Source organism: Phascolarctos cinereus, unplaced genomic scaffold (genome assembly GCF_003287225.1).
Source record: "Phascolarctos cinereus isolate Bilbo 61053 unplaced genomic scaffold, phaCin_HiC Scaffold_1;HRSCAF=81, whole genome shotgun sequence".
Classification (NCBI taxonomy): domain Eukaryota; kingdom Metazoa; phylum Chordata; class Mammalia; order Diprotodontia; family Phascolarctidae; genus Phascolarctos; species Phascolarctos cinereus.
The window spans coordinates 237,527,847-237,649,742 of record NW_027555514.1 but is presented as its reverse complement, the minus strand read 5'-3'; the positions used below and the strand labels follow the sequence as shown (position 1 = coordinate 237,649,742).

General features: G+C 37.6%; 1 protein-coding gene, 1 long non-coding RNA gene and 2 pseudogenes across 4 annotated transcripts in view; 3 read left to right on the top strand and 1 right to left on the bottom strand.

Annotated features, from left to right (window-relative positions):
* Nucleotides 1-430: 430 nt before the first annotated feature.
* Nucleotides 431-78,781, bottom strand: TBC1D15 (TBC1 domain family member 15). Of its 3 annotated transcripts, XM_020968894.2 has the most exons (18): nucleotides 78,678-78,781; nucleotides 60,883-60,981; nucleotides 60,135-60,209; nucleotides 57,333-57,471; nucleotides 49,803-50,013; nucleotides 42,080-42,182; nucleotides 41,149-41,199; nucleotides 40,641-40,838; nucleotides 38,823-38,951; nucleotides 38,261-38,364; nucleotides 36,390-36,484; nucleotides 30,516-30,632; nucleotides 12,011-12,111; nucleotides 8,295-8,394; nucleotides 7,716-7,813; nucleotides 4,917-5,033; nucleotides 2,524-2,610; nucleotides 431-1,803 (listed from the first exon to the last, which is right to left on the bottom strand). In XM_020968894.2, the coding sequence occupies exons 1-18, from the start codon at nucleotides 78,711-78,713 to the stop codon at nucleotides 1,582-1,584; spliced, it is 2,082 nt and encodes a 693-aa protein (XP_020824553.1). In that variant the 5' UTR covers nucleotides 78,714-78,781; the 3' UTR covers nucleotides 431-1,581. The 3 variants fall into 3 exon arrangements, with proteins under 3 accessions (XP_020824553.1, XP_020824554.1, XP_020824555.1); XM_020968895.2 differs by lacking the exon at nucleotides 41,149-41,199; XM_020968896.2 differs by lacking the exons at nucleotides 60,135-60,209; nucleotides 60,883-60,981; nucleotides 78,678-78,781 and adding an exon at nucleotides 57,827-57,915.
* Nucleotides 19,424-20,464, top strand: LOC110195936 (ubiquitin-conjugating enzyme E2 Z pseudogene; annotated as a pseudogene).
* Nucleotides 78,782-105,171: 26,390 nt separating the features above from the next.
* On the top strand, nucleotides 105,172-111,998 carry LOC144454415 (small ubiquitin-related modifier 2 pseudogene; annotated as a pseudogene).
* Nucleotides 111,999-121,623: 9,625 nt separating this feature from the next.
* Nucleotides 121,624-121,896, top strand: part of LOC144454414 (uncharacterized) — a 4,778-nt gene continuing 4,505 nt past the window's right edge. The window contains exon 1 of the long non-coding RNA XR_013482755.1: nucleotides 121,624-121,896. This exon is cut by the window's right edge and continues 230 nt beyond it. This is a non-coding gene — a long non-coding RNA (uncharacterized LOC144454414).

Genomic DNA, 121,896 nt, shown 5'->3' with positions numbered 1-121,896 from the left:
AGATAACACACATGTAATATTAAAAGCTAAAATATAACGGTTCCACTGTGATGATTTTCAACATCTATTCAACTAGAGAAGAAAGTTTACTCAGCTTCCCCAACTTCCTGAAATAATCTATCTTCTGGCTCATTTTAGTATTGCGTCAAAAACTTTCTTCTTTTACACTGTGAACATCAGGTCCAATAAGATGCCTTGAAGGGCCAGATAATAATCTCCTTCATAGTCAACTCCACTGCCTGTTCTGAACCTGGTGATCAAGAAATTTTTATGTTTTGACATGACAAATTTCTTTCTCATTTTCACAATTCATTCAAAAGATCATTTCAAGCATACAAAAGCTAAGATATTCTGAAGTCCAGCTTGGAGCCTTTTTTTCATACTAACATGAGACTTTCCCCTTAAGTGTGATTTAATTGAAAACACTAAATCAACTTCAGGTTTATTTCATAATATGTACAGTAGTTAACAAATTACAATACAGTGAATCACTTATGTTAATTCCACATAACTTTAAAAAGTCATGCAGTACATAGTGTGGTATAAACAAACAGCCTTTGTCATATACAAAAAAAATGCATCATTATGAGAAATGTGATTACTATCTTTGAAGTTTTATACATATTTTAAGGGTTCCCCCCCAGGAGTCCTTCATAAAAATTTGAAGAGTTTACTAATCAGTTAATGCATTATTAGGAAAGAATAAACATTATTAGTAAAGTTAGATTACTAGCAATTAATTTTAAAATTACACCAGGAACAGGATTGAGTGTATTTTCATGAAATAAATCTTTAGTTAAGAAAATAGTTTTGAAAAAAGAGCTCATACTGAAGGTATGGATTAATTTTGTCAAATTAGTTTGTACAAATCAACAGTCAAATTTATTACACTGAATAATGAAAATATGCCTATCCTTTTAATACTCATAAATAAGTGCCCATATATGTAATATTTATATGCACAAGTGAAGAGATGTTAACATGTAAAAATATACTGTTCCTCCACTTATGGGAAAAACATAGATCAACATGTGGTCATTAAATTGAATTTTAAAATGTCCAATTCAAATCTACATTCAATCAGCACAAATACTTAAGCAGAGTATTTTTTGTAAACAGTTAAGAAACAAATACTTTTTTTTTTTGCTTTTTTTTTTTTAGTCAAATCATCTCTACTGGGAACTTTTCAACTTGGCCGCAGGCTTCAATTTTAATTCCATCAAATCCAAAAACCACCAAGACTTCTGGGTAAACAAAGTGAATGCTTTTAAAAGTGCATAATTTCCAACTCATCCACTTTAAATATTATGCAATTCCAGTTCATCAACAAGAAAAGAAAATGCACTTGGCTATAAAAATATTAAGGAATGTTATTGAAAAGAAAAGGCTATTTGGTAGAAGTAACTACAAAAATAATTAGTTTAAATCTTTGTAAAGCTTTAATGCAAGAACATCACAGTACACTTTCTTTCCAAAAACCTTAAAGCATAATCAACTCCAAATTATAAATATCCACCTTTCAAGTACTTGAAAAAGAATTGCAGCAAAGTGTCTCTTAAAAAATTAAGTAAAGAGGACTGATCATGCAGGTGTTAATCTGCTGACACTTTGTGACATCCCTAACTGCCTCGTGTTGTCATCTCTGGTTCCATTGGTAGTAATTAAAGGCAAGGAGCTGTTCTGAAATGCAGGTGTAGAACAACTAATCACACCAATATTTTCATCTTCCCCAGTGTCTGAATCTGGTGTTGTGACTTCACTATTCTGGAGTCCCAAAATCTCACAGACTGCTTGAGGCAATTCCTAGGTAGGAAAAAAAAAATGAAAGTTAATAGCCATATGGAGAGGAAGAAAATCGTAACAGTAATCTTTTGTAATGTTTAAAAAAGCATATTTCATTCAAAGCTACTTTAGCAGGTTGTTTTATTTACCTATTAAAATTGATATTTATTTAGATCCTTGAGGAAATAAAAGTATGCCAAAACAAGAATTCTTATAAGAAATACTCTAGACAAAATTACAACACAGAATAATGATTTGGTTTAACTCAACCTTCTAAGCATTAATTTTGCCTTTTAAGGAAAAAAAGTAATTTTACTTTGTAAAATGGATTAAAAATCCAATTAGTAAACTTAAAAGAAGAACCAAAATACTATTCATTTAATTATTTCTGATTATCATCTCTATTTCTCACTACTGCAAACTTAATAGAATGTCTTATGCTGCATTTACTAATTCAATTGGATAATTCATCAAGGCTTAGTTAAATTTTTTTTGTCGCCTCTCAAGTCCCTTTAAATGTTTTCAGTAATGTTTTGCTACATTGTCTTAGTATGTGTTATTTCTTAGCTGGCAAACGTTTTCAATTAAGGGAGATAATCCATAATAGTAGCCAAAAAGCTGGCAAGAGCTTTCTTTGGCATTCCTAAAACTATTATTTATTTATTTTGCCTCAAGGAATAACTCCTCTAGCTATACATCTCAAATTCCTCCAATTCTTAAAATTGCTATGGCATGGCATACCTTGCATTTGGCCATCTGCATAGAAATTGCTTCTGCCTTGCATAGTACATCTTCCACATCAATTTTCATGGACAACTCATTGATATGCTAAAATGCATCCATAAAATAAAATTACAATCAGAAATCAGACATGTCATAATATACCATCATAAAATGTTATCAGTTCTATTTCAATGGTGATAAAATTTTTACCACCAAGTATTCAATTTAAACAAATATTCTTTCTACAAAAATGCTTAAACTTTTTATCCTAAAGAATAGCATTTAAGTTTATGGACTAAGTTCAGCAACTGTACAAACAATGCACAACCTATAAGAAAAGGAAGCTGCTCTTTCATTTAGATAAATTTTGTAATATGTTCTTTGTTAAACATAATTTTCTCTTTGATTATCCAAGAAGAAAAGTGATTAGTACATATTTGTTGCATTCTCTCACCTGAAGTCTAGAATTTCTGCACTGATTCAAATACAGGTTAAATTCTTAAAATGAAATCTTTTTGAAATGAAAAAAGCACATAAGTAAACACTAAAAAGTAATTACTTCTCATCACTATCCTGCTTTGCATTTGGATTCCATGGAGTCCAAAACTTCCAAACAGGCTGAGAATGGGCCAGTTTCTTTATATCAACCTTTCCTTTAAATCAACCAAGCCTTCTTTATATCAACCATTATTAAAGCACCTCCTTTGTTCAAGGCAATCCTTTAGGCTCTAGAAATTCCACTTCAAAAACCACAATGGTCAAGGAGTTTATATGCTCTACATTCCACTGGAGGGATACAACATGCACAGAGAAATACAAACACAAAAAGTGAGGAGCTAGAGGGCAATAACAAATAAGAAAAGATTTCATGGAGGAGCTGACAGCTAAGCTAAGCCTCCAAGGATTCTGAAAAGTAAAACTGCAGAATTGGAGTCTGGGGAAGACTTAGGTAGAGTTTATTTGAAAAGCACAAAGGTAGGAAGGAGTATGTCAAAAAATGTTAATTCAACAGTCCAGTCTGGTGAGGTGCACAGCATAGGTGAAGGAGAACAGCATGAAATGTTTTATACACAGACAAGGTGTCTTGCTTTGACTTTGCTTGACTATGCATATTTGTTACAAAGGTCTTTTTTTTCTTTTTTTTTTTTCTTTTCTATGGGAATAAGGGCAGGAGATAAAATAAATACCTGTTAATTGGGGAAAAAAGGGAATAGTATGAAATGAGGCTTGTTTAAGATTGATTCTAAAGAATCTTAATGTCAGGCTGTGGAAATTCTATACAGGGTGCTTCAAAAATCTTAGTGTAATTTTAAGCTATTAAAGTTTAAGCTGCAATGCTCCACATCATCCTCAAGCCAATAAAGAACTACAAAAGGTTTCTGAGCAGGTGAGTGACATTGTTAGGGCTATTCTTTAAAAGCAAAGTTTCAGCTGTTACCACTCCTGTGAATGACTGAGAAAAAATGAAAGTGTAGGTCACGGGAGTTGGGGCTACTGAAGTAGGAAGCCAGAGTGCTGGAGAAGATACCAATGTGAATATTAAAACCCCATAAAAATGAAGATAGGGACTGAAAGATTCCTTGAAAAAGGAGGAAGACAAGCCTGGTAGAAAACAACAACAATGTTGAAGAGGGTAACACAGCAGCTTCCTGCAAAGCTTGAAAGCCCCACCACCCCAAGGGCTCCACCACAGCAGCTTCCTTGCTCTGCCTACTTCTCTGCTCTAATACAGAGGTGTAGGAAGTCACCTCTACAGGTGTAAGAAGCTGCTCCAAGATCATCTAGCTATAAGGGATCTCAAAGTTCCTTTACAACTCTAAAATCCAATCATCTAAATGAGAAGTGAGCCATAGGACAAAGCCATAAACTCCTTGGGGTGAAGGTTTCTTGAGGACTCCCTATGACCACTCATACCTGGCAATCATCTATAGCTTTGAGGAAGGAAAGAAGGGTTGAAGACTTTGTGAGTTTTGCAGTTAGATCCCTATTGCTAATGATCTCTGGGTACGGGTATATGTAGACAGTTTATATGCATATGGAAGTGATATGTCTTCCTTTCTTTGTAGCACCAGAAGCAAAGGCATCCAAGCCAGGCTCTTCCAAGAGGTGGTACCATGGAGGAGGTGGAGAAAAACTCTGTCTTCTGTTTCTGCTGGGGAGACCAGTGAGGCTCTCCTGATGATGAGATCACAATTATCAGCTCCATTCAGGTTTTGTATAAGACATATTTGGAGAAATGAATGGGGCCTAAATTGGGGCCAATGGATATATGATATGACTATAACTTGAAGCCATTCAAGAAATTTATTTATACTCCATTGCAAAAATATTTTGTGTGTCAAAATGAAACAAAGAAGTCTACTAAATACTAAAAGTCAAGAATGTATTGATCTTAATAAACTATCACATACCTTAAGTATTTCATTAAAACCATAATGTTTTTCTATAATTTGCTGCTTTTCAGATTCTAGAATAGCACAGCAAAGAAGAAGATGGAAATTCTGACAAGGTAATTCAGTCCACATTACCTATAAAAATAATAAAAAGGTTTAAATTATTCAGAAAGTTTCTAAGATACATTTCTAAAATTTTGATTCTTAGACAATGCTATGCTTTACATTAATCACGATGCTAAACACAAGAAGATCCTCTCTGAGTAGCCCTGATATTAGCAGCAAAGTATAGAAAGAGCCTCTTCTTTGTAATCAAGTAAATGAACTAAAGAAAATAAGAATAATTCAGAAAATATCAAGCTTTGGTATTCTGAATAGAGACAGCATCCTCAAGTCATGACACACAGCCAAGTTTGACCAACTCATTTTGCCCAACCTATAAAACTGACATTCTTTTTTTTTTTGGGGGGGGGAATTGGGGTTAAGCAACTTACCCAAGGTCATACAGCTAGTAAGTGTCAAGTGTTTGGTCTGAGGCCAGATTTGAACTCAGGTCCTCCTGACTTCAGGGACGGTGCTCTGTCCACTGCGCTACCTAGCTGCCCCTTAAAACTGGCATTCTTTAAAAAGTTCAAAAGACCTATGGGTGTGGCCAAGCCAAAGCTTTAAGGCTACTTTTACAAGATTTCTTCTGACTCCTCAAATTCTTGATTTTAATTATTTCTCCTATAAGAGACAGGCTTGGGAATGTGAATTTCATTATCACAGCTTTATAGAGGAGAAAGACTATATAGGTATGGCTGTATCTTGCAGAGTGGTCTGTCCAGTTCAGTACCTTGCTTCTAATGGTGAAGAGAAATTTAAAAATCCACCCCATGCAATGAAACCAGAGGCAGCATGATGAGTGGACAGTTCAGACTCTGAGGTCAAGGACAAACAATGACTGTGAAGTCACTGGCAAGTCACCAAACCTCTTGGTACTCCAGGAAGCTCTCTAAAAGCATAAATTACAAAAAGAGTGAATAATCTACCCCAGAGTATACTCAGAGGGAGTGGTGATAAAAAGTGAAACATACTTTAAGGGGTATGTTTTAGTGGCGACTCTACTGGAATATGGACAAATAATTCTTAAGTCCAGCTCAATAATATAGCCTTTAAAAAGCTATTTTCTAGAGTCATACAACAACCCCGTATTTTAAATAAATAGGATATTTCTTTTAATCATGCCTAACTATTGCAGCTAGGTGAAACAGCAGATAAGAGTGCTGGGCCTGGAGTCAGGAAAGCCTGAGTTCAAATCTGGCTTTAGACACTTACTGTGTGACCCTGGGAAATTCACAACTTTCATTTGCCTCAGTTTTCTCAATGGTAAAATTAGGATAAGAGCACCCAGGATTGTTGTGAAGATTAAATAATAATTAAAGCGCTCAGCACAATGCCTGGCACTATGTAGGTGCTCTATAAATGCTAGCTGATATTATTAAAATTATTCACATCACTGGCCATTCGTCCTTGCTAAGCCTGGCCCCTCACCTTGTACTCTGACCTCCAGGTTCTCTCATCCTTTGGGGCACAGCCTAGCAATTATTCCTTCTCTCTCATCTTTAAACTCATCCTTTCTCCTGTACTTTGTCCCCCACAAATATGCTCAAGTCTGCCCAACCATAAAAAAGTACACAAAAAAAACCCTTTTAACCCTGCCATCTGCTCAGGCTATCAGCTCCCTCCTACCTTCACTAGTTTTAAACTGAGTAGAGAAACATTCAAAGCAAATTCCATTTTAAAGTTTAATTATAATACAATTAACCTCAAAAATTTCTCTTAAAATATTCTAGTTAGCTAAGGCAGATTTCCAATATGTGGTACTTCCTTTGTATTAATAAGCCTTAATCTTTTTTTAATCAAGTAAAGTTGATAAATCATGAAAAAGAATTGATAAACATGAAAAATAACACCAGTTACTAAAATATATCGATTCTATTTCTGAAATTCATTCTAGAACATAAAACAATCTGAAAACTGTATAAAGCAATAAAAATCTTCTCAATCTGAACATGGCCCTCTCTCCTCATAAGGTACAAGAAAAGAGTACTCATAAAGAATCCCTGGTACAAATAGTTGGCATCATCACCACAGTACAGCGCTATTAAGTTTGTTTTTCTACTCTCACAATGGACTTTTCTGCTGAAGACATCCTCTGTGCCTCTTTTTGGTTTGCTTGTGTACTTAAAGATAACCTGACATTATGCCGTTTGTTCAGTGTAAAAAGATAAATGTAAAAACCTTTAATCCTCTGGATTTTAAAATCTTCTTTAAAATATACATTAATGTAGCATACTAATCATCTGGTGTCTCCTGTGCACAGCTGAACAAGCAGCCATCTTGACTTAGAGTGTCACTACTGTCCCATAAGCTCATCTGTTTCAGAGCCTCCAAAGACTCTGGAGCACAAAGTACTCTGGTCTGTGCCAGATTTGCTAAACTTCTTCTTGGGATGAAGCCCTCCCGAGGCACTTGTTCACAGCTCTAGCAGCTCCTGGTCAGAAGAGATGGTTCAAAGGTATGCCTGACACTACCTTCCCCTCCTCCAGTCTCAGATGGATTGTGATATACTCCCAGGGACTCCAAAACATCTTGGAAGACTCTGAGCCTCACACTTCCATGGGAAGACTAGTGATGTAGAAGGAAAGACTGCAAATGTAAAACCTCAATACATTCAAAAACACCAGTAAATTCCAGTTGTACTTTACAAAACAAAATTTGTTTTTCTGGATAACAAAAGTGAAGATTCAGTAAGTATATAATACAGGTTGTTACCTCCCATAATCGAAGAATATCTAGAAAGCTAAATTCCCTTTTGAATCTAATTAGAAGCCAGCGGAAACAAAAATAAAGGTATCCTGAGTCTTGAGATTCTAAAAAGAAAGGAAAAAAACAAATATTTTAAAAACAAAAAGCATGCTGTTTTGGCATGTGATACTGTAACACATTTCAGAGGTATCTATGAAACTTATGACATATTTAGTCCAGGCCATTAAAAAAGTAGTATGTTTAAATATGCATTAGTAATCATCAAATAATGAAAACTCACAGGTTAAACTGTGAAGGGGAAAAAAATCAGTTGCATACCCATGTACATACATATGAATGCATCTGTGTGTAAATACATACTTATATGTATACAAATACGTACATGCATATAAAATCACATTTCATTCAGTGAACCACTGTATTTTTTCCCGACTACAATTACAAAAAGATGATTCAGTTTCAGTCAATCATTTTCCAAAGAGGTCTGTAAAACTGTTATAGTCTTTTTTTCTTAAGAGCTCCTTAAACGGCTTTTTGTAAACAATCTACCAAAATTAGGAATTAGTTTTGATTCATATAACATACCTAAGTAACTGCAAAATCCACTATCCAGCAAGCGAAGTAAGGTACTTAGCTGTATTAACTGTGTCTTCATGCCTTGCATCTGTTCTTCAAAATTCTGATGCTTTAAAAGGAAAGAATTATTATGACTCCATGGAGGATATAAATACTTTATACCACCCAGATAATCACATATTACAAAAGTGCCATTTATAAATTCAAACATGGACTTATCATTGTTCTGTTGATATCTGGGATAAACACTTAATTCTAAAATAGAACCTACAAAGATGGACAAAATTTGGTTTGGTTGTCTTGGCAAGGAAAATTTTTTCTTTTATTCTCTTCTAAAACAAAATGCAGAGACATCATCTCTGAAGTGAATACTTCATTTACTTTTCCATCAAGAACAAGAAATTTAATGGTAAAGTGTCATGCAACTATACATAGGAACATTAAGGAAAACAAACAGTTGCCAAATTATTTCCTTTCATTCTATATCTCAAATTATAAAATGAAATCAACTTTTTTTTTGGTTGGGTTTCTTTTTTTAAATCCACTTCTAACTAAGTACTTCTCCACATTAAACTGATACAAATGACCAGTTGCTTTGGTGCATTTCTTAGCTTTTAACAATTCCTTAGATCCTTTGGAAAGTATTATAATAAGCTTTCATCATATAAAATTTATGTATATAATAGCAGAATTAAGTGTCACCATATGTTAGCATTTAGAAAAGGAAAAGGTAATCACTACAAGCCGCTGCAGGATCATTAAGAACAATATAAGCCCATTCTCCAAAAAACAAATGGTCAAAAGATATGAACAGTTAGTTTTCGAAAGAAGAAATGCAAGCTAGCAATATCATGTGAAAAAAAGGCTCCAAATCATTAATAATACAAGAAATACAAATTAAAACACTTCTCAAATTACATCTTACATATACATCATATGGCAAAAATGACAAAAGATGAAAAAGGAAACTGTTGCAAGGACTATGGGAGGACAGGCACACTAATGCTCTGTTGGTGGAGCTATGAACTGGTTCAAAAATTCTAGAAAGGAATTCAGACAAAAGGAAAGGTTTCAAAGAAACCTGGAGAAATTTGCATGAACTGAAACTGAGTGAAGTAAAACAGGACTCTGGAGAGCAATTTGTACCATAAATGTCAATACAATATCAAATCAGGATGCCAGGGGACCAATGATGAAACTACATGTGAAGGACTCAAGGTACAGAATGAGACATATATTTTCGTTTTTTGAGACATTTTTTTTTGGACACAGGCAATATGGGTTTGGGTTTTGGGTTTGTTTGTTGGTTTTGGGTTTTTTTTGTTTTTTAGCTTAACTATATGCACATTTGTTACAAGGACTTCCCTTTCCTTTTTTTTTTTTCCAATGGGAAAATTGGGGGGGGGAAGGAGAAAGAAAAGGGCAGGGTAGTGATGAGGCTACTTTAAAAAAAAAGAATGAAACAAAGAAAGAAAAGAGGATCATTGAAGCATTTTTAAAATGCACAGAAGGAAGGTTAGAATCACAGAAGCAGAAAAGCTCTGAAAGTTACATGGCAATTTTTTGGATTCTAAAAGAAACGCAAGCTGTACATAGTGATTTACAGATGTACAATCCTCTTTTTCTGCTCTATTATATACATATGAAAGTGCTCATTTAATTCAATATTGATTAATTAATGAATTTTAAAAATTTCAAAGCAAGCAACACTAGCCTTCAAATAATTTGAAAACATATTATTTCTTGCCCAGGAGAAACAAAAGTTAAATGTACCCAAGTTTAATACTAAAACAGCCATCTTAAAAGTTTAATAAATCATGGATTATGTTTACTTGAAAAGTGGAGACCAGATAAATCAACAGACAGGAAGAGCTAGATGAGAGAAGGAAAGGAAGCAAAGAAATATGAAAAATCAAAAGGAAACAAACTAAGAAAAACTATAGAGAATAGCAGTAGAACAAAAAAGGTGAGAAATGCTGTTGCTTGCTCTAAATATTTCTCACCTCAAAATGAATTTCTTTTTAAAAAATAGTTCAGTAGGCTATTTTCATGTACCACCCAACCCATAACATATGGAACATGATGAAAATTTGAGATTTGTCAAAGAGATCAAAAAAAGAGGCCAGGACCTATTTACATGAAAATATGTATAGCAGCTCTTTTTGTGATGGCAAAGAATTGGAAATTGAGGGGATGCTCGTCAATTGGGGAATGGCTGAACAAGCTGTGGTATGTGACTGTAATGGAGTATCATTGTGCTGTAAGTAATGACTAGCAGGATGGTTTCCGAAAAACCTGGGAAGACTTATGTGAAGTGAGCAGAACCAGGAGACCATTGTACATAGTAACAGCAATACTGTATGATGATTAATAATGACTTGGCTATTCTCAGCAACACAATGATCCAAGACAATTCCAAAGGATTCATGATGAAAAATGCTATCCACCTCCAAAGAAAGAACTGATGCAGTCTTGAATGCAGATCAAAGCATACCATTTTTCACTTTCTTTAATTTTTTGTGGGCTTTTTTTTCCCCTCTGGGTCTGTGTCTTCTTTTACAACATGATTAATATGGTAATATGTTTTGCATGATTGAATATGTATGACCTATAACAAATTGCTTACTGTCTTAGGGAAGAGGGGGGAAGTGAAGGAGGAAGGGATGGAGATAATTTGGAACCTAAAGTTTTACAAAGTTAATGTTAAAAATTGTCTTTACATGTCAATGGGGAAAATATAAAATATTATTAAAAAATGAAGAGAAAAGAAAATTTAAGGGTTGTTTTGAGAAAATAGTTGAAATCTGCCTAGGAGTGCTTCTGGTTCATCAAATACAGGCACAAGAAGAAAAACATGAAAGTAAGAATACATGTGTAATTTTTATGGGACCTAAACCTACCTATATCCCTGCTTCTCACTTCTTACTTTTCTCTATACCATGCCTTCCTTTTCAAAAATCTCCTCTAAGCATCCTCTTCTTCCTCTTTAGTCACGTCACTAGATTTCCAATTCTGTCAATATCTATTTTTGGTTCTCTTGTTACTTATCTGCGCTAAGCTCTCATCTTTTCCCTTAGAATCCACTATTTTTAGATGACTTCTCTCTATTTCCTTGTTAATGCTCTGATTACATTATTCTGGGTACTTACACTGTTTCAAATGGTTTTAAGTTGAAGACAGGCACAATGTCCTATAATGCTAATAATTATACGTTTCTGAGGAAAATATCAATGAATTACAAAGAAAGGGGGGTGGTTAAACAAGGAAAAAATTAGAAAAGTTGAAGAATTATTATAATGACAAAGCCCAAGGCCATATACTACATTCAGGAGTAGTAGAGCTATTACTTAATGTATGATTAAGCCTTGTCTCAAACAGATAAAAAGATCAAGATCAACTATTCTACATGGGAAAAATTCATTTACTTGATCAATATTCTAGAAAGGCCCATGATTCTTCCGCAGATATGAATGCTTTTTTATATTAAATTCTGATCTTTCTGCTATTTACATTCTTAAAAATACTTTTTTCTATTAAAGAAAATAATGTCAACATTCCCAAGTCTTGAGGGACCACTAAAGTGGGAAAAAAAAAACTGGAAAAAATTCATACAAATAATTTCCTCAAGCCATCTAAATCCACAAATTAAAAAGACCTACATAAGGAAAATTTTATCACTAAAGCTACAATTGGTAGGTCCAAAGTAAAGGAAATCTTTTTCTTACCATTTGGTCCATATAAGATACAAAGCACCAAAAAGCATCCACCTCATTTTCCATTACATACAAAAGAGGGGAAAGCAAGTCACTCATTCCTTGGACATATCCTACAAGAAAAAAAGGGGAAGAAGAGATTAATATATTGCAAACTTAAGTTAACACATTACCAAATTTTAATATTGGTAAATATGAATGTACTTTAACAATGGCAAAATTTTAATACCCTTACATGCTCTTAAAGACACATATGAATGTCATTCGTTGTTTCAATGAAAATTAATTGAACATCTGCTATATAAAGGAGGCAGAGAAACAGCACAGCACAGTGAATAGAAGGCTAAACTTGGAATTAGTAAAAGCTAGGTTCCAGGACTTCCCCTAACACATACTAACTGTATGAGCATGAGCAAGTTCTTAAAGCTCTCTCTGTCTCAGGCAACTCTGTAAGACTATGTTATAGACGACTTACTTATCTGTAGTGTGGGAAGACATTTCTACACCAGGAAATCTCTACAATGATCAAATGACAAATACAGACTAAAAGAAAGTATGAGGCACCAACCTAAGAAAACTGCTTGAAAATTCCATTAAATCAGGTTTAGTCATTTAAAATGTGATCCAGCATACGACAATTAATACTCTCTCAAACAGCTGAATTTAAAGGTAGCTTCAGTCAACATTTCAGAAGACCATATGGATACACATTTTATTACCTACAACTTTCTTGGGTAACCAAAAAAAGGTGGTATCTTAGTAAATTTCTGAAAGGTTATATACTTTTCTAGTCTATGCAGTCAACAGTCACAAGGAAATTCTCCAAATCATCAAGAGAGGACCTATAAGCAACTTAAAGAAAAGAATGAATTATTTCTCTCTCATGACTTAGCAAAATGGTATTGCTGTAGCTACCTACACCTACACACACACACACACACACGCATGCATTCACATTATCAAGGAGAAATATAACTAAAAATTATTGTTATGCAATGATGAGAGATTTTTAAAGACAAGTAATGTGCTGAAAAATGTTTATGAAAAATATTTACTATAATAATAGCTCTCTATCTTAGTATCTCATTCCTCTAAGAGACTATATGATCCTTGGGGACCGGACTATCTTATCTAAATACTGTTATCTTCTTTACATTTTAGCTTAGAGCTCAGCCCACAAGAAATGATTAGTTTGTTGTACCGTGATTTTATAAAGAATTCTCCCAAATGCTTCGTTATTCATTGTTGTTGTTAAGTCGTTTAAATGTCCAACTCCTCATGATCCCATTTGGGGTTTTCCTGGCAAAGATATTGGAGTGCTTTGCCATTTCCTTATCCAGCACTTTTACTGATGAGGAAACTGATGCAAAAAGGGTTAAGCGACTTGCCGGGGTCACTCTGCTAGTGAGCGTCTTCTGAGGCCAGATTTCAACTCAGGGAGATGAGTCTTCCTGACTCCAGGCCCCGTGCCACCTACTGTGCCCCTCCCACCCCATGCTAAATATAAATATTTGCATTTTCAAGGAAAGAAAGGAATAAAAACAGCTGAGGATGTAGGGAAATCCCAATAAGGATGTTCCTTCTATCATTTCATAACAATACCTATTCTATAATTAATTGTCCCAAAAGAGTTGCCTGGAATGTTGAAAAGTTAAATGACTTGTCCAGGATCACACAGCCAGTCTGTGACAAAAGCAGGATATGAATGAATCAAGGTCTTCATGACTCCAAGGCTCTATCATGCTGCCTCTCATAAGAAAGACTATTCTTCCAACAGCATGAAGGACAGATGGAGGGTGGAAGAAATGGGGAGAGGTAGTGAAGGCAGGAAGACATATGAAAAGGTAAGGAGGATAATAAAATAAGTCTGAAGGGCTGATAAAAGTTTATACTTAAGTTTGCAATATATTAATCTCTTCTTCCCCTTTTTTTCTTGTAGGATATGTCCAAGGAATGAGTGACTTGCTTTCCCCTCTTTTGTATGTAATGGAAAATGAGGTGGATGCTTTTTGGTGCTTTGTATCTTATATGGACCAAATGGTAAGAAAAAGATTTCTTTCACTTTGGACCTACCAATTGTAGCTTTAGTGATAAAACTTCCTTATGTAGGTCTTTTTAATTTGTGGATTTAGATGGCTTGAGGAAATTATTTGTATGAATTTTTTCCAGTTTTTTTTTCCACTTTAGTGGTCCCTCAAGACTTGGGAATGTTGACATTATTTTCTTTAATAGAAAAAAGTATTTTTAAGAATGTTACATGGAAACAAGACCTAGAAACTGATTAGTTGGGGAATGGGGAAAGAGAAGAATCAAACATAACCCCAATATTTCAAACACAAGAGACTGAGTAAATGATGGTACCAAAGCCAGAAACAATGAAGAAAGAAAGTAAAACATGTTTTTGGGGAAAGAGAATACTCTATTTTTAATGTCAATGGGCCATCCAAGTGAAACGTAAGCAACTGTGGATGCAAATGTTCTGTTTTTCCAGTGCATACCAACACTTTCCCAATTATCTAGGTTTAAAACCTTAGAATCATCTTCAACTCCTACATACCCAATGAACTGCCAAATCCTTAGATTCCACCTCCACAAGAGCTCTCTCATCCAACCCCTTCTCTCTACTCAAATGGCTACCATTCTAGTGCTTGACTTCATCATTTCTCATCTGGCCTACTGCAATAGCCTCCTAACTTATTTTCCCTGGTGCCCCTTCCAATATATCCTCCATAGAGCTGCCAAAATAATATTTTTTTTTTTAATTTAATTTTATTTTTTATAGGCAACTGGGGTTGAGTTGCGCAGGACACATAGCTAGTAAGTGTCAAGTGTTTGGTCTGAGGCTGGATTTGAACTCAGGTCCTCCTGACTTCAAGGCTGGTGCTCTATCCACGTACCACCTAGCTGCCCCTCCAAAATAATATTCATAAAGCATAGATCTAACAATCAACAAACTCCAGTAGTTCCCTATTACATGCAGAGTTATATACAAAATCCTATTTGGCATTTAAAACCCTTTACATCTTGGCTCTAACCTATACCTATTAGGCTTATTATAAATTACTCCCTTTCCTGAACTCTGTGGTCCAGCCACCTGGGCGTTCTTGCTGTTCCTCTAACAACATTCAATACCTTCATCTCCCTGTCCCTCACACCTTAATGCATTATCTCCTAGTTTACTTCAAGGCTTTGTTCAAACACTATCTCCTACAAAAAAATCTTTCCTTATCTCCTACAATGACTACAGTCATGCTCCATGAAGTTACCTTCTATTTTGTATTTACTTATATATGTGCATAGTATATACCTAGATCAAATATAAGTTTCTTGAGGACAGGGACTTTCACTTTTGTCCTTCTTTTGTCTCTTAGAAGGTGCTTAATAACTCCTTGCTGATTGATCAGAATATCCAGCAGAGTTAAGAGTTATCACAACCATACAATGGGTTAAATTTACCTAAAAACTATAAAATAATCTACTGGTAAATATTTTGCTCAGATATTTACTAGAGGGATAAGAACTGGACCTTTCATTTTACTGGTATCAGGAACCTCTGGATGAGGAAACTTCCTCCACCAACAAAGGTTTGTACATTCTGTGCAATTTATAGTACTAGAGATTTGTCTAGAGTACAGAGTTTGAGTCACTTGTCCATGGTCACACTAGAACATTTTAAACATATTTATACACACACACACACACACTCTCTCTCTGTCTCTCTCTCTCTCTCTCTCTCTCTCTCTCTCTCTCTCTCTCTTCAATTCTCAGGAAAAGGGCAAAAAGTAGCCTTATTTATTGGGTAAACAAATAATGGGTGCTCCATTCCATTAATAATTTATCCAATTACTTTTGGAACTTCTAAAGTAATCATATAATTATACTCACTTATCTTTTTTTAAAAAGCCACTGCTCTTTATTATACAAATTACCTTTCCAAAAAGCTAATTTTCACTACATATAGGAGGAACAGCAAAATAGCAGATCTAAAAGTTAATGCATATAAAATTATGTAGTCCTTTTTAAAAAAATCTATTTTTCTTCTCTCAGGAAATTTGTGTTCACCCTTCTTTATCTTCCCTCTCTACATAATCCAGGAAGCATAAGCAACAATATTTCTAATCCAATTTCTCTATTACTGGTTCAATTTACATGTCCTTTCTCCATTTCTCATCCTACCTCACTTTCTCCTCCTGCTACTGAGGCTACTCATGATCCTGTCACAATTCCCACATTTGCTATAAATTCCACACTAGAATAGCATAACTGGTAGGCACTTCAGACAGATTTGTCAACACAAAATAAAGTCACTAGTTCTCAAAAATAAACAAAACCCCAGTCTTAGAATCCTTGTTTTCATCAAGCAATGCCCCCATCTTCCTTTTTAATTTTTTTTTTTAACTTTGAATTCCCTTGAGTTCCTGCAATCAGACTTAAATATTATTAAATAGACACAGTGATCAGGGACTTCTACTAACAGGAATAAAAATTCATACTAAGTTATTTCACTCAAGATATTATTAGTGCCTTTTTTATATTATTGTTTTAATTTTTGCATTTTTATTAATATTAAATAAATTCTTAGAAGGATGAAGTTATGGTCTGAATTGGGATAACAACTAGATTCTTGACCTTGGCCAAATCATATCCTCAATAAGCTTTAACTGTAAAAGAGCGAGTTTGACAACAAGGTCTGAGGTCCCTTCTAGCCTTTAAAAAATTATTAAGTTCTATTCTCCAATTGTTCAAGAAATTATTTCTCATTTAAAGAATTCCAAAGATTTGAAGTTTATCATTCACTCTAATTCCTTTGTGTTTGGAATAGGTAAAGACAAAATACAACAAAATCATTAGTTATTAATGCTAATAGTGACATTCAACCCTCCACCTCACTTTAATAACTTGTTTTTTCTCAATACTTCCAGGACCTAAGTTAAAAGGTGAAGTGAAAATTAATTAACAGCTTAATTGCAATAAGGTAACTAATGACCATGGGGGTGGGCCATGAAGTACAGACACAGAAATACTGGATTTGGACCTTGAATACCTGATTTGATCTAGCTCTTCCACTTCTGTGACCTTGAGCAAGTCACTTAACTCTCCTAAGCTTCAATTTCCTCATTACTGAAATGAGAATGGACTAGTGATCTCTAAGATCCTATACTGTAACCCTATTAATGGGAATGCCCAAGGACATATTTTAATTGTCTTGGGGGGACCAGAAATGAAGTGTCAGATGACTGAGTACTCTCTGCATCACTGTAGCATTAGTTATGCTTCAGGTACAATTAAATCCAGATCCCTAACCCTCAGAATGGTTCTAAGTTAATCTTAGGGCTTGTCTCAAACTATAAAAAGTTTGAAATAAAAGTGACAGGGGATACAGACTAGCACAAGTACTTAGCCATGTAAAGAGCTTATTCCCAAATCTGAAGGACGTAGCTATGATTATTACTGTTATAGACAACAGCATTAATAGCTTTATAATTCTATTAGGAATTGTTAGAACAAAGGGTATGATTTATTATTCCTGTGTGCTCCCAGATTTCTTATAAATATTTTATTGGCCAGGAGGATATAACTTTGGTAAATTTACTGACCAACAGTGATTTTAGCAATAGGTTGTATTCATGCTCTGACCTGCAATATTACCGATAACTTAAATCAGATTTTTTACTATACATGGTTTGATTTGGAAGATAGATGAGAATGTGAAACAAACATGAGATGAAACAGGAGAATCATGGAATCACAAAATAGGAAGATCTATCTAATGCTGTCTAGCTGACAAAAATGATTCTTTTACCACTGAATGACTTACCTATATACTGAGATGTATACCTATATGACTTACCCATACACTTATGTACCCAATATTAAGTTAACTTCATTTACACAAGCAATGAAAAGCTCTTCTAAATATAATCATCTTAGCAAATTTAAGTTAATCCATGTATGCAAGATTAGCAAACTTTCCTAATCACAATGGCTACAATCACTGGGAGTGGGGAAAAAAAGAGAGGGAGAGGGATTGAAGTCCAAATTGACGACTGCCCCTAAGGTCCTTCTTCCACTCAGTTCCTGTGAATCTGCTCATCAACGACAATCAGATTTAACGTAGAGACCCAGAGACCTGGGGTCTGGATCTGAGTATACATCATACTGTATGTCTGAGTCACTGTTCATCTGTGTGCTTGTGGGAATGAGGAGTCACACACTTGCATGCCTAGGAGTACTGCCTGACTTGTAGCACTTATGCTCCTTCTTGGTACCTCATCCACAATCACCTCACATCACCTTAAGGATGAATTCATTTATAAATTCCTGGAAGGAAGTTATGTTTAACTTCTGACTAAGGACCTCTAAAAATAAAGAACTCACTGGCTCCCAAGGCAGCCTAGTGCATTTCTGGATAACTCTTAATTATCAGAAATTTTCCCTAATTTGCAGGAAGCCTGCTTCTCTGTAACTTTAATCAACTGGTCCTACTTTTGTTCTCTTGGGAATAGAAGAACAACTCAAATCCCTTTTCCAAGAGACAACTATTCAGATACTAAAAACAGCTACAATCTTTGCACATCCTTTATCCCAACCAACCCAAAGCAAACTGAAAGAACTTTTTTTTTTCTGATGAGGCCGCTAGTATCAGCTGAAATGCTTATCTGGTCTTCATATTAACTTGATATGCATATTACTCTTGCAACTGAGGTGTGGCTGAACAGAACCAGCTAATATTTTTTAGAAGAGAAAACAATGATTTATCTTGTTACTTGATGGAGCAGAAAGCAGTAGCATAATCAAATTGGTACAGCATTTTCAAATGTGTGAATGGAGGATCTGGGAGGCAGATCACACCCTGATTGCTTGGTCCCCAAGTCTTGCTTTCTTGGTTAGAAAGGTATCTGTTTAGTAGTAGATAAATGTCCAAAGGTTGGAAGATTATTTTAAAGATTCATTCTACTTGCTCCCATATTTTCAAGTCCTTGACTATATCACTGTCAGAAATCCAATAACAAGCATGTATTAAATACTTTATAAGTACAAAGTACTGTGTATTTTACTCTAGAAATAAAGTTACTTCTTTCTAAGAAGTACCTTCATGATGTCACTGATCCAACACATAAACGGATAAGTATGTTCACAATTACTTGATATGGTAAAGAACACCAACAATTAGGATAAGAAAAGTTTTACCATAAAAGTGGCACATGGACTGATCCTTAAAGAAAACCAGAGGCTCTGATTCTTATAACCTAGCCACTGCTTACCCATGTTCAGACTCCTTAACAGTCTGCCCAGTATGACAATGTTCTGATAAACCCTGTCTTTGGCTGAAAAAAAAAAATCCAAAGAGAGGCCGCTCTGGCCGGTGGTCTGGTTGGCATGGAGTCCCAGAAGCAGAAGTGGAGTGAAGTGGCAGCAATGGCAATGGCAAAGAGTCCAATGGTGGAGGCGGCGACTGCCGGGGCCGAGGGTAAGGGGACCATGGGCAGCAACGGCGGAGGATTCGGGCCGCCAGTCCTACCAGATGTGTGGGCGGGCGTGGCAGCAGTGGGTGGCTCCGGTGGGCCGGGAGAGGCCTGGCCCCGCCACCCGGTCTCCCACTCTCGACTGCTGCTGACAGGGCCACGCCGCTCAGTCCCTTGTACTTGTGGCAACCACCATGGAGCTTAGACTCAGACAACGAGCACCCCAAGCCACACTGCCTGCTGCGGATCAAGCGGGACATCATGGCCCTCTATAAGGAGCCGCCCCCTGGCATGTCTGTTGTGTTGGATCCCCTGGACATGACTAAGATCCATGCATTGATCACAGGTCCATTTGACACTCCATATGAAGGGGGTTTCTTCTTGTTCCTGTTTCGCTATCCTCCAGATTATCCTATCCGCTCACCGAGGGTTAAACTGATGACCACAGGCAATAATAGGGTAAGGTTTAACCCCAACTTCTACAGCAGTGGGAAAGTCTGCCTGAGTATTCTGGGTACTTCGGATGGCCCTGCCTGGAGCCCAGCCTAGAGCATCTATTCCGTGCTGATCTCCATCCAGTCACTAATGAATGAAAACCCCTACCACAATGAGCCTGGCTTTGAGGAGGAGACACCCCAGGAGACAGCAAAAAGTACAATGAGTATATCCGGCATGAGACCATTAGAGTGGCAGTCTGTGACATGCTGGAGGGAAAATGTCCCTGCCCTGAGTCCCTGAGGGATGTGATGGAGAAATCCTTTATGGTATATTATGACATCTATGAGGTGGTGTGCAAAGACGGACTACACCTCCAAGACCATGAAATGCAGGAACTTTTGGGGAGAAGCAAGGCTGCTTTGACTATGAGTGTCTCCTGATTCACCTCTGGGCAATCCGTCTGAAGATGCAGGAGAAACGTCAGCAGGACAGTGCTGAAATAGACTCTGATAGCAGTTCATCTAAAACAGAGACAGATACGCAGGGGAGTTCAAGGGCCTAGATGCCCCCCACCCCATCCCTGGGGTGGAGCGGCACCACATCTCCCTCCAGCCTCAAAAGCATCCTGCCTGAGGCAAGAACCAAGGACACTCAGACCCCAGGGTGGGAGTGGGCTGTTGTTTGCAGCCTACTTGGCATCCTGGTACCAAGGACCATTTTCATCCCATGCCTAGGGCCAATCCCAAGGTACTGATATAGGAGAGCCTGGAGCATGGTTCTTGTGAAAACTGATGACATTTCCACTGGGCAGTTTGTTGGGGATAGAAGGCAAAGACTGCAACTCCCAGAGGGGCTTGCTCAGAACAGTCAATGGGGATGGGGGAGGGGGGGTGAGACAGGGTCAAGGGAGTGGGGAGAGAGGGAAACATGGAGGGTGTCACATGACCTGTTCAGGGTCTGGGTGTCTGTCTTTCAGTCTTGAAGCTGGGCCTTCCCCTTGCTTAGCCTAGTCCAGCCTAGTGTAACCTCCTGGACCTCATTTCCTGTCTGCCACCATAATTTTGTTTTCCCTAATATATAGTCACTGTTCTAGACAGACCAAAGAGAAGGAACAGTGGTGGAGTCTGGGCTACTGGTCAGAAAGCTTTACCTAGCACCCAAAAAAAAAAATGAGAGAGATGGAGGAAAAACTAAAACAAAAAATAAGAATAACCCAAGAAAAACAAGAACACTATGAAAGTCAACCAATTAGAAAAGGAGATCCAGAATCTTAAGGAACAAAATGACACCTTGAAAATTAGAATTGGGCAAGGCAAAGACAGCAAAATTATAACAGATCAAGAAATAATTAAACAAAATATGAATAATGAAAAAATAGAAGAGAAAATGAAACATCTATAAGAAAAACAACAGATCTAGAGAATAGATCAAGAAGAGAAAACATGAAAATAAGTGGATTAACTGAAAGCTATGATCAAAAAAGAATCTTGATACAATAACACAAGAAATAATTAAAGAAAATTGTCCTGAAGCATTAGAACGAGGGGAGGAAAGTAGAAATAGAAAAAAATCCATCAATCACCACTTAAAATATACCCTGTGAGGAAAACTCATTGGAATATTATAGTCAAATTTTGAAACCCCAAGCTCAAGCATAAAATATTAAAAACACCAAGAAAAACAATTTAAATATGACGGTGCCACAGTTAGAATCACACAAGACCTAGAAGCAAAGACATTAAAAATACCCCACAGGTCTTAGAACACTATATATCAAAGAGCAAAAGAACTGGGGTTCTAGCTGAAAATATCATACCCAGCAAAGTTCAGCATAATCCTGAATGAAAAAAGGACATTTAATCAACTGTCAGACTTTCAAGATTTTACTAAAAAAAAACAAAAACAAAAAAAAAACCAGACTTGAAGTTTCAACACACAAAAGCCAAGAGAAATATAAGTTACCTACCAAAGACTGATTATGAGGGATTCAATAAGGACAGACTGTTTACTTTTTATATATGTAAAATATAAAACATATGTCTAAGATTCTTATTAATAATTGGGTAGCTCAAGACATCTCCAGAGGTCTTGTGATGGAAAATGCTATCCACATCCAAAGAAAGAACTATGGAAGTTGAATTGCTATTTTTTTCCTCTTCTGTTGAGTTTTGTTTCCTCTTTTTGATGGTTCCTCCTATTGGTTTTAGTTTTTACTTACAACATCACTAATGCGAAAATATGTTTAATAGGAATGTAATTGTATAGCCTATATCAGATTGTGCGCTGTCTTGGGGAGGAAGGGGAAGAAAAATTTTAAACTCAAAAGCATATGGAAGTGATTATTGATAAATAAAAATAAATTTTAAAATATAAAATTTAAAAAAAGGAAAAAGAAAAAGAAAACCAGAGCTTAAAAGAGGTAGAGGTGGAGAGGACTGTTTAGGAAGACCTTACATTTGGTCTAATACCTGCAGTTCACAGATGAGGAAATAGAAAGCATAACTATCCTTCCAACATTGCATGGTTGGATAGTAACAGAATTGGATCTAGAACAATTCTCTGAGTTTTTCAGTACATCATGCTGCCTACCTCAATGTCAAACTTGGACTTGCAGGAATAGTAAAAAATCAAAAGAAAAATATAAGCTCCTTGTAGCAAGACCTTTTCATGTTTGCCTTTGCCTGGCACCTTAGGTAACTGCCTTGCTTAACAGCAAAAACTTATTAAACGTTGGACTAAATTAGGAACGCCAGATGCTTGGCTCAATAGGACACGGTGTCAAGGATCTGTTATTTTAATCCTAACGTTGAGTAGTAACATCTCTGTACAGTGAAACCTAGGCTAGATGGAAGCCTGGAACAAGAGTCACCTTGGCTACCTGGGTCTTCCAAAAAGCTGAGAGTTCATGTCTTTTAAGAGTATTTTCTCTGGCAAAGAATTGGAAATTCAGAGGATACCCATCAACTGGGGAATGGCTGAGCAAGTTGTGGTATATGAATGTGATGGAATACTATTGTGCTATAAGAAATGACGAACAGGCTGACTTCAGAAAAACCTGGAAAGACTTGTATGGTCTGATGCTGAGTGAAGTGAGCAGAACCAAGAGAGTGTTGTACACAATAACAGCCACATTGTGTGATGACTAATATTGATAAACTTAACCCTTCTCAGCAGTACAAGGATCTAAGACATCTCCAGAGGCCTCATGATGGAAAATGCTATGCACATCCAAAGAAAGAACTATGGAAATCGAATTGCTATCTTTTTTTTTTCTCTTCTGTTGTGTTTTGTTTCCTCTTTCTGATGGTTCCTCCTATTGCTTTTAAATTTTACTTGCAATATCACTAATGTGAAAATATGTTTAATAGGAATGTAAAAAAAAAAGAGTATTTTCTCCCTTAACCACTTTAAATGAACAGCTTCATAAAATGTATTACATACTGTCCTGCCTTCCTTAAATAAAGTATGCTGAACACAATTTAACTTTTTCTTGGTTAGGATCATTAGAAATATCAATTTTGTACTATTTGGTAATTCAGTAATGTCCTTGAATTCATATCAAAGTACAGTTCTCACTTTATATAAAGTGAACCATTCTGTAGACTGCTATTATGCAATGCAATGCGAATTTGTTCATGGATGTGAGGAAGAGGGGAAGGTGGGAAGGAGGCAGGGAGGAGGCCGACACATAGTTTAAGGACACACAAGGGCCAGGGGCAAAGAAATAAGAACAAGAGAAGGAACACATGGAGTCCAGGGCCAGCCACATGGGGGCCTGCCACAGACAAGCATGGACAGGTGACAGACGGGGGGCCAGTAACTGAGCTCAGATGGAGAGAAGTCAGACACAGGGGGCCGGACACATGGGTAGGTGGAAAGAACAGGGAAAGGTCTCCTCTCTCAGCAGAGGAGGTCTCAAGCCAAGCCCCTGATCCAGCAGCAGCAACAGTACTAGCAGTAATAGTCTCTCTGTACCTCCATTTTTCTGTTTTCACTTGAAGGGTTTTAGTGGGCGGGATGGGGCCAGAACACCCAGCCAAGCGGCAGTAGCACAGAGAGAGCACAGTACTGTACAGTAAAGTTAACATAGGTGGTTTTTTGGAATGTGGATTTCCTTCAGCATTCTTTATGTAAAGTTAAATTTGTGTAATGCAAATTTACATAAAGTGAGAACTGTCTATATTCTGTTTAGGAAGGGGCTGTTTGCCCCTAGAATAAATGGTTAAGACTGCTGTGCTGCCTTTCTGTGCCCACTTCTATCTCTTCACTTCAAGTTAGTGGTCACTTTTTGCTGTTATCAATATGTCCACCTTCTTCCCTACTGTCTACCAAGTAAAGTTCAAACTACATAACCAAGCAGCTAAACTGGCCCTCTAGCATCACTATACCTTTTTAAGTCTCATTTTAAACTACTCTCCTCCATGTGACCTCTGCTCCAGAGAACCCCTATACATGCCTCATGCTTTCATTCCTTTGTTCACACTGTCTTCCTGGCCTCTAATGTTCTACCTCCTACCCTAAGCCCGAGTTTGATTATCTCAGCTTTCAGCCCTATTACTTCTCTAACTTAACTATTTCTGTTGGTGGGAACAATATTCACACATTTTTCCATGATCATAACTTTGGTGTTGTGCTTACTAAGTTTACAGACACATGTACTATCACTTTTACAATCTCTTTTCTATCTTGTGTGCTTTTCAAAAATTTTACTTTCTTACAATTTTGTGAATACCTGTACCTATCCATGGAAGCTAAGATAAAATTTATATAAAATTATTTTAAATTAAATTAGATCTAAATAACTCTCCCCAGTCCAAAGAGAATCATTTCACTAGAAAAAGCTAAACTTACTTTCCCTACTGCAAAATACTACCATAAAAATGTTTCAACTGCAAATGCAGTATTAAGGTTTGCTAAGTAAAAGATTCACAGACTCCCTCTCAGTTGTGAAAGATATCTTTAAAAGTTATTACAGAATAAAAAATTTCTGAAGATTTAGTTGTAAATATACTTCTAATGCACACTGTGAAGAAAGTAGTACAATTAATCTTGCTTTTCTGATGAGTTTTAATGTATTTTATTTTATACTTGATGTCCTTTGGAAGTATGTCATGGGCTTCAGGGGCAAGAATTAATGTATAAATTCATTTTAATTAAAGAAAGATTAAGGTTGATTAAATTAGTATTCAATAACACTTCAGATTCTAGAGTAGTGCTGACTGATACACATATTAATAAGCATAACTGTAAGGCCCTGAAGTATTTCATCAAAATTGTTTTCGTAGAAAATTAACATGTGGAGTAAAAAGGCCTGGGGCTGGGGGGGAGAAGTGATTTGCAGGAAAGAAGACCCTCAACAAGCCTTATATACTCCTTAAAATTAACAGAATTTTGAAGGACACAACTCATAACAATAACAACAGGAACAGAAGACAGAGCTCTGGGGATTACAAAGCCCTTCCTAAGCACTCTGTTACTCACAACAAGCCTGGGAGGTCAACACAACAGGCGTGAAGACCCTGAACCTCAGGAAGATTCAGGTAGTGGAGTGAAATTAAGAAACATCTTAATTTGGGCATCATCATGGGATGTGTTGTTATAAGGAAATTTTCCAGACAGCTAAAATATCAAAAATTGTTTTCTATTTAACTATCTTATACCTGATACACATTCTCCTGCCTCCTTAAACAGAGGGAACCAACATCATAAGAAGACTCAGTCAGGTTTCAAAAAATATGAAACACATGTAGCTTAGGTTCCTACTAAAAAACAAAAATGAGCAAAAGATCTGATTAACAATAGTTCTCCTTTTTTCCTTCAAGTAAAATTCAGTTACCACAAAAATGGTTACAAGGGCTCCAGAGAAGTATTAAGGACAAAACTTCTTTCCTCCCAAATTATAGGCCTGCTCAGAAAGTAAAACGAGGTAAGGAAAACCTTATCTGTTTGTCAATGAGGCTTCAATATTCTAGGTATATGAGTGAATGTGTTGTAAAATTGGGCAAAGTAAAAAAAAAAAGTATGACAAGAATTATTATTAAACTTTAACCTGCATTTCTCACTTGGTCAGTTGGAAGATCTAAACTCACTTCCCCCAAAAAGCCTTCCCTGACTAATTCTACCCCATTTTCTTCTCTTCTTTATTCTTCACCTCTTGACTTTTGCAGTATTTATATTAGCCATGTAGCATTTAGTGTCAAAAAGTAACTCTGTAAAGGTATTTCATGTACATATGTTTGCCTCCCTAAATAAATTTTATAGTCTTCAACAACAGAGACCTCGGTTTCTATGTCTTTAATGCCTCCCATCCCTAATCCCCACAGCAGATACTAAGGTGGTCAACTAAAAAGCCAAACTAAGTGAGTTATGAGGCAAAAGTCACACACTGTCCTTGCTATGGACTACAGAGAGGATCTTCAAGACCATCAATATCCCTTAATCTCCAAATTTTCCATCAGCACCACCACAGCTGCAGAACTCTATTCCCTCCCTACCCTCCCCACCAAATCATTTTACATATGAGGAAACTGAGACAGAGTGTTAATTGATTTGCCCACAGGTCACATAGCTGGTAAGTATCTGAGACTGGATCTGAACTCACAAAGATGATTTTCCTGACTCTAGGCCCAGCATTCTATTCGCCGCCATCTTTAATGCAAACATACCTAAATACAAGTATAGCTCATAGTGCTTTCATTTATAAAATGCTTTCCTTAGAGCAATTCTCTACAAATACTATTATCCCATCCCTGTTTTAAAGACAAGGAAACGAAGGATCAGAGGTCAAATGACTTGACCATGATCAAAGAGCGAAGCACCACTGCCAGGATTTGAGACCAAGTCTCTTGAAGTTCAATATTCTATACATTAACCATGATGCTGTGAAACCCTACTGTAATATTAGTCTTCATGTATACTGTTCCTATGGAACTTTTAACATCATAAATAACCTATATTCAAGTCACATTACTCGCTCATTTCCAAAGCTATAATGTAATGACAAACTATAGTTACTTAGCAATAACATATTATCTCCTAGCAGCTATTACATCAGGTAGCGACTTCTAGTCCCCATTCTGGTATAAGAGTCTTTAGTAAACTTTAAGCTCTGCCCTAAGAGGTGCCAGTCACTTAAGACTGCATGGCGGGGGGGGGCCAGCTAGGTGGCACAGTGGATAGAGGACCAATCCTGGATTCAGGAGGACCTGAGTTCAAATCTGGCCTCAGACAAATAACACCTACTAGCTGTGTGACCCTGGGAAAGTCACTTAACCCCACTGCCTAGCCAAAATAAGAAAAGTATGTATTAAGTACCATTAAATACCTACTATATACCAAGTACAGGGCTAAGCACTGAAGATATAAACAAAGGGGCAGCTAGGTGGCACAGTGGACAGAGCACTGGCCCTGAAGTCAGGAGGACCTGAGTTCAAATCCGGCCTCAGACCAAACACTTGACACTTTACTAGCTGTGTGACCCTGGGCAAGTCACTTAACCCCAACTGCCTAAAAGGGAAAAAAAAAAAAGACTGCATGGTAGGACACATGCCTATTCTAGGAATAATTGCCACAAGGCCTCTCCAGTTTTTCTAATCTCTTGAGAACTACACAGGAAAATGTCAAAGGAGCTTTAGTTTAGCTCTCATTAAGCAGGGATGGGAAAATAAAATAGCTCTCAGGTAATATTTCTTCAAAAATCTATCTTACTAAAGAAGATAATGATTTTCATATCAAATGTTAGGAAAGGGAAGGGACCTGTGATTTCACTGATATAAAAACTCCCCACTAAGGAAATTCTCATTATCAATGCATACCTTATCTTCAACTGCTAGTCTTAAAAAGTTCCCAAGAGTACTGAGATGTTAAGTGGCTCAAGGTCATACAGTCAATGTGTCACAGGCAGGACTTGAACCCAGGTCTTCCTGGCTTCAAGGCCAGTTCTCTATCCACTATATCATAGTGCCTCTCATCAACTGTTAAGGTACTCTTACTGAAGACATAAGATATAAAATGAAGCTGAGAATATCTGAATTAGAGCTAGAATTACTAAGCCAAATTAAAATTTTTGCTGGGAGGCTAGGTCCAACCCATTTCATTTATTTAAGTATATTGGAATGCATAGTGACCCTACAGTAGTCAAGAGATATAGTTATGGATGCTTTGCCTCAACTGAATGAATCATAACTTTAAGGAAGGACAACACTATGTAGTTACAGCCTGTCTCTTAAAAGGAAGAAACAATCCGCTGAATGTAATATTATGGCTTCTTGAGTTGGAAATCTACCATCTTCTTGAAGGAAACATTGTGGGGAAAGAGGATTTCACTGGCCTTTCTAGCCAAAAGGGCTAGGTGCCACTTAGCAGTTTGAGAAAGCAAGGATCATGAACTGAGGGGTCTGATACAGCATTTTAAATGATCATTACCTTCAAAAAGTGAGAATACTGGGAGGAATAACAGAAAGGTTCTGCCTACCTAGAAGAAGTGGGAATTTTAAGTGGCAACAGGAAACAACTTAATCAATTGGGCTTTGGGATCAAATGATCCAGGCAAAGTGTACAGAGACATTTGGGATATCTGATATATAGAGTTTAATATCACTGAATCTGATTCATCATCTTTCCCATTTCATAGATGAATTTCCCTAATGTCCTCTCTCAGCTAAGAACCTTGACATTTAGCTTACTTAAAAAATTAAGGCTATTCAACATAAGCTCCCTTTTTCCCCATTCTCTTTATCTCAAAAGCCCTTGACATCATCACCTACTCTCTCTTCTTTCCCCAAATCTCAGACAAAAAGATGGCCTTTCTCCAAGGCCAAGCCTTCCACATATGTGCTTAATCCCATCTCCTCCCATCTTCTGTAGCAGACTGTATAGTCAACTATCCTCCCCCTCCTCTCTCAAATCATCAGTCTCTACCTTTCAACTGTTTTCCCCTACTGCCTTCAAACATGCCTAAATTTCCCCCATTATTTTTTTTAAAAATCCACCGTTTCCCCACTTACTGTGAGTATTCCCCAAGGTTCTGCTCTGGGACCCTTTTTTTCTTCTCCCTCTATAGTGTCTTGGTAACTTCATCAATTTCCATGAATTTAAATACTATCTTTATGTATATGACTTCCAGTTCTATAATCCAGCCCTATTCTCTCCCCCAAGATTCAGCCCTAGATCAACAATTTCTTATTATACTTCTCAAGCTGAATGTCCCAGATATATCTTAAACTCATTATGTCTAGAACTGGACTCATTATCATCCCTCTAAAACCCTCCTTTCTCCCCAACTTCTCTATTTCTATTGAAAGTAATATCATCCTTCCAGTGACTCTGATTTGTAATCCTAGCATTGTCTCCAACTCTGCGGTTTCCCTCACCCTACATAATGTTTAGCTGACAAATTTTACCAATTCTAATTTCACAACTATTCTTGCAACTAACCGCTTCTCTCCACTCACACAGGTTACCTACCTTAGTTTACATCCTCTGACCACCTCTTGCCCAAATTATTGCAAGAGCCTCCAAGTCAGTTTCCCTGCCTCAAGTCACTCATCACTGCAATCAACCTATATTATGCAACCAAAGTAACTTTCCTTAAGTGTAAATCTGACCATGTAATGTCCCTTCTCAACCAATTCCTACTTGGCTTCCTACTGCCTTTAGGATAATAAGATAAACTCCTCCATTTAGCTTTTAAAGCACTTTAAAATATGGCACCAACTTATCTTTGCAAACTGGTTAAATATTATATATCCTCATCCAGCACTCTACGATGCAGATAAACTTGCCCTCATCACACTCCACTTCCCATCTCTGTGCTTTTTAACTGATTGTCTCCCATGCTTGGAATGCACTCCCTCTTTACATATACCTCACGGAGGCTCTCTTTTACTTTAAGATGTCACTTAGGTACCATCTTCTGCATAAAGACTTTCTGGCTGCCATAAATTTCTAGTACTTCCCTCTCAAGCTACCTTGCACTTAACTGCTTTGTACATATTTGTATTTGCTAACTTTATATTTATACTGCATATATTTTTATCTGTATTATCTTCCCTGTGAGAATATAACACTGACAGTAGGAATTATTTCATTTTTTGTACCTATATACCTAGGACTTAGAAGAATACCTAGCACAGACAAGGTATTTAATAAATACGTGTTGACTGACTGATTACATGGCAAGCCAGGAAGACTTCAGCTTGCCCTCTTTAAAACCTTAAGAGTCAAACTATCAGGGAGAGATTTTTGAATGGAAGAGAGAAAATTTAAAAATCCCCACATAAGCAATTCTATATTAGCTGGGGCACAGAAACACATACCATTTGGCAAATTATGATTAGGGATGTATGGAATAGGGATAAAATCATTCTTAATATTCTAGAGAAATGTTAATATAGTTGTTACCTAACCTGACAAATAACCTTGCCATTTTCTGGGAAACAACATATAACAGAAAACAGGTGGATAGGACTAAATGTTAAAAATCAAAATCACCCAGGCTCTAAAATACCAAGTATATAAAGGATCAGTAACAACAACAGGCACTAGCAATCAGAAAGAACTCTACATTCTAAGACGTAAAAAATCTTTTTAAAAGGTAATTTAAGAGAACTTACCCAAGTCAAAATCATACATACAATAGGTCATCAAAATGTCATGAAGTAAAATCAATCCTGGATTATCTTTGCCTTCATAAAACTTGTTTGTTCGGTCTGTTCTCTTAACATCTTTTTCTGAAAAGAAAAAAAAGCTTTCAGAGTAATTTAAATGCTTCCCAAAACTAATTTTATTAAGCTTAAATCTTTAAACTGCAACATTTTTCCTTATTATTCATTTTACATTGTTTCCAGGTTTTTAAAGTATAGACAAATGAAGTTATCAATGTCATTTTAAATACTTTGAAGCAGCTGTATAGACAGTAAAATATAATAAGCTTCTTTAAAATGAGATTTACTTGAGAATAGATTTTCCTTTTTTTTCCATTTTCTATATACATCTAGAAACTTTTTGATTAGATGGTAGAAAACATTTTCAATAAATTTAAAGCAACACTGAAAACTACTGCATTTAGTTAGTAATAAAATACATGTGATATTTAAAATAAATAACAAAAAGGCTATTATGCAATCCAGTTTAATCAAAAGGATTTTGTTTCATTCATAATTACTTGGGTTCTTAATTTGTCATAGTCCATAATCGTTTTTTATTTCAAGCAGCTTATTTATTCTCAGGCATCATCATTCAGTCAAAAATTACAAATTTTTATTGTGCTAAAATGAAAAATAAATTATAAGTTCTCTCCAAAAATTATTCTAAGACTATAAAAAGATACTATGATATAGTATAATTGGGTGTCTGTCTTCTGAAGTTATATAACCATTTCCCTATTTTAATTCAATATTAAATCACCAGTGAAAAAGAATTTGTAGAACTTCCAAATTATAAACTTACTACTTTGTAATCAGCTCAATTTGGGTATATCTCTGTCTTCCTACCTCATCCCCTCAAACACATATGTGAGTTGAAAAAAATTTTTGCTAGACTGGGGGAGGGTTGACTTTTTACCAATCATTAACCAAAATAAATTATCAATAAGAAAACATTGGGGGCTGCTAGGTGGTTGCAGTGGATATAGCACCGACCCTGGAGTCAGGAGGACCCGAGTTCAGACACTTGACACTTACTAGCTGTGTGACCCTGGGCAAGTCACTTAATCCTGACTGCCTAACCAAAAATCAATTAATTAATTAATAGAAAAGTAAGATAAAAAAAAATTTTTTAATTTTTTCAAAAAAGCAAAAAGAAAACATTGGTTTAGATGCACTGTGGCTAAGGTTGTTAGGGTTTGTTTTTGTTTTTATTTTTAACAATATTCCCCCTCTACAACATTGTTTCTAATACAGTAATATTCTCAAAGAAGTAAATCTATGCCTCTAAAACAGTAAGAAAACTTTCCGTTATATGTGTGTGTGTATTTTGACCAACAAAAATAATTAGTTACAAACTTAATAGCAGTTTTTTTATCAAAATGTGTCAAAACTGCCCATCTTAAATATATAATTAATTAATAATCCTACACCTAGTGGAAATTTTGGTAGCCAGAAACTACTCTGCCGACTTCCAGTCTCATATACTCCAACTACCTACTGGATGTCCTGTAGACATCTTAAACTCAACATGTCCAAAAGTGAATTTATCTTTTTCCCAAAAACCATCCCCACTTCGAACCTTTTCTATTACTGTCAAAGGTACCCATCTTCCTAGATACCTAGTGTATACATACCTCGGCTCACAAACCTAGGTATCATCCTCAAATACTCTCTCTCACTCCCCATATCAAATCTGTTCTCAAGGCCTATGGATTCTAGCTTCCCACCTTCCCTACCTTCCTTGTATATGCTCCATTCTCTCCTCTAACACTGTCCCCATCCTAGTGCAGGCCTTCATCTCTTCATGCCTGAACTATTGCAATAGCCTGCTGGTTGGTCTTTCTGCCACTCCAAACCATCCTCTACTCAGCCATCAAAATGATCTTCCTAAAGCAAAAATCCAACCATATCACTTCCCCCTACTCGATAAACTCCAGTGGCTCCCTATCACCTCTAGAATCAAATATAAAATCCTCTGGCATTCAAAGCCTTTCATAACCTTCCCACTCATACCTTTCCAATTTCTTACACTTTATACCCCTTAAACTCTTAATGTATTCTTTGATCCAGTGACATTGGTCACTTTGCTATTCCTTCAATAAAACACATCATTCTCCTGATTCCAGGCATTTTCACTGGCTATCCCTCATTCAAAATATGTTCTCCCTTCTTGTCTCTGATACCTCTACCTACCTTCCCTAGTACCTTCAGGTAACAGCAAAAATCCTCCCTTCTAAAGGAAGCCTTTCACAATCTCTTTCAATTCTAGTACCATCTCTCTGCTGCCTGTTTCCTATTTATTCTCAAGAAAACCCCAGGAACTGTCTTTTGTCTTTCTTTATATACCCAATGCTTAGCACACTGCCTGGCACACAGTAGGCTCTTAATATATGTTTAATGACTAATAGTGGATTTGTAATATTATCCATTAGAGGTAAGGAATTGCATACCTGCCTATCCAGTCCATAATTTTATCCATATATTCCCTTAAATTGCCACAGAAGGGCCTACCAAATGTGCTAGGGGGCCTTTCTCAGACTCTTCCAACATCTCAAGGGTATTAATGAATCAAGAAGGTTATCCATCTCTTGGATTTGTAATTATAATTGCTCCCTTTTTTTCCTGATTGCAGATTTCTTTCTTTGTTTTTTTTGCTAGATAACAGGGTTAAGTGACTTGCCTAGGGTCACACAGCTAGTAAGTGTTATGTGTCCGAGGTCAAATTTAAACTCAGGTCCTCCTGACTCCAGGGCTGGTGCTCTATGCACTGTGCCACCTAGCTGCCCCTGATTGCAGATTTCTTATAAAAGTTTTGTAAAAAATAAAACCTCTTCACAGTTAAACTTTATGAAAGTGACCTATGCCCAACACCTCAAAAACAACGTCTCTGGCAATACTGAAGCTGCTCTAAAGACAACAACCAAGTGGCATTTTTTCCATCACCTGCTTGGTCTCCTGACAATGATGACAATCACTCTCTATTTCTGGATACTGTCTCTCCTCCCTTGGCTTTAAAGATAACACTCTCTTGTTCTCCTACCACTAGGAAGGGAACCAGAAAAGGCAGACAATGACATTTTAGCTGAGTCTTAAAGAAAGCCAGGTGATCTCGGAAAAAGAAATAAAGAAGGAAAGCATTCTAGACACCAAGAGAGGCAGGGCAGGGGTTGGAAGGCAGGGGATGTCAACCAGTGAAAAGGCACAGAGTGTGGAGTGTGTCATGTTCTAGGAAAAGCAAGAAGGCCAGTGTTATTAGATCATACAATATGTGAAGGGGAATAAATATTTGATCCTGGAGCTAAAAGGAAACCACTGGAATTTATTTAGTAGGGGGCTGACATGGTCATACCTGTGCACTTTGGAACCTGAAATAAGGATGGTAAAGCGAGACCAACTAGAAAGCTATTGCAATAGTCCAGGTATGAGGTGACAAGTCTTACACCAGGCTGGCAACTGTGTGAATGGAAAAAAAGGGGATGCACACAAGAGATGTTAAGAAGGCAGAAATGACAAGACTTGTCAACAGATTAAATACATAGAGTGAGAGTCCTGGAACATGACACTGAGTCTGCAAACCTGAGTGCCTGGGAGGATGTTGGTGGTGCCCTCAACGGTAACAGGAAATTCAGAAGAGGGCTGGGTTTTGGGGTAAAGGTAATGAGTTATATTTTGGACATGATGAATTTCAGATGTCTACAGTATATCTAGTTTGAGATGTTCAACAGGCAGTCTGATAATGTGAGACTGGAGGTCCAGAGAAGTTAAAACTGGCTAAGTAGATCTGAGAACCATCTACTTAGAGATAATGGAACCTATGGGAGCTGATGAGATCACCAAGTGAAACAGCACAGACAGAGAAAAGACGCTGGCCAAAAAACAGACCAGACCATACTGTGGTTAGTGAGCATGACCTGGATGAAGACACAGCAAAGAAGACTGTAAAGCGGGAGCCAAGTAGGAGAACCAAGAGAGGGTAGTGCCACAAAAACCCAGAGGGAAAAGAGTATCTAGGAGAAGAAGGTAATCAACAGTGTCAAAGGCTACAAGAAGTCAAGAAAGATGAAGACTGAGATAAGGCCAGTAGATTTACAACTGAGAGATCACTGGTAACTGCTGAAGAAAGGAGTTTCAGTTGAATGTTAAGGTTAGAAGCCAGACTCTAGAGTTAGAAGAGGAAGAAGAAGTGGAGGCACCAAGTATAAATGGCTTTCCAAAGCTTAGCTACAAAGGGGAGGAAAACATAGGATGATAGCAAACCAGCTTGGTAGATCAAGAAAGTATCTTATTAAAGACAGAAGACACATGAATGCACAAATGCATCTGTAAGCAGCTGGAGGAAAAAAAAACACTAAAAAGGGAGAAATTAAAGAATAATGACAGAATCAGGACAATGCAGGCAATCTGCTGGAGAAGACAGAATGAAATGAGATCATGTGTGCATGTAGAGGGGTTTGCCTTGGCAAGGAAAAGGGCCACAACTTGTCTATGAAACAAGGAGCAGATAGTGAAGAAAAACATTTGAATGATTTGAAATAAGAAAAGGGTAAAAGGAGGGAATATTCAGCAAGTGTCCTCAAATTTTTTGATAAAATATGAGGCCTCATCTAAGGTAGGGAAAGGAGGCGCCATGGGAAGCTGGAGGAATGAAAGATAAGATCAAACTCTTCTGGATTTCATTTGAAATTATGCTATAAAACTGACAAACTGCCCATACTCTAACTCCAACCCAGTAATTCCAACACTACATATATACCCCAAGGAAGTCAAAGACAGGGAAAAAAATCTAATGTATATCATAACAGTGGCATTCTTTGCAGGAACAAAGAAATGGGAACAAAATCAGTGCCCAAGAAAAATCTATAGTATATAAATGTAAAAGAATATTACCGTAGAATATGAAATAACAAAAAAAAAATTTATATAAGGACTACAACAGTGTAAGAAAAAAAAACTTTGAAAGACTTAAGAAACTGTTCAATATGATAACCAAGCACAATTTCACTGGTACTAATTTGTTTTGCTTGACTATTGTTTACATGTTATAAAGATGGGTGGGTTAATTTATTTTTATTATTATTGTTATTTAATATGGTGAGATTTAGGAATGGAAAGAGCAAGAGACGGCCTATGATAGTGATGCTCTGCCAAAAAAAAAAAGATAAGAAAGAAAAGAGTCATTGAATCATTTTTAAAAAACACCGAAGTAAATGGAACAAAGTTCAAGGGGAGACTTAGATAAGTAGGATGGTTCTGAAGGATATTAAAAGGAAGTCAAACTCAGAGTAATGGAACAAATAAATGAAGGTTCCAGCGAGCAGGAAACATAAAGACTTTCTGCTGGCAGGGAGGCAGGAGACTACTAAGGCAGAATATTAGATACACTATCAGATGTAGTCTCTGTATCTGATATTTTTGCTTGACTTTTTTGTTTTGTTTTGTTTTTGCTGACACAGGGAAGGGTTCTGTAGAGAGAGGGAGAGTTTCGGAATGACCAGTATAAAGACAAAAAAAAGAGCAATAAAGTATTTTTAAAAGCAGAAATGTTCAATGTTTTAGAAACCTTCCTATGACCATGAAACATTTTAAGTTTAAGCACATAAAGGGGTGAGTTTTAATTATGTGCAAAGTTCATCACTTAACCACAGGATGAGGAACCATACAATAAAATCTGCATGCAATCCATCCTCCATCTTTTCAATTTTTCATTTCTATTTTCTGACCTATGTCTCCAAGTCCTAAAATGGGAAGCATAAAGTTACTTCTCTAATTTTTTAAAAATATTTTAAGTTAACCACCTCCTTCCCCATCAGTGGCATTTCCAAATTCAATAAGGAAAATTACCTATAAGGCTTCTATAATCCCTCAGCCTTGAGTTCCTTTTCTCTTGCTCCTCGCTGACAGATTTCCACTGCAATTTCATCCGAAAATATTCATCACTAAAGAAGAAAACAATTTTATACCAAAGGAAGCTTTTTATGTAATCTATTTTTATGTAATCTAATTTTTCTATAAAAACAAATCATCAAAGTGCAAAGGAATTACCAAAACTATTTAAGATGCCTAAGGGACACAATAATAATAATAATGCCATCATGGTGACATCCTTTAAGTTATAATCATCAGACTGAAAATAGTAATTCAAATTTATGTAGCATTTTACAGTTTACAAAGTGATTTCCTCACAACTCTGTGAGGCAGATGGTAGTAAGTACTGGTGTCCCCATTATACCAATGAGAAAACTAAGACTCATAGGTAAAGTTACTTGCTCACAGTCACACAAATAATAAAGTGTCTAAAGGAGAATTTGAACCAGGTCTATCAACTCCAAATCTCTTATTTCTCCCATTACATCAATTAATCACTAAATGAAGAATTTTTAATTGCCTCTAAGCTAGGTGCTAGCTTAAACATCTGGAAAAATAACCTCATATAGGCCAAGGAATCTAGTTAGGTTAAAAAATATTTAGATCAGTTCTTGAAATCCAACCTACCAAATAATATTGTGATCATAAGATACACTAATCATAAAGGTTTCTAAAGCAATTATAAAGAAAAATTTATAATAAAAAGTTATTTAAGAGCAGCATTTTCCAATCATTAGAACACTTCAGTATACCAGGTATTGTGGCAGTATGACATAGTAGAGATAACACTGAATTTGAAGTGAGGATTTTGGTGTTCAAATCTTAGTTTACTACTTTGTGGCCTTGGGCAAGATATTTAACTTCTGTGGCCTCAGTTTCCTCAGCTATACAAAGAGGAGGCTGAACTAGCCAATTCCAACGATCTTTTAGACACTGGAAAAATGTTTAAATATTAATGAAATGTCATACTATTTAATTACAGTGATATCATTGGCAGAAAATACATATGAACCACTGTCACAAAGAACAATTTTGAAATCCCTAAGTAGGAAATTTGACCTGAAGAAAATCTAAATTATGCCTACTTACATCTTATTCTCTATCAATAAATATAATACAAAATGATAAACTCTTAATTCTTTCATTCTAAAAAGGAAAAAACAGTAAATGAATTACATTTATCTAATTTCTTTTAGTATCTAATGAATACTAATCCAATTCAAGATATTTGTAAGTCTCCTATGACAACATATATGGTGAACAGACTATTTTAACCAAGATAGGGCAAAAGGCTACTACTAAATTTTTTTAAGCATTTTGAATCAATAATCCACATTACGTCTTCTTAATAGTTTTCAAGAATTTTCTCACACAAGCTATGAAACAGGTAGTATAAGAACTATCATTTCCATTTTGCAGATGAAAAAACTGAAGAACACAGAACTTAAGCGCATCATCTACTATCATACAACTTGGCAGTGCAGTGGACAAGACTTGAAGCTAAGTCACTAAGATCCAAGTCCAATGCTCTTTCCAAATGATATCAGATGTGAGAATAATGTTTTTCCCAATCCCCAAAGCAAGCAAAAAGCTCTCTTACAGTTCACAATGTCATAATGATAGTGCATCTGATGAAAATGAACAATTGGGCCTGATGTACCACATATTAACAAGAGTCTTAACTGTATTTCCATTTTTTAATAAAAATTTCTCATGAAATATTCCACGTCCTGAGCCATCATATCTACATTAATTATGTGGATGTTACTTATTTTTTTAATAAAAAACAATTAAATCCAACAAACATTTATTAAATGCCTAAATTAGCACACTGTGCTAATACTTACGTTTTTAACTTTTGCAAATGAGTTCTTTCTTCCTTAGTACTATCCCAAGGAAAATATCCCAGAAGGAATTTCCATGCTTGTTTTCTCAAAACATGACTGAGTCCCTGAGGTAAGTGCACATTAAACAAATTAGAAATAACAAAATACTGACTATAGAACTTGCTCCTAACCTATGACATAGTAAGGTTACATATGTGTGGAATTTTCATTAAAAGGTATCAATTCAAAAGATATTAATTTTTCCTTATATCCCACTGAAACACTTGAATTTCTTAGGAGCTAGATGGCATGAGCATGTGGTCCATAACAAATAAGTAGATTATAAAGACCAATCTGGTTGATATAATGATACCAGATACTGTCATTCTGCACACCCACACACAGGCCATGGGCATTTATAAGGGCAAGAAACCCTTTCCCCCTAACTTCCAAGTAACTCCTCCCTCTGACTCCCAAATAGCTCAAGAGATTTCAGCATCAGCACCTCATTTCATCAGGGCTTCAGGGAAATAAAGTAGCTCTTCCCTTGAATAACCTATGATGTAATGGTTAATTACATTACCCCTCTGAATATCATTTGCTTCATGCCATCTACATTTAAGATTCTTCCTTCTGAATCCATGTTCTTAGACCACTCATCCAGGGATACAGGATCTCTCCTATGAACAATAGGTCGTTCTCCTAAATCAATCTAAAATGGAAAGATAAGTTACAAACTTCACACCATTAAGCAATGACAGGAAATAACTTATAAAAAATGAAATAATAGTATCTGTTGGACAACATAAGAACCCTTACTTTTGAAAATGTTCTTCCACTTATTTTCTCATTTCTTAAACTTATTTAGTAAGCAACATCTAAACTACCTAGTATAGTTAGCATCAAACACATTTTCTCTCCTGCTAACAAACACATAAATTAAAAATTTAGAGCTATAAAGGATCTGAGAAACATCTAAACTCCAAGGCTCTTAACCCTTTTTTTTTTTGTCACGGCAATCTGGTGAAGCCTATGGAATCCTCAGAATAACATATAAAATAAGCTATGTAAGACAACTATGGCAACCAATTACATCGAAATTGTTATCAAAATACCTTTTTAAAAAGTTCATACACCCAAAGCTATACCCCTGATCTACACCAACTTCTTCCTTTTATAACTGAAGAAACTAAGGCCTAAGGAGATGAAGTGATTTTTCAGGGCAATCACACACAGGTTGAAAAACAGAAGAGTTAGCTAGATGCTCTAACTCCAAGACTAAACTCTCTGTACCATACTATGCTAAAATCTCACATGGAAGCAACTTACAAAGTATATAACGGACTGTTCAAACCAGTGTACTACATTACATTTTTTCTTCTAATTTTGGTTATAAAGTTATTCTATGAATTATCACCTAGAATACATTTTTACTCACCACTAAAAGATGTCATTTTTAGGTAACTAATCCATGACCCCTTAGGCAATATTAATAATTGTATGCTATACTTGATTTAGCAGATGTGGATAATTTATAACTAATCAAATTTGTAAAATAATCCATTTTTGGAGTATAATTTAAACATTTCAAATGTTTTACATGTATTCAAACCCAGAACTTGTCAAGAATCAAAGACCTCTCTGAGCAGGTATAAGAGTATGTCACAGGGGCAGCTAGGTGGTGCAGTGGATAGAGTACCGGCCCTGAAGTCAGGAGGACCTGAGTTCAAATCCGGCTTCAGACCAAACACTTAACACTTACTAGCTGTGTAATCCTGGGCAAGTCATTTAACCCCAATTGCCTTAAAATAGATAGATAGATAGATAGATAGATAGATAGATAGACAGACAGACAGATGGATGGATGAATGAATGAATAAATAAACGGAGGGGGGTGTTACAAAATTTTTTAAAAAAAGAGTCTGTCACAGTTCAGGACTTAAGTTACTCTGAGTGAAAACAAGTGAAAACTAAAGCTCTATTTATGGAGGACAAAGAGCAAAATGAGAATAAATTAAGCCCACAATCACTTAGCTAACAAGAAAACATTTATTTTTAAGCCCAAGTTCCATAAGGGGAAATGGAACTAGGGGTTTATTGGGCAGAAGTTACTTCCTCCAAAGTTACAAAGCACTGTAGCAATATATAATCCATCAATAATGAGGAGTAACTCAAAGAAAAAAAGCTGGTCAAGTTAAAATCAAAAGGATTTGATAACAGAAAGTGCACTACAAGTAGAGAATACTAAACAGTGATAGATGGAAGGCTCAAGAGAAAGGGCTGATGATAGCAATATTCACTATAGTCAAATTACCTTCTAGCTTTTATACATTCAGTACAAGATTTTTTTTTCTTTTCAATCAGTAAGATAAAAGTTGTATAAATACATATTTCTACTCACTCTAGTAATGACTTCAAATCCTGGTTCTTCTTGCTGGTTTATTTTTAAACCTGGAATAGCATCGCTAAGAAAATCTGCCATTTCTGAAGGTGGTCGCTGATGAGCTGAAGGATCATTGCCTCTCAAACTATCAAAAATGTAATTGGTGACTTTTGAAAATCCTACAAGAGTTGCTGTATATGGGTCCTTTTTGATTTTCTACAGAACAGGAAGACAAACATAACTTTAGTAGTACTATAGCAAATACTAAACAAATGGACATTAACAGAAGGATCAAACAGAGTAAGAGAGGAGAATCAAACTAAAAGATTTTCTCTACAAGATTCTATTGTTTTCTGGAAAGAAAAATTTGAATTTCTCTATGCTAATCTTTTAATTGAGTAAAAATCAAAGAAAAGTGATTCTATCGTAAGTATCAACTTGCTGCTACTGATTCAAAATACAAAAGAACAAATGATGTGTGGGTCTCATTCAGTCCACATACAACAAAAATGCATATAGTCCTTACTTTCCAACGGTGAATGGCCCATGACAACTTTCTTCTGTCTAGTAGTCCTGCCTTCATAGAAAAAATATTTCTTGAAGCATGGTATAACCTATCACAATCTTACAAAAATCTATTTAATATACATCTGAAAACTGTAATTCCTTAAGCACTATTAATTCTGCTTGTAAATAAGTTAAATTATTTGATACTCTAGAGCCACAAAGGACAAAACTAATTTATGAGGCAACACTATAGATTATAAACCAAAATATCCAATAATTTCAAGTTGAAAATTAATCATTAGTGAAAATAAGGATTAAACTCATAAAAAATTTTCAGAGAAATAAAGATTCTTATGTAGAAATCAGCAAGTATAACAAAGAGCATAAAATAATTTCACATCAGAAAGTAGTTGGATATTTTAGTGGAATACAATTAAGTAGATAAATAGGACTAAATCCTTTGATATTCCAACATGCTCTAAGGTTACATGGTTCCAAAATAACTGAGGAGTCAATGACAAAGAAATCAATCCAACAAGGTATTTATCTGAACTAACTTTTTGATTAGCTCAAATAAACTAACCCTATACATTCTACAAAGTTGAACAATGCTAAATTTATTCAATACTAGCAGAAAACTGATATAGAATAGAAAATTGCTAATTTGCATTGTCAGAATTATGGTCATAAGGAAAAAATATCACTGCCCTAACATTTGCTAAAGACCAAGACAGAACAAGTTACCAACAACCTTGAGAGTTTCTTACTCTAAAAATTCAAAGTATAAGACTCATGATTATAAAATGATGACTGGCTCCATGAGTCACATACAAAGTCAGCTTGCTTAAACTATAGACACAAGTTAAGTAGTATTTGGGAACAGGAGGGTAAAAGGGTTGGAGGATTTTTGAAGACAGAAAGATTAGCCCTACAGGTACCTAAAAACATACTTGAATTAAGCCATAAGCTGGTTCATCAAGGAGATTTTCAAAGGACTGTGAAAGACCCTTATTCTGACAGTTCACAAGAAGAGTCCTTTTATCTTGTGGAGATCTGTAATAAAATGAAGACTGTATTTTTAATTTATAGAAAAAGTGACAAACTGAAGTAACTACTGAATTTTTGAATAATTTATGGATTAGCATTTATATAAGAAAAATTTCCAATCTACTAAATAGCATTAATCTAATAACAACCTTAAGGTTACAAAGCAATATCCTCATAACAATCCTGTGAGATTGGTACTATAATTATGCATCCCTATTTTACAGATGAAGACACTGGATTCAAAGAGGTTACACAACCAAGTCTACACAAAGAATATCAGTGCCAGAAATCAAACCCAGGTCTCCTGATTCAAAGTGGGAACACTGTTCCCCATTTCACCATGCTTCTTCTCTAATCTAACGCTAATGAATATGAGGTGATATTTGCTATGAGAGTTGAGTTTTCCTTTTCTCTTTTTTCCCCCAATGGGGAGAAGGAAGTGGGAGGGAGTGAAAACAAATGTATGTTGATTAAAAAATAAAATTCTTAAAAACAAATATGTAATAGTCAACTATAGCTAGTTTTACAACTTCAAGAGACAGAATTTTTATGTCCTTAAAAGAAATGAAACCTGGAAGTTGCCTACACAATGAAATCACAGGTCTAACCACTATCCTTATCCCCAGTTTTTTCAATTAACCTTTTAAAAGTTTATACCCTGTGCTATTATAAATTATATATAAATAACATCAGCAAGACTGTCTGGCTATTCTCGTCATGCAAGTACATGGAAAAAAAATCAGTTAAATACAAAAGGTGATATTCATCACACTAAAAAACACTGCTATTAGGGTTCTAGTTACAATTATGGGTTAGTCTAGAGGGACTTTGTAACTCTCGAATTCTGTGATTCTACTCCTTTATTCCCAATTACAAATAAATTTATATACATACATATAACAATGTTAAACATACAGTTTTTAATACTTGCTCAAGTTCTGGTTGCAATTCTTTGTACAAATTTCTCTTATAACTAGACCACATAATATGTCATTAAGAATATTGACAGCTGAATAACGAAGCATTTTTAATGCCTAAATTAATAAAAAATTTTATTTTTTTCCAACCTCTAAACTTTTTAACTCAAGAAGCTGACTGAAATAAAGCCACAACTTTTAGGTCTTTAAAACAAATATTTAATTTGTTTCACTGCTACCTATAGTATCTACTTTGTTATAAATGTCTGAGATAAGAACTTTAATAATAGTTATCTCTTTTCAATTCTAACATGACAGGATGCAACAGTAATGCTAGGGGATATGAAATCCAAACTAGGATCTTGCTCAGAGCCAGAGAATGTACAGTTCTCATACTTCCTAGGTAAGGGCAGTTTCAAAGCCTTTGATTTTGCTAAAAGCAGCAGAAGGAACAAAAGTTAAGTCACTTAGTCATGTAAACAAAATACCCTAAAGATATTGCTACATTTTCTCTGGACACCTATTTGGTTGATGTGTAATGTGGGGACTTATTGATAGAACTTTACAGGTCAGTTACTCAAAATGTAAACATTTAAGAGGCAACAAAAGAAAAAGGAAAACAGTAACATTTAAACATAGCATTTTCAGTAACAAAATCATTCAATATTTATTCCATCTTCATCAAGAATGTTTTTAAATTCAATTACTTCTCAAAAGTTCAAACTAAAAAAAAAGTCATGAGGCTTTAAACGTTAGAATGGAGAAGCAACAAATACAGTAGTATTTCTCTACCCAAGAGACTTGACTTTTCTTTTTACCCCCAGTACTTAGTACAGTGTCAGACACAGAGTAAGCACTTAATGGGTAAGTAAGCACTGGGTATGATGGATCATACCCAGAAGTAGGAAGAGAAAAGAAAAGGAAAAAACCCTCTTTGGCAGCAAAGCAGTATTCCCCTGAGCATCCAGCAACAAAGAGTCAACAAAATCCTAAAATACAAAAATTACAATTGAGTAATTGTGATTTAGTCAGTCTATCAAGCAGCAGGAAAGATCTACCTATACACGGGTTCAAAAAGAAGTCAGTTTCACAGGTGGAAGAAATATGGCCAGATAGCAGTTTTCTGGAGGGAAAAAAAGAAAAAAGAAAACTGGAGGGTTTTGTGACCTAGAAACACAATTTGAGTTAACAAGATCATCTGAAGCTGCATTAATAGAAATATAGCAACCAGAAACAAGGAGGTAAGAGGCCTGCTACACTTTTCCATAGTCACTCCCCATCTGTGTTCAATTCACTGATAAGCTGAACAGAGAACCAAGAGGATAGTTAAAAGCTTCAAGCTCATGACACAGGACAATCATTTCAAGGGCCTGGGGATACTTAACTTTGGGGAGCATGAATGGGGCTAGACAGCACAACAAGGAGCAACAGGTAGACACTGTAAAGAAGTGAATTCACGACTGATATAAGAAAACAAAAACTTCTTTGAGTAGTGAGAGCTACCCAAAAGTGTAATGGGCTACTTTGGAAAGTAGTGGGTTTCTCCTCATTAGAGATCTACAAGCAACAGCTGAATGCCCTTTTGTTTTTATAGCTGCTTTTTAACTAAATGGCCACTGAAGTCTCTTTCAACTCCGAAATTTTGTAATTTAAAAAGAAATAAAATGATAGCAATTAGATGCAGCAGTAAGCAATAGACACACCTGACAATTTAAAAAAAAAGAAGCACACCAGTTTGGGAAGTTGGTTAGTCATACAAGACATATCTCAGTAGCTCCTAAGGCTAAACTATCGTCAGGTCAAAGGCACATCAAACCTTTGTACAGCTCTCCTGTGTGGAAAAGGTAAACCTACTTAGATCTCAGTGGCCCCAAAGGTATCAATGTATCATGTTAAAATACAACAGACATTAAATAATAGATGGACAATTACAGAGCTTATTCTGAAGAGTTTGATTTCTCATAGTATTTATCATTTTCTTTTCATAACTTATCAATGCTGCATATTAATTTGGTCAATAATTCTAGTAGGAAAGAATTTTAGAGAAGAATTTCAAGATAAAGTTAGTATGTGGTACAAATACCATACATAATTTTTAAGCCCATCATTAACAGTACGTTGCTTGTACTCAGAATTCTGTTCAAAGTAAAATACATTAGGACTAGTTTTTTTTTTTATTTTTAGGCAATTGGGGTTAAGTGACTTGCCCAGGGTCACACAGCTAGTTAAGTGTCAAGTGTTTGGTCTGAAGCCAGATTTGAACTCAGGTCCTCCTGACTTCAGAGCTGGTACTCTATCCACTGTGCCACCTAGCTGCCCCTCAAAGTAAAATACAAAGAAGAATTTGGAAAAAAGTATGGCCTAGTGCTATGTCTAGAGAAGGTTCATCTTTTCATGAAGAAGTTACAAATTTTGGAACAAGTTATCCCCACAATATCCTAGCACAAATTATCAAACTGCTCCTTCATACCCCATGAATAAATTCAAGATAAGTAGCACATAAGGGTTGGCACAAGTTGCTGAGGAAGTGCCTATGTTAATTTTTTTTCAGTGAAATATAAATTATAGATAATATTCTGAATGGTGCTGACAAAACAAAGTACATAACTGATAATAACATAATTTTCTGGAGGGCAAAAAAGCTACCTGGGAGATGGCTATTTCAGACTTTCTCTGATCTGCTAATTAAAGTTTGCAGAAAAGAGTTCACGTTACCCTCCCCAAGGTTATCCAGGTACATATTTCACTCCACCTTCATTAGAAGGAAGCAAAAAGGATAAAACCAAGGGCCTTTTCAAAAAAGCAAGTTCAAGGACCAATTCCCTTTCCAACTATATAACACATCAAAAAATTTTAGAAATGTATTATAATACCACTAGCCATCAAGATTGCATATGTGTATATAATATGTGTGTACATACACATATATATATATATATATATATATTATTTTTTAAAATCTGAATTATTAAAATAGCTACTTCTCTCTCATAAGGTATGATTCTAAACACTAGAAAGCAATTTTAGTTATTTTGGTACCTCTTCCCACCAATGACATAAAGGGGGAGCAATATATAAATATTACCCATTAACAGTAATGGCTAATTATTTATGCTAATATTTATGGAGACAGCTAAGAGGTACAGTGGATAAGAGTGCCAGGCCTGGAGTCAAGAAGACCTGAGTTCAAATCTAAGCAAGTCATTTAACCTTGCTTGCCTCAGTTTCCTCATCTGTCAAACGAGCTGGAAAAAGAAATGGCAAACCACTTCAGTAACTTTGCCAAGAAAACCCCAAAAAGAGTCACAAAGAGTCAGATATGACTGAAAATGAACACGATATTTGTGCAGCATTTAGCTTACAAAATGTTTTACATATTATCATTATCAAAGCTGTATTCCAGGTTGTTATAAATTCAGAAACTGTGACCCACAGAAGTTACATGATCTGCTTGTGGTCACACAACTAATAAGTGTTGGAGAAAGGAATGAATGCAAGTCTTCCTAATTTCGCGTCTAACAACACACCCATTATGAGATGCTACCTCTCTCTGAAAGCATTCTGTGCTTTTTTTGGGGGGAGGGATGGCAGGAGAAGGCAGGCAGAGGTGTGGTAAGGACTTAGATTTGTGATTTTATACATGCAAGACATTCCCAATGTAGACTCTCTCCTCCGAACCAAATCTACACATCCCTTGTAGCTTTCTATCTTAAAACAGCAATCTGGCCTATGGTCACATCACTATTATTTGTGTCAAGGGCTGAGCTGGTCCCAACTTTCCTGTCTCCAAGGACAGATCTCTAGCCACTTCGCACACATTGCCTCCAGTGCTTTTAAGACCAGGCACAGAGTTTTTCTGGTATAGAAAAGACACCTATGACAAAACTCTTACCAGGGCAGGTTGGTACCTGCTCAACTTAAAGTTAAGAGTTGCTAAGGGCACTAAGAGGTTAAGTGACTTGTCCAAGGTCAGATAGCTATGAGGTATTAAACTGAACTTAACTCAGGTCTTCCTGGCTCCTAAAATGGTTCTTTCTCTACTACTCCTCTTCTACTTCTGCCAAACTGAAGAAACTAAAGATATAAATTGGTCAATAACATTGCTTTAGTACCAGTATACAATTTTTCCTTATTAGGTTTCCCATATTTATCCAATTCAGTGCTACCTAATATTAAATCTCCTGTTCACCCTAATCATTTTATGTCTTAAATTAATGATAAAGAGTTCTTGCTGCCAAGGAACAGAAGAGTATAGTAGAAAAGATACTAGACGGGAGTCACAAAACATCTGGGTTTGAATCCCACCTCTACAATTTGCTAGCTTTAGTGAGAGTCATCAAATCTGTCTAAACCTCGGTTTCTTTGTTTATAAAATTAATATAATAACTGCTCTAGCCATACTACAGCATTATTTTAAGGACCAAATGAAATAATGTTTGAAAATCACAATACTATATATCAATTATTAATTCCCAGGTTCTAGACTAGATAAATTATACCAGTACTTCTTGCCTCTCTAGATTCCTTCCCTTGCCCAATCTGGTTCCAACCTCAAGCCTCACCTCATTCATGAATTCTAACTCAGAAGTACAGACCACACTGGCTAAGAAATAGGGTGGTGGATCAGTGAAATATATGCAAGATGCAATAGTCAATGACTATAGTAATCTATTATTTGATAAACCCAAAGACCCCAGCTTCTGGGATAAGAACCCACTCTTTGACAAAAACTGCTGGGAAAACTGGAAAAGGGTATGGCAGAAACTAGGCATAGACCCAAATTTCACACCATATACCAAAATAAAGTCAAAATGGGTTCATGACTTAGATATAAAGGCTGATACCATAAGTAAACTGGGAGAACAAGGAATAGTTTACCTATCAGATCTATGGAGAACAGAAGAATTCATGACCAAATAGGAGATGGAGAACATTATGAAAAGCAAAATGGATAATTCTGATTACATTAAATTGAAAAGTTTTTGCACAAACAAAGCCAATGCAACTAAGATGGGAGGAAGGTAGAAAACTGGGAAAGAATTTTTTACAACCAGTCTCTATGATAAAGGCCTCATTTCTAAAATTATATATAGAGAACTAAGACAAATTTATAAGAACACAAGCCATTCCCCAATTGATAAATGGTCAAAGGATATGAACAGACAGTTCTCAGATGAAGAAATTAAAGCCATCTATAGTCATATGAAAAAAATGCTCCAAATCGTTATTGATTAGAGAAATGCAAATCAAAATAATTCTGAGGTACCACATCACACCTATCAGATTGGCCAACATGACAAAACAGGAAAATGATAAATGTTGGAGAAGATGTGGGAAAATTGGAACACTAATGCATTGTTAGTGGAGTTGTGAAATGATCCAACCATTTTGGAGAACAATTTGGAACTATGCCCAAAGGGCTACAAAAATGTGCATGCCCTTTGATCCAGCAATAGCACTTCTAGGGCTATATCCCAAAGAGATCAAACAAATGGGAAAAGGACCCACATGTACAAAAATATTCATAGCAGCTCTTTTTGTGGTGGCAAAGAAATGGAAATTGAGAGGATGCCCATCAGCTGGGGAATGGCTGAGCAAGTTGTGGTACATGAATGTAATGGAATACTATTGTGCTATAAGAAATGATGAACAGGCTAACTTCAGAAAAACCTGGAAAGACTTATATGGTCTGATGCTGAGTAAAGTGAGCAGAACCAAGAGGACTTTGTACACAATAACAGCCACGTTATGCAATGACTAAGATTGTTAAACTGAACCCTTCTCAGCATTACAAGGACCTAAGATGTCTCCTGAGGCCTAGGGATGGAAAATGCTGTCCACAATCCAAAGAAAGAACTATGGAAGTCGAATCACTCTCACTTATTTTTACCTTCTGTTGAGTTTTGTTTCATCTTTCTGATAGTTCCTCCTATTGGTTTTAATTTTTATTTACAACTTCACTAATGTGAAAATATGTTTAATGGGTATGTAAATGCAAAGCCTACATCAGATTGTGCCCCATCTTGGGGGGGGGAGAAAGGGGGAGAAAAATTTTCAACTCAGAAGCATATGGAAGTGATTGTTGATAAATCAAAATAAATTAATGAAATTTAAAAAAAATAAAAACAACATATAGGATGGCAAAAAAAAAAGAAGTATTGACCACATCTTTGCCACTAACAATAATGGGCAGTCAGTGGCTATGACAGAAGTTATCTCAGACTCTGAAGGTAAAGAATGTTAGAGGAAGATGCCATACACAGCCCAGGATACTAATACATTATCTAAATTATTTCTAGACCTATATAGTCCTATTAGACAAGGTTCTACTGTAAGGATTAATAGGTTATTTCTCACATTGGAAACTTTGGTACTCTATTCCACTTGTAAAAACAGTTTAAGATTTTATGTTTAATAAAAAAGGTATAATAAATAATAGCAAATTCAATAAGCTACGGCACTGCAGTTTAGTCATAGTAAACATATTGTTTTAAGATGTTTTAATTTAACACCATTAAGTTTATAAGCACAAAAATACAAACTTAACATACTGAAGATATGATTAATGACTAACATCAAGGTCATGGGGGAAAAGAATACAGCAGTGTTTAGGCAACACAGACTTCAGATAATAAAAACCAAGCATACTTCAGCCTATAACTATTACAAGAGCCCGATTTGAAAAGAGATAAAATAATGTAATACTTACTCACACAATACCACATATTTTTCAAGAGATTCAATCAGTAGTTTGCTATCTCCATGATGAAAATGAAGAGCAGGGAGAACGACGTCATCCTTTAGACAGAATACCAAATAAGACCAGCCCATACCCTCTTTGTTTTGCTTGATTGACTTCAGGTCTGTCAAACTGAACAGGAATGACCATTTGCTTTTCCCATTCGTATGACTTGGAGCATCTTAAAAACAAAAAATCATGCCATAATATTTTGTTCACCTTTTTAAAAAAGGTATTAATCAACCACCTCATGACTACCTAATAAAAATTTTCTGCATCTTTTTGGATTATAACAAGAACAACTATGCTTTCCCACCTGTAGTGAATAGTGCAAGATATTCACTCTCACATCAATTTTCATAATGATTGCTCCAGGACTAAAACATTCAAAAATGTATTCTTCCCTGTTTCAAATTACTTCCCCTCCTCTTCACATTCTACAAAATCATCCATAATATTTGCATATCTGTTGCTGGTACATTGGTAAATCATTAAGTCCTCATGTGGAATTAAAATGCCTTCATTCCTTGACAGTAACCACACTGAATAATAACGGTTAGTATGAATTAGACACACACACACACACACACACACACAGAATATAGATATATATACACAGAAGAGTGATAAACAGTATAGGCAGACAAATGACAGAACCTGGGTCTGGGTTCTAGTACATGCTCCACCATTAATTAACTATATGACTTTGGGAAAGTCACAACCTCTCTGGCCTCAGTATCCTTATCTGGAAAAGAGTTTGATCATAAAAACCTTCACAACTCTAAAATAATTATTCTATGATAAAACATGACACTACTCCCTTACCTCACATGTACATGTGTATTACTCAATGGAAAGAACTGAGAAACACTTGAATAGGACAAAAATTGCAATACATATATGTATATACATGATTATATACACAGCTTTAAATATTTATCAACACAGAAGTACTAGGAAATGTATTTATTTACATTCTAAATTTTGATTCTACTGTGAAAGATAATAACTTGTTATATTTTTTTAGATCACTGATTTTATGAACATTTTGAGAAATATGGATAAAAAAAGAAATATGGATAAAAAAAATATGGAGACTAGAGAGTCTTTACTATGAGTCAAGCACTGTGCTAAATGCTAGCGATACGAAAAGAAAGGCAAGACAGTCCCTGCTCTTAAGGAGCTCACATATTGGTATTCACATATGTTGGTGGAGGTAACATAAAAGAAAGTTCAGCTGCAGGGCCTATGGAAAGGCTCTGAAGTCCTAAAGGTTCAGCAGCAAAGAGATTGGCATGGTCCAGGTGTCCTTAGGGTGAATCAAAGGTCAGACACATTTAATGCCAGGCATGTTTAATGTGTGAAGGCCTGTGTGTAAAGGAGACCTGGAGGTCTTAAGATGCAAGTGGCAGGGCAGATGGTAAGGCTTCTATTGTAAAAGAATTTCTAAATGAGTTGGTTGCTTCCTGCTCATCAAAGTGGTATGAGTAGCCATAATCAAAAGGTAGAAAAGAAGGGTGTCAGTATAGAGGGGAAAGAGGAAAGCACTGGAAGGAAAGCTGGGGGTAAAGACCTGGCAGCAAATGCTCTTTCAGATCTATGGCACCTAAGTGAGTGGACAGGAGTGCTGGGGAGAAAGACTTCTCTGCCAGTAATCGGTCCTATGCCTTCACAAACAGCAGGGCTTATTAAATGCTTTTTCATTCATTTATTCATTCCCTCCCAAAATTTTCATAACATTACAGTGATATGAAAAAAGTTACCAAATTACTAACTTTCACAATAAAATTATCAACAGTTTGTAAATTAAAGAATGTTCTGACAGTTTCCCACTGTCAAAGTAATACTGGGTTCTGCCTAGGAAATGAGAAATGTGCAACTAACATAAAAAGTATTTAACATTCAAAAATATCTCCTACTAATATGTGAAACAACAAATCAAGACCTCAATCCAAAACAGATGAAACAGATGCATAAATGTGACCTGAGAGAAGAATTTCCTAATAGTTGCTTAGTTTATAAACATCCCCCCACACCAAAACAAGCACTCCATTGAGCCCTTAGGAAGTACCCACACAATGTACCAGGTGATGAAGGAAAGCCTTGTCCTTACTCTTAACAAATGACACAACTAAAAAATAACCTCATATTATTTCATATAAGTAAATTTATTATTTCAATAATTTCAATAAATTATATCAATAAATAAAACACTGATTAAAAAGAAAAATGTTCAAAAACCAAACGGTACCTGTTTTAAGGCTATTGTTTCTTGGTCTAGACTCTAAAATTGATATCCATCTTATTTGAATATGTCTTCTTTTTATTAATTATTCATGGTAAGAGTGAAAATGACCTGCCAGAATTTGCTTACCCCTGACAATGCTTTGCAGGACCCTGGGTATCACCTCCATTTCACAATGAAGCACAGGAAGCCTTTGGCTTGTACTTGTTTTAACTTATATCTGTTTCTCTACTAACCCTAGTCCTAAAGCTAATCCCTCTGCACCCTTTACACTATTTGTTACATATCCTCCAGAACTTTGTTCCAACAGTCATTCCTTCCAACTCACAAGTCTTCACACTCCCTCTCCACAGCTGCATTCCCATCTGCCAACCAACACACTTGGGTCTCTCCAATTTACAGAATCCTTCCCTTGGCCCCTGTAGCCCATCCAGCTGTTTTTCCATCAATCACCTCCATTTTATTGCTAAACTTACTGAATAACCCACCTAAACCTGATATCTACATTTTCTCATGATCCACTCTTTTCAGTCCATTATTTGACTTCCATTCTCAACAACTGTCCTGAAAAAAACCCAATAACCTCCTTATCAGAGACTATTTTTAGTCTTCTTGCTCCCCAATATCTTGACACTGTTGACCAACCATTCTTTGTTTCTAGACACCTCCTCCTTACGTGGTTTCTCTGACCTCTCTAACTACTCTTTCTATCTGCTTTGAGAATCTCATTTTATTCTCAGTTCCTTAACAGGAGTGTGGTTCAAATTTCTGTCCTTGACCCCCTTTTCCCTTTTCTCTCTACACACTCTCCCTGGGCAATCCAATTCATTCTCATTGCTTCAACTGCTAAGACCCAAATTCAAATTTGCAGTCTTGATTCCTCTTCTGATCTCCAGACATAAATATCCCAACTTCCTACAGGTGTTTTCTACCTAGTTGTGCCACCAGCACCTCAAATTTGAACTGTCCAAAACCAAGCATTTTCTGTTTATATTCACTGTTCTTTTTCTGTCAGTGACAACTGTTCATGTTCAAAACTCAGGTGTTATATTTTAGCCTCTCAAATCCAACTAGATGCCAAATCCTATCAATTTCATCTCTGCAACACTTTTCTATTTGTCCATACCTCCCTATTTATTCAATCACCCTAACACAGGGCCCCATAACTACCAACCTAGGGCTACAGCTTTTACTTACTCTCTACTCCAACAGAGCCTTTATACCAAGGCCAGAATAATCTTTCTTTATGAATATATCCAGTCATGTCATTTTTATGCTCAAAAATCCTCTTAAGCTCCTTAGTACCTAGCTACCAAGGTTTAAATCTTTTGACTGACTTTCACAGCTCTTCACAAACTGGTACCAACCTAATTTTGCAGTCTCATTCAATATTACTGTCCTCCAATCAATCAACAAGCAATCGTTAAGCACCAACCAAACTGGGACTATTCTGTTTTCCCAAATATGCCCTTCACTCAACCTATTTCTGTGCCTTTGTTCACGTGTTTCTTTTTATCTATAATGATTCCCTTATCTGTATCCTCTAAGCTCAACTTACATGACATGTCTTCCATAAAGCCTTCCTTGTTTTCTCCTCTTGGTAGTGCTCTCCTCTGTTAGACTTCATATAGTAAGTAACTTCGCACTTAGCATATATCATAGATGTTAAGCTCCAAGATGTTAAGGATCATCTAGTCTAACCCTCTTGTTCTGCATAGAAGAAAACTCAGGTGCACACAGTTTAAGTAATTTGCCCAGCCACAGAGGTTAAATTTCAGAGGTGTAATTTCAACACAGATCCTTTGTTTTTTGAGCTATTACTCCTTTTACTGTTTCACACTGCTTCCATTTTAATTATCTGCATGTGTGACAACACCCTACTAAACAGTATACAAAATGAGATTAGAAACTACAATTTACCTAAACTCTGTAACTCCCCCAGTATCTAACACAGTGCTCACAGTGGGAACTTCAATATATGTTCTTGAATTTGCCAGCCAAATTGAATGACCCAATAGGTACCAATCCTAGAAAAATCAGAAATACTAGGTGCCATGGATTCTATAGTTGAGATAAGAAAATTCCTGGAGAGTCAAGATGAAATACATAAATATTCTCATGCACAAATGTAGACACACTGTAAAATTTCCATAATTTCCATCAACCTGGAGAGAGTTCAGCCAATGCTAACCTCCAGAAAGACCAACATGTCACCAAATTATGACTTTATCACAGTGATTTAACTAACCTAATTTCCAAGTCCACAGTCTAAGTTGCAGATACATAGGTAACAATTTCACATAATTTTGTTTGAAAAGTACTTATAATAGAACACAAGACATAATAAAGGAAATCTACCTACCCTCTCCCAATAAGCTAATATCACTACCTCTTGGTAAATGAAAGTGTGAAACTACCTGAAAGAAAGGGTTAACAAAAACTGAAAATCTAAATTATCAAGATTCACTCTTCAAAGACGTCAGTGATGTCAAAATAACAAAAAGAAGCTAAAGTAATGGATAATGCTTTTAAACTCATAAATCTCCAAAAGGATATTCATTCAAACTAAGGAAATAAGGCTTAATTGGAAATATATTGTTTTGTAACCAGAAAATGTGAAGAGCTTACTTCATGTTTGAGCAATATAATTATAAGCGGACTTATTTCCCTAGTTAATGGAAAAAAAGGCAGATGATGTAATAAATACAGGAAAAAATGCTTTCTTGTTACATTTCATTACATTAAATTAGGAGGGAAAGGAAAACAGGAGAAATAGTTAAATATTAGCATAGCACAAGGTCAATAGAAAAAAAAATCTGTAACCTAACATACTAACAACAGCTGGAAGGACAAAAAGGAAACTGACAGTACTCTCAAGATCATAATTTTTCTTGTTTTTCTATGAAAAGAACCTGGAAAAAAGTAATTATTTTTCTTTTCCCTTTGCAGCTATTACAGAAATAGGTAGAGAAATACTGGTAATTATATACAATGTACTTAAATATGTCACCAGGTCTATGACATTCTGAAGAACTGACATGGGAAATAAAAGGTTTTTTTGTATCAACAAGAAAATTAAGGTGAAAGGGGGAAAAAGAGCTTTACTTTTAGCAATAACACATTTTTTTTCATGTGAAAAAGAGTATGTTTTGTGTTATCAACCCTGACCCAACCTACCACTTAGCTATTTTTATATAGGGTCTCAACTTTTATTATTACAAAATAAAGGTCCCTCCTACTGTATGTCCCACTGCAATCCTTTAATGGCATTTTCCTAAATTATACATCTAATAAAAAACTGTAGCCTAATAGTATTAATCTCAAATTTATTTCAAACTGTTTCCTTCTTTTCCTGAGTTGAGAAATACAGAATAATGATAATAATGGCTACCTGATTTTAAACAGTCTCTCAGCCTTTGTTTTTTGTCTCTCATAACATCTATCAAAAAGTCAACACTTTAAAATACTACTTAATTTCATACATATAATCAATTCCTATGACCTGGTCCAGAGGGGCCTTTATTACCTCATAGATCACATACCAAAATCGTATTCTGCTCTCTTTTCTAGGGATTCCAAGGTTTTAGTGATAGTATCCTCCTGCACTTGAGGCAGAATGCTGTAAAAGACTATATATAAGCACTGTAAAATCACAGATAATCTTCCTGATTTCTCTAAACAAGAGCTTCAAATTCTTGCTTAATTACAAAAACCATTTTCATCAGAAATAATTTTGTCTGCAGTATGACTAACAAATTCAATTCCACAATCCATGTAAAACAATCCTACTAATTTCTTAATATTTACTAAATATATATGCACAAATATAGTAAGACTGGCTCAGCTAGGATCTAGTCAGCTTATTCATGATCTGAATAATGAAACAGGCAAAAAAAAAAACCAACACATAAATCTTAACCACTGCCTTAAAAATAATATTAACAAGAAAAAAACACTTCATATTTTAAAGGCCCAGATAGGGCATGGAACTTAGAATCAGGAAGACCTAAATTAAAATCCAGCCTCAGATGTTTACTAGTTGCGTGACCCTAGGCAAGTCACTCAACCCTGTTTACCTCAGTTTCCTCATCTGTAAAATACGTTGGGGAAGGAAAAGACAAACCACTCCATTATCTTTGCCAATAAAACTCCAAATGGGGTCACAAAGAATCAGATAAAACTGAAATGACTGAACAACCTAAGTTAAAAAGAAAACACAACACAACTCATTCTATTAAAACTAAAGTTCTTCATAGCATAAACTAGTGACTAATGTTCTAGTTAATTTTGTTGAATTGTTCTCCACAACCTCTCCCTCTCCCAATCTTTTATTGCTACAAGGGAAGATAATGTTTAAAAAATGAAGGTAAAATGTTAAATTAAAAAAAAATAAAGACATAGTATCATAAATTTAGAGCTAGAAGAGATATCAGAGACCATCCAGGCCAATGCCTTCAATTTTACAGCTAAGAAAACTAAGGCCAAAAAAAGGTTAAATGACTTTCCCAGGGTCACAGGGCTAAGTTAAGCAAAGTTGCACTCACTTCTTGCTGACTCTGAGTCCAGCATTCTATGTCATCCTACCTCAAAATGTCAATTAAAAAATTTATAAATAAATAAATGGGGGAGGGGAGGAGGTGGTTCAGATATAATGACCTAGACAACCACTGAGCCTCTTCTAATTCCGAGAATCTGTGGTTTTGAGAATTTTAGAATAAAAGATTTTAACTATGCTTTGCCAAATCATCAAACAGACATACAATTTATTCTAAGACAAAAAATGTTAGATTACTAGTTTTATTTTACTTTTCTTTAGTCTATAAGAAAACTTATTTCACAAAGATAATAGCAGATAGAGAGGTACAGCAAAAAATACAGTGAGACTACAATATATTATGTAGACATTATGTACCTCTAAACTTAGAGAATTCTCTCTTTCCTGCAATAGTATCTTCCATCTCCCCCTTAGTATGTTAATTAATGCAACTAAGCTACTGGATAATTATAGTTTTACTCTAATGGATTTTTAAAAGTAAAACAAATGAGACCTTAAAAAATGAAAATTTGTATTGTAATTACGATACACTTCTAAGACCTGATATAGATGAATTTCGATGATTTTAAGTCCTAGTTGGGGATCTAATAAAAGCACCTAATCCTTCTGCCTAGGGAACATATTCATTCTTTTTAATTTCTAAATAAAGAGTATTAAGTATATGTTTCTGGAAATAAGTTTTGAAAGAATTCATTTATACCTCCATTAGTATGTGGTTTCTTTTTAAATGAAACTGTGTTGACCATGTCCCACTCTGCTTCATAACTGGTCAGATGTTCCGATCCCCGACGAACTCTCTCTTTAGGGGTCTGAGTCCATTCCACAACTGAACTGGAATCCTAAAATAATTTAGAAAATATTTTTGCCAGAGTTTAATTTCAAAACATAAAACCTATTAACACACAAGAAATACTAATACTAATTATTGTTATTAAAATTCATATGGAGCTTTATGGTTATAAAGAGTCTCCTTCACATGTTTTACTGTATTTGATCTTGAAATCAAACCAGCAAAGTGAGAAGTCCAAAATATTTTTCTCAGTTTTACAGATGAAGAAATTGAGGTTCAGAGAGGGAAGGTGACCATCAAAGTTGTAACTAGTTAGTGGCAAAGTGGGATCAAATTCAGGTCTTCTAAGTCAAGTCTAGAGATTTTTCTACAATACCATGATGCCTCTTTCCATACATACATACATGACAGTTCTGTGAAGCTTAGAAATTTAAAGGTCAAAAATGAAGACTTCATTTTGTTTTCTTTGTTTTTCAAGTCTGGAAATTAGAATGAAACAGAGGGCTAAAAGATCCAGCGACCAATCCAAAAATCACAGGGACTCCCAGACCAATATTCTGTCCTGTATCCCACCTGAAGACATTAGACACAAAATCAAATGATACATGTATATGCATTTTCAATCAACAAAATCAAGTACCAAACATTTACAATACAATCCCTTATAAATGATGAGCTTTCCCTTTATAGTGAGGACTGGAGTATGTTATCAAACCAAGAGCCAAACCAGAGGATTGAATCTGGAGTCAGAGGACCTAAATCCAAATTATGACCCTGATACATAATACCTGGGTGATTGTGGGTAAGTCATTTACTATACAAGACTCAGTTTCCTCAACTGCAAAATGAAGAGAGTGGAATAGCTGATCTCTACAATTATTTCCAGCTCTAAGTATTATAATCCTTCATCATAACCTGCATTTCAGAATAGAATCTTCCTCCAATTTCTCTCACAAATCTGGCCACTCCTACAACATCATCTTCTTCACTGGTTCTTTTACAAACTTATTCCTCTAACAGCAAGAGCTAAGTCTCCATTCTTTGTTTCTTGTTTTACTATGTGAAATAGCCCAAATTCAATCAAGGCCATGAAGCATTGGGTTTTGAATTAGAAGACCTGCCTCTGAGTCCTCAATTCTGACACTTGTTAGCCACATGATTCAAGTTAAGTCACTTAACTTACGCCTCAGTTTCCTAATGTGTAAAAGAGTGATAAGAAATACATGTACTACCTACCTGATGTAAAATGCCTTGAAAACTATTAGATTCCTATACACATAAGTTATTAAAATTAATCTGGAACTTACAGATCTACTTCTATAACACATCTCAGATTCAACACTCCACCAATTCAAATTATGGTGAAGAAATACCTATTTTCCCAATGTTTTTACTGCAGTAAAATGTGATCATCTTTTGTCCTAAGCCAAACTCTGACCTCACATTGTTCTTCAGCGTTTTTCTTGTCCCTAAACAAGGTACATCAAATAAGTTGCCAGATCCTCTTCAATGCAGTATCAACACATTCACGTTCAACTCTCGGTTGAACTATTTTTAAATTTTCAAGGAAATCTCTATCTCTTGCCTCAACCTTTTTCAATCTACTTTCACATTACATTCAAAGTTGTTATTTCTGTTTCTCAGTCTCCTTTTAAAGCTCAATGACAGATTAATAACATCCTATAGTCTGCCATTCACACTGTGCTCCAAATACTCTGGACATGGGTATCCTGAATTACCTTACTTTCTCTGTTCGTTGTCTCCTAGCTTGCCATTTCAACTTATCTCAAGTAGATCTACTCAAGCTTTTTATTCTGTTGTTTGTCCTGTATCATGTATAGAATGCATCAATATGTTTATAACCTAAGAATCGCTGAGACTTGTCTTTTACTCCCCTGCTGCACTTTTAAAACTTTTGGATCTGTCCATCTGCCCTGCAGCTGAACTTTCTTTTATGTGTTGTTTCCCTCAATTAGTGTGTGAATTCTCTGAGAGCAGGGACTGTCTTGCTTTTTCCTACTTGTATTCCCCGTGTTTATTATAATATTTGGCACACTGGTACATAGTATGTGCTCAATAAATGCTTTGTTATTCATTCTTTTATTCATTTAACTTCAACTGTAAACTCTCTTATAGAGCCTATGAAATCCTCCACCTGAATAGTCCTAAGCACAATACCAAACATCATTCAGAGATACTACAGAAAAATAACATGCAGAAAACAAGCAAAATTTTAACTTACAGAAATATCTGAATCCCTTCACTGTGCTAGGTTCTGATTCAAACCCATTAGTGTCCTCCCATGGAAATTTAATGATTTTTGATGACAATGAAAGCAGCAATTTAAAAAAAAATGAAAGGGAAGGTTAAGAATAAGTGAGAAACAACGACATAGGGAAAAGGGAAAGAAGAGAGAAAACTACAATAAAAGTAAAGAAAAACAAGGAAGTGAAAAATGTTAAATATAAATAAAGAATAGTGGAACTGAAAATGGAAGGAAAGGAACAAAGCATTAACAAAAATTATATAAAGGTGTACAATTAATGAATAAGAATAGAAAAAGATGGCAAATACACTACAGGCTGAATACAAAAGATCTAAAAAGAAACTGAAAATAAGAAATAAATATGTAACAAACTAGATAATAAGAAAATAAGAATCCATTTTCTCTCTTATAAAATGAGACATGTTCATGCAATTTTTCTTAAATACCTTTCCAGCATAAAGAATACTAGAAGAATCTAATGTATCATCCAACGGCCTCCAGTCCACTACTATATCAGCATCCTACAAAACATAAGGTACATACGATTAATATTTGTTACATAGTTCTTTCTTTATAGAATTATAACTTATTAACAGCTCTAGCCAAATATTTTAACATCCAGTAGCACTAAAGAAAAATTCTTACATTTAGGAAATGTTTTAAACAAAATCTTTGAATTTAATTTTACCTTTACTTATGAAAAATTGTATAGTTTTATGCTAAATAATAGTTGTTGGGAGAAACTTTGCCTTTTTCACTGAAAAAATTAAATTAAATTTACCAGTTTGAAAACAGATTTAACAGAATACACTGTCCCAATTTTAAAACATAAACATAAGCCACTAATTGAATCTTTGGAAAAGTTAGTCTTTTCATTGTCTGACTATTCTACTAGCTTATCAAACTATCTGACTTCAAAGACCACATTCATTGTAAATTCAAACACAAGATTTGCAGGGATACTATGGTGCCTGAGAATACTAAGGATAATTTATTCTTAAGCAGGCATAGGGCACTGAGCTCTACCAGTAAGGAGGGTCCCATACCAATGGGCTTTGGGACTTGGATAATATACATCAGCTAACTTCACTTTCCAGTCTCATCTGTGACATTTGGCAAAAATTTTCCAATATTTTTATGGAGGCTAACCATAACAAATTTTTGTGAAATGCATTTTTTGTACTAGATTTATACCTTTTCTAGGACACGCAATATTCCTGAAATCAAACTGTCTTGATCGTTGATCTTTCCACAAGATGAATGAATAAATACACCCTCCTGTTCATATATAACCTGTAATTTTTAAAAAGGAAAATATTTATTTTTATCAATCACAATATTTCAAATATAAACATATAAGAAGCATTCTTATATTATCTGGGTAGATAGAAGGTTATGCTCATTACAAAGTTTAATATTTAAAGACTGCCTTAAAGTCTGGATGTTAAAAGAGTAACCGTAACAAAATTCTGATTAATGCTGAATCAAGCATCCACCAGGTTTTTACTAAAACTGCATGAGTAACAAATCTCAAGATATAAAATAGTTTGGGAGACACATGATAAAATCTGCATACACATCAAGGCATTTGAGGGCTAGGTTGTGACTTACACTGGTAAAGTAAGTACCTATACCTGAGGGATCAGAGATCTGTCATAATGTCAAAATAAAAATTATGGATTTTCAGTCAAGATGGCTGGCTGAATAGAGGCAAACAGCCTCATTCATATACTTACTCCAACAAAAATCTTAAAATAGCACTAGGCTGAATAATGATAAGAAAAATCTATGAGAAACTACAAAAAATAATTTCATCCATGACAGAATTTCACAAAAAGAATACTAAAAGCCCATGGGCAATAAAAAGAGAGAGTTTGCAGCCAAAAAACAATGCCAGCACAGGAGAACAAGAATGAAGTCACTCAGGATAATATGAGAAGGACCAGAGACATGTGCAACCAACAGGACTCGTAGTGAGAGGCAGAAGCAAAAGCTAAGAGTTCCCATAAGAAAGCCAAATGATGTTTGGAAACCTTGGAAGCCACAGCAAAGGCAGGAGAAGAAGAGGGATGGGGATGGGGAAAGGCAGCAAAGCAGGGCAGGGGTTTCACATGAATCCTAAGGTTCAGAGGTCTTTAGCATGATATCCTAAGAAGATTCTATGCTCTGAACCTCAAAGAGCCAGTAGGGCCTAAAATTCACCAATGCTCATAACCTAGGTATACCTTGGGGAGGTAGAGGTCAGTGCAGGAATCTTAAAGACCAAACAAGGCCAACCACCCAACCCAAAAGCATAAGAGGGAGCAAAGCCTATCCCTGTCACAAATTCGGAAACTAAGGTTGAAAATACGAGTAAATAGAAGACACTGAACAACTTTAAAACATTACTTTCACAACAACTACAAGCAAAGACTCAAAGGGGGGAAAATGGATTTTCCATAAGGACTACATGAATATCTAGAAGAATGAAGCAAAAGATAAAAAAACTAAATAAAAGATCTGAAGGAAAGAATTATAAGATTAAACAGTTTAAATCACAAAGTAGTAAGCCAGACTCCCTCAAAAAATTAGAATAAACAAAGAGAAACTAATGCCTCCAAGAGAGAGCAAGAAGTTTATAACAAAATCAGGAGGTTAAAATTTTGAAAATGTAAAACATCTACTATCAAAAAAAACTGACCTAGAAAAAAGGTCAAGAAGAATAATTCAAGAATCATCAGACTAGATGAAAGAAAAACAATGTCTCCTCCCCGCCCCCAAAACCCAAGATACTTTATTTCATTCAAAAAGTCATAATTTAAAACTGCCCACATCTATTAAAACCAAAAGGCAAAGGAAATATTGAACGAATCCATCAATCACTCCTGAAAGAAACCAAAAAAGGAAAGTCTCTGGAATGCCATAGCCAAGCATTCAGAAAGAAGCAATTCAAGAACCAAATAACCATAGTCAGGATCACAAAAGACCTGGAAGCTTCTACAACAAACAACAAGAGATGCTGGAATATGTTACAAAAGACAAGGAATAAGCTTATGATTAAGAATAACCTGCCCTCCAAAACAGAGTATAATCCTACAGAGGAAGAAATAAAATAAAGGGCTTTCATAGCACTCACAATGAAAATACCAAAGCTGAATAGCAATTTTGAAAGGCCAGATAAAAGATGTACTCCTCTGAGAGGAGTTCATTAAATCTCTAAGTTTCAACCTGGCCCCAATTTATCTTTCCAACTTCACCATACATAGTCTTCCCCATGAAGCTCTGAAATCCAGCTAAATGGGTCTTCTGTCTGTTCCTCATTCACTACACTCTATCTGCAATCTTTCACTGGTCTTCCTCCCCCACACCAGGAATGCACTCTCTTCCTTAGTTTCACTTCATAGAGTACCTCTCTTCCTTTAAGATGCAGCTCAGGCACCAAGAAGTATTTTACTGATCCCCCAAATGCTAGAGTACTAGGGTGGCTCTCCTTCTCCCAAAGTACCCTATTTATAACTGTTTTGTAACGTGTAGGTAAACACACATATACGTATGTATTTTATGTTGTTCTTCAGTTATTTCAATCGTGTCCAATTCTTCACGACCCCATTTGGGGTTTTCTTGGCAAAGATACTACAGCAAATTGCCATTTCCTTCTCCAGCTCATTTTACAGATGAGGAAACTGAGGCAAACTGGGTGAAGTGACTTCCCCAGGGTCATACCACTAATGTTTGAGGACAAATTTGAACTCAGGTCTTCCTGACCCCAGGCCTGGCTCTCTACCCACTGCACCACCTAGCTGCCCCCATGTATTTTATATGTGCTATATGTTTATCTATGTACTTGTCACCCTTTAGAATTTGTCACTTCAAGTAGGGATTATTTCATTCTTTGGACTTGTATCCCCTGGGCCTAGCATAGTACCTGGAATATTGAAGGCATTTAATAACTACTTGCTTGAATGAAATATAATAAAGCCATGTAAAGAGGATGGGGGTGTTCATACATAACAGAAACCTCTGGAACACGGATCTAGAACTGGAGGAGTACCCGAAGGGCCATCTAGACCAAAAATGGTCTCATCTTACAATTAAGGAAACAACAAAACTATTGAAACTGAATATTAGAAAATAATAAAATTACCTAGGCCCCAAAGAAAAGGTAAGAAAGGACACTTTCTCCCTCCCCTGGGCAGAGGCAGAATCTACAAAATCTGGAATACTGCACATATCATCAGATTTTTCAATGGGTTTTTTTAAATTATTCATTTTAAGAGACATCTCAGAGGGAAGAGGAGGGAAAAAGAAACAATTAAACCTGGTTGATATAAAAACCAGATATCAGCAATTTTTTTAAAAGGTGAGTCGCTAGTCAATGAGCTAGGTATTAGATACTGTGATAAGCACTGGGGAGACAAAAGCAAAAACAGTTGCTGACCTCATGGAGCTGACATTCTAATATCTAAAGGCAACATATAAATAACTAGGTACATATAAGATATAAAGAGGGTAGACAAAAGGCAATATGAGTGTAGAAGGAAGGCATCACCAGCTAGGAGGACAAAGAAAGACCTCCTGTAGAAGTAAGGCCATGAGCTATGTTGAAAGAAGCCAGATAAACCAAGCAACAGAGGTGATGGCGTAACCTATGGGGTACAGCCAGTAGAAAGCATGAAATGGAGTATCCAAGTAGGACAGTGTAACTGGATTGTACTGTATGTGGGAAGGGAAGGGAAGTTATGAAGAGCTTAAAATTTAAAAAGATTAAAAAAATAAAAAGAGCTTAAAATTTTAAGCAGAGAAGTTTATATTTGATCTGGGAGACAACAAAGGACTGTCAATAAACTGGAGTTTATTAAGCGGGAGTGGGGTTTACATGGTCAGACCTATGCTTTAGAAGCCACTATAAAACCATTCAAGGAGAGTTCTATCTTCTTCACTCTGGTCTCAGATAAAAAGGTAGCATTTGCCAAAGCCAATTCTCCTACAAGCACACCTGATCCAACCCCCTCCAAACTGGAGAAACTGCTCTCACTATCATCCTCCCTCTTATCTTCCATCTCTGGTTCCTTCCTTGCTCCCTACAAACATGCTCATGTCTCCTCCATCCTCATATAAAGGTGGAATCAAAACCACCCAATCCCACTCCACTTTAGCCTGACAGTTTAACTAGGTGAGAACTACTTTCAAATTAATCACTCAAAAGACCTTTGATTAATTACATCTGGGGTTCTTAAACTGGGATCCATGACACTAACATTTTGGTACCTGCATTTCAATAAAATTGGTTTGTCTGTAATCCTATGTGTTTTATTTTATGCATTTTAAAACATTATTATTGCAGGAAGGAGCACATAGTCTTCACCAGACTGCCAAAGGGATCCATGGCACAAAAAACGGTTAAGAATCTTCACCTTACACAAAATGCAAAAAGTCTTTTAAAACCATTTGATGAAGTGAAATGACACCAGACAAGAGGTCTCTTTCAACTGGCTGTGGGATTTCATCACACCCTTAAGGTCTTATATAAAAGCAATGAGTTAGCTGGAACAGGAGATTTTTTTTTAGAAACTGGACTGTGGTTTTCTATCAGATCCCTGAAGAAGAACCACCTCGGTGGAGGGGAGATGTCAATTTTAGCCTTGGTCAGTTCTCCTTCCCCTGGAGCAGCGGAAGATGCTCCAGCTTTAAAGGGTCCAGGGAATGTCAGACTTCCCATCTTCCCATTGCTGTCTTTGTCCTCCATGGTGTCCCCAAAGGAACTGGCAAAAGTGTCTGCACTGGGAGGCACGGAGAGACTGTACTCAAAAGCTCTACAAGGAACCTAGCAACAAAATCATACAAGGCCTAAAATGAACTTCTTGAGGACCCTATAAATTGAAGAAAAGGACTTCAAGCAACCAGGAGCTGGCTATGAGTTACCCCTATGCCATATATGTTCTCTAAGCTTGAGGCCACTTTCTCTGGGTTCTGTTTGTACTCATGGGAAGAGTACGGACTAGACATTTGAGGAGATGTTTCATACCAAGTATTCTTACTGTACCACCTTAACAGATATTCTAAAAGCTACTTAAGACTCAGTGACTAAATAATTCTTAATCAATAATCTTGGAGTACACCAGCAGAAAAGCTCCAGTCAGTGGAATCAATGAGGCACTCAGCCCCTCTTAGTCTCTAAGGTACCACTAGAACTCCGAGGCAGAGACGTGGTCAAGCTCTTGGGACTTGACTCTTCTGTGAGAGTGGCAGTTGGAATAAGGATCCTTGGAATTTACATGGACTAAAATTAATAACAATAATAATTATCGTGATGATTAAGACAACAATGATTATGATGACGATGAGGAGGAGATTATTATATAAGCACAATTACATAGTGCTTTAAGGTTTCAAAGCCCTTTTTTATTCACTTTAATCTCAACAAGCTGGGTGAGCAGGTGCTATTGTCCTTATTTTACAGATGAAGAAATTGAGGCAGACAAAGCTTAAATGACTTGCCCAGGGTCACAAAGTGTCTGAGACTGGATTTGAGCTCAGGTCTTCCTGACTCCAGATTCAGCCTTCTATCTACTGTGCCACCTATATGCCTTTAAAAAAATCACTTGATCCTACATCTCCAGCTAGCTGTCATTCTGTATTTCTCCACCTCTTCCTGAGAAATTCCTTGAGAAAGCTGTTTACATTTGGTCAAGCCGGCCTCAACTTCCTCTCCTCTCACTATCTTCTAAAATCCTCCATAATCTGGCTTTCAACCTCATTACTCAACTGAAGCTGTCCTCCCCAAACCTACCAATGATCTCTTAATTGCCAAATCTAACGATCTTTCTCAAGTCTACTGGACCCCACGCATTTGATCCTACTGATTACCTTCTCCTCCTGAGTACTCTTTCCTCTCTTGGTTTCAGGAACACGATCTCTCCTGGTTCTCTTCCCACCTCCTTAATCTCATTTGCTAACTCTTTACCCAGGTCATGCCCCAAAGAGCTGTCCTGATCCCCCTCCTCTTTTCACTCTATACCAGACCCGCACACCTTGCAAACTTCTTCAGGCCAAAGACAGGTTACACTAGAGACAGATTGATGATAGTTGGTTGCAGCAGCATCCCATGACAAATAGGAGCATGAACAGCGGCAACCAAGCCACCCAAAATCCTGTGAGCAGCCTGTGCACCGGATGCTGTGCAGGCTTGCTTTATACTATCTCACTAGGTGACATCAACAGCTCCTGTTCATTCAAATACATTCTGCAGATAATTCTCAGGCATATTTATTTATCCAATCCTCCTTCTCTACTTACCTAAACTGGCATCTCCAACTGCCTACTGGACATCTCAAACTAGATGTCCCATAGACATCTTAAACTCATTATACTCAAAGTGAACTTATCGGCTTTCCCAAAAAACCGTCCTCTTCCCTTAACTTCCCTATTACTACCTACTAAGAGCACCAACATCCTCCCAGTCTTTCAGTCTTACAAACTCAACTCCTAATTCTCTTCTCGCCACCACCTCTATCCAATCTGTTGCCAAGTCCTATCTATTCTAACTTTTCAATATTTCTACTATACTCCCTTCTCTCATCTGACACGGCCACCACCTTGGTGCCCTTCTCACCTTACACCTAGACTACTGCAACAGCCTGCAAGCTGGCCTCCTGGCCTCCAAGTTGCCTCAGTTTCTACCACTCCATATATCATTCATCTAGTTATCAAAGTGGTTCCCTTATTACCTCTAGCATGAGGTATAAAAAGCTCTGATTTTAAACCTCTTCGCTGCCTGGCTCTCCATCAGCTTTCCAATCTTTTTTACACTTTGTACATAGTCTACAATTCAGTGACTCTGGCTTCCTCCCATCACCAGATTCAGACCAGTTTCACTGGTTGTCTCACATGCCTGGAATTCTAACTCTCAAAACCTTAAGCCTTAAGTTAGTGTCATTCTCAATTCCTTACTTTCACACCACATATCTAATCATTGTTAAATCCTGTCATTTCTACCTTCACAAAATCTCTCATATCTATCTCTGTAGCAGCAAAACCATAATGCCCCCAGCCTAACTGCAAGTTGTCCTAACTTGTCAATAGAAGGTACTGAATCCATACTCATTTTTTTTTTGAGAGGGGGCAAGGCAGTCAAGGTTAAGTGACTTGCCCAGGGTCACACAGCTACTATCATGTGTCTGAGGCCGGATTTGAACTCAGGTCCACGGACTCCAGGGCTGGTGCTCTATCTACTGTGCCACCTAGCTGCCCCCTAAATCCATTCTCAAGACTTGCTTGCCTCAGGTTTCCAAAGGCTTAAATAACATTCCCTGGCTCCCTGAGCACTAAATAGCTCCAGAAGCTATCTGATGCTTGCTTGGGATACAACAGAGGCAGGGAAGCTTACTAAGACTAAGTAAATCTTTTGTTAACTGTCAAATGACCTCTGTCTATCACATTTTATTCAAATGCCTACCCAACTACCAGGGGATTGGCCAAACACAGGCCCAATGCAAAAACAATCCCCTTCTTTCTACCCACAGAGCCACAAACCTGATTGAGGCCTTCATCAGCTCTCCACCTGCACTACTGCAATAGCCTTCTCCGATCTTCCCAGCTAAAGTCTCATCCAACTCCAATAAATCCTCTTCAGCTGCCAAAAGAATGTAAGATCTTCCTTGAGGGCTTACTCTTATTTTGTAAATCTGACACTTGTCACAGTGCCTAGCACAAATTAAGTGATTAAAAAATGCTTACGGGGCAGCTAGATGGCACAGTGGGCAGAGCACTGGCACTAGAGTCAGGAGGACCTGAGTTCAAATCTGGCCTCACACACATAACACTTACTAGCTGTGTGACCTTGGGCAAGTCACTTAATCCCACTGCCTAGCCAAAAGAAAAAATGTTTAAGTATCTCCCTACTATTCTAGTCTAATCCATCCTCCACTACTCAGCTGCCAAAGTAATTTTTCTAAATATAGGTCCAGCTACATCACACACATTGCTACCCTCCTCAGTAAACTCATAGTAGCTCCCTATCACCTCCAGGATCAAATTCAAAGTCCTTTGTTAGATATTTAAAGCACTTCATAACCCCTTCCTATTTTTCCAGTCTTCTTATTCCCTACTCTGCTCCATGTACTCTATGATGCAGCTCAAATACCACATTCCACCTCCAGTCTCCATGCCTTTGCACCGACTATCTCTCCCCTACTCGGAGCACTGTCCCTCCTCACGTCTGCCTCTTCGTTTATTTGGCTTCCTTCAAGAATCAGCTCAAATCCCACCTCCTGGAGAAGGTCTCTTCTACAAGTGACTTTTCTCAAGTTATCTTCTATCTACTCTGTACGCATTTTGCATGTATCTAGTTACTTAATCCCAGTGAGATTGTTAGTGTGCTAAAAACTACAACAGATATTTAGAGCTCTGAAAGATGACCCAATGATAAGGCAACTGGCGCTCAGAATTATAACTCCTACCCCCAAAACATGAAATAGGAGAAACAAAAAACTGAGGTAGTAACAGACACCACCATCAGTAATTTTAGATCAACAATTTATAAGGTGAGGTCTGGGCTCTAAATAAGGAAAAACTAACAACTGGAAATTGTCCCAAAATGGACTGGACTGCCTCATGAGGTAGAAGTGAGATCCCTCTAACTAGAAGTATTCAAAAATTCATTCACTCTTTCTCATTTCAATACTCTGACTGAGCTAAGATTTAACTAATGTGATTCCTGTAAATATGAATATCACACATAACCCACTCATGCTTTCTCATTCTATGTTTTCTGTCCATCCATAAATCTCCAAAGATGATCTATTCAACTCACCAGGGGCCTTCCTTGACATTTTCTAATATTTTGTGGTTCACAGTTATGGTAGGAGAAATATCTACCACCATCCCCTGCAAGGTGAGCTAGCTAGGCTAGTTCCTTTCCTTAAAAGACACTAAAACTGTTCTTGAGACTTGATTGGCTCAAGGAACTAAGGCTCAGGCCATAGACTGGGCTTTCTGGTCACCTAAATACAAATAATATGGAGGAGCTTCAGGAAGGCCCTGAGGCCTGACAGAAGAACCACTATGGGTAACACAAGAGGCAGGGAAACTGCACTCAGGTGAAGCAACTCCATATCCTCAACTAAATGCACTTTGCCTGGCCTAGTTAAGTAAACCTTTTTGTGAACTGCTGGATGGACAAGTGTCTCATTTCTTTCCAATTTCAACCTGAGATACTTGCCCTGGCCTACTCCTCAAAGGCTATTATTATTTGTTTTTCTCCTGCCATGACTGCCCCATCTTTGTTTCTGGTTATACACATTCTTGATATTTTTTTTCAAACATGCAAGTAATCACCAGTAATAAGATGCAACATACACATATAGCCACAATGAGTGTTTTGCCCTCTGGATCATCAGCAATTTAAATTTTTCTATAATCATGGGCCCAGCAACAAATTACATGCGCAGTCTAAATTCTCAAAGGCTCATCACTAGAAACGTAACCATGATATAAGTTCTCCGAGCCACAGTAACTCAGGAAAATGACTGCTGAGAGAAATAGGGCCAATATACACCAAAATATTTATAGCAGCACTTTTTGTAGTACAAAGACATGGAAGCAAAGTGATGTCCACTGGTGGAAGAAAAGCTAAAGATGCTACGTTACACTAACTTAATGGTGTATTATTGTAGTGTAAGAAATAAATGAAAGTAAATACAGGGAAGCATGGGAAGATACACAAACTGATGTGATGTGAATTAACAGGAAAATACTATGCACAATGACCACAACAAAGGTAATTTTATTTTAATTAAAAGTGAACATTACATAATAGTGTAAGCTTTGTACTCAATAAGAGGTATGAATGAGAACACACATGGGGACATTATGGATGTGGAACACTGCATATAATGATAGACCAAATGTATCGGTTAGTTTTTCTGGACTATTTTTTTCTTTCTTTTTATTTCTTATTATAAAGGATGGCACTCTTTAATAAGGGAAAGGAAGGGACATATCAGCAAGTGAGAGGATGCAAAAACAAAGATATCAATAAAAATGCTTAAGTGTCTGCTGAGTCCAGGGGTATTACACTTCTGAATCAACAGAGAAGTACCTATACTGATGAAATCAGTGTTCAACTGTGTCATTAAGGAGAGGGAAGAAAGAAGTTGGCATGAAGAATTTTAAAAGCCCTGAAGCACCACAATAAACACTTGAGAACCATTTCAAGATCCTCTAATTTAATTAACCAGGAAGTTAAGGCAAGCAACTAGTTTAATATAAATGGAAGTTATTTTCCAAAAAGAAAGTCTATAAAGAAATTTCTTGCTTTATAATCAGTTATAAAGAGTGCAAAGTCTCTTAAGTTTCTCTATGCTCTGCATCTGAAAGCATACTCTCACAGTGTCAAATGGATGTGCCATTGGTACATCTGCAGTACCCAAAACAAATCCTGCTAAGAGGTTTGAATAAGTTGAATGCCACAGGTGGTTCCCCCCCCCCCCCGTTTCTACCATGACACATTTTCATTCCCTCCACTTTCTAGACACTACTTCACTAACACTTTTTCTCCATTCCCCCATTCAACTCCAAGAATTACAAAGACACTTAAAGTTTTTTTGTTGTTTTATTTTTCCTGTCATCTGTACCTGGATGGGTGGGGATGCACTCTCCAAAGGAAGAGGGAAGAGAAACCCCACGATCCAAATGCCCCTATCATAAATGTAGCTGCTTCTTCCTCTCACTTAGAAACAACAAAAAGATGTGGGGGGGGAGGGAGAAGGAAGAACATGACTTCTCCTTCAATGTGTTACTTTTTCCTCCACCCCAAACCAATGCTCCTTAGTCTGATCGATTTTTTCATATGCCACTGAATTCAGCACCCTCATTCCAAGTCTCTATTACAATTTCAGGTTAACTTTCACAGTTTGGCTACCCCAGAAAGTATCTTCCATTAATAACATTTTTCTCTAGGAAATTAACTGCCCTCCCCACCCCAATACTAACACTATGGTGTCACAGAATCAATTAATGTTAGGCAGGTGAAGAATATGTCTGTACTTTAAAATACAAAATACACAGCAAAAAAAAATCACGCTGCCTCCCTAAACAATAAATTTTTGTAAATGCTTGTTCTCTTGAAAACATAAAGCCACACTGTACACAGCAGTAAAAACTCCTCCAAAATGTTCCCATAATTAATGTATCTGAAGTCTTTTCATTATAAGTATGCATTAGGTTTTCAAAAACTAGGAATGAAGTGAAAACACTAAAATATAAAATAAGCCTAACAAGTTTAAGTAAATCACTGGCTCAAATCTCTCTGCAAACATGGACACACAAGAATCTGCATCCCTAAACTTTACAAGTCAATTATAACCAAGTAGTAATACATAATTTGATACTAAAAAATTGTTTCAGTATCTAAAAAGAATAACAAGCTAGGGAAAACAGTATCAAAAAACCCTTTCTAAAGAAATGACTATTAGCTAAAATGAGATCTCTGCTAACTGGTATCTAGACTTCTGGAACAGTTCCAAACCCAAGAACAATATTGACAAAGTCTCCAGAACATACAGCTACAATGAACATAAAAGAAAAATGTAGAGAACTAAAGATGTGCTATGATTAGGTTAATAATACAAAAAAGTCAACCTTTCCACCCTCCCCCAAAAAAAGTATTAGAGAAGTGATAGGAGACAATTAAGAAGAAATTGTGGTACATGAATACAGAGAAAAATGAAACTTATAAGAACTGATGCAGAAAAAAATACACACAATGTCTACAATAATGTAAAAATGCACAACAAAGAAAACTGAAGGCTCTATCATTATAACGATTAAGCTTGGTCCTTAAGGAGAAAGGAAAAATTCACCCTCTTTCCTTTTTTTACAAAGGTAAGTAGCTAAGGGCATAGAACACTGCATATATTGTCAAGCCCAGTGGATGTACTGGTTGGTTTGCTGAACTGCTTTTTGTCTTTTTTATTCTTTGTTACAAGGGATGGAGGTAGAAAGGAGGTAGAGAAGAATACATTAATTAGTAAAGGTGATATAAAAAAAAGATATCAATAAAATTTGTAAAACATAAAAGCACAGAGAAGAACAAAGAGAACTGTGGATCAAAAAAGAAGCATACTAAAAATAAAAATGAACATTTACTTGCTTCAAGCAAAGTAGTAAAGTACAGATGCTGGATGAAAAGAGGGCCAATCAGAAGGCACCTTTGTATGCAACAGGAAAATTTAGCTACTTGTAATTGTCAATTCTTTATCCTCTAAGGACAGTTGGGTGTCCTAAGATGAACTAATCAATACAGTCACTTGCCTGGGAAGACGGTCAAGGTAAAAGTTGAGTTGTAGAATCATAGAATCCCAGAGTAAGAAAGGAGCCTCAGGAGATCATCAATACCTACTCAGAGTAAATCTACATCATCACCACCAGGCTTCACCTTAAGACAGAAAACTCTACTTTCAAAACACAGCCTATACATTTTTAAGTAACTCTAAATGTTAGTGAATTTTCCAATTTTTTTCAAAATTTTAAAACTCCAAGTATTCCAAATTTTCTAAAATTTTCCAAGTAATGGTAAATAGCATCATACTAATGTCAATGGAACACTACAAATCTATCTCAGTGAGATCCATAATTATTTGGAAGAGATCAATATAACCATCCACACTGACAAAACAAATTGGATGAAAGATGTATTCTCCCTCCTCCCAATTATTACAATCCAACTGGAAAAAGTAGATTCTGCCCATCACTGGGGAAGAAGAGAAAGGAGAAGAGAGTCAGTCAGTCACAGCTGACAGAAAGCTGGACTCAAAGTGACAAAAGACCTCAGTTTTAAGGCTCTCCAAGACTACGCTTCAAAACAACTACCTATCTAGATGTTAGATGAAGGCATTAAGATACAAATTCACTACTACTAGTATTTAAAGTGAATTTCTACTGTGAATTCAGAAATTTTAAGTGATTTTGTATCTTAATGCCTTCATTTAACATCTATATGCATTTGAAAAATATGAATATAAGCAAAATATTTATTCAATCTACTGAAAGCATTGTTTATTATGTAAGATGGTTTTTTATTGTTTCTGAAAGCACTGTTTATTATATAAGATGACTTAAGTATATATGGAGGTATAAATCATTTGCAATAACCTATCACCTCAATCCTCAGGGTAGGAAGATCCTTCTTAAAAAGATCAATAACAAAATTTGTACTAATTCAAAGACAAACTTTCAATGAAAAGAGTTGTAAAGAGTACATGTTACTAACTAGATACAGTAAAAACGCTTAGTATCATTTGTTGATGAGTTTAGAAAAATGAAACATTTCTGCAATGTATATTATCATTATTTCTTCACAGGAATTAAAATCTATTGGCTGGATATTATCCGAAGGTTGTATAGGCAGCTATGCCCAATAAATCGTCCCTTGTATCACGGAACTAGGGGAATAAAATAATGAAAAAAAAAAAAGAAAGGGAGAAAAAAAAATTCGGCCAAGACTTAATAATACCTCACTCCTATTCTGAGGTATTATCCTACTTGCTACTACTTCCTCTCCTAACAATGTCAAGTGTTTGACTATATCAAAAGCTGTAATTCTTTACTAAAATTACAGATTGCTGCAATGAGTTAAAATTCAATGCAATAAAGTAAGGAAGAGGTTGGCATAGAAAGGGAAGAGAGAGAGCTTTCTGAGCATGTGTAGTTTACCTCAATTCATTCTAAGTGTCTCTTTTGTATAACGAACTCATGATTATGTTATATACCTGTTAGTATGACTATAAGTAGCAGAAGTCAATCAAATTCTTATCACTAACACTATTAAAAATCAAATCTCTATATAAGAAAAAGTACCAACATATGATCTAAATAACATATCAAAACTGAAGTATAACAAAATAATCTGGACAGTGGTTTGGAGCTTAGCATAATGGAAATTAACTTCATAACTCAGATTTACCAAAATCACAGGATTTCTGTAAGAAAAGTGTTTTGTAAAAAAAGTACTACGGAAATGCAAATACAGTTATTGTTCCCTCTCAGCAGGCCATCAGATTAATTTTTTTCAATTTATTAAAGAACCTATTAATGCAGAGAGTGGCTGGATTTCCTTTTGGATCTTACTGTTAACAGGATCAAAGATCTAGAACTGGAAGAGACTAGTGGCCCTCTGATCTAATCCCCCTTCATTTTACAGATAAAATGATGGATAAATGAAATATCCAAGTGTTATTCTCTAAGAATTAAGATCTTTAAGGAACCTCAAGGTCCAACCCATATATGACCAAAAATCCCTTGTACAACATACCAAACAACTGATCATCAGACTTCCAAAAAGGGAAAACCCAATTCTAATCCAAGGCAGCCATTCCATTTTTGGACAGCTCTCATTGTAAAAGCTTTTTTTTTTTCCTGACGCTGTACCTAAGTATGCCTTTCTAAAAATAACCTTCTCTTTTCTCTCCTTTCCTCTTCACTAAAACACATTCTACCATATTTTTGTATATGCTATCAACAATTTAAAATGGTGTAAGCTTTTCTTTCCTTTTTCACATGCTTGGTTCTTCAGAATGCAAACTCCATGAACCATGGTACTCACTTGCCTAACAAAAAAAATTAGAAACAAAGCTCAAAGAAATTTCAAGTAAGCCATCACCATCAGGTGCACTAGGTAAATGGCAATTAATATTACTTCCTCTTATCCACTCCCTTTTCTAGCCCACTTTAAAATCATACAAGTTTCCATTTTTTAAAAAATTTTATTCCACTGACACTTTGTTTCCAAACCAACACTGTCCTTTATTATTTAAACTTCTGTAGTGATTGTTTTTTGTCACTAAAATATTCTTCTGGGCTCTCTCAATAACAAGGATACAAACCATACAACCAATTCCCTGCCTGCTTAAGACCCAACTGAACATTCTGGGTTGTGGATGAAACCTTTCCTGATCCCAACTGCTAATGCCCTCCCTTCCAAACCACCTTGTATTTAACTAACTTGTATTCAATTATATTTTTTCAACTGTATTTATTTACATATGTACTTCTCATCTCTCCCTTTAGAATGTAAGCTCCTCATGAGTTGTTTCCTCCATTAAAACGTGAGATCCTTGAGAGCTACTGGTTTTTCCCCTATCTTTGCAGTTCCAAGCTTAGCAGTACCTGACAAATAGTAGTTGCCAAACAGACTGATTTGAGAGTTCTGTTTCATTCTTTGTACTTATATCCCCCAGAGCCTAACAAAGAGGAGCCCAGGAATGATACTGACTGAATGAAGATTAGCTGCCCCTCCTAACTATTCAGGGAACACTGAACTGATATTTGGACACCTTCCTCCTCTTCCCCAGGCGTTGGGGGAAGACTCTATATCAGGCCTGCACAACCTGCAGGCCAACAGAAATTCTTTGGCAGGTCACAAGTTGTACAGGCCTGCTCTGTATCACTGAATACCAGACTCAATTTCCCAGTCCCTTCCAAAGCCAATGAAGACCTGGAATGTGTAGCCCTCTGAAAATTCTGATTCAAGCCAAAATAGCAGTTACCTAAAGTATGCAAATCAAGAGGCAGTCCTGAAAAAATCTTTTGTAAACAAAATGACAGAAATAGTGTAGTGGAAGAAGGAAAACAGAGAGAGGAAAATTCAAAAAATGAAACTTCAATGTATAAATAGTTCAAAGAAGGAATCCGTACTTTGCATTACACTTTCAGAAATTTTCCTTTTTTCAAAGTGCTTTACTTATTATCACTTTAAGGATTTACAAAGCACTTTACAAACTGCAAAAAGTTTTCTTTCCAACAACCAATTTTACAGATTAAGAAATAGATTCGGGGAGCTTAACTGACTTGCCAATGGCCTTAAGTGACCTGTCTGAGAGAAAATTCAAACCCAGTGTCCTGCCTCTTTATTATCCCGATTTACAGGTGATAAAAATGGCACAGGGAATGGAGTATCTCAGAGCCAAGGCTACAGAGATCCTAATTTTCTATATTCCTAAGCATAGCAGTCCTTACACTAAATCGAAAAAGCCCCCAAGTGATTGAGAATATTGCTTTAAGTACAAACAATCTTAAGTCACTTTTTTGTCCTTCATTCTCTAAAAGGAGCAAAGGCATCACAGGTGGTGTCTAACTTGTTCATGAAGTGTTCATGAGACAGAGCTTAGCAAAATCATCATCCTTACTCTCCCCTCCAGTCATTGGAGTCTAGTAACAAGACAAAAGTCAAGACTATTTGTAATGGCCCAGCATACAGTAAGTGACCTCGGCCTTTCTAAATTAAGTCTTTCCCAGGTCTCCATTTGTCTGAGTCAACTCTCATCCAATGACTAAGGAGGTAAGAACTAAGACAAAAGATGGCTTAATTTGCCATCACAAAAATATCAATCCAGGAGGGGAAGACCCTCAGAGTTTCTGGACCAAACAGAAAACCACTGCCCTTTACATTCATTCTAAGCCATCAAAATCTAAACAATGAGGAGGCCTGGGCTAGGGCCTATTATTGACCCTTTGAAAGCCAGAGTAATTTGGATTTAAAGGTTTAGTCAAGTAGCTCCATTTGAATTGCGATTAATCACTGCTAAAGCTTTTTTTTCCAGAGCTATAGTTCAAGAAATCATAAATGAAAACTACACAAGACAAAAAGTAAGTTGTCCTAGCATTCCGAAAACAAAAAAATAATAAAGTTGTTTTAAAATCTAGCCACCAAATCTCAAAATAGCTTACCAAATATAAGACACCAAAAATTATATTCCTATGGACAGAGCACCCACAGGTAAGGGTATGGCACTCCAAGCGGAGATAGGGACCACATTTGTCTAGTGAAGAAAGGGAAGGAGAAGAATTCCAGAGAACGAATGATAAAGTATGCTTCTCCCTCCTCGTCCTGACATGTCAACAAGCATAATCTGAGACTTATTACCAAAGAGGTGACAGACTCAAGATGTTAAATGAGACACATGTCTATGGATTTGGCCTATGTGGGGATTAACAGCATATTTGTTACAAGGGTTGGAGTGTCTTCGGGGGTGGACACCTAAAATGATTAACTTAGAGAAAATTTTAAATTACCCACAACAACAACAACACGGGAGGGATGGGGGGGTGCGCCTTATTGTACTAATCTAAAAAAGGGTAAACAGGCCTTAAGCGTTCAATGTTTCATCTTCTCCAGCAATGTTTACCAAGCACATAAAGCTGGAAAATGCTGACACCAATTCCTTAGGTAGCTATCTGTTGGTATGAAGTGACTGCCCCGCACACACTAGGCCATGACCTGAAATCCTGAACCAGAGGCCCCCGCCAGGCCCCCCATGCCCGCCCCACCTAAAACTGTGCCGCCCTCCCCTACAGTGAGGAGACCGAAGAAGAACAAGAACAGCGGGAGGCGGGGAGAGCCCAGCGAGAAGCAGAGCGGGCCTTGAGGCGCGGAGGTTCACAGGAAAAGAAGGGGCTCAAAACTGTCACAGCCCGAGACGACCCCCGCCCCCTTCACCAGACACACCCCCTGGGCGAGGAGGGGTGGGGGTGGCTTAGCCGCGAAGGCTCACGGGAACAGAAGGGACCCGACGGTCTACCCGCTAAAGGGAGAAGGGGGGCAGACCACAGAGGCTCACGGGAAGGGAAGGGGCTTGAAGCTCTACCAGCTAAGGGGAAGAAGGGCGCCCCCGGCGCGGAGGTTCACGGGAAGCTAAAGGGCTCGAAGCTCTACACGCTCAAGTGAGGAAGGGGTTGGGGGAGGGGTGGAACGGCTCGACCGCGGAGGCCCACGGGAAGGGAAGAGGATGGGGCCGACGCAGGTACGGAGGCGGGGGGAGGGGGCAGCTGTCACCGCCACGTCCTCTTTCCCCTAAGTCCCGCCACCGGCTGACCGGGCCAAGGTTCGGAAGAGGGGAGGGGAAAAAGGAAGAGCCTCCCGCCTCAGTCCAGTGGAGGGGGAGGGGGCAGTGTCCCCTCCTGCCGTCCCCCAGAGAAAATCAGAGGCTCCTTGGAGCCCCAGGGCCGTTATTTACCTTCCCGCTCCCGACACCCGCCGCCGCGGCCGCCATGTTGTCTTCGCGTGCTCGTGATGACGTAGCAGCCTCTCACGTGCTTTGCCGCAACACACCACAACATCCGCTGAAACTAAGGGCGGAGGGCGTAGGGGGAGGGGCATGGAGGAGAGAGGGAGCTGCGCTTGCGTACTGGAGCTTTTGAACTAGGGGGAACTGTTCTCGCTTGGAATGTGATTGATGGTCCTGGTTGATTAGGAACTAGCATTAGGAGCAGTGTCAGTTACACACATCTCTCGCTTCAAATCCTTTTTCTCTACTCACCTGGCTGTCACCCTACTTAGAAAATCAATCAATCCAACAAAATGTAAAAAAAAAACCCTAAAACTAAGGAATCTGCAAGTATTTATTAAGTGTCTGGCGCGTGCCAAACGGTGTGCCGCGCCCTGGGAACATAAGTACAAAATGTGAAACCGCCCCGCTTATTAGCAGAGTGCCTGGCACACAGTGGGCGTTTAATAAATGCTTATTGACTGGCAGTCCCCGCTGGCAAGTTCCATTCTAGTCGGGGAGAATGAATGAATGAAGCGTTTATGAAACCCTTATATTCAAAGTTGTGTGCAACTGGCTGAGGCTACAAATAGAAAAGACAGTCTCTGCTCTAGGGACCTATATTCTAATGGGGCAGATAACACATATGGGAGGTTTCAACTGCAAGTCAGCTGCAACATCCAGCAAAATTTATCACCATGACTGGTCCCCAGAAATACATTTAATTCCAACAACATTAAAACTCCCAGCTCTCAAAGAGTTTACGTGCCAATAGAAGGAAATAACGTTTATGGGAGATTTCAACCGCAGGTGAGATGGAAACGCCCCATGATGGTCTTTAAGGTGCAGTGGTAATGTCTTCTTTAATTTAATTGCCAAGGGCAGCTAGGTGGCGCAGTGGATAGAGCTCGGGCCTTGGAGTCAGGAGGACCTGAGCTCAAATCCAGCCTCATCAAAAAAAAAAAATTAAAAATAATGATTTAATTTCCATTGATTTTTATCAATGCAATCTTATTTGGTTCTGATGTTGAGACTTTGCCAATCCAAGGACTAGTTCAGTTGGAGATCCTGGGCTGTCTCCATCAAAGTTCTCAGAGAGATGGTGAACTCCTGGATGAAGAAACTCTGATAATGCATATCAGTTCCTTTGCAGCAACTGGTACAATGGAAATAATGTGGGATAGGGGAATTGGAAGGGTTCAAATCCTGGCCCAGCTATTTTTTACCTGTGTGATCCTGGACAATTCATTTAAACTTCATTGGGCCTCAGTTTCCTCAACTATAAAATGAGGGGGGCTAGATTAGGTGACCTCTGAGGTCCCTTCAAACTCTAAAGCAATGATCCTAAATTTGTAATATTTGGAAGTTGTCTGGGATACATTGAGAGATTAAGTGATAGCCCAGCATCATACAGCCACCGTGTATCAGAGATGGGATGTGAAGCCAGGTTTCTCTGGCTTCAAGGCCATTTTTTTATACCATGCTACTTCTCAGATAAATTTTTGAGTTAGAAGAAGCCTTAGAAAGTCCAACCCTATTATCTTACAAAGGAAAAAAACTGAGGCCCTGAGAACTTAAGTTCAGACTGTCATCACTTCTCTTCAGGATCACTGCAGTAGGTAGCATCCTAATAGGTTTCCCTGCCTCTCCCCTTTCCCTATCTCAACCTATACTCCACATCACAGCTACAGTGATTTTCTTTAATGCAAAAGTCAGACCATGTCACTCGCCTCCTCAGGAAAGTCAGGTAGCTCCCTTTTGCCTCTTGTTTTGTCAAATACAAACTTCTGTTTGCAATTTAAAACCCTTCACAATGTGGATCCAAGTTGCCTTTCTGGGTTTCTCTTATATAATTTCCATGAACTGTCCTCATGATCTATTCCTCACACACTGTACCACATTCACTGAGCTTTTGCATAAGCTCTTCCCTATGTTTGGAATGTTGTCTCTTCTCACTCTGCTCCTTAGAACTCCTAATGGCTTTCAAAGCTCAGTTTGCAAGTGCCCCCTCTGACATCGAGGCCTTCCCTGATGCCACCCCACCCCCAAATGCCACTTACTGCCCCTAAAATTAACTTGTATTTTTTGGGCATATATCCCACAAATAGGTATATATCTATATGAACCTTGTATGTATTTGCATATTCCATATGTGTATATACATATACAAATATGTACATATAAATGGGTGGAGATAGAGATATCACACTAGGTGCTCTGAAAGGTACAAAAACAAACAAGAAGAGATGGTCTCTGCCTTCAAGGACCTTACAATCTAATAGGAGATCTGAGTACAAAAACAAATATAGCACAAGACAATATGTGATAATTACCATTTGAGTAATAGAAATATTGTAGGGGCGTAGAGAGTAGTAACACTTTTGACTGGGTAGCTGTAGAATAGGAGGCCTTTTAGTTGAGCCTAGAAAGACTGGTAGCATTTCCAGACACAAAGACTGGCCAGAACACATTCCAGACTGAGGAAATAGACTTCCTCTCTCATTCCTCAGAGTAGCAGTCACCAACCTTTTCTTTCCTCCACCCATCACACTTAAAGCACGTGACTTGGCCTCTAGCTTGAGTAAGAAAATTGAGGCCATCTGTACCAGTCTGATAAGACCAGTTATTTCTGTCAAGCCCAGCAAGACTTTTTCTCACGTGTTCGCTTTTGAGCCAACGAAGGAATCCACACTCACTATTTGGTCCATCAAGCATGTCTTTTGGCAAGGATACTCAATAGGAACGTGGGCATTCTGCCCATGGTCACCTGTGGCTCTTAAATTCCCCCAAACCCGTGGGTCTACTTCAGATGGGAACCAGCCAGCTTTTGTGAAATGGCACAACATTCAATTCAGAGTTAATAATTGGCAGGGTTTTTATCCCCAGGAATATCAGCGTCACAAATCTAGGTATTACAAAGACTGCCAGGGTTCTTTGGAGTTGGTCCAGTTCAAGGAAAGGTGATACGGGGACCTAATGCAGGTCTGACTGCATCACTTTCCTGCTAAAGAAGCTTGAGGGATTCTCTGTTGCCTCTGGGATAAAATACAGATGCCTCGATCTGTCATTTAAAGTCTTCACAATCTAGCTCTGATCTCTCTTTCCATACTTAATTCCTGTTATTCCTGCTCACCACCATCCATGTTTCAGCAAATTTGGACTGTGTTCCTCACATATAAAATATTCTTTGACTTTTCGAGGAATATGTACTTCACAACTAGACTGTTCCATATCCAAAGAAAAATCTCCTCCCAGAATCCCAAACTCCATCAAAGGCTCAGTTCAAATGCTTTATCCTCCAAGTGGCCTATTTTGATCCCCCACCTGCCTGTGCTTCTCCTCTCCCATATGCTCCATAATCACTTTGGTTTTGTCATTGGAATTGTTTGTTTTGCTGTTATTTGTTTTTTGGAGGCAGTCCAGGGTTAAGTGACTTGCCTGGGGTCACACAGCTAGTAAATGTCTTAGGCTGTATTTGAACTCAGGTCCTGACTCTAGGGCTGGTACTCTCTCCACTGCACCATCTACCTGTCCCTATAGTCACTTTGTACTTAAGTGCTCTTCTTCCAACAAGGTATTTTCCCCAATAGAAAGTAAACTCCTTCAGGGCAAAGACTATTGTGTCTTTGCCTTTGTGTCTCCAGCACCTGACATAATGTTGGCACATAGGAGGCTCTTGATGAGTGCTTGTTGAATTAAATTGAATTTTTGTATCTTTTCTAGACCTAGGAGTCATCAAAAGTTGTATAGGGCTCCATAGGTCCTAGTACAGTGTTAGCGCATTTGAACTTTAGCACAGTTTAAGCTTTAATAGCTTAAAAATGTAGTAAGATTCCTGGGATGCCCCATAGATCCCTGAACCAGTACACATTTCATATTACGTTCTTATTCCTAAATAAAGCATTTTAGGGAGTTTCAAAAAAGGAACACATGTCATATAATCCTCAAATGATGTCACACAGATAAAGTCGTGGTTTTGCAGTCTTATCTGGAACAGACGAGGGAGGCAAATGAAAGAAAGGAGCAATTCTGGGAAATGGCTGGGTGGTGTCTATATGTGGGGGCATGACTAAGCAGGCAGGAAACAAAAGTATTCTGTCAAAAGTACGTTACAAAGGTCTATAAGCAGCGAGGTGGATAAAGCAATGGACCTGGAGTCAGGAAGACCTGAATTCAAAATTAGCCTCAGAGACTTAATAGCTATGGGACCCTGAAAAGTCAATTAACTGCCTCAATTTTCCCAACTGTAGAACTGGAATAATAATAATAGCATCTACCTTATTGGGTTGTTGTGGGGATCAAATGAGATAATGTTTTTAAAGTGCTTAGCACAGTGCCTTGGCACATAGTAAGTGCTTGTTTCTTTTTCCCTTGCATTGGCCAGGCTCACCGGACAATTACATGATCCAACAGGAACCCCTGAACTCCCTTGTCCATGCCTCAAAACTTTTCAGCATCATCAGCTATCCTTGCCTTCCCTCCCTTCTCTAAGAAAGAATTGTTTTTTATTTCTTGCTAAAACTAATTATTTTAATCCATCTCCATAATTATATCCTGTCCTTCAGATCCTTCAGATTTTTGCTCCAGCAGCCACCCTTTCTTTCTCATGTGTCTTCCATCTCTTTTCCCCTGGCTTCTTCCCATCTGGAGCAGGTTTCCCCAATCCCTGATCCTGAAAAAATCTTTTCTTGACCCTTCTAGCCCATTTGATTACCATTTCCTCTTTTTCCTCCTGTTAGTTGTCAAATTTCTTGAAAAAGTTGTCTTTGTGACATAAATCAGAGCCAAGAAAACAATTTATACACAGACTACAACAATGTAAATAGAAAGAATAATGACCACAAAATAATCAAAAATTAGTGATGCAGAATTGCAGAGAGCAAGCTTGGCCCCAAAGAAGAGATATGAGAAATCTCCTTTGCAAACATGAGTAGTCCATGGGTATGGAATATTGCATATGTTGTCAGATTTTTTTTCAATGTTTTGATCAGTTTTGTGGATTTTTTCCCCTTTTTTTTGTATTGGATGGCTTTCTGGGAGGGAGAAAAGAAGGGATCCAGGGGAATGTAAGGCAAAGTGAAAAAAACAAACCTTGTCAAGTTAATTGGGCTATTTGTTCATACACTGTCAAGGAGATGTAATCTCAGAATGGATGGCCATAACTTTTACACAAACATAGGAGACTGGAAAACAGCAATCTCGGGGAGATATAGTGACATCAGAAGGAAGAAATGAGTTAGAGAGAAAGATGATTGTGTTTTAGAAGTAGCCAGTTTTGTTTTGCTTTTTTATTTCCCCAAAAGTCAGGTGGAACCTAAGGAATTCAATCTAAGGGTTGGTTAGGTGGAAGTTAAACAAAGGGAGCCAGAAAGAAGGATTGGATGAATGGACTAACCAGTGAAAACCAGTTTTGAGGTTAGGTATAGATGAACATATCCGCATCCCAAGCAGAAGGGGTGTGGGCATACCAAAATAAGGGCAAAAGTAAATAAGGACTGTAATGCAGAACATTATTTTACCATTTGGGTAGTAGAACCCTTTAGGCCATGGAAAACTCCAAATTCCTTAGCAAGACCCTTATCTGGCTGCTCAGGCTCCAGCCCTCAGATCATGTCTCTGGAAACCTCCAAATTCCTTAGCAAGATCCTTATCTGGCTGCTCAGGCCACAGCCCTCAGATCATATCTCTGGAAGCCTCCATTGTGAGAAAGTTTGCAGAGCATTATCATATCTACACAGAGGGAGAAGGGTGTCCTTGACCAGCCCCCCCCAAAAAAAACCTCTTCCTCTTGCCAGACTTCAAAGATCCATCCCCCTCCCTGTCCTGTATACTCCCTATATAAACCCTAGCTCAACCCCTGATGGGGGCTGCTTGATTTGGATGTGAATATCCCTGGCAGCCGCGCGCTAATAAAGTCCACAATTTAAAATTAGCTTGGGTCGTCAACTCGCTCATTTCTCGGTATAACATTTTGGAGGCCCCAGCGAGATAGCAGCGTACCGTGTCGCTGCAGAGACCCACCTGGAGAGGACATCGGCCTCGGGAGGGGGAATTGTTCTGTTCTGACTTCTAGGGGAGCCGGCCCCTGATGATGTTCCAGGGCCCCAGGACTCAGGACTAGGAGAAGCCTCCCTCCCCGACTCCGACTGTACCTCATTTCGGCCCTCGTGGACCTGGTAACCCTCTGGAGGTAAATGTTTGCAAACCTGTTTTCTGGTGGGGAACGAGTGCCAGACGTGGCAGAGCACCTAATTAGTGCCTCAATCCCCCAGGCACCCCGAGACGTCGGGACTATGCCTGTATCTGGTTCCTGGTACCCGGTTTCTGGTTCCTGGTTTCTGTCTTAGTTCTGTTGGGCCCGTGTCTCGTTCCTGGTTTCTGTCTCAGTGTTGGTCTATTAGTTTATATGTGTAGAGATTGTGTTTTTAAGAGATTCTGTTTTGCAATCATCTGCCTGAAGCCACCTCTGTTTCATACTGAAAGACAGGTGTCAGACTGGATTGCAGACAGTTTTCTCCAGGGCAGTTCCTTTGACTTCCATTGGGAGGATGTGTTAGTGTTCAGGCTCTTATTGTTTGTCTGTGTCTGTGTTCTGCAATAATGGGGGGATACGACCAGTACATCATTTCCCTCCCTTTTGGGTTGTTTGCAGCCAGACAGCCAAAGGCTGCAGCAGGACTCTGAAAAGTTGCCTTCATTCTCCCCCTCTCCTCCCCAGGTAACAGGCTTCAAAGCAGTGCGTGGATGGGAGAGGGAAAGAGAGAAGAATACTTTATTATTTAGGTTATATGGTTGGTAGAGGGCAAGTTGGGAAGGATTTTTGAAGTGTCAGGTCAGAATTAGAAAGGGATGAGATATGTACAGGTTTTAAGGGGATTTTAAATCATTAGAAAGAAAGGCAAGGAAGTTTAAGCATGTAGGAGAGAGGAGTGTGTGTAGAAAATTTGAAGGGAATATGATTTAGTTGCATGGTGTGACTGGAGGTTTTGAAAGTGAGAAGGTTTTGGGACTTTTGCATGAGTAATAGTTTCTCTCTCTCTGCATTCTAACTCTGGCCAAGTTTGAGTGTGGAGACAAAGAGAAAAGTTCTTGTGTACCAGAACATAGCAAATGGTTTATGTGCTGAGGACTGCGGCTTGCTGGGTTTAGTTGATATTTTCCCACGAGCCCCAGCTCATCCAAATTGGTAAATATGTGAGGTTTTCAATTTCAACATTTGTTACACTGTTTTGCACTTAGGTACATTGAAGGAAACTCAGACAAGTGGATTGTTTTGAGTGCACAGTAAGGGCAGTTTGAGGAGAGATGGAGGGAATTATGTCCACCCACCTTTCAGGCTAGATCCCCGGGTGGGTTCTTTTAAAGACTGGTCATTATGGGAAAGAAAAAGCAATCAGAATACTGGTCCAGTACATTTCTAAGCTTAACAAGGGTATTGCATTTGGGAATATATTCTTGTCTACTCCTCCAAAAACTAAATAAATAAATAGGGGAGAATGAATGGGTTAGAATAAACTTCCAAATTTTATGTGCTTTTAAGAGGAAGTTTCACCTATAATTCTTATCAAATCTGTGTAAACGTTTTCTGTGTTGTGAAATTCCTGAGTAAATGAGAATTCTTGAGAGATAAAAATTGAGTAAATTTTTAAAAGTTTGATAATATTTGTTATTGTGGTAATGTTCTTCACGCATTATAAAAACTGAATTTTTTTCTGTTTTTGACTAAGGAAATTTGATGTCTAGGAATTGTGTAACAACTAGGAATTTAGTTTGTTATGGTACTTTGGGAAGTTATTTATGTTACTTGAGGACATTTTACATCAACTTAGTTTTAATAAATTCCATTTTTAAAGGTTTATTTTTACTTTAAGGTAGAAAGGAAAGATATCTATACCTTAAAAATTTCTAACAAATGTTCTTCATGAAAGTTTAGTGATTATTCCTTCTAACATCAGGATAAACTGTAAGCTTTTTTAGAAAGGGAAATACTTTTTACAAAGTAATGTTTTGCAAAATCTTTTTGTATGATTTTTAGAAGGCCTACTAAATTTCCATTTGCAAGCTAATTTGTTGCAATAATTTAATACTGATAACAATTATGTCTTAATCCACTGTGAATTTTCTAGTTTCATTCCTATGTAAATTGTGTCCTTGAATTGGCCTTAAATGGGTGCTTTCAGAGAAACAGAGTCAATGGTTCCTGCTTCAGGTAGCATAAGAAAGGGCACTGGTCTCAAGAATGTAGGTTTGAAAGTTCAATGCCCCACTCTAAGTTTTTAAGGGGTGGACATAGAAGTGAAAAAGATGGGACAGCTAAAACATTTAGCAGATCTGGAAGTTTTTGAGATTGATCATTAAGGAGTTTTTAAACACCTCTTACAATCTTGTCACTCTTTCCCCCACTTCCTCCCCTTGAGTCAAGAGGGTATCTCTGTGTGGGGATCCCAAACAGTGCTGGGTTTCTCTATTAACCCCTTTCAGCCCAGATCAGATTAGGAAGAGAGTGTTTTACCCCCTCTCCCTGCCCGCAAAATTCACCTTCCCCCACCTGGCTATAGGAAGGAAGGGGAGGGGTAGCAGCTACAGCCTGGAAGTATCTTCCAGCACACAGCCATGGGGAGTAAAAGGGGATGGGTCAAGGTAAAGAAGCCAGTCTATAGGGATGAGAGTGGCCCCAGGAGACTGTTGGACCTGGTGAAAGGGTCTAGAAAGAAGAAAGATTTTTTTATTGGGTCAATTGTATTAGTTATGTTGCTGGAAGGGCAATTTCTTTTATAATCTAGAATGTTAAATTAATTGTGTCTTCAAAAAAAAAAGGAGTCAATTTGGCTGTTGGGGCATTTTATATGATCCTGTTTTGTAACATTTCCTTTTAAATATTGTAATTCAAGGAAGTATAATATTTTCAAATTTTGTCTCTATTGAAAGGGAATTTTCAGTTGAAATTGTTTTGTTATAATTTATAAAATTTGTGAGATTGTTAACTAAGTTTTGGGGTTATTGTTTTAATATCAAAACCTAAGATTGTTGATTACTTGTGTGTGAAAAGGAGGGGCACATGGCAATTCCCCTTATTTTGTAAACTTACCAGGATCCCTGGAAACTATGGGGGGGGGGAAAGGTCATCTGCCCTGAAAAAAAAAAAGTGCAGCTTCCATATGTTTGTTTGACATGTGGCATGGGAAGGGAATTTTCTTAATTGAATGGGTTGTAAATTCAATAGAGCGGGAGGGTGTCAAAGTGTCCGTTGAAATTATAGACCAAGATATCTGTGTTTCTTTTACCATTAACATGACATAGCATAGTCTATGTCCATAAGATACCGAGATAAGAAAAGTCCCATTGTTCTGGAGAGTGTTTGGTCCCAGACATCTTGGGCTCAGTGATAACAAACAGAAAGAATGTTGGTCAGTTCTATCTGGTCCTGGAAAGGGGTGTTTTTGGTTCACTTGAAAAAAAAAAAGAATTAGTTCAGGTTTTTGGCCCTTATTGGGGTTCAATTGATTATACTCACCTCAAGATGTTCCCATTGTTTAAAGTAATTATGAGAGCAGTAGTATTTTTCTGTGATCAGTCTCTTACTATTACCAATGTGAGATTAAATTCTTATTATCCAGGATTTGTGATTTTATGGGACAGACATTTACTATTGTTTTGAGCTTTGATTACCAGGGTACTTGTCTGAGTTGCCATAAAGCCAATAGTAGAATGGCATGTGCTGCAGGCTGATAACTGATAAAGGTGGAAGTCTGTTCCTGGGAAGACTTTTGAGGACAACCTTGGACACAGCCTAGATAGGATCTTCTTGACTCTATTTCCCAATTGTGCTATTTCCTTTTTGAATCAAATGGAGCTAAGGAAGTTCTTTCCTTCTGATATGATATATGACCCTGTCCCTCTGGAACATCCCTGTGTTACCGTAATAGGATGCAAGTACATTCATGGCCACATAATAATAATAATATAGGGATAACATCCCCCTAAGGAGGAAATGTTTACACACAATAATAAGACAAAGCTGTAATGTGATAGATGTCTAATTAAATAGGATAGCAAATTTTGAGAAAAGCAATAGGATTAGACTGATATGATTGGCTTCCAAGATGTATCTATCATGGCCATACAAGCTTTAAGCATGTTTAGGTAGGAAGATCACAGTTTTGGATTTTTACACTAAGCCAGAGAAGCAGAGCTCCCTTTTTGAACTGCCTATGAATTAAACCGATTGTACATGAGCAAGGAACTTAATGTTAGTTAATATAGGTAATACTGTTGTATTGATTTGTATGATTCCTGTCTAAGGTTTTCTTTGTTACCCTGATTACATGTAAATCTCTCTTTTCCAAACTAATCTATTGTGAGCTCTCTGATTGGTTCAATCTGTACCTGACTTAATGTAATTATGCAATTTTGCGAATTATGAGTAAACTTTGTTGTATTGTTTGTTTGAACCTAGTCCTGTGTGACTGGGAAAACTGAACTATCTCTATGTGCCTTTAACTAAAGACTTATGAGGGATTCTGGAATACTTAGGAATTTAGTTTCCTTAATACTACTCTGGAATTTGTGTTATTTAAGAACTTTTGTACCAATTTAGTGAGGTTTTATGAACAAGAGTAGAAATGCATGCAAGCTTTTTAGGGCTCATTTTGGAAATGTTCCTTAGGCAATGTGACATCTTAGGGTACTATAGAACTGGGACTTGTGTTCTGTGTGTGTTCCTATATGAGTTAAGGTTCTTTACAATTAGGTCAGGGGTTTGTGAGAATGTTATTTTGTTATTTGGGTAATATCATACTTGTTTAAAGTTGTGTTACAATTAATAATGTTAAAAGGGAAATGGCTTGTGGTTTATCTTCTCCATGTCATCAGAGAAACATGGCATGACTGAAACATTTAAGATCCTATATGCACTGTGTTAAAATGGATTCTTTCATATATCTATGTATGTATTGGGGCCTGTGGATTAATGTAAGGTATGCATATTGTTGTTTGCTCTTGTTTACTATTTAGTGGGGGGTTGGCAGTATGGGTCCGGCTCTTATGGCAGTCCTCTTCCTTGGATGATTCCTTTGCCAAAAACTAAAAGGGGGGAGTAGGAACTCAGGGCAGATGGCACTAATTCTTCCTTAACCAAGTTCCTGCAGGGACTCCAGAAAGAAAACACAGAGGCCACTACTGATCATACTTCTCTTGTGTTTGTTTGGTCCATGTTTACTAAATATTCTTGCCAGATTCCTTTCTTCTAGGGTCGGAGCCATCAACTTCCAGATGACTGTATACCAACCCAAGGTCTCTAGTCCACTGAACCTGGCATCAGCCAGGTTTTGAAGTTTGACCCCTCGAATGGGACCCAGAGAGGCAGGGACAGCTCTACGCCCCTTGCCAGCAGGAAGCAGTTTCAGAAGCAGAGACCTCCGCCCCTTTTCACCAAAAGAATTTGGTTCCTATTTGTTTGAGGGGGGGATGATGGGGGCGGGGCCCAAACCAAGATCTTCGCTCTTTGCCTCAAAGGGAATCTGACTCACAGGCCCCAGACCCTCATCTCCCTTTGAAAGCCTTAGCCTTACCTTTTAATCTTATTCAGATCTGGCTCCCTTTTGTCTATAGGCCCCAGAAAGGCCTTCCTTTATCTCCTTTTGAAAGTCCTAGCCCCACCTTGATTTTGTGCAGATGCCTTTCAAACTTCTGCCTTCCTGTTCCCTCCATTATCTATTCCCACTGTCTATTCAATCTCCCTTGACCCCCCCTGCATTTCCCTATTTTCCACTACCCCTCCCTGTTTCACATGCCCCCACCTACTTGCCCATCCCCCCTTTTCCTTGGTTCTCCTTCCCTTTTCCTCTGGCTCCTAGTAGGACCCCTCAGGCAGATCCTCCTCACCCCTCGATTATGAGACTGCTCCGAGCCATCCATAGCGTTGTCAACTCCACCCGGCCTGACCTAGGACCTAGCTGCTGGCTGTGTATGGATGCACAACCCCCACACTATGTGGGAGTGGCAGTTAATGGTTCTGGTTCCCATAGCCCAGACTCGGAAAATTGTCGGTGGGAACAACCTAAGTTGACCGTGGGGGATGTCCAAGGAAAAGGTACCTGTCTTACCTCATCCACCACATCCCTGAAAACTTCTCCTTACTCTCCTGTCTGTAATAGTACTGTGGTTGTTCCCCAATCCTCCTCCTCTTTTTATTCAGGGCCATCCGGCACTTGGTGGGCCTGTCTGGATGGGATCACACAGTGTGTCTCCGCTGCAGTGTTCCTAAAAGAATCTGAGCCTCTATGTATATTAGTCTTCATTATCCCCAGGGTCTCCCTTCTTCAGGGCCTGGAGGGTTGGGAGTACTTCAGTCATGAGGGCAGTGTGTCCTACTGAAGCAAGTGAGCCGTTCCCCTCCTCATCCCTATCCTCAGTGGGGTTGGGGTTAGTGGGATCAACTGCTGTGGGTACCGCTGCCCTAGTCCGAGGAGAGGCCAGTTACCAGGAACTTAGTGCTCAGGTCGATGCAGACCTCAGTCAGTCATCTGGAGCACTCTATATCCCAACTGGAGAGACAGGTCAACTCCTTGGCAGAGATGGTTCTGCAGAACCAGAGGAGTTTAGGCTTATTGTTTCTCAGGCCAGGTGGCCTTTGTGCGCCCTAGGGGAGGCCTGCTGTTTCTATGCCAATAACTCAGGTGTAGTTCAGGAGAGCCTTTCCCTAGCACGGAAAAATATTGCAGACAGGCAGAGGGAACGAGAAGGGAAGGAAAATTGGTACCACAGCCTGTTTCGGACTTCCCCATGGTTAACCATTCTTATTTCTGCCTTAGCCGGGTCTTTGCTCCTCCTTACTATAGCCCTAATTCTTGGTCCTTGTCTAGTTAATCGGCTCCTTGACTTTGTTAGATCCTGTATTAATTTAGTTAAGTTACTGTTGGTTAAAGGTCCCCGTTATCAGACCCTGGTGTCTGCCTTCTTTGCACCCTATAATGAGGCAGCCCCAACCACGTAAAGGGTTTGACGTGGTACACAAAAGAAGTGGGGAATGTAATGCAGAACATTATTTTACCATTTGGGTAGTAGAACCCTTTAGGCCATGGAAAACTCCAAATTCCTTAGCAAGACCCTTATCTGGCTGCTCAGGCTCCAGCCCTCAGATCATGTCTCTGGAAACCTCCAAATTCCTTAGCAAGATCCTTATCTGGCTGCTCAGGCCACAGCCCTCAGATCATATCTCTGGAAGCCTCCATTGTGAGAAAGTTTGCAGAGCATTATCATATCTACACAGAGGGAGAAGGGTGTCCTTGACCAGCCCCCCCCCAAAAAAAACCTCTTCCTCTTGCCAGACTTCAAAGATCCATCCCCCTCCCTGTCCTGTATACTCCCTATATAAACCCTAGCTCAACCCCTGATGGGGGCTGCTTGATTTGGATGTGAATATCCCTGGCAGCCGCGCGCTAATAAAGTCCACAATTTAAAATTAGCTTGGGTCGTCAACTCGCTCATTTCTCGGTATAACAGGACCAGGGTCTCCGAATTGTGGGGAGTGGGAGATGTAAACAGGAGTGGAGATCGAAATAGGGAAATCAGGCACTTCAGATAGGCTGTAACCTCTATAGTACCCAGCGAATGGGGAAACGGGAAGGAAATTCGAGTGGGGAATAGGGAATAAAAAGGTGTGCATCTTGCTCTCACATGCGTGCTCTCACACATGTAGGAAGCCCAGCCTTCCCAGGTCATTAAGCTTCTTCCTGATTCAACAAAGGCTTGGTGGAATTTGTGATATAGATAACAATGATGAACTCTGTTTTTGATACATTGAGTTTGAGATACCAGTGAGAAATATAGGTAATGTCATATAGGCAGTTGGAAATGTAGGTCTGTAGCTCTCTGAAGAACAGTCAGGATTGATGATAGATATTTGAAAGGGTTGTGCATAGAGTTGATAGTCCGAAGCCAGGAAGTGAATGGGATTGCTAAAGCAAAGAGTGTAAAAAGACAAGAGCGTGCTCCTGGAGAACATGAACATTCAGGAATTGAGAAGAGAATGAAGAGCTGATGAAATGATAGGAAAGTAAGAGAATGAAGAGTTGGAAATGTCTCCAAAGCTGAGGTGGGAGAATTTACACAAGCAGAGAGAGTGGTCAGGAGAGTGAAAAATTGCGAAAAATGATGAGGACTTACAAAAAGGGCATTGGATTTGGCGATTAGATCGTTGGTGGCCTTGGGGCAGTTTCTGACTGGAGCCTGATTTCAAGGTGTGGTAGGAAGTAACACTTCTTTTACAAGGGCTAGCCTAGTCTTTTAAGGGGACTGGTAGCACATTTGGCTCCCTTATTGCTCTAAACACAAAAGGCTCAGCCCTGGGGAAATTGGTGTCTGTCATAGGTTTGAGCAAAACTCTACTTGCTTTTGGGGAATGCCTTCCTGACCTAGCCTGACCAGTTTTCTGTGGAGGCAGAGGAGAGTGACATGTATCTTTTTTAACTTTAGAAGTTGTGTTCTTTTAATCTCTTTATCAGTAAAGCTATTTTTATTGTATTTTATGGTCCATGAGTGTCTGGCTGCATTTTAACTTCTGCAGAAGCATATTAAAACTTCCTTTGAGTTTTTCTAGCAATATTAAAGATTAATAGTTCTCTAGCCTAAAACCTTTTGCAGATACTTACTTTTAAGAAAGAGGTAGAACAAAAACTAAGGTATTTCTTAGGGAAATGGATTAAAGATGATAACCGAACTTAATAGTCTCCTGCCTCCTGGTCCACCTAAGGTCAGTGCCTTTTTTTACATTCCAATTTAAGACTTTGCTCTCTTTCTGGTCCTTAAGGGGAGAGGTCCAGGTAGGAACTGAATGGTGATTATTCGGGAAACTTACTGTATTTTTAACATATTTGATCTTTTTTTAGTTCAAGATTCCTATAAATGGTACCTCAAATCATCTTGGGATAGAGCCATGCCAGAAGCCAAGAAGTACAATGTCAGTTTGAACATCTTGTTCTCCAAGCTAGAAATGGCTTGGATATTAGATTTGTGTAAAGTCAGCCACTGGGCCAGATTTTAATCTGAGTGACCCCCATATTTAGGCTGCAGGAGAGAGAGATTCACTCAGAACTAATCCTGTCTCCTGGGCCCTAAACTTCCTCATTCACGCTGTACCAATCAGGATTGTCTTACCCTCATCTGGAGATTGTTTCACTACAGTCTGCAAAAAGCCTATTACATGTCAGGCATTGTGCTACATGCTTATGATACAAAGACAAAAGTCAAACAGTCCCTATCTTAAGGAAGCATACACTTGTGGGGGGAGATTCCATGTACATAAATACATAGGTTTACAGTAATAAATAGGTGGTAATTTAAGGGAGAAAGGCATGGAGTAGCTGGACCACAGAGTGAGGAAAGAGGGGTGATGGGCAAGAATGTAACTGAACAAGCATTTATTATGCCTGTACTATGTGCCAGAGGAGGCAGCTAGGTGGCTCAGTGGATAGAGTGCTGGACCTGAAGTCAGGAAGACCTGAGTTCAAATCCAGCCTCAGACACTACTAGCTTTGTGACCTTGAACAAGTCACTTAACTTCTGTTTGCCTTAATCCACTGGAGAAAGAAATGAAGAACCACCCTAGTACCTTTGCCAAGAAAACCCCATCAGCATGCTATGGTCCCTGGGGTCACAGAGAGTTGCACACAACTGAACAATAACAACGTGCCAGACCGTGCTAGATATGCTAGGAGTAAAAAGATTTTTGGAAAGAAAACCCGATCCTTGCCTGCAAGGACCTTCCCTTACTGACTCGCCCTTCTCATGTTAAATCTCCAAAGCCTAGCGTACCAGCTGAAGTGTCAGCTACCCTGTCTGACTGCTTAACTAAAAGGAAAGAAAAAGGCATGCTTTCATCATTGTTCTACACCTCATTCACTAGGCATACTTTGAACCATTGTTTCTTTTGAAATTGTACAACCTTACTTTCTATTGGACAGGAAAAAAAGATATTCTTCCTCTCTACATAAAGTTGCTATGCAAAAAAGAGAGACCGAATGAAAGTTTACAGAGTATTTTAGCATTATTTGAAGTTTTTTTCTGGTTGTTTCATGTATAAATTATCATAATAATAACTATTTTAAAGGAGCTTTCAAGTTTGCAAAACATTTTACATACAGAATGTAATTTGAGCCTCATAAGAACCCCACAGGGTGGTATGGGCATCATTACCCCCGTTTATTATACTACTGTGGACGTTATTCTCCCCATTTCCCTGAGAAGACCACAGAAGCTCAGAGGTTAATGACTGGCCTGAGGACACAGAGCCAGCAAGTATCAGAGCATGGATTAGAACCCGCATCTTCCTAACTCTTAAGTCTGGTATTTTACACCAAGCTGCCTCTACTTTATAAAATGCACATGAACAATGGGTGCAGCTCTGTTCACTTAAATACCTGAAGTGAAAAATACCTGTGCCATATCTAGACAAGTTTTTAATTAGTCCAGATATAAAATTTAACATAAAGTCACTCAGTTCCCCCAAAGGCTGACAACAAATAATTAGCATTGTATATTGAATTTAATGTAAAATCACTTAGCATTATCTCAAAAGTAGCAAAATCTAAAGGTAGCAAATTTCTGTTGTTTCTTAGGTTTATGCAATAAAAGAATCATCAATCTAGAGGTGGAAAGGACCTTAGAGACCACCTAGTCCAGTCCTTAGATGTAAATATAGTTATTCATTAGTTATTGTAATTGATCTTTCAGGAGTTGTATTATTACATACATTTTTCTCAGAAGTATTCCTAGGCAAATTATAATGGGGCTTTTTTTTGGAAATGAAATTAACTTTAGAAATAATCTAGTAATACCTAAACCCCTTCATTTTATAGAGAAGAAATTGAGGTCTAGACTTGTCTGATCAATCAATCAACGAAGTATTTAATTAAACACTTATTAAGGGCCAGACCTAGGTTCTTTGAATACAAAGAAAAAGCAAAAACTGTTCCTGCCCAGTTTATATCCTAATGAGGAGATAAGATATGTAAATATATAAGTATAAGTAAGTTGTATATGTATGTAAATAGATATATACTAGGCAGCTAAGTGGCCCAGTGGATAGAGTGGCCAACCTGGAGTCAGGAAGACCTGAGTTTAAATCTCACCTCACTTATTAGCGGTGTGACCCTGGGCAAGTCGCTTAATCCTGTTTGCCTCATCTGTAAAATGAGCTGGAGAAGGAAATGTTAGACGACTCCAGTGTATCTTTGCCAAGAGAACCTCAAGTGGAGTCCCAACGAATAGGACGTGACTAAAACAACCAAACAACCATGAAAAATACATATATTCTATGAGATACAGAATAGTAGGAAGGGCTGATATAATAAAGCTATTTGCTACAGAGCAGGGAGAGGGGCCTGTGACTCCTAATTCAGTGTTCTTTAATTGCACTGTAACTAATCTGCACTGTAATTAACAATGCTTTGAACTCCTTTGGCATTTATTGTTTAGGCCATTTATTTGGTCCTCCTATGCTAGCTTGGATTGTTAGTGATCTCTTCAGATACATTTTTGTCCTGAATTCCCCAACTTCCTTCAAGCCTTAGCTGAAACTCCATCTTTTGCAAGAAGCCTTTCGCAGGCCCCTGTAATGCCTTTAGTGCCTGTTGTTCAGTTGTGTCCAGCTCTTCATGATCCCATTGAAAATGCTGCACTTAAGGTGGGGAGAAAATGGGTCATTTTGTTTACTACTTTTTTGGACCCCATTTGGGGTTTACTCGGCAAAGATACTGGAGAGGTTTGCCATTTCCTTCTCCAGCTCATTTTAGAGATGAGGAAACTAAGGCAAACAGGGTTAAGTGATTTGCCTGTGGTCATACAGCTAATTGTATCTGAGGTTGGATTTAAACTCAGGTCTTTCTGACTCCAGGCTGTGCCTCTATCCCCTTCAACAATCTAGCTGCCTTCTTCAAAAAACTCTTACTTAATCCCTTATTAGCTATCTCATCTTGTAGCTCTCCTTCCCTTCCTGGATAAATTCCTTGAGAAAGCTTTCTACATTTGGTGCCTCAATTTTCTCTCCTCTCACTATCTTTTTTTAAATTAAATTTTTTTCTATCAGCAAAAATCTGTCTTCTCCCCCTCCCCTCCTTCCATTGAGAAAGAAAAACAAAACCCCTATTACAAACACGTGTAGTCAAGCAAAACACATTTCCACGTGGGCCATGTCCAAAATAATATGCAGTCAATTCTCAACATTTGGGCATTTAACTTTTATGACTTTAAGTATTCCCATGATTTTCTTAGTAACCTCATTTTCACTTTTGCTTGGTTACCAAACACATTCGCAACTATGTGTAGTACAGAAAAAAAAGTTAGAGGTGTAATGTGCGGAGTTTGTAGAGACATTGATATCCTACTAGGTGCTTCACTGCTCCAAGTTCACCCTACCTGTTGTAAAGAGCTCCCCTTCATTCGTTGCATATTTCCGATGTTTGCCTTTAAAACTCAAGTTTTGTGTTACGCTTATGCCCAAAGCAGGTCATAGCTGTACTTTTCTGCATGTAATTCTTTGATCATGTCATTTACTTCCAAATCATCTCCCAGCCTTAAGGAAATCTAAACAAAGGCTCTATATCCCCTACCCAGGCCCCCAGTAAAACACAATGGGCCTGGAGTTTCACCTTAGATTAAATTCCTTGTAGGGTTGGGTAGGGTTGCAATAGCTAACCATAGGTTCCCAAAGTGGGCTGGACCAATGCAGGGAGGTGGTAGTAGCTGAGGGTGCAATTGAGGAGAGGAGGGGCAGGTGTTGAATAAAAATAAGGGTGTGGTGGAAGCATAAGGAAAGAATAGAAGAGAAAATTTTGAAAAACCATTTGTAAATGTTTTATCCGATGTATAACGGAGTTAAAGTCATAGTAATTACATTATTTTCCAAATAAACACACAAAATGCAAATTAGAACCAATCAGTGGTCAAGTCCAGCGACAGCTCTTAACAAGCAAGTGTTGGCAGTCGAATGTGTCACACATTGTTAGGAGGTCCAGCATGCATTGGCAGGAATATGTGCATGTAATGACTTGTTTATAATACAGTACTATACAGTTACATGATGCAATATTGTATCATCAAAATTTCAATGCAGGAAAAAACCCACAAATTTATAATAAATTACTAAATATAAGATGCGTCATTTAAAAAAATTCTGTTTTTTGAAATGATGCAAATTTAAAAAAAAAAAAACTTTAAAGAAAATAGATTTCCAGGGGGGTGATAAGTAATTTTTTTGGAAAAGGGGGTGGTAGGCCAAATAAGTTTGGGAACCTCTGACCTAGATTGAGGAGAATGTTAATCCTATCTTCTATCATCAGTCCTGGCTTTCAGCCTTGAGATGAGGACTTTAGAAAAAGGGAGGAAACTCTGGATCTCGCCAAATCATTGGTTATTAATAATCATTTCTCTCAGTCACATGTCTCCCAAAAATCTGTCCTGAACCTTCTTTTCTTTTCACTCTATATTATCTTACTTCATGATTCCATCAGCTCCCAGGGATTTAATTGTTATAATGCAGGGGATTTTCAGATCTATTTATCCAGCCCTAACCCTCTCTTGACCTCTAGTCTTACCCCTTCAACTACTTATTAAACATCTCAAGTTGTATGTCCCATATACATCTTAGACTCGGTATATCTAAAATCGAACTTATTCTATATCCCCTAAACCCCTCATTCTTCCTAATTTCCTTGTTATTGTCAAGGGTACCACCATTCTCTCAGTGAGAGAATGTCACAACCTCAGTGACATCCTTCACTTTTCACTATCTTCTCACTTACTTGCCATCAATCTGTCACCAAATCCTGTCAGTTCTACCTTTCCAATATTGTATATACCCCACTTCTCTACCTTCTCCTGTGTACCCTGGTCCAGGTCCTCATCACCTCACACCTAGTCTGATTCCAACAGCCTGCTGGTTGGCCTCCCTGTCTCAAGTCTCTCCCCTCTCCTGTCCCTCCTCTACTCGGCTATCAAAAGCTCTCTTCCTAAAGTGCAGGTTTGACCATGTCACTCCCCCATTCAGTCTACTCCAGTGGTTCCCCATAACCTCCAGAATCAAATAGAAAATCTTCCATTTGGCTTTTAAAGCCTTTCACAATTTGTCTCTTTCCAGTTGTTGTTTGTCCTTCATTCTCAAAGAGCGCCACTGTGACCCTGGGCAAGTCACAACCCTATTTGCTTCAATTTCTTCATCTGTGAAATGAGCTGAAGAAGGAAATGACAAACCATTCTGGTATCTTTGTCAATAAAACCCCAAATAGGGACACGAAGAATCGTATACTACTGAAAAACAACTGGATGACAACAAAAAAATAGTTATCAAAATGTTTAAAAAAACAAAAAGAAAAAAATTCACAGACCCCCAGGTTAAGAGCCTTTCCTCTAGATATATTGTATATTCATGAAGGGTGGAGTCACATTTCTTTGGTTTCCCATGGAGAAGATTATTATCCTCACACCAGTCCAGTATTCTTTCCATTACACTACATTGCTTCCTTCAGAATTACTTTTAAAAATCAGAGATAGATCCCAATTTATGAACTTATTCAGTGTTTTTAAGTCCATTTGTAAGTCAATGGTTTGAAAATCAAAATTATTTTCCCATTAAAAACAATGTTATAAATAATGGTTAGGTTCCCAGCTGACCCTGGGAATCTGTCAGGTACAGGATGTCCCAAAAGTCTTGGTGTGTTTAAAGCTTTTAAAAGTCTGCACCAAGACTTTTGGGACACACTGTATTTAAACTAGAGTATTAATTATACTCTACTTTCCCATTTTTTCTGTACATGAGAAAATGTGTCTCAAGCTCTTAACAGAGCCTCAGGAAAACCTCTCCCACTCTGGCTACAGACTTGAATAAAATCCTTGCCCCTTTTCTCTTTGTTCCTACAATGAGAGAAGATTTCTTCTCTTCCTCCCCTTTTTGCCCTGTGTGGGGGAAAAGGATTTTTTTTCTACTCCCCACGCTATAGAGTTATCACAGTGGCCACTGTGGGCATTTCTGCGACTCACTTCCATTTCCTCCAAATATATATGCACCATGCTCTATATAACAACCTGAAGAAATTTTCACATTTTAACTGTGTGGAAGCCCCCATTTTCTAGTTATTAGAAATTCCCTTCCCCCTTTGAGTGCTGGCCTTTCACTTTTTTTTTTGAGGTTTTTAAAAGATACGTTATTTTTCATGTACCCAATGGTAGAAGAAAGCAACCTTTGTTTAAGAAAACATGCAGCAGTGTGAACAACACTTTTTAGAGATCATATAGTATATCTGTGTAATTTTCCTTTTATTCTCTATGTTGATGCTTTTCATTGAAAACAAAAACAGCTATTTCAAGTCTTTCATTAAAATCAATTCATGAAAATTACAACTGGTCCTATATAATCATCCCTTTCAAAGTTTGACAAGATGTGTTTCCCCATATAAGTATTTAATGAAAGTAGTATCTGAACTTCACCCGTGTAACAATACAAGCATAATTAATTAGAAATTTCCACACCATTTTTAGTTAGTATTAACCTTAGTGTACCAGTCAAGAATTAATATTTCTGATCTCAGCTTTGCAGATTATATTCAGAACCAATTCTATAAATCTTCTATACCTTTGTTTCTTCATCTAAGAAAAAAACTAAAATGCTATAATACTTGGTGATTTCATCAATATAGAGAATTCCTAGTGCATAAACTCCCTCCAGCAGTGCAGATCAACGAGTCCTTCTGTAACATATAGTTTTAGAGTTATTTAGGGCTTTGAGAATCTAAGTGACTTGCCCACTGTCCCACAGCCAATATGAATCAAAGGCAGAATCTGAACCAAAGTCTTTCTGACTATATGCTCCACCTTGCTGCTTTTCTGTGAAATCACAGGACAGGGAACAATTCTATCCCCAAACTTGGAAGCTATATTTGTATATCCCATTGAGAGTCAAGGGAACTATATGAAAAACTTAAGCCTCCAAACCTCACATTGTTGTGGTCATATTAGCTGTGTTCTCTTTTCACCTTCCCAGACTTAAATATCTTGATGAGTCTGTTATTATCCCAGTAATAGTACAGATCACACCCCATCTACACTTTCTCATTGGTTGTGGCTCTTGTCTGTATCCTTCCACAAATTCTCCACCAAGGTTCCACTTGACCTGAGAGAGCCACTCCACTAGATCAGGGGGCACTTTAAGGTTACCAGTAGAACATACTGACTGTGTTAGTTGTTCCTTGCTCTCAAAACATGACTAACCCATCTTCTTTTTCAGTCATATGTCTTTCTGATGAAATCTATTATGCCATCATCCTAACACTTATACCCAGTGCCTCTCTCTATTGTCCTGTGGGTGGTGACTCTCGACTATTCGTAGTCTTTGGTGTCCTGTGACTTTTAGCTCTGCAGTACCACCAGAAGCATGCTGTTGTCAAAAAAAGGGGGGCCCCCAGGGCATCTGGGTGGCTCACAGGTTAGAGCACTGGCCCTGGAATCAAGAGGACCTGAGTTCAAACACTTGACCCTTACTAGCTGTGTAACCCTGGGCAAGTCACTAAACCCCATTGCTTAACAAAAAAAAAAAAAGAGGGGCCCTTGTTTCAGAGCTTACTAAAAACTATGTACAGTTACCTAAAGGCAATATAGCTATTTCAATATAACATATATTGATTATATAATATATATATAATAATATAAGAGCAATATAGCTCTTGTTTTTCAGTTCTGTACCCTGCTCATTGTCTAGCTATTCTGACTGTCCAAGATAAATGAGATGACCTATATCAGCTGGAAGGTCCCTTCCAACTCAAAATTTGTGATCCTTTGATCAACTCTATAGATTGCTTACCCAACTGTATATCATAGGCTAGCCAGGGATTCTTAATTTTTTTGTGTACCATGGACCTTCTTGGCAGCCTGATGGACCACTTCTGTGAATCATGTTGTTTTTTCAGAACTGAAGGAAATGCTAAATTTTTGTCAGAAGTTAATTAAGATAAAGTTGTAATTTTTTTCCCCTCCAAGTTCATGGACCCCTTGAATCTATCCACACACCCCTTAAAAGCCCCTAGTTAAACAATAGACATCTTTTGCATGCTTATCATCTACTTCTCCTCCATGTATAACACATATTCATGTGCCTATGTATATACATTTACAGATATGTTCTCTGTTTCAGTTTAAATGTTGAAGGGTTGAAGGCTAAAATGCTTCAGTAATTGTCTTAGTTCTCCACTTTTCTGTAGGTAGACATTTATTCAACCAGTAAACATTTGTTCAGTCCCTCCTATATGCATGATACTTTTCTTGATGCTATGGAGAAAAGGAAAGATCATTGCCTTAAAGGAAGGGAAAGGAGACATGTGCACAGATATTAATTATATGCAATACAAAGCCACATGGGAAAAATACCATGAGAAGTACAAACGCAAAATAGAAAAACATCATGGGATTTATTACATTCAGCTAATAGCTGGTGCTAATATTAATTTTTAATTTGTGCCCCCAAAGTACTAGGTTAACAATTAAAACCCCAATGATTAATCCATCAACAGTCATTTATTAAATATTTACTATGTGTCAGGCACTGGTTAGTGTAGGAGACATTCGATAATGCAGAAAAGCAGGAAAAAACAACTTACCTCTGCCTTGGAGGAAACCTTACAGAATATTCTTTCCTGGGTGGATAGACTTCACGCTATAATTGCTAGCCCTCTCAGGCTGCATAATATTATTCATATGGATGATAATTCACCTTCTTAAAGTGCTTTATCATTTGCAAAGTGATTCTATCACAATAATTCTGGAAGGTAGGTAGTATGACTATTATTGTTTCCATTTTACAGATTATCCAACTGAGGCTCAGAGAGGTTAAGTGATTTTCCAGTAAGTAACATTGGGAAACAAGACTCAAGCCCAAGTCTTCTGCTTTTAAATCCAGTGTTCTTTCCATTATATCACACTGCCTAATGAAAAGGAAAAAGAGAGGCAAAGCCAAGAAGGTGGAATAAAGGAAACATTTTAGTCAAACTCCCCCACCATCCCCTTCTAAACAACTTTTAAAATAATATATCAAATCAAATTCTAAAGTAGCATAACCAGTAAAATTTGGTGAGGGTGAGACATTTTTCCAGCCCAGGACAACCTAAGAGGTCAGAAGGAGAGGTCTAAGGCACTGAGGTAGAGGTTAGCTGGAAGCACATATGGCAGCAACACCAGCTGTGGGCCTTGGAGGCAGAAGTGATGGCAGCAGCAATAGCTGGAACTCCCATTGCTCAGACATGGTAAGAGATTGAGCACCTCGTCAGAAAAAGATTCCAAGGGATTCCTGTCCTGTGCTAGCACTTGGCACGGGACCAGGCACCATTTGGCAACTTCATTGCCCATGACTAAATTTTGCGTCACACTTTCAGGGTGAAGAGGAGTACTTATAGTCACAAGGAAGCAGGGACCATAGTTCCAGGTCACAGTTCCAGGGAGGAGAGGAGCTGTGATTGTGAGAGAACAGGGGTCCTACCTGGGTAAGGTCCAGAACACAGACTAGGAGAGCAATGATCACACCTCTTCCCACATCACACCAACCTAGAAGCGTGGAAAACTCGTAGGCCCCCAGAACTAGCTATGAAAACACTGAGTCAAAAAGCCTCAAACCTGAACCCACTTCCCCCTCTCCAGAGGTTAGCAGAGCCTGACTCTAACAGAGTTTGAGGTCAAGAAATAGGCTGAAGAATGAACAAATAAGGAGGAGGGGGGGGAGGAGGAGGAAGAAGAAGAATCTAACCATAAAAGGCTGCTATGGTGATAGAGAAGTTCAAAACTCAGAAGACAATAATGTAAAAATGTTTACAAACAAGACCTCGAAGAAAAATGCAGATTGGACAAGCTTATCAGTTTTTCAAAGAAAGAATTTTTATGACTAGTATTAATTTGGCATATAAATTCTTATGGTCTAAAAATTTGGGTTCATTCTATAAATATGCATTACTCTTTTTTTGGACGCAGCTTTTTAAAAAAATTTAAACAAGTAAGTATCAGCACCAGATAGAAAACCTTACTTGAATGACGTTTACTTCCTCTTTTCTCAAACTTAGTAAATGTTAGGTCAAATCTGCCCTTGTACTGGCATGTAGGACCTAATCTTCAGTTTTGTGTTAAAGGAATGGAAAATAGGGCCTATGAGGAATAGCAAAAGAAAACTTGGATTCTTTAAACAATAGAGAAGGTTAGAAAGTGGATTAATAAAATTCTGTAAGCACACACAAGGTTATTATATGAAGAAAAGTGACCTTCTACTTGTTATCATTACTGAGCCCCAAATGTCAAGGAAATGGGCTCAGATGGCCACAAAAGGAATTTAGGTGAGCTAGAAATCTAAGGAAAAAGTCCCTGCTGTGGTTTTTGAGCACTGGCCTGGATTATCAAAGGATTTTCCTTCTCTGGAGAACTTTGATATTAAAATAGAACTTCAGATTTTGTCTGGAAAGTCAGAGGCATGAATACTTCCCTTTCATGCCTATGGATTGAGGATTAAGACTGGGTTGATCATAAATTGAAATACACATTTGCCTAATGAGCTAGCTAGCCAGATTCAAACCAACAGGCAGATGCAAATGGGTAGATAGTAGAAAGTAGATGTATGGGTACCGTGGGGTAGACTCAGGGAATTTGTCTTTAATCAAGAAACATTTTGCCATTTTGAGACAATTTCATGATTTCTTAGAATAGAAATGAACCATTTTAAACAACAAATCTAAGAATCAGCCCAGTTTCAGGGCCTGAAAGAAATAACTGGTGTTAAAATCAATCAATAGGCATCTATTAAGTGCCTGCTGTATTCCAATCACTGTGCTCAACCCTGCAGATGCTGAGATGAAAGTGAGACAGTTGGTGCTTTCAAGGACCTTCCATTCTAGGGGGTGTAGGAAAACTTAATTACTAGACCTGTTGCTTAGGGACCAGAACTGTCTAATGCTTAACTCAGGACCTAGGTTATGCTAACCAGAAATCCAAAGATGAATATAAGGAGTTTTCTGCTGATATACATCTGGAGCAGCCCATGTGTCTTAGCTAGAAACTGTTTCTGTACTCGTCAATCAGCTACTATTTCCTTGTTTCTTTGTTTGAACCCTATGTAAAGTGTAACTTACAGACCTTCAGGGATAATGGGCCACCCCTTTTTCAATTCTCCTGTCTGCCAGATGACTTAATAAACTTCTTTCTAAGATATCTCATTTCTAGGTTTTGTTCACTGCCACATCATTGGAGAGACAACATGTACGTGTGAGTATAGACAGAATATATAAAAAATTGAAGTCATTTGGGAAAGGAAGGCACCAGTAGCTGGCAAGATTAGAGAAGCCTTCATGGCTCTTCCTCCTCCTTCTCCTCTTCCTCAGCATCACCACCATCATCTTCCTCCTCCTCCTACTGCTCCTGCCGCTGCTTCTTCTCCCCTCCACCTCACACCTCCCCCCTCCCCCATTTCCTTGGAATGGGCCATCCTGGTACCTCTTTTGGGAAGCGGTGGCTGAGGAGACCCCTGGACTCGCCATAGCCAGGTCTCGCCATGGCCGATGAAATGCCGAAGGAAGGAGTCAGGATTGAAAATAATGACCACATTAATTTGAAGGTGACAGGGCAAGATGGTTTGGTGATGCAATTTAAGATTAAGAGGCACACACCACTTAGTAAACTAATGAAAGCCTATTGTGAACTACAGGGCTTGTCAGGCAGATCAGATTCCAATTTGATGGGCAACCAATCAATGAAACAGACACACCTGCACAGTTGGAAATGGAGGATGAAGATACAACTTATGTATATTCCAGCAGCAGACAGGAGGCGCTCACTAAAAAGAGAACATGCAACTGTACTCCAGAACTGTGCTCCCAAGGAAAACAATACATTCACAATTAGAAAACCAAGATTTGGTTCATCCATATCCTGACGACTGCAGTATAGTTTTCTCTCTTCTTTGATTCCCTTCCCCCATTCCTTTATTGTACATAAAGTAACTGGTGTATGTGCACAGGCATAATGTGTCTTTTTTTTTAACTAAATGGCCAATGATATGTTTTGATCATTATCAAATGGAGATGGGGAGGGGAAAAAACAAACTGGTTCTGTGAAAATATCCCTTTTCTCCATTAGTGGCATGCTCATTCAGCTTTTATCTTTATATTTCAGTAAGTTATTTTGCTCTCACTGTTTAACCAAAAAAAAAAAACCAACAACACCAAAAAAATTTCAATGTTTTTCTTTTATCATTGTAAAACCAAGGACAATTTTGTAACTTTTTTGTACCTAGCTGTTACATGTAGGGCAATCTCTGGCTCTCAGTAGGGATACATTACTGTAAAGAAATTGATCCTAGATAATTTTCCCTTCAAGCCAAATATCTTGTTTAAATAAGCTTCTTGTTTAAACTTAAAAAAAGAAAAGCCTTCATGTAGAAAATAGTACTTAGGAATGTGCTGCTAAATTTTAATATCAAGTTCTCGAGGGGGAAAATTGTGTGAATGACAAATTTTTAAGCTTAATCTACACTATTGACATTTTCTCCATTACTTTATAAAATCTAAATAATCAACAAAACAATAAATCAAGCCCTGATTTACATCATTTGCCCATTTCTAAGATATAAATGCTGACACTAAAAATTTACTAATTGGCTTGTGAGCCAGTACAAGCTGGTTCTAACATACCACTGGTGGAGTGTCATGTATAAGGAACACCAGGCTTGTCGGTAGCATGTTTGGAGGGGAATAATGTATATGAAGATTGGAAAGAGCCAGGTTGTGAAGAATTTTAAATGCTACCTTAGAAGCTCTTTTACAAGATATCTCACATCCATATGTCAAAAATCATGTAAGAGTCTTTGAAGGAAATAACAGAAACAACCCTGTTCAATGACTCTGTGATCATAAACGTCAGGCAAGTCATTAAATAGGGAAATATACATTTGCCGAAGGTGTTTGCCACTTTGATGGAAGAGATCTAGTACAGAGTCCAAGAATAGGAGGGATTCCCTATAGATGGTGAGGTCCTCCAGTTGGCCATATTTGCAGATGACATTGTGCTGGTTGCATTAAGCCCAGGAACAGTGTGCTGCCTCACGGAAGATACTTATATACAAGCAAAAGAGTTTGACCTGACCATCAACACAAGAAAGATAAAGACAATTAAGAATGCCTATCACAAAAATTATGAGATGCATTTGTAGGCTATCGAGTCTGTCCGTCACTGTGGAACAGCAGTACAAATATATGATGATTTGGGCACAAAGTTGAGCAAGAGGAAGAGAGTGGGCTGGATTGTCTTTGGGAAATTGAAAAGCTCTTTCAATTGACCCTAAGCTTCCCATGGGAATAGATTTTTTTTTATTATTTACTTTCCATGAATGTTGTTATTTGGCAACAAGACTTGGAGTAGTAATGCCTCTGAAAAGCTAAAAATTAATATTGAACAGAAAACAATGGAGACATGCATGGTGAATCTGATCAGGTTGTAACCTACAACCAAAAAAGAACATCAGAGAACAGCAGTAAAAGATGTCATATCAAGGAAATGTAAATAGGTGGGCTGGTCATATGCCAAGGGGTGAGGGATGACAGGTGAAGTCAGAGTGTTTCACTTGTCTACCTGACCCCACATATGTCACCAACAAGAGAAGATGAAGTAAGGAATGGTTCTGGCATATTAGATGGACTTCCTGTGGTGAGTTTATGGGAGGATATAGGACAAGAATCACACAGGATGGTCAGGAGTCACAATCTGCATTGAAGAAAATTTCCAAATAAGATCACAGATCCCTGTGAGTATTTTAATTTTTAAAAATTTCCAAAAATGTATTTTTTGTGTAATTCTTTTGTGTAAAAGTGTAATTTTTTTAAAATTGTTTTTACATTTTTGGGCCCCTAATGCTCACTGTCATCATGTTTTTGTTAAGGAAATGGACTGTATTTATGATTTCATTGTTATAGAGAGCTCCCAGGAAAGGAAACTCCCTCCATTAAATTCAGGTCAATACTTTCTCTGCAATTTACAGCTTGAGAGTACTGGCCTATGAAGAGAAGTCTGAGGGTGGCTGGCCTAGAACCACACAGTCAGTGCATGAAACTGGTGGGGCTTGCACCCAGGTCTTTGTGATTTCAAGACTAGCTCATTATGCTGCCTTTCATAGTAAATAGTGTAGCCCACCATTTACAATAGTAAATATATGTGTGTATGTCCATATGAATATATCTGTGTGTATGTAGGTGTACATATGTATACCTACATACACACACACACACACACGTATATACCTACACACACAAATATTATATATGTACCTACACACACATATAGATAAATATATGCCTACAAACACATATATACCTATATACACACACATACATATATACACCTATACACACACAAACATGTACACATAGACTTCCTAAATGTTTGAATCTATCTGCGTAACTATCTGGTAGATAGAAGCATCTAAGTTCTAGTTCCAATTCTGTCACTGATACATTGTGTAGCCTTCAGCAGATCCTTATGTTTTCTGCTCTTCAATAGTCTTACTTGTAATGGCATTCATACTATTGATCCAGTTTAAAAAGGGTCTTAAGAGGAATGGGAGCAATTCTTGTCTAAACAATGCTGTCCAATGGGTGAAGTAAGGGTGAAAGACTCAGAAATAAAGTTTTATCATTTGCACAGAAAAACCCACATATGACCCTGGATCTAAATGATACCTGCTATTATGTGATATATTACGTGATGCGATTCATTGCCACTGGATTAGGTGGGAAAGGAAGATAGAACACATCTCTAGATAGCTACCATAGAGTAAGTGAAATACTACAGCCCCAAGAAATTTAAGCAGAACTGCACTCATTAAGGCCAAACTATAAAACAAGTAATAGAGGTACACCCTACATTTCACTGCCCCAGCCCATGCAGTTTCACAGTGATGTCATTTTGACATCATCATTACATGCCATCATAAGCATCAGAACCCTGTAATCTACAATTTCCTTAGACCTTTCATTCCTCTGTTTTCAATCTGTCTCACCAGAAGCTGTGTTTTTAATGAGCACTCAATGATTTAAGTAGAGCCTATCCAGTAAATATGTCTTCCTAACCAAAAATTGGAACATGATCTAGTAAAGAGTATTCATTTTGCAAAATGTTGTTAGTTTCTTTTTTTCAAAATAGAGACTTTCCCCAAATCCAGGATGTCTGATTTACATAGGCAACCCTCTAGATCATTACCAACAAGTGCTAGAAAGGAAAGGAAAGGCAGAACCCCTACATCATTACCAAGTGCTAGAAAGGAAAGGAAAGGCAGACCCTCTACGTCATTACCAAGTGCTAGAAAGGAAAGGAAAGGCAGACCCTCTACATCATTACCAAGTGCTAGAAAGGAAAGGAAAGGCAGACCCTCTACATCATTACCAAGTGCTAGAAAGGAAAGGAAAGGCAGACCCTCTACATCATTACCAAGTGCTAGAAAGGAAAGGAAAGGCAGACCCTCTACATCATTACCAAGTGCTAGAAAGGAAAGGAAAGGCAGACCCTCTACATCATTACCAAGTGCTAGAAAGGAAAGGAAAGGCAGACCCTCTACATCATTACCAAGTGCTAGAAAGGAAAGGAAAGGCAGACCATACTGATATAAATGAATAACAAATCAACACATTTCAACATTTACTGTGTGTAAGGCCCTGTATTGGGCACTGTGGAGAAAACAAAGATGCTTAAGACATTGTCTTTTTGTGAAAGTTTACAGCCTAGCTTTTAAGACAAGACATAATGATGTGACAAGTTGAATAACTTGGTTTTTTTTAATTGTGCAAGACAACAATAGAGATGTTAGGAAACAGTGACTGATTAGTTGGCAATTTAATTATATAGACAATAATTGCTACAGAAGTCCGGCAGAGGGAGAGATTACTTCACATTGGGGTAGTTAGGGAAGGATTTACTGACAATATGATTTGGGATGAGTCTGGAAAGGTGCGTAGGATTTGGAAAGTCAGAAGAAGATAGAAGGCAGTCTGAACAGTTGGGATGGCACGGGCAAAGACTTAGAAGTAAGAAATCTTGAAGTATATTCAAGGGACAGTAATTAGTTTGACCCGAACAGAGGAATCATAGACAGTAGCAGTGAATAATAAAGCCAGATTGTAGAAGGTCTTGTTTGGAATTTATCCTGTTGTAATCTTCACTGGGACAGGAAACATGTCTTGTTTAATTTTTAAATTACCCCCAAGCTTCTGTTCCCCAGATGTTCCTGTTTGTGGATGGTGATGTGGTGATTCCATCGAGCAACAGAAAAATGCAGAGCCTTCTTGGTGAGATTAAAGTTACTCAAAAGCGATCAGTCTAATGACACACACAAGAAAAACCTAACACATTAATAATGTATGTTGTCCAGATTGTAATGGGTCATCAAGACAGCATATTAATCAGTTAGCACATACACATTGTACAGGTGCTTTAGATGGACAACGCTCTGGGTTCAGAATAGAATCAGAGATAAGGCTAGATTGCTTTGAGGAAATTGCTTAGCGTTTTCAATGCTGCCAAGCTGCCTATCACCAAACTTCATTTTTTCAAAGCTTTATGGCTGTGAGTCATGGAACATGGGCTATCTTGGAAGAATCAAAATTTCAGAGGAATGAAAAAACACCTGGTGAGTATAAAGAGGCTACAGAATATTCAGAATATTACCAACCATGACTCACATGGAGGAAGTAGTGAAAAGAGTTTAAAAACGTGTAGGCCCATTGATTAGAGAAATGCAAATCAAAACAACTCTGAGGTACCACATCACACCTATCAGATTGGCCAACATGACAAAACAGGAAAATGATAAATGTTGGAGAAGATGTGGGAAAATTGGAACACTAATGCATTGTTATGGAGTTGTGAAATGATCCAACCATTTTGGAGAACAATTTGGAACTGTGCCCAAAGAACTATAAAAATGTGCATACCTTTTGATCCAGCAATAGCACTTCTAGGGCTATATCCCAAAGAGATCATAAAAATGGGAAAAGGACTCACATGTACAAAAATATTTATAGCAGCTCTTTTTGTGGTGGCAAGAAACTGGAAATTGAGGGGATGCCCATCAGTTGGGGAATGGCTGAGCAAGTTGTGGTATATGAATGTAATGGAATACCATTGTGCTATAAGAAATGATGAGCAGGCAGACTTCAAGAAAACCAGGAAAGACTTGTATGGACTGGTACTGAGTGAAGTGAGCAGAACCAGGAGAACGTTGTATACAGTAACAGCCATGTTGTGTGATGACTAACTATGATAGACTTAGCCCTTCTCAGCAATGCAAGGATCTAAGACATCTCCAAAAGTCTCATGATGGAAAATGCTGTCCACATCCAGAGAAAGAACTATGGAGTTTGAATGCAGATGGAAGCATACTATTTGCTATTTTTTTCTTCTGTTTTGTTTTGTTTCCTCTTTCTTGTGGTTCCTCCTATTAGTTCTATTTCTTCCTTACAGCATGACTAATGTGAAAATATGTTTAATAGGAATGTATATGTAAAGGCTATATCAGATTGCATGTCATCTTGGGGAGAGGGAAGGGGAAGGGAGAGGGAGAAAAAATTTTAAAAGCTTATGGAAGTGATTGTTGATAAATCAAAATAAATTAATACAGTTTTTTAAAAAAATAATGTGTAGGCCCAAAGGAAAGGGAGAGTGGGGCATGACCAATTAGAAAATTAATCGTACTAGGATCTTTAAAATATCCATATGTGTAGAAGAAGGTCTCTGGTGCATTGTGTGGATCTATCATGGAATTTTTATGGAATGACACAGCAGCTGGAACTTCCTTAGGATGAGAAAGACTGTTTCAGTCTACACTGGTAGAGATGGTACCCACATTGATAGAAGGATAAATTCAATAATCTCCCCAGCACCTACAACCACCATTATTAAAATAGGCCTCACAAGGCTGTGAGCCATTCTCAACAATTAAAACTATGGAAAAACCCGGAAAGACTTATATGGTCTGATGCTGAGTGAAGTGAACAGAACCAAGAGGACTTTGTACATAATGACAGCCACGTTATGCAATGACCAATATTGTTAAACTGAACCCTTCTCAGCATTACAAGGATCTAAGACATCTCCAAAGGCCTTGGGGTGGAAAATGCTGTCCACATCCAAAGAAAGAACTATGGAAGTTGAATCTCTATCACTTATTTTTACCTTCTGTTGAGTTTTGTTTTATCTTTCTGATGGTTCCTCCTATTGGTTTTAATTTTTACTTACAACATCACTAATGTGAAAATATGTTTAATAGGAATTTAAATGTAAAGCTTATATCAGATTGTGTGCCATCTTGGGGAGGGTGGGGGGGAGGAAGGGAGAGAAAAATTTTCAACTCAAAAGCATATAGAAGTGATTGTTGATAAATAAAAATTAATTAATTTAAAAAAAAAAAACAAAACTATGCCAAAGTGGCTGCTTCAGGAGATTTAAGAAAAGGCCATATGTCAACTTCTCAGGCATGCTTAAGGGAGAAATCTTGTTCAGGGTCTGACAGAACTAAATGACCCCTGAAGCCATTTTTTATTTATATATTTTGGTATCGAGAGGCAATGTGACATTGTGAATAGAGAGCTGGCCTCAGAACCAGGAAGATGTGGGTCAATTCAAAAAATACTTGGCATTACTGCCTCAACATTTCCAAGTAACCTGAACCAGATTAAAATGTAATTGGGAAATCTTAACAAAATAAATTAAAAATACAATAGAACACAGATAATGTTAATATGTGGTTTTCTAAGTTAGTATGCAGCTAGCAGGGATTGTTAAGTACAGTTTAGTGACCCCGTTTTCTATTTGAGTTTGACCAGACTGTTCTAGGCAATTCTCATGCTGTAAATTGCAGAGAAGGTGTTGCCTGGGATTGGTAAAGAAAGTTTATTCCTCTGGGAGTTTCCCATACCAATAAAATTGTAGGTCTAATCCCAAACCTTATCTTTTCTTTTTATGTCACCTATATTTCCAAGTATATCTCTCCCTATGAGCCATCCCTTGTAATGATGAAAGAGAAAAAAAAAGTTCAAAAATTAACCAACACATAACTGAGTCTGACTCTATATGCAATGTTCCATACCCACTGTAACCAATCAGAGACTCTGGTCATCCCCAAGATACTCTGATTCTGTTCTTATTTTGTTTCATAGACAACCATAACCAGCTGTCACCAGGCACTACCTATCAGGTAAGGTAAAGCCAGGTTCTTTTTCTTTTTTTTCTTTTTTTTCTTTTTCTTTTTGCTTTTTAGTGAGGCAATTGGGGTTAAGTGACTTGCCCATGGTCATACAGCTAGTAAGTGTTAATGTGAGATTGGATTTGAACTCAGGTCCTCCTGACTCCAAGGAGTTTTATCCACTGGACCACTTAGCCGTCCTAATTTCATTTTTTTAAAGACACTAGTCTTTGCTCATTAAATTTGCAGTGTTCTTATGGGCAACTAGGTGGCGCTAGTGGGTAGAGTGCACAGGCTCATCTTTCCGAGTTCAAATCTGGCCTCAGGCACTTACTAGCTGTGTGACCCTGGGCAAGTCACCTTAACCCTGTTTGCCTCAGTTCCTCATCTGTAAAATGAGCTGGAGAAGGAGATGGCAACCTACTCCAATATTCTGCCAAGAAAACCCCAAAATGGGGTCATGGAGAGTTGGACACAACTAAACAACAAAAACTCTCTTCTTGAAAAATTTTCCATGTGTGAGGATTCTGAGTATTCTAAGTCTCTTGGACTGCTTTAATTTTTTTTTTAATCCCTGTTGGCTGATATGTTTTTCCCTTCACCTTAATAGAGCCCACTTTTAAAAAATTTATTTATTTTTAGTTTCCAACATTCACTTTTATAAGATTTTGAGTTCCAAATATTACCCCCTCCCACACTGCCCCACCTCCCCAAGACAGCATGCAGTGTGATATAGTGAGCCCACTTTTGCATTGACTTCACCAAATATCGAGGCATATGTTGACTTAAGATGAAGAATCTTCTTAAGTTCCTATCAGAACTTCTCTTCTTCATTATCTGCAGCAGACATTGACAAAGAAATTGCAATTATCTGGGTAGATGGAGAGAGTTGATCAGGAGACCCTTAACCACTTCCTTCCCCCACTCTCCATTCCAATAGAAATGACAGAATGTAAGGGGCAGAGACAATGAAATATAAAAGTCTTCAAGTGCAAAGTAGGATCTGGGCTATTTTGTCCACTTTTGAGGAATAAAGAAGTGTGTCAGTTAATCTTCATGGAATTAGAGGGCAGTGAGGCCCTTGTAACACCTTTAAGAAAGACATTTGGGGCAGCTAGGTGGTACAGTGGATAGAGCACTGGCCCTGAAGTCAGGAGGACCTGAGTTCAAATCCAGCCTCAGACCAAACACTTGACACTTACTAGCTGTGTGACCCTGGGCAAAGTCACTTAACTCCAATTGCCAAAAAATAATAATTAAAAAAAAAGATATTCGAAGGAGTAGTTGAAGCAGGAACCAGGTCAGATGAGTGGGGGCTCTATGAGCTGAGAAAAAAGCCAGCCCTGGCCATCGAGGGGTTGAACAGTGGAGAGGAACAGGCCCAAGGAATTCATGAGTGACCTCCCCAGCAGAGAGGCAGTATCTAGGGGAGTAGCATGAGAATGCCTTGAGAAGGGAAGGATCACAAGGACCCTGGAATGCCAGTAGTTTGAATTACCTGGCCAATGTGTTCCCTAGTTGTGAGCTCCTGTACCAGGAGGCAGCGAGGTGGCTCCATGGATAAAGTGCTGGGCCTGGAACTAGGAAAGACCAGAGTTCCAGTCGGATCTCAGACACTTACTAGCTGTGTGACCCTGGGCAAGTCACTTAACTTCTGTTTGCCTTAATCCACTGGAAAAGGAAATGGCAAACCACTGCAGTGCCAAGAAAACCCCATGGACAATATGTCTATGGAGTCACAAACAGTTGGGCGCAATTCAATGACTACTGCTATATATTTGCATGTCCTCTCTTCCTATTGTTGCTATATGTATTTGTGGAAGAGTTTGCCCCAGGTTTATGGGAAGAATGTTTTGTTACAATTGTCCTTCCAATGCCATCCCAGTACGTGCCTTTGCTTTAGGCTGATTTTGTCTGCTGACCATCTATTAAGGGAAATGCATCAAGTGAGGGCTTATACTTGGACTTTGAACCCACAGACTACTTTGAACTTGGGGGTAGTAACCTCTTTGGGAACCCAACCAGGGATGTGCTTATAAATGCTTAACAACAGGCTCTCCAAAAAAAAAAACCCCTGCATACGTGACATATATACTCTTAAATTTAATCTGCATTATCAACATTTCCATCATCACTTTCTTAAGTCTAGGCAGTCAACAAAATAATAAATCAAGCGCTAATTTGTAGCTTTTGCTGATTTCCAAGATGTAAATGCCTGCAACGAAAATTTAACAATCAGCACTGTCTGGACCCAAACCATCCCAAACAGTACTGTACATCTGTGTGATAGTGTGATTAATGTAAGTACAAAAGGGTTGGATGACCAAATGCCCAAGGGAGCACACAACAAAACCGATTGTGTAGATTTATAGACAGTGTGGTAAAGTGGGAAAGAATACAAAACTTGGAATCAAAGGACCTGAGTGTGAATCCTGGCCCTTCTACCTCTCTATCCATGGGTGAGTCTCAAATTCTCATGCCCCTTTGAAGCAGCCAGGTGGCAAAGTGGACACAGAGCTAGGCATGGGTCAGGAAGCTCTGAGTTCAATTCCAGCCTCAGGTGCTTGCTTACTAGCCATGTGACTTTGAACAGGTTGTTCTGTTTACCTCAGTTTCTTCATCTGTAAAATGGAGATAATAACAGCACCTACCTCCCAGCATTGTTGTGAAGTGCTTAGCATAGTGCCTGGCATGTAGTAGATGCCTAAAAATTTATTCCTTCTCTTCTCCCCTCTTGGTCTTATTATCTTTATCTAAAATGAGGTTAGCCTAGATAACTGTTAAGGCCCTTATGACTTCTCTATCTATGAATTTTTTAATTCTTTTCCCTAATGGGAGCCTGAAGCTGACTTTCCATGTAACTATGGTTTCTTCCTGTTGTCTAGTTTCACTTATGTAAGCAGTGTCACTATCAAAATGTTTCAGTTCTTCCGGAAGTGTTGATTGTTGTACAGAGACGACACACTGAGTACGACCACTTAAATTATTTGTGAAAAATCTAACCGCTATGTAATTTTTAGCAACCTCTGCCCTCTTTCCTGCCACTGAAAATGCAAAAGTGGAAAGAAACTACACAGAATTGGAGACAACATTATTATCCCTAGCTCTTTTGCAGCTACCTGGCAGTATGCCTGTCTCTTCTAATCTAGGCTATTCCTTGAACAGCAGGTGCATCCTATATTATCACACTCATTCTCAAAGCCTATGTTGCTCAGTAGAATCTTCCAGAACTTCTGCTACACTGGCACAGTTTTGCCTCCATCCTATGATGAGATATTAGAATAGGACTCATGGGGAGATGCTCAATAAATATTTGCTGAAAGTTGAATGAATGAATGAATCCTTTAGGTAATCCAGGGCTACTGAAGGATCAAAACTTAGCTGGAATACCATTATCAAGATGGTGTTTTAGGAAGATTAATCATCAGGCACTTAGCAAGATAGATTGAAACAAGTTTAGATTGGAGGCATGAAAACCGTTTGAAAGCTACTGCAGTTTTCCAGAAATGATGTTATATACGATACAGTAGTGATAGGGGATTTTGCTGTCTCAGCTTTGACAGAAGAACTTGTGTGAATAATTGGGAGGCATATTATTTCTCAGAGTGTATATTTGAGTTATGACAGAAATTGCTAAGCCTTGTTAACACTACTCAATATTGTTTTTCACATGGGGAACTCGGTAGTTGATTAAGAAACATATCTGAGAATGGGATTTTGATTTCTGGCTTGCTTAACATAAAGAAAGATGAGTTATTGGCTAGGGATAGAGCACATTTAATGAGAAGCCATTAAAACACACATATATGTTTGGAGACTTAATGGATCTGATGAAAATAGCTTTAAACTAAAAATATTTAGGAAGGGAAAAGATGCCCAGATATATATTCCAAGCCTGAAATGGAAGAGAATAGAAGATAAACATATAAAGAGTATCAGTGGAGTATAATAATGATTATTATAACTGACAGTTAAATATGGTATCTCAAAAGTCTTAGTGCAGTTTTAAGCTTTCATAGTTTAAGGCAGAGTTTCTTAATCTTTAATTGTTATGGACCCCTTTTAGCAACCCAGTGAAACTGTGGAACACTTCCCAGAATAATGTTTTTAAATAAAATAAACACAAAGTAAAATAAATAGGATCACAAAGGAAACCAATTATATTTAAATGTAGTCATCCAGGTATTTAAAAAAAAAAACTATCGACAGACCCCAGGCTAAGAATCCTTGTTTTACGATTTACAAAGCACTCTTACCTGTAGCATCTCATTTTATCCACAAGTGTGAGGTTAGGTTCTTTGAAGTAGGTAATATAGGTATTATCCCAATTTTACTGATAAGGAGGTTAAGGCTCAAAAGCAACTAGTTATTTGCAGGAAAAAAATGAACATAAATAGGGATAATGATAAAACCAGTGGCTTCAGATGGCTATGCACAAGTGCACAAAGTATGGATAATCGATAAGGTGAATTAGAGACCTTAGTGGAAAAAGGAAAATTGAACATCAGAGGTGTCAGTGAGACTTGACATGATGTGACTCCTGACTGAACCAGGGATATGGAGAAACATACCTTACTCAAAAGTAACAGCACGGGTAAAAGGATGGTATCAATATAGTTAGATTCTGGACTGGTCAAAGGGTCAGAACTATAGAACAGTCATTAATTAATCTGAAAGGGAAATTCCTAGCAAAGGGATCCAGGGATCTGTCCTTGGTTCTGCAACATTCAACACCTTTTGTAACAAACTGAATGAAGATATAGAAGATATGCTTATGAAATTTGCAAGCAATACAAAGATGGAAAAGATAGCTGGCACATTGAATGCTAGAGCCAAGAGTCAAAAGTGTTTCCATAGACTTGAAAGATAGGGCATCTCGTGAAATGAAACCAAGTAATGTTCTATACAGTGTTAAAAAAAAAAACCAACTGGGGGTAGGTAGGTGGTACAGTTGATAGAGCACCGGCCCTGAAGTCAGGAGGTCTCGAGTTCAAATCCAGCCTCAGACCAAGCACTTGACACTTACTAGCTGTGTGACCCTGGGCAAAGTCACTTAACTCCAATTGTGTAAAAAAAAAAACTATACAATATTGAGGGAGAGGAGGGTAACTAGACAGCAATTCATGTGAAAAAGATCTTTTACCCAAAGATCTGTAGTGAGTGAGTCAACAGCATGACATGGAAGCCTGGAAAGCTTAACACAACCTCAGTCTGCATTCATAGAGGCACAGGGTCCAGAATTAGGTAGGTGCTAATCTTTCTGTCCAGTGCCTAGATCAGAACACATAGGCAGTACTGTATAGAGTTCTGGCATTTTTTTTCTTTGTATATGAGTATTTTCAATTAAAATGTTTTTCAGTTCACAAATGTTTGTCGTCTCTCCCACATTTCTCCCTTCTCTCCAAATTGAATTTGTGGATTTTTTTTAAGGCAATTGGGGTTAAGTGACTTGCCCAGGGTCACACAGCTAGTAAGTGTCAAGTGTTTGGTCTGAGGCCGGATTCTCATATTGGCATGTCCAAAAAATGTAGTTCTCATTCTGCATATTGAATCCATTGACTCTCTGATAGGAAGTGGGTGACATAATTCATCATTAGTCCTCTGGGACTGTGCTTGTCTATTGTGCTGATTAGAGTGTTTTGTATTTCAAATCTTTCAAAGTTGTTTATTTTCACAATGTTGTTTATATACAGATTATTTTCCTGACTCTGTTTATTTTACTCTGCATCAGTTTACACAAGTCTTCCTAGGTTTCTCCAAAACTGTCCCTTTTGTCATTTCTTACCACATAATAGTATTCCATTAATTCATATACTGTATTTTGTTCAGCCATTCTCCAATTGATGGGCATTCCCTTAGATTCCAGTTCTTTGCCACCACAAAAAGAGCTTTTAAAAATGTATGTGTGTTGTACAAAAATATTCATAGCAGCTCTTTTTGTGGTGGCAAAGAATTGGAAATTGAGAGGATGCCCATCAATTGGGGAATGGCTGAGCAAGTTGTGGTATATGAATGTAATGGAATACTATTGTGCTATAAGAAATGATGAACATGCTGACTTCAGAAAAACCTGGAAAGACTTATGTGGTCTGATGCTGAGTGAAGTGAGCAGAACCAAGAGGACTTTGTATACAATAACAGCCACGTTATGCAATGACTAAGAATGTTAAACTGAACCCTTCTCAGCATTATGAGGATCTAAGACATCTCCAGAGGCCTAAGGATGGAAAATGCTGTCCACATCCAAAGAAAGAACTATGGAAGTCCAATCATTATCACTTATTTTTACCTTCTGTTGAGTTTTGTTTCATCTTTCTGATGGTTCCTCCTATTGGTTTTAATTTTTACTTACAACTTCACTACTGTGAAAATATGTTTAATAGGTATGTAAAGCCTATGTCAGATTGTGTGCTGTCTTGGGGAGGGTGGGGGGAGGAAAAGGGAGAAAAATTTTCAACTCAAAAGCATATGAAAAAAAAAAAAGAAAAAAGTATAGGACTAATAGCACTATTTGTGGGTCAAAGGATATGCACATTTTGGTAACTTTAGGGACATTGTTGTAAATTGCTTTCCAGAATGACTGGATCAATTCACAACTCCACCAATAGTATATGCCCATTTTTTCTCAACCCATCCAACATTTGTCATTTTAGAAAGGACATTGGGAAACTGAAGCATCACTAGAGGACAGCAACAAGGAAGGTAAAAAGCATTGGAAATTATACCATATTATTTCACATACGTGTATGTATATACACATATATGTATGCATGTATATACACATGCATATACATATATACATGCACACATATATGTGTATATATCTATATATCACCTATGAAAGAACCTGGAAATAAGAAGATTTAAGGAGAACATGAGAGCTGTCTTCCTAAATTTGAAGGTCTGTCATATGAAAGAAGAATTAGACTTGTTTTGCTTGGCCCATTGGGAAGAACTAGCTAGGAGTAATGGGTGTAATTTGCAAAGAAAATAGATTTCAGATCAATATAAAGGAAAACTTCTAAGAAATTAAAGCTATCCAAAAATAGAATGGGCTGGCTCATGATTTTCAAATGGAAGTTCAATGACCACTGAACAGAGAAGTTGCGCAGAAAATTCCTGTTCAGGTACAGTTTGGACTAGGTAACTTCTAAAATTCTTTGCAATTCAAAGATTTCTTCCCTGGTTTTCCCTATTCCTAAATAGGCACTGTAGAATGCTTTTCTTTTCCCTGTATTCTTCCTTTTTTATAAAACTTAAAAAGTAAGTCGATTTTTAAAGTCCTTTTAGGTCACTGAACTTTCCAACATCCTTTTTAGTGGTGAAAATAAAATATGAAAATCTCCCCTAAAAACTGGAAAGCAGTCAGAAAGAAATTAGGCATAGACCTACATCTCACACCAAATTCCACAATACATTAAAAAGGATACATGACCTGAATATTAAGCTTCATAACATAAAAAAAAAAATTAGAAGAGGAGCAGGTTATATATGTTTCACAGCTATAAGTAGGAGATATAGTATTAAGCAAAAAAAAAAAAGGAACAGCTGCAATTACAGATGACAAAATAGATTACTTAATTATATGAAGGGGCATCTAGGTGGCACAGTGGATAGTGTCTGACCTGGAGTCAGGAAGACTCATCTTCTTGAGTTCAAATCCAGCCTCAGATACGTAATAGCTATGTGACCCTGGGCAAGTCACTTAACCTTGTTTGCCTTAGTTTCCTCATCTATAAAACAAGCTGGAGAAGGAAATGGTAAACTAGTCCAATATCTTTGCCAAGAAAAGCCCAAAAGGGGTCATGAAGAGTTGGGCATGACTGAAAACAACTAAACAGCAAAAATTACATGAAATTGAAAAGCTTGTTTACAAGTAAAATTAATTCATTAAAGATAAGAAGTGAAGTGGTTAAATGGGAAGGGATCTTTGTATGAAATTTCTTTCTCAGATAAGGGTTCGTTATCCAAGATATATAACATCTCCTAAAAATCATAATAGTTTAAGCTATTAATGCTTAAAACTGCACTAAGATTTTTGGGACACCATTCATAGATAACTAACATGTGTATATATATGACCAAAAGTCATTCCTCAATAGATAGTCAAAGTATATGAACAAACAGTTCTCAAAAGGAGAATTGCAAACTATTAACAATGATATCAAAGAATACTCCAAATAACTAATAATTGAGATAACTGTGAGATTTTACTCCATACCCAGAAAACTGACAAAGATGACAAAAGATAGGGATATTTAATGTTGGAGGAGTTGTGGGAAAACAGGCACAGTAGGGCATTGTTGGTAGAGTTGTACATCAGGACAACCATTTTGGAAAGCAATTTGGAATTATATAAATAAAGTGACTAAAATGCCCATACTCTTTGACTGAGAGAATCCACTACCAGGTGGTTATTGATAAGAAGAAAGTCCCCACATACAATAAAATATTTACATCAGCACTTTTTGTGATAGCAAAGAACTGGGAACAAAGTGTGTGTTCATTTATTGGGAAATGGCTTAAAAATATGAATGTAATGGAATATTCCTCTGCTGTAAGAAATGACAAATGTGATTAGAACAGAGAAGGATGGAAAGGCTTACATGAACTGAAGGAGATATACAGAGTGTGCAGTTAGAAGTGGCCAGATACAAGAAACAACAACAAAGAAAGTAAAATTCTTCTATTGCTACAAATTCTACTCCAAAAAGATAACCTTCCTATGTGTTTTGGCTGATGGAATACAAAAATATTTAGAATAATGATTCCAGCACATAGGAGAGATGTTCTGTGAACGATCTCTGGGAGAATGTAGTCAAGAATTGTACAGAATGAGAAAATGTGGCTAGGCTGTTGCCTACACTGAAACCACTCACATCAATGAAATCCTAGATCCAGCGAAGTACTAATTTTCCTCATTATCCAGAACAATTGAACATACCAAGA

What these genes read in the sequence shown, in the direction of transcription:
- TBC1D15 (XM_020968894.2), bottom strand. Translation starts at nt 78,713, where the DNA reads ATGGCGGCCGCGGCGGCGGGTGTCGGGAGCGGGAAG. An exon ending in ATATTCTTCGATTATGGGAG is followed by an intron (nt 5,034 to 7,715) that starts GTAACAACCTGT and finishes TTATTTTTATAG; the next exon opens with GTAATGTGGACTGAATTACC. An exon ending in TGCAGATGGCCAAATGCAAG is followed by an intron (nt 1,804 to 2,523) that starts GTATGCCATGCC and finishes TTTCCTACCTAG; the next exon opens with GAATTGCCTCAAGCAGTCTG.